Genomic DNA, 121,896 nt, shown 5'->3' with positions numbered 1-121,896 from the left:
TTTTTTTTTTTTTTTTTTTTTTTTTTTTTAAATTTGCTGTCGGTGGACAGCTGCACTACACCGCCCCTATCAAAATGCTTTGTGTTGGTTGTGGGAGCTGGGGAGACCTGTGCCAATTCGCACTAATAGGATCTTATAAGGCTGATGTAATTGCTGTTATGTGCGCAATCTACGAGCCCATCATATCTTGAAGCTCAGTCACACGAAATATTCCAGCGATTAAATGGCATGTTGATGCCGGATTAGGCCACTGAGGATTCAGCCGTATAGTTTCCCCGGCAAAGAGATGGGAGCCCATATGTGTGGCTGGGTAAATGTGGTTGTAATTTGCCTCACTTTAATGCGTCGTTTTGGCACAGTGTGACTCGAGGTTTAGATGGCCGTGTAGTGCTGCTGCTCCTGTTGAAAGTCAGCTCCAAATTTCCCAGACTGTTAAAAAAAGAGAAAAGAACCCACCATGAAACCATTTCCCCTTTCCTTTTAAAGCGACTACACCTTCTGAATATTCCGTTAGTCCGCCCCGTTCATCTTTATTTTTATGGTGCGATTTTATTATGCACAAACTAAAGCAATTTTCTTGCGTGACCCGCGTCCCCATCAGGCTTAAAGACACCGGCTGATAGTTTACATAAATCTGCCTTGTGGTTTCGCCTCGACCCGGGAGGCTTAAACGGTGTATTATTCCAAACATATGCATTTTAATCAGCTCGGTCACACTTACAAGAACTCCAGTTAATAAGGCCATCAATCAAACGCGTGAGGGAGCAGGGTGGGTTGGGGGGGGCGGGGTTGGACTCAATGGTGCCGTTTTTGTGGGTGCAGTAGAGTTTGATTAGAACGAGTCTAATAAAAACCAAAACAAAAAACACTGTACCTAAAATCATATTTGGTAACTAAATTGTTCTTCTTGGTGTCTGGCTTCACTGGCAGGAATCTTCATATTTCATATATTTCAAATTCCAAAATCTTCATATTTCGGAATAATCAGAATAAAGGTTCGAGGAATGTCACCTAAATTTGAAGCATTTTTTAAAAAATAAAATAAAGAAAATCTTCATGTTCGATTATGTAAGCACGCAATTGGCCAGTTTTTCGTTTGTTGTTGTTGTTGTTTGTTTTTTTTACTTCGAGGCCCAATTGAAATACCACACACTTTCTCGCCCATCACTGCAATGACTTCTAATCCACGACCTAAAACTCCCTTTAAAGGGTGATTTGTGTGTCTCTCCGCGGGCCGCAGCACTTAGCCAATCCTATTACGCTCCAAAAACTCTTTTAATTTGCTCGGGCCCGGTCAAATGCGGCCAATTAAGATCCCGCTGATTGTTGGCGCTCCTCTCCGAATGATCGATCTCTTTGCATTTCCAATATCTGCAGACACCTAATTCTGTCGCGTCTATTAAGTGGTCGCAGAAAAAAATATGAGTGGCGTTAACGGAGCCCGGGGACCACTTAACTGTCACGGTCAATCTAACGGTCCCATCAGGAAATAGGAGGGGGCGCACTCTGGTGTTTTGACAGCTACCACTTGAGAACAAAATTAGTGTTATTATTGAGGCGGTAGGACTGGCGGACCTGAACCAATTGTGAATGGAGAAGATCCTCAATACGCTTGAAGCTGAACGAAACCAAACCAAAGAAGATGACCGGGAGAAAAGCAAAAACAACAACAACAACAAAAATTTGCTTGAATCAGTTTTATTCTATTGCCGTGAGTTTAAAGTGACATATTGGTTATTGGCTATTTAAATGGATCCGAAATACGCGTATAGATCACTCCGCACGCCTTCGATGCTTTGACAGTATTTATTTGCAAATTAAACGATAAGGACAACCCAGTCATAACACAAAAAAACAAAAACAAACAAACAAAAAAAATAGCGAACCAAAAATAAAGTTTTATAATAAAATAATAATAATAGTAAAACAACGAAGAAAAAAAATCAGTCACACATTATTCCGTATTCCCACACAAATGCTAAACTGGTGTAACAGTGCAAAGCGAAAAACGGTTTTAAAGAAGGCCCGTGGGCATTATTTAATCACACTGTCTCTTTTACGGTCATGGGAGAAAACAGAGAAAGAAAGAGTGTTGGGTGGCCTTAAAAATGCTCTTTTCTTTTTTTTTCTTTTTTGATTGTCCTCTCTCCATCCTCTTTCTGATCTTTCTCTCCCCTCCCCTCTTCAGATCGTGCCGGCTGTGGTAATCCGTTCCCTCGGCGCCTTGTTACCTTTTGCCTGAAACCTTCCTGGCATTATCATTAATTCAACACTCAAAATTCACCCGGTCTTACATATACATCACTTAATAATTTTACTAGCATCTGCACATTTCGGCCCGGGCCGTCGAGAGGGCCCCGGTGTGGAGAGCTAGCTATAATGAGACGGCCGCAGTCTTTTAACAAATTCCCTTGTTAAAAAAGAGAGATGGAAAGCATCATTCTCGCGTAACTAACAATACGTGTAGGCTGATTTTTGGACGCATAAAATAATGATCAAGACCTTAACGTCATCAATCACGGAGATTTAAACGTTTCTCTGGACCACCCCGCTTATCTCTCCCCGTCTCTCTCTCTCATAGCAGTCACAATAATCTTGTAGAAATCAAATCTGAATTTCTGTCTACGCAGTCTTATTTCAGCCCAATGTCCCCGGATCTTCGATGGGATTATTATATTTCAATAACAGCAGGTCTTTTGCGCGTCTTATAGCTGGAGAGCTTTCTCTTCTCCCCAAGTATAAACTGGCTTTCACTGTTTATATACTGGCTACCCCACCCCTCATGCTGTTTCAGTCCTGATCATATAATACGTTAGGGTTAAAAAGCTTGTGGTTAAAGGCTTATGTGGAGCAAGAGTTATTTTTTATCTGGTCAGAGGCACTTCTTCCCTCTGGTCCAGTGTCACAGATGAGGATTTGCTGAGCACTGAAGGCGTGAAAGTGACAAACGCGTCAGTCCTGCTTGTTGGGGAGCAAGCGAAGTCCGAGCCGGAAGGCCTGGTTGAGATGGCGTTGGACTGACTGGAGTGACACGCCAAGCAGGAGCACGGAGTTCCTCCGGGACCTAGGCCGTGAGTGGGACCTGAGTACAAGGAAGGGTGTCTGAAGGCGCACAGGAGCTCGGGCCTCTGGTAGGGATGAGACAGCATCCGGAAACTATCGAGAGAGCGCAGGGGGGTTGAGAAAGGGGCGGCTGCAGGAGCTGAGCCAGCCCCGACGCCCAGGTGAGAGTAGTAGGGCAGCGGCAGGTGCGATGGAAAGGGGTAGGGCAGGTTCCCCGTGGCAGCCGCATGGCTCATCATGTAGGTGTAGAAGGCCGGATCGGCGGGGTGAGGCCAAGTCATGGCCAGACGCTGCCGTTTGTCTTTCATCCTGCGGTTCTGAAACCACACCTGTGAAGGAGACACAGCGGATCAAATATTAACCACAATCCCCCCCGTGACCTGAAACAACACAAGCACATGCGTAGATAATGTTTGGCTTTTTTACTCATGACAATATTTGGATTTGGGTTGGAGAAACTTGTTACTGTAATTTATTTATTTATTTATTGTGGACTGCGTGACATTTGACTAGCATCCAATCAAAAAATACCAACCCAAGTAAATAAATAAATATGACCTGTGGCTACATAACGCGGTGCCTGCTTCTTAATCTTTTTTTTTTTTTTTTTGCTTTGTTTCCTGTATGGACTAATTTGATTTTACTCTATGAGATTATTTTCCATGAGATTATTTCTATCCATACACAAATAAACCACTGGCAGTCATTTACGTAAGCCTGACCATTTTGCACTCGACGTGGATTTGATATACATCAACACAAGCTCACAGAGTACGTATTGATGGTCAAGAGGCCTAATTCAGTCCCACTTCCCTGAGATGAAATCTTACTTTGATGGTGGTTTCGGGTAGATTTAAAGCGGCCGCAAGTTCGCATCTCCGCGGCCTGGACACATAGTTTTCCCGGTAAAACTCCTTCTCCAGGCGTGCTATCTGCTCTCGCGTGAATGCTGTTCGGTACCGGCGAATCTGATCTGCTGCGTAAGACAGAGAGCCCTGACCCGGGACATTCTTACTCGGCTCAGTACCGCACTCGTTCGGGTGGCTTGGAGAATCCCCATTTCGACCTGAACCAAAAACAGAGAATAAGCATATTTTAATTACAATCAGGTGTAAAACGCACACATTTACAATTTAAACAGGACCCAAAACAAATCGAAACGCTTTATTTATTTCATTCGCTGCCATTTGAAGACTAGCAGGCTAACTCCATTATTTGTTTGACTTTTAGAAAAATAAGAGACATCCTGACTGCTCGCTTAGCTTCTCATTTGGTGTAGTTTTTAAATTAAGATGCAATTTCCACTACTATTATTTTTTTCTAAAGGTATTTTCCACGATATATTGATTTGATATGAACAATAATTTCCCTTGGTTGAAAATAATCAATACTTAAACTGTATTGTTTTCATTCGTTTGTTACTTTACCATTCGTTTAGTCTACTACTCCAAATGTTTCATGTATGAATGTTTATTCATAAAGATTTCACACAGAATGATATTCACAATAAACTGAGCAGTGGGTGCTTGCACCTTCACAGCTGCCAAAACCAATTGACATAATTTTTTCTTGAATCTCCAATTTTTTCCTGGTGAAGTAGCCCATAAGCACATTTGCAGTACGAGTAACTCGTTGTCAAAGTCAGTGAGGGAAATGTCAGGTTACACTGTGGGTGTCACCTCAGCGTTTGCAGCCACACCGATCAGCTGACAGAATAGCTGTATAGCACCGACTGCAGCTGCAGTGTTTGAACCTGAAGCAGACCCTGGATCTGTTTCATTGAGCATAAATATTCGATTTTCTGTTCCACCCTACAGTGCCAATATGTTTATTGCAATAGCATACAATCCAACATGCACCCACACAGCTTACCTTTAGCTGTTGGGTAGTCCATGCTTTCAGGCGTGCAGCTGACATCAATTTCCTCATAGAAGTCCGACTCTGTGTCTGAGCTGCTGCCGTCTTTGTGATGTTGGTCAGCCCGGTGCCTCTCTCCGGAGGTAGACGTGCCAACCAGCCTTGCGTCGGCGCTCATATTTCTCCGTGCGCTATCCTCCGCCGCTAGATCGCTCCTGTCGCGGGAATAGGGTGCAGCTCCTGGACTCAGACAACCTCTGTGGCCCGGCTTGCCTGGTGGTTCTCGCACGGGGCTCCCGATGGCTTCCGACAAATTAGAGCCGCTCTTGCCAAGCTGACCTCCCTCTGCCAGCATCACCATCTCCTCTCTGCTTTCCATCACAAGCACGACTTAAAAGAAAAAAACAAAACAAGCAAACCTCGTCTTCGAGGCGAACCGTCAAAACCAAGGAGATGAATCTCAGGTTGGAGGGGTGTGCGCGTGTGTGCGTGCAGCGGGGATGGCGGTGGGTGGGAGATTGCGTCCTAAAAGAGAAGGAGAGGCTTCTGGAAAAAAAAGAGGGGATGCAATCCGGTCTGAACCTGAGAGAAGACCGCTTCAGAGTGCCGAGTGGGAGCTCTGGGAGGGATCACCATTTACCCTCTCTCTCCCTCCCTCTCTCTCTTTCTTCAGAGCTGTCATTCTTAATGACCCAGTCTTCACGATGGTCCCCCCTGATGACGACACTCATTGACTGAATCTGTGGGTAAACAGAAGGAGCAACGGCAACGGCGAGATGGGGGTGGGGGATGTCAGAGGGCACAACAAGAGGCAGCAGAAACAAGAAACAGCATATTTAGGATTTACATGGTGATGTATCTGTGGTGTTGGAATATTGAAATATGCATTAAGTCATTATTATTATTATTATTATTATTATTATTATTATTATTATTATTATTATTATTATTATTATTATTATTATTATTATTAGTAGTAGTAGTAGTAGTAGTAGTAGTAGTAGTAGTAGTAGTAAAATAATGTTTGCTTAAGACTTAGCTTTTTATTGTATTTTATTGTATTACAGTATATTTAAATTACTAATGAGCCATTTTAACGCCAGTTAATATGCTCAAATATTTTGGGTTTTTTTTCTACTTATTAAATAAAGTTCAGCTTTGCTTTTGCTCAAATATAACTAATTAACACAGAGTCATTTCGTAAAACTCATATCAGTCATTTAAGTTACATTATGTATTTACATTTTATTCACCCCTCCCTCCCCCGTCACTTTCCCCTCTCTCTTGTGATTGTTATCATCATCTTAAGTGGAGTCAAGTAAAGTCTCCAAAGGTCAGGTCTTGCGGTCAGGGTTTAGATAAAGGCCGATTAGAGATGAAAAAAGGAAACGTTGAACCGAAACCATTCTCTTTATTCTTTATGCCCAAACAAGTTATGAAATGTGGTACCGTGATTTGCATTGCTAATTTGTATGATCATGTGTGCAAAGCATTTGCTGTTCCAAATGAAAGAAATCCAAACAAAAGCATGACACTGTCATGGGGTTCTTTGGATTCTTATATCGGCAGTGGCCGTTTTTCCAGTTCTCCAGACGTGCAGTGTTTCAGCAAAAAGTCAATGAATGGTGATAATGGGAGCGCAAACCTACTGCACACAGGGCTTGTAGCTGCTGTTTAGAAGTGGTCACATTTGAACTCTGCCTCTGAGGCGTAAAGACATCTTCACTGCACCAACGTGGCCAAAACATTTATTTAACACAGTTGCAGCAAATAAAGTTTTATTAAAAGCTGGTGTGACTGTTTCTAAACTCCCAGCTATCAAAAATATCAGGCATTCGTGCTATAACTTAAAAACAATTACAGCTTGGGGACAACATTCAAACATCAACGTACCTTCAAGTGTAACATTTTAAAGAGCTGAGGTTGATGACTTCCTTAATCACATTGCTCTTTGAGCACACTGAGCTACTTTATCCAGGTGGTTATAACAGAGGTGCCTCCACACGTGCGATTTTCGAACTGCGAGGCTGAGTGTGGCTGCATGTATGTGGATGCATATCGTGTGTCACAGATAGGCGGTGTCATGTGGTCTCACAGAGAGGAGAGGGACATACTGTGGGTTTCCAGCACCCTCCGCTGTCCTTGTGCGCCCTCGCCTGTCCGAAAGTGAGAAAAGGCCCCGAGCAGCAGCCACCCCTCCCCCCGCGACGGATGAGAAGTGAGGGAAATTCCTTTGGCTTTCGCGTCCGACTCTTTCATCTCTTTGGAAAAAACCCCCTCACCTCTCTTCTTTCTTTTTGTTGCTCTATCTATCTATCTATCTATCTATCTATCTATCTATCTATCTATCTATCTATCTATCTATCTATCTATCTATCTATCTATCTATCTATCTATCTATCTATCTATCTAAGATAAGATAAGATAAGATAAGATAACCTTTATTAGTCCCACACGTGGGAAATTTGTTTTGTCACAGCAGGAAGTGGACAGTGCAAAAGTTATGACGCAAAAATTAGAATACAATAAGAATAAATACAGTACACAGCTGTACAGAATAGAATAAAATAATATACTATATACAGTAGAATAAAATAGAATAAAAATATACAATAAGATAAAAATAGAATACGAATGCTATATACAACTGAGTAAAAATACAACGATGCCAGAAAAGATTATTGCACTTAGTGTTATTGCACATGTGTGGATGTGTGTGTTTGTTCAGTTAAAGTCTTTGTTGTGGAGTCTGACAGCAGTGGGGAGGAAAGACCTGCGAAATCTCTCCGTCCCACACCGTGGGTGCCGCAGTCTCCCACTGAAGGAGCTGCTCAGTGCTGTCACAGTCTGCTGCATGGGGTGGGAGATGTTGTCCAACAGGGATGACAGCTTAGCCGCCATTCTCCTGTCACTCACCACCTCCACTGGGTCCAGAGGGCATCCTAGAACAGAGCTGGAGGGCATCCTAGAACAGAGCTATCTATCTATCTATCTATCTATCTATCTATCTATCTATCTATCTATCTATCTATCTATCTATCTATCTATCTATCTATCTATCTATCTATCTATCTATCTATCTATCTATCTATCAAAATGACATAATTACGTCCAAGAAATGAAAGAACTTGTTACTTTTGTTTTGAAAAATCATAAACACTGGTCATCGCGCAGTGTTTGTTGGTCAAGCGCCAAGATCCTCGCTCGTTACGTAATGGGTCGCAGATAAAATCTTGTGATCACCCTGAGATAACGCTTCGAAAATGCTTTTGCGCAATGGGTGACCTTGTGCATTTACAGTACATATTGTGTGTGGCTTAGATAGTAAAGGAGAGCGGATTGGTTTGGAGAGCTTGCTGGGTGTGGAACGCGGTTTACTTATTTACATAAAGCAATTTCCATAGCATGGAACGCAGTTATTATTATTTTTTATTCAATGCACATTTGATCCACATTCTTGTGGCACAAGTGCAGAAAACTGGACTGCAGTGTAGGCGCATCTCCAGTGTCTACTTCTTCAGGGGAAGATCAAAGAGTGGGGAGCGCCCCCCATGGCAGACACTGCAGAATGCGCCCCTTAGTTTTACTAGCCAGCCCAACTTGAACTTGACCATGGAGCCTGCGCAGTCTGCGTGTAATCCAATCCTTGGCCCCGGCGGTGCAGATCTGTCACAATGTTTGCTTTTAGCACAAAATGTGCTTCAGTGCGCGATGAAATTGCGCACGAATTAGTTTGGTGGTTGTTGAGCCAGCCGCTGGCTGAGGCGCACTGCGTTTCACACACAAGGAACCTGGAAGAAAATAACAATTTAGACTCTCCTCACTAAGGTGGCCCCTCCCGTCTCCGTTGCTTCAACTTGGCCTTGAAACGGGATGACGCAGCTACCAGAGAGTTAACTCGTTGACCTTGGAGCGAAACGAGTCCTGATGACTATACAGCTGGAAATCTCTGCTGTAAGAACTTCTTTTATCGCACTTCCCTGCTCCATCCCGCACACCCTACGCTATTACACGAAGGGCTTAGCAAGCCACTGAGATCAGACCTGTATTACCCATTTAAAAGGGGAAACATCACGGGGTATGGCTTACCATTAGTTCTGCAGCAGCAGGGCAACCCACCAGGTGCAAAGCCCCGATATTTCACAAGAGTGCATGCAATTCTTTAGTCTGGTATGTGGGTCCCTGGCATCTTTGAGAAAGGTGATATTTACAAGTCTGCCTGGTTGCAAATGTTTTTTCTTTTTTTTTTTTTCTTTTTTTTTTTGCCAGAGTGCCGCTGTCATCAGTCCCCACTGCATGCTCATGTGCCTCTGTTTTCTCGCTGCTCTCCACTAATTTTAGCCTCTAATAATGAGCTATTGAGTTATACTGCCGGCAAGATCATCCTATTCACATTTCTGCCCTCAGTTTTCAGGGTTTTTTTTAAATTTTTTTTTAAATTTTTCCCACAACCGCCGTTCAAATAATGATGTGTGGATACAAACGGGCATCCCGTTGATTTGCATGTAATTGAAGGCGTGAGACACATAGGTCCCGCAGTGAATAAGCCCAATGTTTTAGGAGTTTTGTAGTTTTACAAATCTCAGTATAAGTTAAGTTGCTGCCTTTACCACACCTGGTTGACTAGAAAAATACCTGCACGGAGACAGCGGGCCTTACGTCAACTCAACTACGTCTGCAATGTTTTTTTGAGTTGTTTGTCTTTAAATTGTTCATCCCGTGGAGTTTTGTTTTGTTTTGTTTTTTAATTAAACTATCCAAGTCTTCATTTTTTCATTAAATTCCAGGTCGTGAACGCCAAACTGTGCAGGCCTTTCCCCTGCAAATGCCTTAAAACCAATGCTACTTTGATAATAATGGTTTTTAAACTATTTTGCAAGTTTCAAAACTCAATAGAAAATTATTAGGAAGATAGGAAAACAGTCCATGCAGAGGTATTTGATTTCTGAAGTAACTAAATGCAACCATTCTATTTCAATCTCCACATTCCGACAACATTTTAAAACGGGCGAGCCATTTCAGTCTCTATCTTTATAACCAGACAAACAAACAAGGAAAAATCACCTTGAGGTTAAGAAAAAGAAAACCCAATCAGTCGTTTTGTCGCGTTTTATTGACAGAGCTGCAGTTTTAATGACATTTACAATTTCGTCTTTGCTTTAGGAGTGCAGAAAGAGCAAAACCTCTGTAACGCAGCTTAACAGGTGCACATATTTAACCTCACTCCATTGCTCAAAATGTATATTTACAGTTAAAAAAATGGTTACGCTACAATTTAGAATGCAGTGTTGCATATTTGGGAGGAATTTTAGCGCTCACAATGCTATTATTGAAAAAGAAAACAAATGCACTGAAAAACCTACTTCGCTAAAAAATATTTTATTTAAATTTTGCAAAAATAATAATAAAAAAATCCCCAAAACACAACAACAATAATAATAATGTGTGGATCAAATTAAAAATGTAACGATGATGCTAGATAAGGAGAAAATGACTTATTGTCGGCCTGATGGCATTTAAAAGCAAATAATACTCGCTGCAATCGGACGGTGGCTTCGGATCAGAAATACAACAGATGTGGAACCGACTGAACATGCAGTGAGAGGCAGCGCAGATCTGTATATTTACGGAGGTTCTCGCATGCCAATAAAGTGATTTCACATGCAGCTTACAGGCTATAGTTTAGCAGGCTGTTAACGCAACGTTTGAGCCCACGGCGAGAGAAACTGAAGCACAGCGAAAAGTTGCAGCAAATGTGTCAGTCAAGAGGGAACATTATTGGGAACACCGTGGGAGTAAGGATTTCCTAGAGAACTGTAGACCTTTAGTTTAGACTGCATGTGTGTCGTCCCCCCCCCCCCCCCCCCCCCCAAAAAAGAAAAAAGAATGAAGTGGGCCAGCTTTCCTTGTTACTTTTATGCAGTCCGTCATAATCACAGTGCAGGCAGTCGTCCAGAAAATATGGAAAAGACAAGTGTGTGACCGCCTTGTGGTTCCCTGCTTTAACCACAAAAACATACTGGCTCTTATGTTTTGACAGCTTTTTTTGACAAAAGCACGTGCGATCAACACCGACATTTGACTACACGTTCTTAGCACCCTGTTTTATGTCCCAATTTATGTTATTAAGGATATAAATTTATAGCTGGGCATAACTTTATATAGACTGCTTTACCAAGGCTTCATGGGCTCAGGCCGCGGATCAAATGCGCTCTTTCTTTCTCTGACTGCATAACTTCAGTGCCAGTATCAGAGCCTTGATAATGACCTCAGAGAAAAGCCTCCAGGCTCTGCTGCCAAATCCCAAAGCGCAGTCTTAGAAACTTTGCAGGATGCTTGAAATAGATCAAGGGGTGCACGTCAAATTTATGCCATTTAAATTCACTTTGATTTAGTGGAACTTACAGATATAAGATTAATCACCGTTTAGTCTTTCATTTTTTATCCCGCTTACGTTTGTGTGTAAATCAGAGAATACAATGCAAATCCGACAAGAATTCAATAGTGAATTGTCTAAGCGTTTAAAAGGTGTTTCTAACGAAGGTTCCTGCCACACGATTTAAGCACAAGCCAGTGGTGAATTGTGCGTCTCCTCGGCGGGCACTGGCCCCCTCCTGTTGTGTGTTCATTGTACTTTGGGATGTCTCGTGTCTGGACTGACCACATGGACGCGCAGACAGCCCCCATGGCTGGTCTTCTTACCAGAGGAGAGTAACATGAACAAGTAAAGGACAGAACGGAGATTAAAAACACGATTCCAGATTTTTTTTCAAGAGTCTCTCTGAGACAAGAAACTTAAAAAAAATGGATAGAATACTTTTATTAAATGCAGCTTGATTTAACATGAACAAAGTCCATATGCCACAGTGTGGTTTAACGCAACCGTGTTTTTTGTTGTTGTTTTGATTTTGTTTGTTTTTTGTTTTTAAAAAAAAAAAGCTTTTCCCGTATCGACGAGAACGCCACGAGGCAGTGTAATCAACAGGCCGGGCCTTGTAGCGAGACTCATAAATATTGTTGCATATTGCTGATGAATGATTTCATTACTTGAGCTTTCTTGTACGATGACTTCAGAACCAACCCCGACCAGCTCGTGTTGAATCCTCTTTACTTCAGCCTTACAATTATTCAAATCCACCGAATGCAATAACTTTTCCATTTGACTACTAAATAAATGTTGCATGTGACGCGGTTTATGGGTCTAAACGGAGATGTATTTGAAAAGGTAGAGCCTTTGCAATCCAAATCCATGGAAGGAACAGATTTCCCTTTGATCTAAAAAAAAATAGACAGCAGCCTAGTTCTGAATGTCATAATCTTTCACTTTAATAATAAGCGTTACAAACCCACGTTTAATGGCTCATTTGAAAAAACAAAACAAAGAAAAAACTTGGTAACGATAATCTGCTATTTATTTTACATTTTTAGTTACACTCAAAACATTAAGATTAAATCTCTTTGGGTGTTCTCTCTTTTGGATAAATGTGGAACTCATTAAAAAGAAGAGAAAAAAATATCCATCCCAAATACTCTCTCTCCATCTGCATCATATGCCTCTTAAATCAAGCACCTCCCCCCAAAAAGATAAAACATCAAGCACACTTTTTATTTATTTCTATTTTTTTTTTAACACAAACTGCTGTCTTAAGCTTCCTTTTGTTTAACAACCTCAGTCCATCCCTTTTTTGTCGCCCGGTGCCAGCAAGTCTACGGTTCACAATATAAAACCAAACTGCCTAAATCCGTGTTTACTGTTTATTAATATCTAGTTTCACTTGATATATTATCGAAGTTAACGATGTGTTGGAATTTACTGTACAGTTGTTCATATTTTAGATAACAAATGTGACGGAACAATTTTTAAAAATTACTGTTCTCATATAAAGTATTTGGCTTGAAGCTAAACAGCTCCATCCATGAGTAGCAGCTTCTCTTTGGGTGTTTAGTTCCCCAGTCTCATAGCACAAACAGTACACACGGGGACATGTAGGTGACAATTTATGGTGGATTTGGAAAATCTGGTAACAACCACGAGGGAAAATCCACCAGGTCCTACTGCAGTGAATAGACGGAGAGCCACTGGTCATAAACACTAACCAGCAGACCAGACACACACACACACACACACACACACACACACACACACACACACACACACACACACACACACACACACGTTTTCTTTTTCACACATGTCTACCAAAAGAAGAAGAAAAAAAGAGAGAAAGAAACACCCCGAAAAGAATAATAAAACAAATCCCCAGCCCTATCCTTTTTACATTTCCAACGCTGGGATTCAAAGGTATAGGCCTACGTGCCACCCAGAAGAAGAAGTAGAAGAAGGAGCGGGTTCGAACTAGTTCGCAAGAGTAAACAGGGGAGATAACAAAATGACAGTAAAAGTTAATGTCCTCCAATAGCGTTCATTGGGACAGGAATTCTCACCCCCCTTCCGCTCTTTTCAAGAGCTCAGACGGTCTCTTCAAAGCCTGAATAGGCCGAGGGACTGGATGGCTAGACAGCAACATTCAACTTGACCTTGGCCTCCAACCGCGTTTACGTCCTATGCAAAAACACGCACGCACACCATGTCGAGAGCTTTTCTGATTTCTGATTTTGCATACTGTAAACATGTCTGAAGTCAAGTGTATAAAATAATCCCCCACAACACGAGATTATCTCTCATGTCCTCTTTTCTCTTTTTTAAAACTGCTATCGAAATACACAAGTGAACCCTGTCTCCTTTTCAGAACTACACGCATGCGCCTCATTATACGTGTTTATATATATTATATATGTGTTATTTCAATACCTCCAAGTTACTAGGATCAAACTTTTTTTTTCATCTTACACGTCCTATCGGATAAAGCGCAAACAGAGGCGTATCAGCGGGAGACAGAAGTACCCTGTTTAATTCCGTGTATAGCGGTGCAATGCACAGATATATCAGACTTTATTTTTACACTAAGAAGGTTCTGTTGTAAAGAGTGTTATAATATTAGAATTTGTACAGCGAGGCAAACAAAGGCAGGTCAGTATGCATGCGTAAAGGCTAAAAGCGTTGCATATGAGTCATATGTAACTGCCTGGGTCACAACGGTTTTCTTTCTTTTTTTAAAAAAAATTGTTGCATACCTTTAAATAATCGACTCTTGTTTGCATATTATATGTGAAAATAAGCATTTCTCCTCTCAAAATGACGAAATTCTATCATTTGGATGCATGAAACCTAAATGAGCGTAAGCACAGATTCATGTAAATTGTACCTTACGTTCTGTTTTGAAATTAATGCACATCATCCATGCTGGTTAAATCAAATATGACAAAAGTCAAACCCCTCGATAGGTGCAGTCACCTTCCCTTCGCCGCATTTTTCTCCATTTAATTATCTGCTGATGTTTACCGTCCTCTTTGCATAGCCCGGTCACGTGACCACATCTGGACCAATAACAGCGCCACATCTGCGCTCTTGTGCGCGTCAGAGTGGCTTTACTCTCCGGGAAGCAGTATCTCCCTTTTTTCAGTCTGAGGGCTTTTTAAAAAAGAGCCATAAGCTTCAATGTTGGATGCCGTGCTATGACAACGTCACTGCTCCTCCGTCCTCGCTGGGTCGACCCGTCGGTGATGTTCCTCTACGACAACGGCGGCGGTTCCGATGAAGTGAGCAAGAACATGGAGGGTTTTGCTGGTGGCAACTTTGCTGCGAACCAGTGCAGGAATCTGATGGCGCACCCCGCATCCCTGGCACCAAGCACGGCGTACTCGTCCAGCGACGTGCATACCTCCGGGATGGGCGAGCCTGTGAAACAGTGCAGCCCCTGCTCTGCAGCTCAGAATTCGTCCAGCGCGTCCCTGCCGTACGGGTACTTCGGTTACCCGTGCAGAATGTCGCATCACAGCAGCATAAAGTCGTGTGGAGCGCAGCCCCCCTCCGCGTATGGGGAGAAATACATGGACACGTCCGCCTCAGGCGACGATTTCGCCTCCCGGGCAAAGGAATTTGCTTTTTATCCAACGTATCCCTCTGGCCCGTACCAACCTGTCCCCAGTTACCTGGACGTCCCAGTAGTGCCAACTATCAGCGCGTCTTCAGAGGCCAGACACGAGTCTCTTCTGCCTATGGAGAGCTACCAACCGTGGACTCTCGCTTCCAACGGCTGGAACAGCCAGGTCTACTGCGCCAAGGAGCAGCCTCAGCCCGGACACATGTGGAAATCCTCCATACCAGGTAGGCATGTGCCTTACACAGAATCCATCCTTTACAGGAAGCAGCTTTTTGACAATTTAAGTCCGATAGTACACACAGCAAATCCAGTATGTATGGTGCAGTAGTACATGGCGTGTTGATAAAATCTCCCTCACTGTGGGAAGAACATCTCAAATGTATGACAAAACAAATGTAAGCGACAATACAGCAAAGGGCGTTAAAACGACTAGATTAATATGAGGACGCTTTAAAATGCGCTAAGTTGCGTTTTCCTTTGAGAAAATTACACAAATACATTTTTCTATTGTTTTATCAATCACTTATCATTAAAGAGTCAAGCCTGTCCAGTTGGTTTGAGGATTTCTCATTTTCATCAATAACCTCAAACATCATGAAATATTTTATTTTATTTAAAAAAAAGGTTGAAAGTGTGTCACTCAACTATTTACATTTTCTTTTTTTCTTTTTTTTTCGTGGGAGGGAAATTTTATTCTGAGAGTAAGTTTAGAGGCAGATTATCACATGTTCTTTTGTCTCTCTCTCTCTGTATTTTTTTTCCTTCTCAGACGCAGTGTCTCACGCCGGGGGAGACTCCGGGTCTTATCGACGTGGAAGAAAGAAGCGCGTGCCATACACCAAGGTGCAACTGAAGGAACTCGAGCGCGAGTACGCCGCCAATAAATTTATCACAAAGGACAAAAGGAGGAGGATATCCGCTCAGACCAACCTGTCCGAGCGACAGGTCACGATATGGTTTCAAAACAGACGCGTAAAGGAGAAGAAAATCGTCAACAAGCTGAAAACTATCAGCTAGTTTCTTTTTCTTTTTTCTCTTTTTCTCTTTTTTCTTTTTACACATTTTTTGATTTTTAGATGACGGACAAAATCTATGGGAAATTAAAACACACACACACACACACACACACACACACACACACACACACACACACACACACACACACACACACACACACACACACACACACACACACACGGATTAGGGCAAGCAGCTCCTTCATGACCGATTATGATTCATATGTATGTAGGCAAATGTTTTCCCGGAGCTCCCCAGACAAACTTTCCGGACCCACCTCTTCCTGCTACTTGTTGTTAAATATTGTTCAGAGACTCAAGTGGGAGAAAAGAGAAAATGTATAGCTGCAGTAGGCGTGACTTCTTCTTCTTCTTGTTAATATTATTATTATTTTCTTTTGGCATGCTCACTCTCAAAGTGACCTCAGGTGTGTGCGCCACCGAGCTACACCTTTATCTAGACTACAACTTTTTAACGAGAGTGATAAATGGAAGATTCACAGGAAGTGACGGTGTGACAAATTTGGACCTTGTGGGATGTTAAATATTAATCAATCCCGGCTTCTTCTTCTTCTTCTTTTTTTTTTTTAAAAACCTACCCACATGTTTAACTTGTATGAAGTATAGTTTTATCATATGAATCCGTGCTCTCATGCATATTCAGTCCATGGTGCAATTCTTATTATCATGCTTAGATAATCGTCATATGATATGACTGATGTGTGTTCATGTCAATCATAGCTTTTATAATGTGTGTGCGTATTCTTGTGTTTGTAAATAAGTGTAAAAGTAAATTCCGGCGTGATATCCAGGTTGTGTGTGAGTCCCAATATGTCCGCGTTAAAGTCCGTCCCAATAAAATATGGACTTGGTTGAATTTTATCTAAGTTTGTATCCTTTGAGTTTATTTGAGTGATTATAGCTCAATTTAATATAAACATTATTTTTCCTTTAAACGTATTTACCTTACGTAAGAACAAAAAAAGGCGAATTTTCCTTTTTTACGAAATAGGAATTTAAAATACGATGAAGGCCCGCAGATTTGCTGTAGAGACGCACAGCCAGCTTTTACAGTTATACTATCTCGTAGTGGCTTTGCTGGGTTTGAGGTGAACTTTATCCAGAAATGCTATATACAAATTATATTTAGAAAGTCAAATATTTGAACTGTGCTGTAGACTCCCGTTTGGCTGTGGGATTAGAGGAAATAAATCAGTTGAGGCTGGTCTGTGCTGAAATATAAGCTTACATCGCCATCTAGTGACGACTGTGGAAAATACTGTAGTGGTCAGGACATCCCATTCAAAGCTTAGAGGCCTGAATAATAATAATAATAATAATAATAATAATAATAATAATAATAATAATAATAATAATAATAATAATAATAATAATAATAATAATGAACTTAGTCAGTAGCCCTAGTGTTTTAGCCTTGACTTTGACCACGCGGGAGAATAAACATACGCAGGAGGAACAAGTGGAACCACAATTTACTTTTTATTGAAGACATATTAAACTTTGCGATATGTCCGAAGTGCTCACACGGACTCACTGCACACTGGAAGCTATTGATTTAATATTAAAGTTTTTTTCTGTGTGTTAAAGTCAAAGTTAAGCGTTTGTGAAAGAGCGCCGAGATTGTGTGTTTTTTTTTAACTAAAATCAAAGCAAACAAAAATGTATATTAATATTTATATAATTTGCAAAAAGCCCAAATATTTTCCGGATTGATGAATCAGAAAGTTTCTTTTGGCAAAGTATTCACCTTCGTTGGTCTTTGTTGAAAATGTGAGAGAACAAAAAAACAGTGAACACTTATGAGAATCCCCGTATCTGTTTGATTATGCTTTGTTGTTTTAAGTAGGCTTACATTGAAACTCCCTTTAAAAGGTCTAAGAGAATGCCTTAGAAATTTCGACCTATACCCAACGACTGGATTGCAGAGTTTATTCAGAGGGTTACGTGTTTGGTGTCTTCCCGACAGCACTGTTTCGCACGGAACTGTTTCATTTCAAAACAATGAAAAATAAAAACATGGAAATAAATAACATATTTAATGTGTGCTTAGATTTATTTTCCTAAATAAAATGTGAATTAAAAAGGTCAGAATTTCTAGGTAGAGTTGCGTACTAATCGCATTACCAGATTGTTGCCAGTCGTGAAATCGCAGACATCGCTATAGCCACTGGGTTAACCTTAAGGTTTAATAAAAAATAATAAATTAAATATTTAAATGTTGTTATATATATATATATATATATATATATATATATATATATATATATATATATATATATATATATATATATATATATATATATAGATATATAGATAGATAGATAGTTAGATAGATAATTATTATTAATTTAAACATCTTATTTCATCTTATCATGTTTTTATCACCTAATGACGAGGACAATGTTGTTAATTTATTATTATTATTATTATTATTATTATTATTACTTACTTACTTACTTACTTACTTATTTACTTACTATATAGTTTATTCATTAGCATAATCAATATCCTCTTTGTTGTTTGGTTATAGCCAAAACCCCAGTCGCTTAGTCTGACTAAAAATTTCAGCCTTATTTGTGTAGGTCTAATATCTACTTTATGTTCCTTTTTTGTTTGCTGTTCTTAGGCTTTGAACAGATTTTGATCAGCGAGTTTAATTTACCATTCATACGGTATTTACTTTCGTTTGCGCGTTAAAAACCCACCTTAGTAGGATGAAAACAAACATTTGCTATGGGTTGCATAAAGTAAGTCAACAGTGGGCCGGACTATGAACCGTTTTTAAATGCTCTGTAGTGCCATATCTTGTGCTCCTATCACGCACATGCCCAGCTGGCTGATCAGGACAAACACCAGAGCCATGTGAGACAGCAGTCAGAGAGCAGGAAATGTGATGTTACGTCTCTGCCACGTTTTCTGACGTCGGCGCGGCGGGGCGCGCACGTGTTAAACAAGCACATAGATGTGGAGAAAAGTTTGATGTCTGACTCCAGAACGCGCCTCTGCTCCCGAAAAACACGCACAGGAAAGCGTTGAAGAGGCGGAAGCTGCGGAGCGGAAGTTACTTGTGGCATTACCTAAGTGTAAGTTTATTGGCTACGAGGAAGTAGAGCGTGTTGCTATTGGCTTAGTGAAAACCAAAACAAACACGAAAGTCCCGCCTGCAGCCTGAGAAACAACGTGAGAGTCCAAAGCTCAAAGCACAATGCTCCGCCTACCCCTCTCTCCTCGCGAGAGCTATCTTTGATTGGACCGTGGCTAGAAAACTCTGGAGGCTGGACCGCACTGTGTTCAAAAATTGAATTCTGCTGCCACACTAAGGATAAAGAGTGTATTACAGCTTGTTTTAGAGAATAAAAAGGTTTCAATTAGCATGTTGTAGAATGTCAAATAAACTAGAGAATGAGTTTTGAAAGCGCAGAAATTTCAACGCGTTTCTATTTTACTATCAGCTTTTAATTTACACAGTGGAAGGTAATGATAAAACAAAAACAAAACAAGCAATGGACAAAAGTCACTGTTAGTGTTTTCTTTAAATAAAAAATGCGTCCTATGAAATAACACTGGACAATTTGACATGCTTAGATTGTAGAAACTGTGTTGTACACGATGCACAACATCACTCCACGCGCTGTCAGCCGTGAATGAGCTCTGCATTCAGGGCCGGCTCTTTGCGTTGCTCTTTACATTGACCTTCGCTGTCTCTGAGCATAATGGAGGACAGGCCTGCAACCTTCACTTAGCCTGCAGTGCAGCTTTCAAGCTTGATAGCGTGATTTTGGAAGATAATCTTGTAATACAGCACAAAGACCCCAAGCGGACATAAGCTTACCCAAGACCGTGACAGCGGGCCAATAGAAGCACTTGACCGAGATTATATGAAAGCCTCCTCCATGCCCCAGTCGGCGCCTCAGTCTTTATAGACAGAGCGGGTTTCCTGTCCGGATATCAGATCATCTCATGTATAAATGCCCCAAAATGTACTGTCTTCTCACGAAGGGTATACAGACTAGATTTAAGAAGGATGTACCGGCAAGGATGCGTCAGTCAAAGCTAGCCACTCGTTTGTAGGTTTGCGAACACCCCCAGCACAAAATTGTTCATTTTAAATGGTGGTCAACAATAACAAAGATCATTATACATAATATGTCGAATCAATTGTGTGATCAGTTGATCTGTGATAACTTGAATTCTTATTATGTGGGCAAGTCGAAAAGACTCCACGGAAACGAAAGAAATACATCTGTTGTTGTTTTTTAGAACCTGCTGTCCTTCTCTTATATAAATAGCAAATTCACTGAATCATCTTACCTGATTTAGAAGATTCAATTTTAATAAGTGAAGCAAATTGTGGGAGTTTCACATTTGTTTGTGAATCCACGTAAAGAAAAAAAAAAGAATTAAAATCCACTTGACAGTTTAAAGTATAATCCGTTATTTCACGATGATTTGGTAACCATGAGGGCCATTTATATTTGTGAACGAAAGTAGAATTTTTGAAGTCGCCCATTATTATTTGAGCTTAGATTCAGCAATTAAACAAAAGAAAAAAGAAAGAAAAGAAAAGAAAAAAAAAGAAAAAAGAAAAAAGAAAAAAGAAAAAAGAAAAAAGAAAAAAGAAAAAAAGCAAGAAACTCGGCGTTGCGTCCGCAAGATGTCAACATCTTGAGAAGATCATTTCAGCGCCGAGCAAGCTGAAAAAATATACAACAGAAAAGGAAAATACTGAAGGTTAATGTGGTGTAAAAATGTGACTTTTTAGTAAGAAAGAAAGAAAGAAACGCAGGTCGGGATTTGCGTTATTTGACGCACACTGCGCCTGTTTTAAGACCCCAAACAGATTTTCTCTCTCTCCTCGTTTAAGTAAAACTAAACGTCGCATGGTCGTGTAATTTTATCAAATGTCCTTTCAAAGCGATCGTTTTTTTCATGTTGTGGGAGATCGCAACTAAACACTGTTAACTCAACCAAAGATCTGGCGCATGTAGGCTTCTAGTTTTATTTATTAGAGGACTGAAATCCAACTGGTTACCTATAAGAAATAAAATAACTAAGATCTTCTAAGAATACTCACAATTTCTGGGTTTATTTGCCGAACGCTTTTTATGTAAAAAAAACGAATTTTCTATTTCATTATTCTATTTTGTACTTTGTGAGGAGTTTTATTTTTATTAATGAAGATGAAATCCTTTAATTTCGCTTTACTCGCGTCTTGGTTCTTTCTCGTATTCCTTGTTATTCTTTCAAATGACCTCTTTGTAAATATTCTTTTATTCCCCACACCACTTTATGTCCTTTTGTCCAGTCCCGCTCCTCCTGGCGCCTTGTTTCTCATGACACCCTCTGCAGGCTAATCCAGCCTTGTGATTCTCCCCTGACTAGCCGGAGGCGCTCCCGTTGACCGTGGAGTTGGTCAGTTTCGCCTTGGAGCCCTTGTGTGGTCCGCCAGGCCTCTCTGTCATCGCCCTCGTTTCTGTCACCTGTGGATAAATCAACAGATGTTCGCTTAATCGGGTTCACGTTTGCTGATATATTCCAGCTCGTTCGTTTGTACGCAACCAAGTACGAGCTCTGATTGTTTCATGTTTCAGTCTGATGGTTTTATAATCCCCCAGTAAGATGGTGGCGGCTGAGCAAGCCCATGTACAATTCAAGTTCAAAAACACTTTATATATTAATGTAGTGCGATTTTTTAGGACACACAAGCAGACGAATTTGCAGTTTGAAGAACTGCTTTGGCGAAACAGAAATAAAGGAAGCCATGATTAGTCTACTCTAGGCTAATCTGTTGGCTATTTTGGTAGTGCAGTTCCCGGCTGGTTTATGCGCAATAAAGCAAAGTGTTTAGTAAAATTGTGTTTTATTGAAAATATAGGAACACGCTCATTAAAAGGCACAATCAAACACCTGTGTTCTTTTTGTGTTGGTCGACTGTTTGTGTATTTGTTTAGACTAAGGAAGATTTTGAGATGAAGAATCTAGTCAATAGATCCTCTGAGGTGCAGGTGTGGTGGCCTATTTCTCAGCCACAGAATGAAAACAAAAAACAGCCTGTAGTAAAGCTCTGAGCTTTTTCTTTTCCTTGAAGACTGAAACTACAGGAGGTTTCACTGCAGGAGATTGAATACTCCTATTTAGCCCCCTTTACGGCCTATAGGGCCTACCTGACAGGGCGTTAAACTGTACTTTCAGATCCTCCCCACACTTGATTGTTTACTTGTTGTCTGACAAGGTTTTATGGCACAAGGATTGGGCAATCTACACGTCGCATTTTCGTCCTGACTACAAAAAAAGAAAAAAACGGAAAAACAATGCCAAACTATGCCACTATGCCAAACCAAGGACTCTTATTTTGAAGTGTTGCTATTTTATGCACAATTTTCTTTAATTGCGTGTTTGTTCTAAAAAAGCAAATCCAATGTGTGTTTATGCGTGCTGTGTGCGTTAAAGAAAACACAACAAGGAAACTTTAAGGTCATAAAAACGAGTGCCCTTGAGTAAAGTCACTTATTTGTCTGTCTTGGTGTCAAATCTATTGAATAGTCTCGCGTGGTTATGTCTTATACCCCAACCCCCTTTATTATTACTATTATTGTTATTATTATTATTATCATAAAACTTATCAGCTAGATGCTGACTGTGGATACTAGGCACAAGACAAAGCTGAACTCTAAGGGGTCGCTTTGAGCACGAAGTCACACAAGGAGTGTGTTGTTTTCTCTTCTATTAATAATTTGGATAAAAACCACAGCAGACGGTTAGGGCCCACAACTCTAATAACAGACATACTATTAGCTGCTTGCAATTATAAATTCACGTTATCAGGCAATCTTGCGACTCAAGGCATGAGTGGATGCAAAGGCAATTAAATGGAACTCCATCCGGGGCAAATGGAGCCCTTTGCTCTTTGTGAAGGACCCCCTCTCTCCCCGAACTTGAAGTCGACCGAAGAGACAAAGCTTTGGCTTTGAGAGCTTTTACGCAGCGCCAGACGGCAGTTTTTTTTCTGACCAAAAACAACACACGAAAGGCGGACTGAGGATCCACAGAACGACTTCCTTTAACGAAAGCACATTTGACATAAATCTGGCTCTCAGCTCACTTGTATCAACTGTTTTATGATCACTGTCTTTGTTAAAATTAACAAAAATTGTAATATTTCTAGACATTTCTTAGAGAAATACCGATTTATTCAAAGGAGAACTCTTACCTTAGCTGTGTACAGACACATGTTTCTATGTTGCTGAAATTCCCCAGCTGCTGACTTTGAGTCAGTGTAGGTGGTGACTTCCTATCACGCTTGACCGATTTTGTGGTGTCTGTCTGGCTTGAGGGGAAAGGCGCACAAGAATACTAGAGCAGCTATAAAAACCCAGGTCTGTGCAGTGCTGGCTTTGGTTTTCCTGGGCATCCTGTCCTCAATTACAGCTTAAAAGCTTCGGCACAACTCTTAGAATTTGTCTGGATTGACCGAGAGGCGGAGCGTGTGACCGCAAAGACACTCGAGTTGTTTGTGTCCCTGCAATTTATCCACATTACACTGCCTGTAAGGGTCTGGAACGATTCATATCAGGTTTTTTCCGTTTTTCTTTTTGACACAATCGCTGGGTTCTAGTATTAGTTGGTTCTCGCACAGTATTATTAGTATGTATGATATTTCAAGGTCATGTTTCACATGTGCCATCAAGAGCCCCTCGAATCCCTATATGCACATTGGGCAGTGGGGGCAGACCAGCCGCGGCGGTCTTAATCCGAGCTCAGGTCTCTCATTCACAGCACATTAGAGTCAAGTTGCAGCCTCTCCAAAACAAGCTCCACGGTGGCCTCAGAGCAGGGAGCCGGGGAATGTGCACTGTGGCGTGTTTCCCCAATTCAAATAGCAGAAATTTATTTCACAGGATTCAACACATTTCTTATCTTGTTTTACTTTAGTTTCTGTGAGGAATAGACTCCATATGACCATATGACAATCTTAACCATTTGGATTATCTACATCCAATACTTAAAAATATTCATAGAGTACATTAGTTGCTAACATGTTCCGAGCTATAATTGTAAAAATACTGACAGCGCTGTTATTTTAAAATAATCCATTAATATGTGTTTAGAAACGATTTTACACGGTGGTGAGATTTACGTAAATGTTTTTCGTTGTTCATCTGAGTAAAAATATCACGGAACTGGTGGAAGTTATTATTTGTCAGTACATAATGATATCTAAATGTCATGTAAATTTCTGGACGCCGTCTTCTTGCTTAACAGTGAACATTTGGATACATATTTGGACCAAAATGCTGCGAGATCGCCATGCGTAAAAGTGGAGCAAGCTTGACTGTTGCAACTTTAAAAGCTGCCAGCAGATGCATAAAATTGTTAACTTGAAGCAAAGCAGAAGAGCGAGGCGAAACCCGTTAAAAATGGAACAATGTTGTTATTCAGCAACAAGCTAATTAAATATGGACATTGAAGCATTCTATATTTAGGCAACAGACTGTACCTTTCAGCTGATGAGTATTTTTCTCAACAATTGATCGCTGTTGCTTGCGGAATATCTGTCAGTTTCTTCTAATGTTGAGGGTACGTATTAACTATCACAATAATTTCAAGTAAACGTCTTAATATTATTATTTGATAATCCATTAATGGCACAAGGTTTTGTACACACACTGTGTGTTTTATGTCTTGAAGTTAGAAACTGTTCCTCGAGCTACCTATTTTAAAGACGTTTTGAATTTATCCTGTCAAAATTCCAGTTTGGTCTTATAATGGTTCTAAGACAAGGCTGTGGCCAGCTGAAACATTAGCCGCTACTTTGAACATGACCCTGATAACCAAATGCCCACTCAGCCAAATGCTGTGCCGTAAAAGCCACCTAATGATGACCACTCAGACATTTCTAAAAGCGGACTTTACAAATAAGCTGTTTTCTTCCTCTGATAATGTGTTGTTCGAGTTATATAGTTCATATTAGATAGTTTGGACAATGTAGTGTTCATGATCCTTCTTTTTTTTTCATTTTGCTATTAAACAAGTCTTCATGCACATTTCCCCCCGAAAGACTGAAAAGTGATTTCAGCATCTGAGGTGTAAATAGACTGCATAAAACTTTGACTGCAACAGGCAGCATCCATTTATGGTTCATCATTCTCCTGACACGGTTGCATGTTAAGGAATTTATTTTTAAGCAAACATGGCGATAAAAGCACCAATGTCAAGCTTTAGGACACACGGCAGTCATGTCTCTTACACTCCTACACGCACACACTCTTTCCTGCAAGCGCACGCGCGACGTGGCGCGCGCTCACACACTATACGCGCGCACACACTGCACGCACACACAAGTGGGGCCTGAAAATCTGTCAATTTCTGCCGTGTGGTCGGTCACGTGACCTCCTCCTCCGTGGAGTGGATGGAGATGACTCTCACGTCAGCCTACGTCTCCCAATTTCTGCTTAGCGAACCTGCTTCAAAGAGGCAAGAGGCACGGCGCTTCAGAGCCATGTTCAGGGCGGTTATAGAGGAATCGTAGCCCAGCAGAGAGTTGTAGAAGTGGGTGAATACGATGATGGATTTTGACGAAAGGGTCCCCGTCGGATCGAACATGTATCTGCCCAGCTGCACGTATTATGTGTCGGCGGGCGCTGATTTCTCCGGTCTTCCATCGTTTTTGTCCCAGACCCCGTCCACCCGCCCCATGACATACTCCTACTCCTCTAACCTCCCGCAGGTTCAACCCGTCAGAGAAGTGACATTCAGGGACTATGCAGCCATTGATGCATCCGGTAAATGGCCGCACCGGGGGAACTTGCCTCAGTGCTACCCCAGCGCGGAGGACATGGTACACCGGGACTGCCTGTCAGCTCAATCCGCCGTCGTAGGGGACATGTTCGGTAAAAGCAGCCCAGCAGCCGCCGCTGCCGCATACCACCACCACCACCACCACCACGCGAGTGCTGGCTCCGCTGCTACCAATTTCTATGGGAATGTGGGCAGAAATGGAGTGCTGCCGCAAGCTTTCGACCAGTTTTACGAGACGGCGTACGGGAACGCGTCGGAGAGCTCCTCCGCGAATGGCTACTCAGGGGACAAAACGGCGACCAAGCCTCCCGGCTCCGTGCAGGAGGAAGCGCCATCGTGCCCGGACAGCGAGTCGAAGGAGCAGCGGGATGAAACGAGCAGCCCGGAGTTGTCTTCCGGCAACAATGAGGAGAAAACCGGCGGCAGCAGTACGTATTAAAGTCAGCGCCTCGGTTATGAGAGAAAGTTTGCAATCTTGCGCGCCGCTGTTAAAAATTTTATATGCTGTTTTATAAGCATATAAGGTTTATAGAGGGCCTGCAGACCCCCCACCCCCTTCCCACCCCCCAACAAAACTTTGTTATAAACTGCAGGATCACGTGTTTGGAGTTGAAATTGGCCGTGAAAGACACCAAGGCGGATATTTTTCTGTAAAACTCCCCGATGTTTACCAATATATATAATATATATATAATATATTACCAATATATATATATACCCAGTAATGCCCAGCAATGAGTTGCTATACAGATCCGCGTTGATTATATCCACTTATTATGACCGTGCTTGTTTCACGGGTTCTTAGCGTTAAAAAGACCCCTTGCATGTAATTGAGGGTGGTGCCTCTGGTTTAAGGTTTAGCACACACGAGGTCTTATGTTAAAGCTAGCATGGAGCTGCTGTTCCTACTTGTACATTTCCCCTTTATTTGCTCTGTAAAAAACAAAAAACAAACAAACCAAAAAAGCTTTCACGTAAAACTCAATGCAGCAGAGTCTCATTTACCTGCGTCTACCAGAGGCGTCTACTTTAAAGTGAACTTGTTGTTTTCACTTGCTAGTAAAGGTCAAAGCCCAAGTGTATTGTCTAGCGAGCCAGCAGCGAATGGCTTGGTAATCTTTCCAGTGTAATATAATATCAGTATATATGACACTTGAAAGGTTGAAATGGGAAATATGTTATTAATGCTTCATGTTCAGGAAATCCTCTCATGCGTAATCTGGGCGACATCCCACCCGTATAAATCTCTTTCTGTAAAATAGTCACGGCTAATTTGAAGTGTTTAGATTTTCTGTGACGCCTGTATTTCTTCTTCTCCCTCTTCTATTTTTGTGGCTTTCAGGTGGACAGAGGACCCGGAAGAAAAGATGCCCTTATTCCAAATATCAAATCAGAGAACTTGAAAGAGAATTCTTTTTCAGTGTGTACATAAACAAGGAGAAGCGGCTGCAACTGTCTCGGATGCTCAACCTGACCGACCGACAAGTAAAGATCTGGTTTCAGAACCGTCGCATGAAGGAGAAGAAACTAAACAGAGACAGATTACAATATTATACGTCCAATCCTCTGCTTTAGGGGGGTCGGGGAGAAGACGGCCACAGCTCCATTAGTCCTCTGCTTGTGGGACTGGTTACCTTTACAGACTGACTGACTCGCCTGGCTGTGTCTCTCCCCGTGTACATTGTGTACCACATTGGCCGCAGCAGCAGCAGCAGCAGCAGCAGCAGCAACACTGCTCGATGGTTAATTTCAAGTTCGAGGACAACAGTATCTTGTGATCTGCAATACTCAAACAAAGAGGGAGTACGAACAGAGGCGGTCCGCGGACTTTGATTTCGCTCCTCATTGTCTCACTTTTGAAAATGTTGATTTTTTGACATCGCCAAGACTGTGTTTGCGAAGGCCTTGTTCATAATGTGACCTAAGACGCTTCATTTTCCTTTCGCGCGAGAAAAAAAAAGAAAAGAAAAAAAGACGTAATGAATTGACTGATCTAGTGTATTTTGTATTCAAAAGATCTGATTTTTTTTCTCCTGTTTTTCAAATCAGAAAACTTGTGGATTTAGGCTGATGGTGAATATCTTGCCAACCGAATCTATATTGGTGTGACCAAATAATGAATCCGACGGATGACAATGATGTGGGTTTTTTCTTGTTTTGTGTGCTTATTTATTTTGTAGCCTCTCGTTTACCATCTTACTTTGATGCCACGGCTATCCAAGCTAAAATCGGTTAATACACGCTGACTACTGGGATCCCATGTTGTAGTCTGAGCTGACCTCAAAACGAGCTTTTGTCGTATTTTCTGTGCCCTGCAAACCAAGGATTAGCAGACTAATTTTGTATTTTGCGTATCTTTCAATTTCCAAATCAATTCTAAGATGTCTCTTTTGATTTTATCAATCCAGTATTAATAATCCAGGTCTATGGGTCCGTGTGGATTTGCACTGAGGTACACGCCCCGAGATGTTCACAACAGGTAACCTTACGCGGTGGGCCCCTTCGTTTTAAACAAGATTTTCAGTTCACGATTCTTGAATCTTGACAATTGTCGTTTAAATAAAACAGAAAAAAAGAAGAGAAAAAGAAAGATGAAGATTAAAAAGATTAATTTTTAATCTTAATTTTTACCGTCAGGGCGAGGCTGGCCAGGATGATCACACTGAATTTAACTGCTTGGTCTGCCCGAAATATTGTGTATCATCATTATATCATTATATTTCCAAATAATAAAAAGTGGAATATTACCGAAAATCAACTTGACTTGTATTTTGTCAGTGACTTTGCTTTTTCAATGTGTGTGTGTATGTATATATGTATATATATATATATATATATATGTATGTATATATGTATATATCTCACACTTACAGCGCAGCAATCACAGTGAGCTACCTACAGGTATGAAACAAAACAACGGAAACAATGACTTTCAGTGAATTTAAAGGCTGAAATACGAAATATTAACCAAACAGTCGCACTCTCTACCACACTACTGCAGATTAAACTCCTCCTGTGTGAATGAAGCAAAATCAATAAATCATTAAATAAATACCCAACAATTCAGAGTCTTTGCCAGCTGTGTGCTTAGATAGGTTATACAAATATAAAAACAATAATAAACCTGAATCGATACTTAAATTATGTTTGTGCTGCTGTGCTCTCCAAACATTTTTCAGTCTCCCTTGCTGTATTTTGAGTTATATAACATATTTTGCAATTCTTGCATTCCATCTAAAGGAAATCATTGTTACTGAATCTTTGCAGATAGCTTATAGGTCACCTTTTATCTGTCACAGTCATATTTATTGTTGCCAGCATATTGCACCATGTGTACTTTATTCTCGAATCTTTTCTCTCTGCTTGTGTCTGTCCGTGTGCGCAAACTGTCATTTTGCTGATTGGCTTTGGGAACCCTCTCCAACTGGAGTCTCCTTTGGCGAGGGTCGCCATATTTGCTGTTGTTATCGCTGTGTTTATGGGAGCTAGCCGCAGCGCATTGGCGTTCATATATGACAGTCAAAAGGGCCATAAACTCAGGGAGAGAGGCTGAAGTTTATGGTTGCCTCTCGCTGCCATAGTCCGGCCTTGCCTTGCGCATCCTTTACTGCGCTCTGGAATTCCGTCCCTAATTACGGGACATCCTCCCCGTTGCCGCAGCAACGCGGCCATAAAAGCTGTCTGAGAGTCTGGAGCATTTGTACAATTGGAGTGCAGTGCAATAAACCGTCTGAGACCCAAGGTTATTAACTGTGTTACCAAGGAGGCGACAGCAACGACAGGCAGAGGACGGATAGGAAAAGCTTCTGCTCGCTCGCTGCACCGGCTTCATTTGAGAGGCTTTTCCCTGTAGCGTGGTTTATCCACTTCAAATCATTCCTGAGGAAAAGGCTGCACTTGGGATTGGACTCTCCTACCACCGGGCGGCGCTATTGGGACCAATGTCACGGCCCTGGATCTTTTGATCTCCAAACTCACCTTAAAAGCAAACAGGTAAAAGTCTGGACCTTGAATAGTTTTGCTCTGCACTAAAAAAAAAAAACAATTGTTCATTGCTTGAATTCTTGCCTTGCATGCAAGCCCTGTTAGTCCGAGATAAGAGCCTCTTTTTTTTTTTAGTTTAGTTTCCACATTTTTCCTCTGGTGCCCAAAGGCTTACGCGCTAGAGAAAGTCTTCCTGGGGGCCCTAATAAGGCAGCACATCTGTGCCAAGGCTTCATGCTGCATGTGCTATTCATTTTGCTGGGCTAGAGCTTTTTAATGGTTGGAGTGTAGCATAGCCGCCTTGTACCTGGAGAGATCTGCAACCCCTCCCGAGTCTAACCACAAATGTTTTGTATTTCGGGAAACTCTGCCTTAATTATTAGACAAAGGTGGACACAGCTCGTACGTTAATGACACAAACTAGGCAGTGGGTCCTGGAAGGAAAACAAACGGTTTTATTTTTCACATACTAATGCAGCTCATCTTAAATCACAGTAGTCGCCTCTGTGATCATTCTTCTCCGTGCTCTTCCTCTTAAAGGAATCCATTAAAATCATTTGACGTCGTTCCAAAACACACAATTCCCTGTCTACGTGCCAAAGCTGTGATTAAAAAGGTCGATTTGATTGCGATAGGGCAGCAATCGCGTCTCCTTTTCCTTCCTGTAACAGACACTATAGGGCTGAGGTTTGAGGCTATTCTGTATCAGTCCAAGTGGCGAGTGGCTATTCTAAACCCTAATGCGTGTGGACCCAGTCTCTTTTCTCTTTCTCTCTCTCTCTCTCTCCTTTGTCTCTCGTGAAAAATAAATGCTTCCGCTTGGACGTAATAAAACGCCGCGTTATTGTTCATAACTGCACTCGGGACGAACATGATACGATTCAAACGGCCTCTTCGGCCACGATTATATGGGCCTGATCAAAGCCAGTGGTCAGACTAAACTGTGTTCAGGATATAATAGCCGGGCAGCTGTGAAAATGAAGATTTAATAGCTACAATTAATAACTGCAACACAACGGTATCGATAGGCCCCCATGCCACTACAACATCATGAAGTGTGCGGGCCAAAACACTTTAATACCAGGCACACATAATTAATTGAGGTATTTGGTTTCCCTGTTGGCTCATGTGTCCCACGTGCAACAGGCCACTGTGGGGACAAGCGCACATGATTTTAAACCTATTGTTGTTCGTTTATCTGTGTCACTGGGCTAACAGTGTTGTGGTTCATTTTATGTTTTGGGGGAAATTTTACAAACGGACACAAACGCTCCGGCCGCTCACGGCCTTTATTCTGAAATCTCAAAACGCCTTTTAAAAAAATACAATTCCATAATAGATCATTTTCTTCTCAAATTGGCCATTGCATTATATTCTCATGCGCATAAATAACCCGCATCCAGCCTCAGTCATTTAAGTGATTTGAAGTATGCTCGCACTGAGCAGCAGCGATTGACAAACGTCCGCCGTGACTCGGTAAAACTCCAAGTCAGTGTACATATAAATGACAGAAAACCTAAATGGGCTCAATTTATGAATAACTCCCGAATTTCCTCTTTTTTTTTTCTTTCTTTCTTTCTTTCTCTCTGTTTTTTTATTTTTTTGCAAAACAAACTGGGGGGGTGTAAGGGCCACCTGGGCCTGGTAATGGCAAAGCTGGCCAAGATTAACTTCAACCTGGAGACAGAGCAATGGAGTGCACATGGCCAAGGACACGACAAGATGGAAGGAGAGTTTTATTGTGGACCTTATTGCCCCAAATTGGACAAACTGGATGGCTTGTGAATGTGGAAGCTTTATGTCGGCTTTACTGTGACGCAAAGGGACTTTTCCCTCACAACAACGTGATCAATATTTTGGCAGATTAACGAATGTAAATTTGCGTATTGAAGTCCGCTTTGAGGTTTTTTTTTTTTTGAATGTTTGTAAGAAAGGAATCCAAACAGCGTAGTGCTGCATGGTGATATCATTTGTAGCGTTTGAGCAAAAGCACACGCAGGCTTGACCTTTTTACATGTTGCCCGTAATGATTGCTTGGATACAATTAAATACATTCTATATTTTGCGTTTTTGGAAAAAAAAACAGACAAAGAGCATAGTTATTGCGTTGTCTAATTTGAAAATGATAGATTGAAAAAACATGTGTTCATGTTCTTAGTGTAAAATTTAAAATTATATGGACACAGGATTTATATAAAATTAAGAAAGTGCCTTCAGAGGCTTTGTTGGATGGAAAGTAGAATGACAGGGAATTTTAGAAATTTGGTTTTTAAATGATTTAATTATTTTAATTATTTTTCTATGTATTTGTGCATTCTTCAGTTGCGTTCAGACCCATCGACAATGTGTTTTCTTTGTCACGCAGCACTGCTTTGTTAATCTTCGCGAATTTTCCAAGAATTTAATATTTGCCCAAACTCTCAAGTGAAAAGTGATCTTGCTACAAACATGTACAAAGTGACTTAGAACAGTACAACTAAACGATCCGGACTAAAATGAAAATATGAACTTTTCAGAGGCATTATCTTCCGCATGTTTGATAGCAATCACTATATCTGTAGGCAACAATATTCCAAACACTTCTGTTTTTATTGCAGAGGAGCTCAGACTTGCTTTGGGCTGCAGGATGGACAACATAAAACAAGACATTTTGCCAAAGGCGCATTCTCCCTACAGTCAAAAAGACTTTATTACCGTTAAGCTTTGTCTTGTGTCTTTGTTGATGGGTTTCAGAAGGCTCACACGTTTTAAATTGATCTGACACCTTAAAGCCACACCGGCTTAAAGCGAAATTGTATAATAAATTGTATTATTTGCTTATATTTTCCCACTTACATCACTTTTATCGTTCAGGGGCTTGGCAGGTTATACATATAGTACGTCCTACTGTCCTGTATAGCTAAGCGTTGTGCTAACATTTGATTTGCATTGCATTTGTTGGAAAGTGGAAGTCAGTGCTTCAGGCCTTTGTGTACTTGTGCAATGGAAATAATGCTTCCAAAGCTTTTCTAAAGAACACATGCACGAATTACACAATTCAAAGACAGATGTTTTAAAACTTCTGAATCGTGTTGCACCTCGTCACTTCAAGGTAGCGCATAAGGAGAGGTGAGGCACTGATTGCTGTGCTGTCTTCTTTCTCTGCCTCAGCTCCAAGATGGATATCGTTACGTAGCCCCAGAGTGGGAGGGACTGCCCATCTTCCAGCTTTTCCATTGGTTTCACAGTCTGCTCGGCGGAGAGGGGGTGCCTCTAATCATATCCAGCATGTTTTGCACAAGAAATGTCAGCCAGAAAGGGCTACCTTCTCTCTTCGCCAAAATACACCACAATAATGTCATGTTCGGACAGCCCGTCAGGAAATGCGTTTCTAGTGGATTCTCTGATCAGTGGCCGCAATGAGAGCGGCGGAGGTCACTACACCGGGAGCGCACTGTGCGTGCCTCACAGCACTGCCACAGAAGTGCCTTACGGACTACACAACTATGGATACTTCCCAGGTATGGGTAAGCGGAGCGAGGTGGGTCCACAAAACGTGGTTTCCGCCTCGGGCGCTTACATGTCCACCATGGAAATGTGGATGGACGCACAGAGGTCATGTCGGATGGACCAAGATCACCCGGTAGGTCCTCAGGTCGCGCCCTGCTCGTTCCCGCAAAATATAAAGGAAGAGAGCACCTACTGCCTGTACGAGCAGGCGAAGTGTCCTAAAGCCTCCACCGCAGAAGATCTCACATATTCAAGGTTAACTGGAGCCGGCCAAGGGTCGAGTTCTTGTACAGTTACCGATGGCGGCGGCGGGGGCTCAGTGCCTGTGCCGGGCTACTTCCGCTTGTCTCAGACGCACGCACATTCTCATAAACTTTACAACTCCAGCGGCCCCCAGTCGAACCCTTCCCATTCCCATTTTGGCCTACACCCCACTGCTCCAGCTCGCTTCCACACACCTCCAACCTCGACTTCTGCTCCAGCCACGGCACAGGAGGGGAGGAACACCGAGGGGCCCGTGTCCTCGGGAAACGCAGACCTGCAGCCTCACGCTGCGACTGGGACCGAGGAGGCACGCGACTCCTCGGATGGAGACGCCTCGTCAGCTGAAGAAACAGAGGAGAACGACAAAGAGAGAGCAGTACAGTCTAATAAAGGTAATGTCACGGTTCGTCTGCGCACTTTTGTTTTGTTAGCGTTCAGTTAGAGTGGGGCTTTTTAATGACACCTGTCAAGTTTTATTTTACTGGTCAGGGTGAGGTGACAGTGAAGACACAGGTCTGTAAACACTGCTTTTGCATATCTCGTTGTTTCTTATGCTATAAAGACAAGATTCTGCGGGAGGAACGCCCTTAAATAAGCGTGCATTTTTTCATGAATAGACAGAAATTGTACTGCGTAAAATTAAAAGAGAGAAGCAGTGATTATGAAGGCAAATTTAATTTTGCCTGATTATACAAACCTACAGAGTGACATGAAACTCTTTATTGTCGTTAAACAAGCACAACAAATTTAATAATACAAACCTACAGAGTAATATGAAATGAAGTACGTTAAATACCTGCAGCTTTATCCAGTGTTGTTTTTTTGTTGTTGGCTGCTGCATAAAAAAGGGCCTAAATTTATTATTTAGGCTTTTATGTTTTTCCAGTGCTATAACGTTTCTGTAATTTGCATCCATCTATGATAGCAGCATAATGTTTGTGTCCCTGTTTACGATTGGCGGAAAATTTTGCATATGTTGCTATAACGTCAACTGCAAGTCTGATGAATCTAACAAAGAAACTATACTTTCCGCATCAAACACACACACACACACACACACACACACACACACACACACACACACACACACACACACACACACACACACACACACAGAGTAATCCTTTCATTTCGTACTTATAATCAGAAACATTTATGACTTGGTTTATAACACTCTTATACTCTGTTAATATGCAGCTAATGTTAAGTCTGTTTTACTCTCCACGTGTTTTATTATAAGGTCACTCATTATCTATTTAGATAATGTCAAGTTTTCAAATGCAGTTCATCAGTAAACTCTTACATCCACATTTTAACACGTCATAAAACATTTATTAAATGCACTGCTTACCAAATATAGGGAATTTAAGGTAAAGTGTTGCCTGTTGTTTTAATATGAGCGCAATGCAAACATATAGATTAAAAAAAAACTATGCTCTTTGTCTGCCTTTCTCTCTTACACACAGTGGAGTTTCTCATGTTTACAGTGCGTAAACCCGTTTATTTACCATTTTCTTTAGGAGACACAAAAAGTGAAAGCACGGCCAACTGGCTGACAGCAAAAAGCGGCCGTAAGAAACGTTGTCCATACACCAAGCACCAGACACTAGAGCTGGAGAAGGAATTCCTCTTCAACATGTACCTGACCCGAGAGCGCCGCCTAGAGATCAGTAAAAGCGTCCACCTGACGGACAGACAGGTCAAAATCTGGTTCCAGAACCGCAGGATGAAGCTGAAGAAAATGACGAGGGAAAACAGGATCCGGGAACTCACCTCCAACTATGGATTTTCGTGATGAACGAGAGAATCACGATGACACAGGAGAAGTAAAATAAAATGTAAAAACAAGATATATAGGTGAAATAAATTACATTCGCCACCCCACACCTCCTTGTCCACACAAAGACTCGTTTTACCGTGGGGTGCAGCGTCCTTTAATTTCCAAACACGCTTAATGTCAATGAAACGTCCTCTGTGAGCTACTGAGAAAAAGGAAAAAAGGATCATCTGAATGTTTTTGACTCTGTTTTTACCCCTGATTGTGTTTTTCTTTTTATATTTTCTTTTTATATTGTTGATCCGACACCTCCGTCGTATGTTTGGGTAGTGTCCTCAGTGCAGTTAAATCAGTGCAGTGAACACCCCCCCCCCCCCCCCCCACACACACACACACACACGCACGCATACATGCACACACACATGGACCTGCGCCCTGGAAAGTGACGGGGCAAATCATCTTTTTCATCTAAATTTTTAGAAATAATTTTGAAAAAATATTTAATTTTCAAACTGCATGATAAGAAGTTTTTATTTTATATATTTTTATTTTTTCGAAGCAAATTTAAACCAATCTGGAATATAATGCCCTTATATAACCAGGGAGAAATGACAAAGAAAATCCTTCACCCTGTGACCATTAAATGTAGTACTATAAGTCTAAACTATGTATGAGCTGAATGTATAAATTGGAACTCCGTTCGCGTTGAGGGCGTTTACACGAAAACAGTTTGCAAAGTGAAGGAGGAATGTTCCTTTTTGTATATTTCTGTGTACATATGACAATGTGTTTTTTGTGTAATGCTTAATAAATTATCAGCTCGCACTGAACCGAAGCCGTTTGAATTTTTTCTGTGTTCGTGTATGTTTTTCTATAGAAGGAGACAGGGACAGAGAGAGGCTGGAGGGGGAAATAAGCCTTTAAAATGTAAAGTTCAAAAATAACAGAGGCTCCTACACTTGATATTCCTTCTTTATTAATTTTTTTTTGAGTGTGTGTGTGTGTTTGTAGCAGCTGAGCAACAAACTGTTTCTAAGCACTACTGCACTGGCCATCGGAAATAATTAAGATATTAGCCGTCTAGCTGCATACCCAGCCGGCTATTGTAGAGTTTTATGACTGGCTGGTATATGAGCTTTCTCCCTCTCCTCTAAGAGCTGCTTCAGTCGTGAGAGAGTCTTTCGGACGGAGAGGAGGCCCGGCTCACAGCTAGAAAACTGAACTATGCAAACACACTGTGGATAAAACACGATTTCTGCTCAAGTCTGGGAATAACTGGGATTAACGCGAGGATCGCGGTAAGTTCATTGCTGTAAATTTGTCCATTTTGCGCCTTGTTGCAGCGGGTTCACTGGAGTGCATACAGCCCATCAAACACTGTTGTGGCTTTCTCAGTACATTTTTTTGAACACATGATGACCGAAACGACGACCACGGTGCATTATGAACTGGCTGGCTGTGCTTTCTCTCGAGGCCCGGATCGACTGTCGAGTGGTTTAGGTAGTTTCATGTTGTTGGGGTCCATTTCTAACTCTGCAACATGAAACTGTCTTAATTGCCCCAGTTACATACATCGAAACCGAAAGTGAAGCAAATCTGGGTGATAAAGAGGGTGAGATTTTCATTTTTTAAAAGTGGGGAGCGGTGTGTTGGTGACACGTTACAAACCTTCCTATGTAGAAATCAGGGAGGGGTGGCTGACTGTTGTGTACAAGCTCAACCTGTCTTCCGTAGTGCTTTCTTTGGAGTCCTCCACTTGCTTTGCTTTCCTTCTTCTTTCTTTCTCTTGCTAGAATGCGTCTGAATGGGCACGTGTGCTGAATATCAACGTGATCAAAGCTGAGTTGCATTATACATTGTGGACTTGGGATTAAGGGTAAAGCCGTGAGTGTTTTTCGTGAGTAGTAGTGACGCAGACACGCCAGACAAGGCCTCGGTTACGACCACTGCAGTGGAGGGGAAGGGGAAGGTGAATGGGGCAACAGCGACCTCCGTGGGCAATGAGACCGGATGCTTCCACTGCGCAATAGTGGCTCAGACAAAAGGAGGGGAAGGGCTTTATGGTGATATTTAGATCCGCCAGACAGGCTGTTATCTGCAGAGGCAAAAGAAGTGAATAGCCCCTGCGGTAAACTGAGTGAAAAAACACCCTGATTTAGGTTTACAGCCTTAGAGCCATTGGCATAGTGCCGTCTTTTCCTGCTCTGAAGGTGTTTGTCTATTCGAACTTTTAGTGCACAAATAGGCGCACAGCCGCTCCTTTCCCCCTTCGGCTTGTTTGATGTCTAGCCAAATATTGTGCAAGTACCAGCGAAGTGATAGCCCGCATCTAGAAAGCAAATTATGGACACCTTGTGCATTCTTTTGTGTTCCTCTTTTAGATGCATCAGCAGAGAGCAGATAATTTCTACGTGTTGAATTGCCTGTGGCCTTGTGGGGGAGTTGGCCAAGCTCTCACTTTATTTGCGGGTAATAAAAAAAAAAACGGGCATGCAGTATGTGAAAACTCAAGGTTGCTACTTTGAAACCTGCAGTAGTTAAATTCGCAGATTTAGGATTTACTGGACACGACAAGCTTAGGCTTACAGCACCATGTTTTTAAAAACACAAATAAATTCTGTGTTAAGCTCTATATGGGAAAAAACCTGAAAATACAGCATATTAAATGTATCCTGGTGCAGGACATTCCCCGCGCCATTTCTTTTTAAAAGGGGGAAACCACAAACACCACATTGCATTTATTCTTAGCTGCATATAAGAGTAACGTTACACCGACGCCCTGGCACCTAGCTGGTATTACAGATAATTTGTTGATGGTAGTGATGATACAGGCGTATACTAAGTGATAACGGCGGTGTAAATAATAAACGGGTTAGAATGAGGCTCTGGTATTTTTTAAAATAATAATTACATATATTATTTATTAGTTAACCACTTCTATAATTTCTAAAGTTTTGGCCAGCGTGTTTGAATCCAGCGGATTATTTCAAATTAGCAAAAAAATATGCATTTAATTTATTTTTATTTTCGCTGTTCTTCTTAAAAACCAAAACACACACACACACACACACACACACACACACACACACACACACACACACACACACACACACACACACACACACACACACACACACACACACTGCTTCACGGCACGATATGTTTATATTTGTCAAGAAACAAATATATATATTATTTATATATTATTAAATTAATATATTATTAAATTCTATTACAGCGTAACTGATAAATCCACTAAAAATGCTCAAATAAGAAACCCTGTTATTATTCTTTTAAAAAAATGTAATTTACAAAAAAAAAATTGAAAAACAAAACATTCTTTCAATTCTTCAGAAATAACGACACGTTTATTGATGTAGTTTTACATAGTTAATTTAACACTATAGCTTTGTTGAGAAAAAATACTCAAACTCCTGCAGAAGCGTTCATTTCATGGAAACTTCGTGTATTGTAATGAGGTTAATTAGGCGCCAGAGACTTAGTTCCAGCGTGTACAGTGACCTGACGTAGGCAGGAAGCTTGATTGTGGTAGAAAAATAACCCTATACGAGAATTCTCCATGTAGCCTGCGCTTAAGGTTTAACTCACATAGGAATACAACGTTTAACTGAAAACTACTCAGCCTCATAATAGACTTAAGTATGTTTCATTATTGGCTAGCTTTTTGCGCCTATGATATGTATTTAATGCTTTAAGCTGTAGCAAAGAAAAACCTGCAGAGGAAAGCGTATGGCCTGTGAGGGGAGAAAAACTGTTATAAAGTGTTATAAAAAACGATTCATAATTCACTAGATAGTCTTATTCAGATCATTGAGCTGCAAAGTTTCTGTGATGTGGTGCTGTTTAAAATGCGTTTTGGTGAGCAGCGATCGTAGGGTGCTTACGTGTCCTATAAAATGTCTCGTAAAAGAAGGCTTCCAAATACATTTTGTATCGTTTTGGATAACCGAGAGGGGATTGGAACGGCAGCAAGTGCCAATAAGAAGGAGCCCGGTGTCATTTATTTTATTCATTCATATTTTTCATCTCGCATAGTGGTTCCTGCTCAAATCTTGATAATTCTTAAAAAGTCGAAGTTGTTATAGGAGAGAGGGTGAGTATTTAATGACCGTAGGGATTGATTTATCCTTTATTGTTCAGCCTTATGATCACGTGTGTCTGCTACCCAATGGCATGGCAGCTTGTCTCCCCATTACTTTCCCACTGTAGTTCTCCGTGGAGCGAAGTTGCTACTTGGTTTCTCCACATTGTTATTTTGTGAGGCTGGGTTTACTGCGTGTGTATGTGTGTGTGTGTGGTGTGTGTGCGCGTCTCGCTTTTGCATGCATCCGCTGTATGACTGTGTACATGTGAAAGTGTAATTTTTCTGCCATGTCGACATCTGGAACGCTCACTAGTTACTACGTCGATTCCCTCATTCTCCCCGAGAGCGAGGAGCTCTCTGTGCCGAGGTACACCTCCGGTCCTGGGCTCCAGCACGCCAGGCAGCATGCCTCCATCAGCGACCACAGCGAGGTCGGGACTTGCACCTTCCCATCCAAGCCCCAGGTATTCGGGCCGTCTTGGAGCCACGTCCCGGCTCAGTTTCCAGCCACCGTCTCCTCTGTGTATCATCCCCACTACGGGCATCCCCAAGGCCCAGTAGGTGGAGATACAGATGGCCGGTATCAATCCTGGCTTCTGGAGCCCATGTCCGGTTCCCTGCCGTTGACCGGATTACCGACGACCCATCACTACGGGATCAAACCGGAGGGACTGGGGGCGCGGGCTGAAGGAGGGCTGCCCGGATCCCACACGGCTCTGCTGCTCTCTGAATACGCCAATGGCACCGTGGCGTCAGCATCACCGGTGGAAAAGGACGAACTCTCCGTCCAGGCAGGGGATTTGAGCGGAGAGGGGGAAGAGAAACCGGGCCTGGATCCAAGTAAGTCAAAGCAGAGTCTTTTATGTCATTTGCACAACATGAAGCTGTGAGGATTGGGGTGCCTTATGGGGGTGCGCGTCCTAACAGATGCCATTCTGAACGTGCCATTTCCTTATGGGGGGCTGTTAATAGCCCAGCTCACATTGCTGTATTAGATAACCTCTTGCAGCCTTTAAAGTGAGCGTGAGCAGCGAGGGAGGCAGAAGGGACAAAACATGGACGGGGAGCTGTAGAGCTGTGGATATAGCAGAATTTAGAGGCGCACATCCGCTTTTACGCTTTTACTTTATTTGTATTATATATATATATATATATATATATATATATATATATATATATATATATATATATATATATATATATATATATATATATATATATATATATATATATATTGGTTAGTCAGAAGTTCAGGACCTCACACCAGTGTCGCACCCCACTCTTTTCAGATAACCCAGTGTCCAACTGGCTCCACGCGAGTGCCACAAGAAAAAAGCGCTGTCCGTACACCAAGCACCAGATCCTGGAGCTGGAGAAAGAGTTCCTCTTTAACACCTACCTGACCAGAGACCGTAGGTACGAGGTGGCGAGGCTGCTAAACCTCACCGAAAGACAGGTTAAAATTTGGTTTCAGAACCGCAGGATGAAGATGAAGAAGTTCAATAAAGACGGCGCACCGAAAGACGAGTGACTGAACCTTAGACAAAAGCAGCATTAGACTGATAGCGAGCTTGATGTGTAAGAGCTCTTAACTCTGCTGGACCCTGTTTTTAAACAACATTGTCATATTGTTCTTAATAACAGCTATAGGGTTATTTGTCTTGTAAAAAACAAACAAACAAACAAACAAACAAACAAAAAAACAGCATGTTGGGCTTTAGTTTTTTGCAACTACCATTATATTGCACAGTTTTAACAGTGCACCCTCGTTTTTTTTTTAACTTGTTCTTTTCTCGTGCTGCTTTGAATTAATACCTCGTTAAAGTGTATTAGTTGGCCTTGCCCCTGTGCTTGTTTGTGTACGACTGTTTCTAGCTCTCTGTGTTCCGGATTGTAGCTATATTTGTTGTCTGTCTCAGAGCCAACTGAGCGTATAGTTTGTAAAAAAAAAAGTATTTTATTGTTGTTTCTCTCTTACTATTAGGATAAGCCTTTGACTGAATTTGAATCTAACGTTAGAAACTGTAGGGAAAAACAGAGTAAAATAGGCGCATAAATACAAGGAACCTCCTGAGAACTCTTACGAAATTTCAGTATATATATGATAGGCTAGAAGTTGTATTACATAACATGATTGACTACCTATGTCTTTCAACTACCTACATACCTACATTGACCTTTGTTTTGCAGTGGTGGATTGTAATAGATTTGTTTGCATTACTGGATTCGTGTGACTGAATTTCAGGGAGTCATTTTCAAAGAGCGTAATATTTGTTAGTGAGTGCAAATGGAAGAAAACACTGTAGGCTAGCTACTCATTTTTAATACCTCGCGGTCGTGCTGACCGTCTGACTTTTGGTTCACAAATGTAATTTGTACTTTATTTATTGAATAAAACAAATTATATCTGCGACTACAAGTATCTTACATTCATATCTCACTGCACCCCCACGCCAGTCTGCATTTCATGCTTTCATAATATTTGAAATTCTGAATTCTTGGTACGCAAAAACAAACAAACAAAAAAGCCTGAGCTGGCGCTGGTTTGCGCTGCCAAAAGTTATGACACGTGAAAATACAGAAACAAAAAATAGAGTAATGATAATCAGTTATATTTGGATGATTGCATACTTAGTGAAAATGAGCTTTTTGTTTGATTAAATATTTTTAATTTGTAAAAAGCAAAAAAACAAAAAACAATCCCCCCCCACCCAAAAAAAAGAGTGTGTACCCACACACACACCAGTGAAACCTAACACACCTAGAACACTGTGTGTGTGTGTGTGTGTGTGTGTGTGTTGGGGACATAGCTGCATCTTGGCAGAGGATGTTGTTAGCTGTATACAGCCATAAAAGACAATTACCGCTATAACCTTTTATGGGGTGCAAAGCGCTGCGAGGCGAGAGGACACAAAACAAAAAAGACACCGTGGGCTTCGACTGCTGAAGCCCAAAATAATACAGCCGATGTGTTTCTCCTCAGCTCAGATTTGACAAGGGCGCTTAGGCTAATCTGTCATGAGCCATCACAGACGGCGCTAAACAATTTACAAGAAGAGGAAAAACCCCGCATCTTTTTAAATGTATTTTGGAAATTTAGGAATTTGTTTAAACACACACACACACACACACACACACACACACACACACACACACACACACACACACACACACACACACACATTTTGAGGTCAAACTGTCCAACTGGCTTTGGAGTAATGGTGTAGGTCTAGTTTAAAATATGGCCCCTTCATTTTAGTGTTAAGACTGGTTCAAGTCTCTGCATGCTGGAGAAAATATTTGACACAAAGAGACCAGCAAATCCGATCTGAGCCACAGTTGCATGGTGTCCTGATCGATCAAAGACAGGAGGAGCAGGTAATTCAGCTTTCATTAAGGGGCTGTACGGCTGTACAGAAACTATCGATTATGCTGCTTGGAGGCTAAGTCGTCCTTTAGTCCACAACTGGAGTGCTGTTGTGACGCGTTGGGGGGGAACGCAGATGGACCCAAACTTCAAAGACTCGGCCAGAGACAGTGCAATAAAACGCCTGGTCTGCTATACTGTCTGGCATTCCAGTTTTAATGGCTTTATGGCCGTCCAGACACAATTAGGCCGCTTCCAGAATGGCACCCATTTGTTTTTTTCTTCTCTTTCTGTGAGACTGCGGTCTGGACAAAAGGCCCGAGCGGAAATGATCAGTTTTATTGGATTCTCCTCGACGGGGACGCGCAGGACTCACGGTCATTTGGAGGGATCCTTTGTTTCTACCTGGGAACCTTCCGCCCCTTGCTCCTTTGCCGGGCCTTCCTAAAGGAAAAGGTAGCAATAAAGTGAACAGCTAGTTTCAGACACAGCAGTGAGACTTGTGTCTATAAACACGAGTATGTTGCAACACCGGAGCATTTCTCCAAATCATACCCAACATAAACGAAACGTCACCTCCGTGACATCCTCCTTTCCTTAATCTGCTGCATTCTATCGGATTCAGCATTAAAATAACAACGCCTGCGCAGTGCTGCCTCCCCAACGCTGCAATCCCCACGAATCACCAGAGGGTGGCGACACTGTTCTACATCACCCCTCTGCTTTTTGTAACACCCCCTCCCTAATGAGCCTGCACTGGGAACAAACTGTAGCAACATTTTAAGAGTCCAGAGGAATAATTTCACACCTTTTTACAGTCTCAGTGTAGAAGCTGCTTCATGAACCTGCAGCTCTGCGGGGAGGAATGAAAAAGCCTGTGGCTGCTGGATTACTGCTTGCACACCCAAGTAGTCGCTGTGTTCACTCTTGTCGTCCTGTTGTCGTATTTAAAGGTAAACGCCTTAAATTAAATAATTAGTTTAACAGCAAGACTTTGCTAAAATCTGCATCCTCCCGCTCAATTGTTCATTAATTATTTCAAAAATGCATATGTTTAAAATAAGATATAATATGTGATTTTTTCCACACGGAATAATTAAGTTTACAATCCGTATTATTATTATTATTATTATTATTATTACTTAAAATATTACTAAAAATAACAAAACTATTACCTTAAAACAATATTAGTTAATAATTACATTATGATATTAGTAAAGTTAAATAATTAAAAACGTAATATTACTAATACTACTACTGATCATTATTATAGACGGTAATCGTAATTATTTAAGGTAAAGTAGTGAAATCTAAATATTTTCAATTTAGTATTATTAATATTTTTTCAAGCATGATTTGTGGTAATTTATTGCCCATTTATGGTAACAATATAATCTAATTTTACCAACAATAACAAAACAACAGCAACAACAACGATAATAATAATAATAACCGGTTATATTGCACGGATAGACAAATATAATGAAAACTAACTTGTGAAAATATGTTTTAATGGCACGAGCCATTTTGTAAGATCAAAAGAAAATATACAGATGTTTTTATGTGGTAGATAATCAAAAACTATTTCTATAAGTATACTATACTTTTAGAAATATTTCTTTAAGTACTACTAGATAGATAGATAGATAGATAGATAGATAGATAGATAGATAGATAGATAGATAGATAGATAGATAGATAGATAGATAGATAGATAGATAGATAGATAGATAGATAGATTCACTGAGGTACTTGAAATAGGAAGCAGAAAGCTTATAAAATGATGATTAGTGATGATATGGCGAAACAAACCCATGAGAATTAAATTCAGCCAGTTACCCTCGGCTTATCGGGACCGTGTGAATTTCTTGCATGTGTGTTTATATCTGTGTGCGTGTTTATGTGTCTGAAGTGTTAATCCTACTCCGCAGTCTTGTGCCATAATAAAACCACGTCTCTGCTGATTGGACGAGAGCGACCAGGCCGGGGTCACATGGGTGAGTTCTTTGGTCCAGAGTAAAAATGGGGTTTGGTGTAAATCTAGGGTGTATTGCTGTCATCTATCACACTACCTCGTAAAAACGACACTGAGGATTCTGGGCCAACAAATCAGAGAGAAAAAAATATGAGTTCTTATTATGTGGATGGTCTTCTTAGCAAATCTACGACGGGCAGTTCCCTGTTCCCAAACGTGGAACGAGCTTCTTGCAGCATCGGACCCCGTGGGGACGACCATAGCTCTACTCGGACTGCTGCGGCCATTGCATTTGCGCCATCCCTCTCTGGAGTTTACAGCGTTAATAATACAGTGTACCAGAGCCATACTGTGTTTACCTGCGGCTATGGCCAGGGGCAGGACGCACACTCGTCAAACTGCAGCCCGTTTGACCAGAGCCGCCTGTTCAGCGACAGCTGCTGTCACCCTGGGACTGAACCCCTAACCTCGTCGCCGGACAAACAACACCGGATGTACCCCTGGATGCAAGTATCAGGTATGTGCTGTTTCAAAGCCCCCGGGTCAGTGCGCTTACAAAACATTGTGATACTTAGACTGGCCGTTAGTGGTTCAATTAATTTCGTGAAGCCATTGGTGTTGCATCGAAAGAATCGTAAAACTTTTATTGCGCAACTAATGAGTTCTGCAGCCATAAATTCATTTGGCCAGCGCTTGTGTGTGTTCAGTACGCAGAGACCTTGCCGCTGGGGGTTTTCTCTGCACTCCTATTACTCTTACAGCCTCTTCTCCCCTTTGTGGTTGTAAAAAAAGACCGGCCTGTTGTGTAAATCAGCTCTCCTGCACTCTGCAGCCCCTTTCTAATTGGTTCTGCATTGCAGAGGCTCTGGTATTTTCAGAAACCTGGATCAATATGCGCCACTACTGGCCGCTACACGGGGAAGTCAGATGAAAATGAAACATAGTAATATTTTTTGAAGTGGGAGCTGTAAGTAGTTTCTTCGGTGTGTAGAGCCTGGCTGGCTTTTAATTGGAAAGGCATGCAGAGTATCAAAGGAGGCATGAACCAAACACCCCAGCAGGGCCACTTTAAATTGTTGCAAAGATGCTTTAAAAAAAAAGTTGTGTTAGCGAATGCGTGTGTGCAGGTGGTAATTGAGTAATTACAGGCTGCAATTAAATATGCACTTACAAATGAATTATAGACATTTAAATCTGCTGGTTTTTATTGTAAGATCCAATTTTAAGTACACTTTAATTAAAAAAATACAAATACAGTCCCACATTACAATAACGTTATTTCTGTTCACGCATCTCATCTTCCACAGATCCAAATCGAAAGCGAGGACGGCAGACCTACTCCCGACACCAGACGCTGGAGCTGGAGAAGGAGTTCCACTTTAACCGCTACCTGACCCGCAGACGCAGGATCGAGATAGCCCATGCCCTCTGCCTCTCAGAGAGACAGATCAAAATCTGGTTTCAGAACCGCAGGATGAAGTGGAAGAAGGACCACAAGGACGAGCCGAGCAACGAGGAACAGCACCGTGATAGTCAGGCACCGTCGGAAGGCAGGGAACCCAAAAGTGAAGAGACCCAAAGCGGCCATGTTGACTCAGGAACAACTGAAAAGTAACAGAAGAGACGGACAGAAAATCAAAATAAAGAAATATAATGTGTTAAATATTGTGTTGGTATGCATCGAATATAACTTCTGACATAACATTTAGGCACTAAGTCTTATTAATCTTTTGACAGTAATCCACATTAAAACACTACACTGCTCTTCTGGATTTCATATTTAAACCAGCACTAAAAATGCTTCACGTGACAAATACTAACTACCTACCCTAACTAGCCTGTATTTTTATATCCTCCGCATATATCCCATAGGAGTACTACAAATATGGCACATTTTGGACTACAGAAAACTACTACTGAGTTAACATTCCTTCAGCAAAAAACGACCTAGTATTTACCTTATAATTTTCAAAAACTGACACGGAAATGTAAACACGAACTGAGCTGGTGATTTAATTGATGGTTTCCTGTTTTCTACCATACAATTGATGTGCCTTATTTTGAACCGGTAAAGGCAAATGTTTTATTTGACTGATTTTGATAAAAGAATTCCTGAGTTTCTTCTTCTCCCTCCCCCCTTTTAATTAACATGGATTTTAATCCGCCTGCTAGGGGTGAGGATTTAACTATCGACGCAAATATTTGTTTAGTTTTGCATGTAACCTACCTCAGATTCCTCACCCGCTCACTATACCGTCAGCGATTGTGCCGTAGGCTACTGTGGATATCTAGCTTTACAGATTAGTCTTTTAAATACATGTACCGTTATCCAGCTGGCAATATCCATCATTTTATAATCAGAGAAATATTCCAGTACAGTGAGCAAATGCTGCTGGCTTTCAATCAAAGTCTGCTAGGCTTGTAGTCTGTCCTGTAAATGAAGTGAACGCGCAATCATTTAATAAAAATGATTTTACCCTCTCTATTTGGTTTCATTCCATATTTACCGTGTTATTAAAAATATCCATCCAAGAAAAGGATTGTAATCGCGCCCTGGGTCGAGTAATATTGTGTTCACAGTTACCATTATGTGACCTTCAGTGTGACCAGTATTGGGTTGCATGTAATGAGACATGTTACAGTCCATAATGGGGGTTAGGTAAACAGTGAAGTTGGGGAATGTGAGCTATGAGGATGCGAGATGGGACAGGCTGCAGATGAAGGGAAATTACTGTTGAACTCTGCTTTCCCTCCTCGCTGGGTAAGATGGCGCCTGACGCTGACCTGCCCTCCTCCCTCCCTCCTTTTTCTGTCTCTTTCTCTCCCCTCGTCCCTCTCCCTCCAGCTCTGGGCCATAAATCCGTTGTTGTTTATGAAAATTTACAACATAGCCATACAAGTTTACGACGCGGCCCGGGTTCCTATTGGCCGCAGCTTGTCACGTGGCGGGGAGCCATGAACATGAACTTTTTTTTTCGCCCCGTTCTTTTTATATTTAATTTTCAATTGCGGGATAGAGGAGCCTTTCATTTAACGGTCTCGGACTTCCACGGGAACCTTTTCACAGTCGACCTTCGACATTTTACCATCTCTCACATCTGCTTTTGGGGATTTTTTTAAGGGGTCGGGGGTGAGATGTTAGGCAGAACCTCGACGAGCAAGGAGCTTATAGTAAGACATGCCTGGATCATTTGGGTGCCTAGGTAACGGAAAAATGAGACGAAGGAACCGACCCCCATGGAGAAACAAGTAAGGGGTCTCAGCCGGGAGACTTTTCTCTGTCACTGCACCTGCCCACTCCCTCCAGTCACCCCCCCTGTGTTTACATGCAGAGACCTTCTCAAGGTAAGGCAGCTTACGCTCGTCAGCCAGTGCATGTGGTTGACAATGTACTTATTTGCATCTTCTTAAAGCAAGCAACTTACTTTATGGTTTCGCCTGCTTTGATTTTGGTTAGAGACTGAAATCTTGGAAAGAAATGGTTTCGTGTTACACTTGATCTTCATCAGGATTCCCATCACTGATGCTTCGTGTTAAATCTGATTTATCAGATTTACAAGCTCTTATTTGATGATGATAATTATTATCGTTACTAATATTTTAACATGGTTATTCATTTTTGCAGTGATCTTAGTGTTGTTGTAGGCTGTCTGGATTGTATTTGTTGTTGGATTTAAATGGGGATGTGCTTTCGGGTGGGTGGATGATGGGCAAAGTAAGCGCTCTTTGACGCCCTCCTGTGGAGGCAGTGGGGCTATCGCGCTTGCAGCTCGTCGTGGTTTGTTTTGTTTTTTTTGCTGCAAATGAGAAAGGTCGACATCTGTGCATCCACGTGTTTTATTCTATTGCCTTGTATGTGTGCATGTAGGCCTCAGCGTGATGTGCATGGAATTAATGAACAGGATGACAACCACTAAACGTTATTAAACTTAAAAATGCTTTTTTAAATGATCAGATATTTTAATTGCAAAATGTTTCTTTGCATAGATGCTCTTGTTAGCGGTATTGCCGAAAGTAAAATCAGAGAGTCATGTATGTTGCTAGACTGCAATTAATATTTAATAAAATGCATCGATGCAAAAAAAGCATGCAATGTATCCCCCAATCAGTCCTAACAGGGTGATTTAAATGCATCAAATGCAGTGATAAATCTCCCTGTTGTAAGTCATTTCTGCATAAAGAGTATGATTTTACTTTCCTTTCGATTTTTTTTTTTTTGCTTGAACTACCGTAATTTCTTGGGGTAACACGTGGATTATAGGCCACGAAAAAGAAAGTGATTTTAAATGTTTTCTCAAAAGCTACTACGAGTGCGTGTGTGTGTCTGCAAAGTCGGATAGCACCGCCCCCTCCCTTCACCAGTGACCATCGTACCCCCTTCACCCCTCTCTCAACCCGACAAGTCAGACACCAGCGCGCACTCACTCCGTTGCTCTCCTTTCTTTTCGATGCCTGTGTTTTAGTTCCTGGGTGTGTCCCTGGCTCAACTCAGAGAAGTAATTTTCGTGGGAACTTTGTTGCCATTGGCCAACCATAAATCAGCTGTTGTTGCTCGACTGTTTAACCAACACAAACTCCGCGCATAGCGCTCCTCTCCTTGTGGGCCCACACTGGGTGTGTAGGAGCCCGGTATTCACCCTTCCTAAAGTCGTGCCTTCTGGGAGTGTGTTAACGCACTCTCTCTCCCACACACATACCTGGGACTGAATAAATCCATCTCACTGTTCCTGTCAATCCTAACACAGGAATGGGCTTGTGCTGGTCAAACGCTCTGCTCCGGGGAAACGGCATGTGGAGGAAACCTTAGGACAAGTCACTGCCTTTGAGAGGCGAAGGTGCCATAAAAATTCCACAGGGAGTAAAACAAACGGGAAGCGCCTGACTGCGCCATGCCTGCTACGCTTCTTTTAAAAATTGTGATTTCCTTCGTGAATTAATTTGAAAGAAAGTCCAAAGCTGACGAACCGTTTTCAAATGGTGAATCGGCTGGGGTTTATTAAGCAATGATACATAACTGCTGCAGGGAATAGCTTCTAACATATCTAAAAATAACATTATTGTTTATTATCAATAATATTTTTGACGGTTTAACTGATCGATTGCAGAGTTGTGTTGAGAAATTGTTTTGGGAATTTTTTTAATGATCACAGTGGCACAAATGACGAGAAAATCTCAAGATCGCCTTTTCTCTGTCATCGTAAATACGTATGTGCTTTTTGTATTAACCCCTAAAAATATAAATATGCAGTTCAGCTTTCACCACACTCGCAAAATAATGTTAAAGTTTGATTGAGTATTCTACATTTCGAGGACTTAAAAAGCATCAAATTCACTCCTAAGCAGCAAATCCTTTCACCGTGTCATTTTTGCAATAAAGTCTATTTTTTCCACCCCTCCACTAATTTCATTAAATTCAAAAGTCATACTTAGCAAAGCCCCGGGCTTTGTAGTTTCTCATGTTATAAAAAAGAAGAAATAATCAATCTTTAGCTTATATGTAAACAAATAAAAACACGAGAAACTGCAGCTTGGCATGATTGACTGTTTAAAGGTCAATATAGCAGAGGAGTCGCCGTTAAATAAGAGCAAAATAACATCGGGTTTGGCGCAAAAGGATTGTAATAGCTATCATCTGAGCATCTGTTCCATGGAGGCCCATAGTTATATATTTTAACCTGCTTATAAACGACATTCGTGTGTTCATATAAAGCCCATATTTATAGTTATTAATTTTTCAAAGTGGCGTAAAAATCAGGCCTCGGATAGCACATTCTGTGGCTTTATTCGATAAAGTGATGTTTAGCTTTTATTCTTCCCCCAAACATTTATTCATTAGTCTTTTTTTTTTGCTCTTGAAGTCGTTCAAATATTTCACGATAGGGCTATATCATATGAGAGAAAACGCAGCTCTGTTGCGAATGGGCTTTTATTCTATTAAGTGCGCAGACTGTTTACACTCATAGCCCATCATAACATGCATAACGGATTCTGATCGAATTATTTCTGTACACTATCACCGCCGAGATTGCACTCTCAGCATGTCACTTGTTGTATTGTTCAGGAGCTTTTTTTTTTTTTTTTTTTTTTTTTGCCGCAATGGTCGTTAACCTCCGAATGACCCCGTGTGCAGCCCACGCCTCGGAAAGCGCCGCAGACACGCAGTGCAACTGTTGAACCAGAGGATGGCGCACCACGACAATCCAAAACACCCAAAGCCCCGGCTCAGAGTTTGCCCTAGCCACGAGCGCAGGGAAAGCGCGCACCCTTTATATCCCACCCAGTATTTCCTGCGTGCACGAGTTTACCTCTGGAGGTCACCGAGCAGGATTTACGACTGGTCAACAAAAGCACGTGATTCTTCGCCATACCCCATATTTGGGTGCCTACGTAAGAGAGAATCAAGTCCATGTCCCACTCATTTCCATAATTCATCATAAATTGTGCAAGGGTGCTATAGGACGCGCTAAAGCATAAGAGCCACAAATCAAGAACACAGGTTATGCTATTTTACCTCTAAAAATAACCATAAAAAACAAGAGCAATACCTACAACAAGCAAACGGTGGAACTGTCAACAAATGAGCTCCTATTTTGTGAACTCATTCTGCGGTCGCTATCCCAATGGCGCGGACTTCCAGTTACATAATTATGGAGACCACAGTACGGCAAACGAGCAATATAGAGACTCAACAGCCATGCATTCCAGCAGGTATGGCTACGGCTACAACGGGATGGACCTAACAGTCGGCCGGACCAGTACCGGACACTTTGTGGGAAGCGAGCGGACACCGGGCTACTCCCCGAGTCACTCAGCGGCGACAACACCCGCGGTGGAGCCTGTCAGGTACAACCAGTCCGCAAACAGCACCGGGAACTCGTCTCTATCGCCTCCACCTGACTCTCTACCGTGCTCCTCGGTCGCCAGCTCGTCCCCAGTGACCGAGACACAGTCTCAGCACAGAGCTGTGAAAAACTCCATAACGACCCCGTGCTCAACCCCGTGCTCAAACTCGAATGGAGCCACGCTGCTGCTCAGCCGGGACTGTGTGTCCAAAGCTTCCCCTCTGGAGGAAGAGAAGCCCGCGGGAAGTGCACCGACAACTCCTCAAAATGTAACCGACTCAACACAGCCTCAGATATACCCGTGGATGAGAAAACTACACATAAGTCACGGTAAACTGCTTTGTTTAATGACTTCGTACTGATTTTGATCTTTTGCAAAAAACAAAAAGCTGTTGTCTGACTGTTTGTTTAAAAGAAAGACAGAAAGAAAGAAAGAAAAGGGACGTGGTATCATCTTATTTAGGACATTTTATGAGCACAAGCCAAATTTTGGCCATTCTGGCGTTAAAGTGATAGAAAGAGCACAAATAAACGTAGTTTTGGAAAAGGGGCATGTGGCGCTATGTGCACCTCTCACCTGTTTGGTTTATATTTGGTTAGCTAGACTATCAGGTACGGGATAGTGTAGCAACAGATGCGAGGTTAGACTAGTTAAATGTATCTGACCCTTTTCTACACTTGATATTTACTAAATGTGCGTTTTAAAATGGCTTTAAATAAAAAGAGGATACTTCAAATATTTTTTGCTATTAACCCTCTTTCTATGGACTCAGTAGTAAAAGTGTGTGGTACCTTGTTACTTGTAAGTTTTAACCATTCAAGCTCTACAAGGTGCCAGTCGTGTGGCAGCGATTAAGACATTCATACCTATAATATTACCAAACACAGTATTGTAAAATTGAAAGAAACGTGTTCAGGAAAGTTGGCGCAAAAGTAAAATTATTATTTAATTCTTCTGCGTCTGATCTGTTTTCTCTTTTTGTGTGTGTGTACAAGATTTGTCTGGGCCAGAGGGGAAGCGGGCCAGAACTGCATACACTCGGTACCAGACCCTCGAGCTGGAGAAGGAGTTCCACTTCAACCGGTACCTGACCCGCAGGCGGAGGATCGAGATAGCCCATGCCCTCTGCCTCTCAGAGAGACAGATCAAAATCTGGTTTCAGAACCGAAGGATGAAGTGGAAGAAGGACAACAAACTGAAAAGCATGAGCATGGCGGCTGCAGGCGGAGGAGCCTATAGGCCCTGATTTTTACACCTTTTAATCCTGAAAAAAAGAGCACTTCAAAAAACAAACAAAAAAAACAAAACAAAGATTGTCATATCAACTTCTCCTCCTATTCCAAAAAAGCGCAGAGACTTAGCGGGCTGTGTGAGAGAAGGGACAGAGGAGTGGGTCACCCTATCTATAAACCTTCTTTATGTCCAACAATATAATTTCATTTTTATCCCTACCGTGGTTATGCTTATGTGAGTAAAATGCATTATGTACAGTTCTGTCTAGATTTAGAAAATGAAAAAAAGAGACATGAAAATAAATGTTTGCTTAAATTATTTCTTGTTCAGACGGAAAAAAAAGTTAAATAAATAAAAGCTTGAAATGCTACCCGCCTAGCGCAAATAAATCCATATTTTCTGTGTGATGCACTCAACAATAACAGCTTAATAAGTAGAAGGTTCAGGTTGAGCTACATTTGTGTTTGACCTTTCTTTTCTCTGTATGTACTGTATATGTATGTATTTATTTGTTTGGTGTATTGTACCGAGTTGTCAGATAACTTGCTTCCAAAAGTAGAACCAGCAGTAAAAGCCTTGTGTGGTTATTGTATGTGTTGTGAACACACGTGGACAAAGGTGCCGACTCACCCTTGTATGTACATTAGCTGTGCCTTGTATCTTTCTTTTCTTTTCTTTTCTTTTCTTTTCTTTTCTTTTCTTTTCTTTTCTTTTCTTTTCTTTTCTTTTCTTTTTTTTTCTTTTTTTTTTTTTGCAGGAGCTGCTTTTATTCTCCTTCTTTCCTTATTATTTTATTATTATATTTTTTTCTTTTTGCGTTCTTCATCTGGGCGCAATATCCGAGTAAAAGCGTGTTTTAGCTGTTTTTAGGGTCCCACCGTAAATCTTATCGCAATGTGTATTATCTCCATCGTGATAAGCTTTTTTTTTTTTGTAAATGTTTTTCAAAAGACTGGAAGTCAAACTATAGTATGATAATAATAATGATGTTCATGATGACGACGATGATGGCCAGAATAATAAACTTTGTACTGGAATGGCAACACCTCACTGAGTGTACGTTTTTGTCAAATCTTTCAGATTCAGGGCTGCTGTTTTATGGCGGAGAAGATTTGGGGAGTTTTGCTGGTTGATCTAAAAATCTTAAAGCCACTTGTATGAGCTCTCTGGAAAAAAACAAGCTGGCAAAGTTTCCTCAAATCTCTTTGAATTCAACAGGTCCTCTCGTATTAAAGCATCCAGTTTTACTCACCTTGCTCAGGCGCTGGGGTCCTTAACTGACTTCAGGGGCCGTGGGTCCCCTCTTTGCGCACAGACTCCCGAGCTATTCCCAGAGAATTAGCTCGACTTTTCTTGCTGTAAACTTTATTAGGGCCGTTTCTGGTTCTCTGACATTTGGGTGCTAAATGAATGGGGGGTTTGTCTATGAATTCGATCGTAAAAATCATCCGGAGAGCGGCCAGATAGGCTCACTGGCCATAAACGGTCACGTGGTAGCCATTAAAGTAAGTTTTATGGTTTTGGGGAGTTGACAGTATATTGCACATAACATATAATCGCACTGACGGCGAGGCTTCGTCTGACTCTCTCTTTGCAGGCTGTAAGTGTTACTTGACCGGTACAGACCAGCTCTATTGCTCAGTCTTGCCTCAGTATGGACCGGACGTTCTCCAGGATGGGGACCGCGTCTGTGGGTAAGTTTCACCAGACTAGACGGTAGCTTGAGAACAGCCAGTCTGTGTTAAACAGCCTTATTATTGTATTCGCTCCCTCTATTCGTCCCTATTAGTCCATTACACTAATTTGTCAGTTGTGGAGTGCTGAATACTGGTCTCGGCAGATGTTGCGCAGGGTTGGGTCCAGCTCATGGCTATTTAATTGCTTCCTTCCCTGTGTAACTTGTTTCCCTCCATCTGTGGTGTAACTCATAATCCATTTTTACATCTTGGATAATTATCTGTGTCCATTTCCACCCCCACAAACTTCAACTTGTTGTCGTTTTATTACATTGGAGAAGTCACAGAGCGTGCGCCAGAAAGTTTCTAGGGGGCTCGTGGAGCGTGTAGATTTCCTTGATAAAGTTAAGGGTTAATGCAGGCCTACAGATTTACAGCTCGCTTGATTGGATTCTGTATGTGCTGATGACTTCTGAAACTTGTGGGTCCATCGCTAAAACAAAAGTTGCAGTTGTTATGCTGAGCGCTGCATGCGCGCCACATGTTGGCACGGTATTTGGCTTTAGGGCAGGCTGTAAACTGTCAAGTAAACACAACAAGGGAAGAAACAACAGCAGGGACACGTTTAAAAGGAATTCCGTTTTGTGTCAACCAAGTTGGTTGAAAAGTTCAGATGACCTCTTAAAAGTCACTCTCGCTTTGTGGTGATCTTTTGTCCGAGCAGAGTCGGGGCCAAACGGGTCACTAGTGGACACAGATTCACAGAAACATGATCTGAAAATGAAAGTGTAAACTGTATATTGTTTTTTTTTCATTTAATTCATTTTTTTTTCTATCCCGCACTACAGGATGTGTTACTGCGCCTTCTCTTCGTTGAAACTTCCGGTGCAAATACGCACGAAATCGAATAAAACTGAAAATATTTTGATTTTATAAGTCTTATCATGTTTTGCCAGCCAAAAAACTTGCTGAATGTCTGAATGAACTTTGGTGAATTTGTTGATTCAGCGGGTTTTCAAAGGTCATGCTGTCCGCCAGGCTGAATAATTTAAATATCAAAGTTTCTCTGTTTTTGTGCAGAGGCCTTCATCATGTTTTTTATTCATCGGTGAGTTCTGAACCTTATGACACGAAAACAAATATTTATATCGTCAAATGACTTCAAATCGTTTATACTTTAGTATATGTTCACCAATGCTGGTAGGTATTTAAAATCTTGGCACCTTTAAAAAGTGTCTTGAATTGCTTAAATCGTTTTGATTTCTTCATTATCATCAAGAAATCCAAAAATTCGGCATTTGCATTTTGTTCTCCCAATCCTTGAAGCAGTGCTTTGCGAGTTTTTTGCACGCGTGTGTAAAGTAAACGCCAGCCTAACAGAAACACAAATTTATACTTTTTCCAGTTTGATTTGAGACATATTGAAAATAAAGCAGGACGGGGTGGAGGAAGGCTGTTTGGAAATTAAAATCCTTGCCAATATTTCAAAAGGAGATACTTCGACAGGGCCCCATGTGCGGCATACTGCCAGGCAGAGAAAGAGAGAGAGAGAGAGAAAGAGGGGAGCGCAGCAGGTTCATCTGGAGGTCAGCCACAGCACCAAGATAAATCTGCATCCTCTCTGAGCCACCAGCAGAGCTCGCTTTAGGCCAAGTTCACTGTCACCCTGCTGCATAGAGAGAGGAAAAACCCACAGTGGCACATCCGCGGTAGCGCGCACATGCACACACTCACGTTAATGACACGTTTGCTTGGCGTTGCCTATAAGCATAATGCGTAAAAATGAAATTACCAAAGGATGGAGAGCCTGTGGTAATATCCTGCACGAGAGGAAAAGACTGCGCAAGAATAGTGGGAGGAAAACTTGCAGTGTTGCCTTCAACAAAGACTTTTGGCTGCTGTGGTTGCTCTAACACTAATGAGTGATTTGCATATTTTACGGCCCTATTAGTCTTGAGTGGGAGCCCGCCGGATTTATCTTACGTCTTTGGGAACATCACAAAGCTACAATTGCATTTTAGATCTTGTGATGGCATCTTTGCTGCTTATAAATTTTTTTGACAATGATCATTGTGATGGCATGAAATGTAGACATTGTTAAAATCAGCTTTTTCGTTTCAAACGGTATGGAGTGATGCGCGGGGGCGGGGGGGTATCTCACTGGGCTGGGGCTGATGAGAGCGAGATAGCTGCAGAAGAGGAGGAAAAATTGGGGTCAAAAGTTTACGCGCTGAACAACTCTCCGTCATCTGTTCACTCGGAGCCTGATGCCAGCCTTATAATAGCGATCTTGACTCTCCACACAAAAGACAGAATAGCTTTGCATTACATATGTTGCATGGTGCACTCCAGGTGAACCCTGGATGCGCAGTGACCTCGCGTTTGAAACCGGGGGAGGAGACCCCCCCCCGTCCCCAGCAACAAGATTGAGTGGTTGGCGTTTTATTAGGGCGGCTGATTGGTGAATTTCCTTTGAATAAATTGCATTTGATATGTTTGGGGACGAGGGCAAAATTAGCATTTTGAGGATTGATACTCTCGACCCGGTCACAGGGTAATGCGAAGGCCCTCGGCCCCCAACATGAGCCCCCGGATCCCTTAAAAAACATTTAGCTCCACTCTTCCTGATCAACTGAATAGAAGCCTTTAAAAAAACTGAAATGGCACAGATGTTGCGCCTCATAAATAGACCGGCTTAATATATATATAGATATATAGTATCAATATATTGTAGTTTTGAGTGGTTTTTTTCATAAGGTCTACTTAGTGGCATTCAATGAAATAACGCTATTTTAAGCAAGTTCAAATAGTGAACGGTTTGTGAAAGTTGTAAGGGCACAATGGGAACGCGACAATTGACAAGAATAATAACATATAACAATAAATGTCGATTTTTTAATTTAAAAAATACATTAAGGTCTTGCTTCTTCCTTTAATCTTAATACTGATTATACACAGTCAGCAATAATTGCAGAGAAAAAGGTTAAATAAATAAATAAATCAATTACATGAGCATAAAATCAGTGTAAAAAACAATTCTTCTTAAAAGAACTAACAAAATCTGAATGTATCACCATTTTCGTTTTCTCTGGAACCTCTTTTTAACACGTTAAAAAGAGGGGGAAAAGAAGATAAACATTTGAAGGCACAAATATTTAAAAATGAATTAAAATTCATCAGTGGAAAATCTACACAATTGCAGGCCTGCGTATTCTGACTAGTAGAAAATCAACACATTACGCTTATGTGTCGCTTATCTACTTAAAAAAAAAATCTGCGCCTTGCAAAGGATAGGAGCGTTTAAATGTCCAAAAACAATTGGATGAGCTCCGTTCCACATTTCTTTGATTCAAAGTCTTTTTTTAATAATTTCATTGAAAACTAAAAAGTCATTAATGACGGACAGTTCGCATTAAAAACACAAACAACATATGCTGATTGTACACACGTTTTATTCTCATAAATGACAACATGCACTGAACTTTTTTAAAAAAATGTCTTCAGTTTGTTTTATGCAAATATCTACACTCAGTGTTAGACATTGGTTATCTGTATATTCCTTGCTGCTGTGGCTCTCCTTGAAATGCATGTCTAATAAATTAACCTTTAAAAATGTAATTGCTTGAACATTTTTTGCTGCAGTGAGTCCGTGGATTATATTTCTTGGCTTTCAGGTTCTGAAATTCTACTCCCAACTGCAAACCCCCCTTCACGCAGAGGAATAAGGAATATGTAGTTGCTCGTTTAGCCATTAATCCTCCAATAGTTTAAGCTCTGATTAAGTCTAATCAAAATTAGCAACGGTAGACAGAGGTTAGTGACTGTTCCTTGCATTTTGGAAAACCAATTCTTTCTTTTTTTCTGTGCTATGGCTTTGGACGCTATGCACACGGCACACTGTGCTTAAGGATATATTTTATTATGAGCGTTTACCCATATCCAAATGTTTCCATAAAGGCAAAAATGTGTTTTTTTGCCCGAATCTGTATCCCATCGTGCACGTAGAAATGATTTTTTTACTCCATCGTCATTTAGAGCTCCATATAGACAAGAAACCTTGTGAGAGCCATCTGCAATCTGTCACCATTGTCACGGCACTTCTCTGATAATCTAAATTTACAGTAAACTGTCAGCAAAGATGTCTATTGGTCAAATAGGCCTTCAGTTCCGTGAATATGCTCTGAAAGCATCCTGCCCTTGTACAAAGCTTATTTTGTCCGAGAATAAAATTAAGGAAAGATTTCTGAAACAGAATGGAGTTTAAATGCAAAATTATGTGTACAATGTAAGTCAGTATCACGTAATCCAAATACTGTCCATTAGTCTACTGTCCACTGAATACTTTGACACTATACAGTAGCAGGACCTTACAATATATGTATGTATGTATGTATGTATGTATGCATGCATGAATGTATGTATGCATGCATGCATGTATGTATGTATGTATGTATGTATGTATGTATGTATGTATATATATATATATATATATATATATATATATATATATATATATATATATATATATATATATCACTCACACACACACACCAATTACGCCTAACATTATGACCACTGGTGAATGAATGAAGAGTTAGCTCTCAAAACTTTGATTCACTTTAATATGCAAAAAGGCTTTCATAGAGTAATATAAAAATACATATAGCAACAAGTAGAATGAACTGTCCATCAGAAGTCGTTTTTCACACAAGAATAACTTACAGTAAGTGGATAATAGCCGATCTGACCTGGCCCATATTTATACAAGGTATATATATATATATATATATATATATATATGTATATAATAGAATGGTAGTGGACTGTAAATTTAGATATCATGTGAAGTCGTCTTACCCGTTGACATTATGTTGACATATTGCCTCTCAGGTGGTCTCTTGGCCATAAGGATACAGTGGATCTTTGGCGTAAAGTACAGCAGCTGCCATTTACAATGAGTTAGGTGCAGGAGAGCCTGTGAGATTCATAAAGTAGCAGCTTTGCCTTGCAGCAACAGTGTGCTAACAAGAAAAGAATGGCAATTTGTTTCGAGAGAGAAAAAAGGCCTTCGAGTTTTCAGTCCTCGGCAAGAGCATATCCAAAATCTAGAAGTTTAGTTATTGAGAAAAGCTGAGAAAAAAGTCCTAAAAGAAAGTAAAACATATACTACTTCAGTCGATCTGCAGTTGATCTCTTTAGTTTTGAGGTCCCTCTTTTAAATGCAAACTTCTATCTTCTGATCTATGTCATGCAATGCAGTAGTAGTTGGACGTGTGAGCTTCTTAAATAGCTCTAGGTAATTTTACACATTTAAAACTCTTTTGGGGGACCATCCTGGGCGCTGACCCGCGCTAAGTGCTCCCCCCACCCCAACTACCCAAAGCTGAACAGAGCCCGCAAAACTGAAGTCCAAGTCCGGGGTGAACCCCGGGTCACTGCGTCTAACAGATATGAAAATGTCGCCTCTTTGGAAAAAGGGCACGCCTTGTTGTTTAACAAAGACTGTCAATGGGCAAGATTAATCAGAAACAAAATGGAAACGGTGTCACTATGGGGTCAGGCAGAAGTTATCTCTGTTTAGGGGAGCGAATAGAATAGAGGGGGGACGAGAGAGAGAGAGAGAGAGAAAGAAGAACATAAAGAAAATGGGGGAGAAAAGAAAGCTTAAAATATTTCCGAAAATTTGGCCTCTGGTTTCTCCATGCAGAGGCCTTGTTGATGTGGACAGCGTGGATCAGCTTTATGAAGAGCTGCTGCATCTTCAAGAAACACAGATAAAGTGTGGAAGTCACCTCGGACGTGGAGAGGAAACTGGGCCTGGACGTGATGGCTGCCGGCGAGATGAACGGTCAGAGACTTTTATATCATCTAACATGCAGTCAGGAAAAAAACAAGAAATTATACTTTACGTTTTATGATTCCAGATCGTGTGGTTGTTATTATTATTATTATTATTATTATTATTATTATTATTATTATTATTATTATTATTATTATTATTATTATTATAGCTTTCTTAGTAATACTGGGCACACTGGACTTTTCTTTACCTGTTACTGTTACAACGCGGGACTGCACTGAAATCTGTGCAAACTGCTCCTTATAACGGTTTTAAATACTTCCAAATTTATTCAGAATTAGAGAAAAATGCTCAGATATAAGTCATTTTTGTTGTGCAGACTAGTTGGAGCTGGCAGGTCTTACTGTACGTGGAGGTTTAAAATCACAATGTTTTGTTTTGGCATCTGGCTGTAATGCAAGACAGGTGCCTTCACGTGTTTGTCCGCTGTTTGGACGAGCTTTTCCCTGACATGTAACGCGCAGAGGCTGTTAAGCCACAGAATGCGTGCAATTAACACTTACCAAGTTTGCAACGTGATATTATCAAACAAACAGACCAGGAATAGCTTCAGATCATTGCCATGTGCTGGCAAATAAGGGGAAAGGTGCAATTTCGAGTTTTTAATGCAACAGCACTTGCCAAAGGAGGTGTCGTGCATTTATACACATTTGTGCAACTTGAGCAGCCCGTGCTTTTTTTTTTTTTTTTTTTTTTTAATTTGCAGCTTATGTGTGATCTTCTAGGTTTTTATAGACAAGCAAGCTTTATGCGCAGGCTTTGATGCTCGCATAGAAGCGGCTCGTCAGTGCTGGGTGTAAAGCTTCTGCATTCACCGTGCCTTTGTCAGTAATTTGAAGGCTGTTATATTACACAGCACTACAGTTTGCATTGCTGTGCTGGCCTTCTTTTCTTTTTTTAACCCCCACTGCAGTTTCTCTTTATTAGGATGCAACAGATTAAAACTCCAACAACCTCTTTCCCTGTTTGTTGGAAATGGCGTTTTGTTTACGAAAAAAACCTTAAGGGTTTGAATTTCATATCCACTTTCTGTTTCAGGGGAGGCGGATTGTTTTAAACGCAGGAAGCCTCGCCCGCATAAGTTTGGTCCCGTGCAGTAAACAAGTTAGTTGATTGGTTTTGCTTTATATACCGTGATTTAATAAGGAAAACACTAACGTAAGCCAGTCCAAGCAGTGTTGGTGGTACCAGTGCCATGCTTTCCATTGGTTCCTGTTTACATGATGCCCACAGGACACGCCGTGATTGGTGGCTCTTCACACGTGACCAGGCAACTTTGTACATTTGACAGGGAGTAGGAGGGTTTTGTGGAGATCAGAAAAACGACAGCGCGATAAAAATTAGTATTGTTGCACTTCACAAATTAATGACCATGAGTTCCTACTTGATAAACTCCAACTATATCGAGCCTTCCTTTCCTCCATGCGACGAATATCAGCAGAGCGGATACATCCCTAACCCCGGTGATTATTATGAGCGGCCAAAAGATACGGGTTTCCCCCATCACGAAGAGCCATCCTATCCGAGGTCAAACTACACAGAATCGGGATACGATTACGGTAACGTCCCCGCCACCGGACTCGACGATTTCAACGATGGGCATCACGCGCAACCGCAACCGGTTCCACAGAGCCACGGTCCTCGCCTCACGGCGGCCCCAGACGGTGGCGCAAACGCCAGCAAAGACTGCAGCCTCGCCACTGAAGTCTATCCCGGCGTAGCGAAGGGCAAGGAGCCGGTGGTCTATCCTTGGATGAAAAAGGTCCACGTTAGCAGCGGTGAGTTATCATCACGGTTAAATAACTGAACCACTGAGAAACAACCACTGGAACACACGCAAGCCTATTGAGGCAACACTAGTAGCAGCCCTTACAACAGCAATTTACGACTATCGAGCAGCAGGGTCGGTAATTAAGGACCCTCGTAAATTTTATTGCCTGTGTTCGTCTGTCGGGGCCATGTGCCTTTGTTGCTTTTTAACCCAAACTACCTCCACCACTGGAGCCGAGCCAAAGTAATATTCAGCCCCGCTGTTTTTGTTAATCATTTCCTAAGCTTGATCTGTCCCTGGATGCGAGTACTTGTGCACTCGGCATCTCCACATTAAGGTCATGTCCGTAAACTGAAACAAGACAGAGTGTAGAACAAGCGACTGCAAATTTCCACCAAACCCACAAATTCTTGCACGATTTTCGAAGCTAGAATGTGTCCAGTGGCGGATTTAAGGGTTTTGGAGTAAACGCAATCAACCTGCATGTAACACCTGCTTGCCTCCCTGTCTATGGCTTTCCCCCCCCTCCCAGTCAATGCCAGTTACAATGGAGGAGTGCCCAAGAGGTCCCGCACTGCCTACACCCGCCAGCAGGCTTTGGAGCTGGAGAAGGAGTTCCACTTCAACCGGTACCTGACCCGGCGCAGGCGGGTGGAGATTGCTCACACCATGTGCCTGTCCGAGCGCCAGGTCAAGATCTGGTTCCAGAACCGGAGGATGAAATGGAAAAAGGAGCACAAGCTTCCCAACACTAAGATTCGATCCTCAAGCTCGGCCTCAGCTTCAGCCTCGGGGGCCCAGCAGCAGCAGCAGCAGCAGATCAAAACAGGCCAGCAGCTTGTCCCCACGCCGTGCACCGCAGGTCTATAGTGCATGAACGAACCCCCCATCCCTGAAAACCCCAATCCAGACTGAGATGGCAAATAACACAAGTGGAATTTGATGGACCGATTCTCAGTATTTTACACACACACATGGTGTTATCTCTTTCACCTTGCCTCTGCTATTGGGCCCCTGTCACGTCCTTTGTGCCCTTACCCCTCTCTCCGGTCGTCCTCGCCCTCATCATATAAGCTTGAAATTCACCTTTAATTGCCAGGGTGGCAACTGAAGTGTTTATATATTTGTTTATTATTATGAAAGAAGGATAATGCACATCAAACTTGGATGAAATGTATAATTGCAGTTAAAAGTGAGTGAGGTAAAAAAGTAAGTTTGACCTCATTTTTTCTTTTCAATGTTCTCTTTGATATTTCCTTTTCTTTTCTTTATTGTTGCTCATGGAAAAGTTTGAATATACTTGAAAGATATTTAGCGAGACTCTATAGATGCCAGTTAGAAAACCACACGGCATTTTATTTCTCAATTTTTTAATTTTTAATTTTTTTAGAGGCATGGCATCAATCAGAGTATAGCAGTGTAGTATGTGTGTGTTCGAGTGGGTTGGTTTACTGTTGAATGTAGTCCAGGTGACTTTCACATCTAATGTACATAGACAAATCACAATGATGGCACAATAAGAAAAGCGTTTCGTCAAAGTAAGTTTATGTTTGTTGGTGTCATATGGTCTAGTTTTATTTGTGCTATAGTGCGTCCATGTTGTGCTGTGTTCTAAACTGTGAATATTTGTATATGTTGTCTCAGTAATGGCCGTTGTGATGTAGGCTAGTTTAGAATAAATCTGTCCTTGTGAAATAAATGTGTGCTTCACTTATAAGGCTGACATGGCTTCGGATGTTTTGTCACCGCAAATACGGATTTCACTTTCACGACATTCAAGGTGCCATTTTTTTAAAAACTGATTCTCATTTGTTCATTTATATTTTTGTTTATATTTTTTTTGCAGAAATTAAAACTTTGAACTCACATTGTTTATTTTGGTTTACATTGAATTTCTATTCGGTGTGTGGACTATTGCGCTCTGAAGCTTTTGGTAAGAAATCCAGCCATTTGAGATGCGTACTTAAAGTGGTCACATTGTGTTGCAGTCCCGAACAATTTGCCTTGCAACATGTTGGCAACATTGTGGCTGCGTTTTCTTGCACTTTTTAACACTTTGCCAGAGTAGAAAGAAAATATTTGCGATAAATGTTTTTTACAGAAATGTTTCATTTGATAGTATTGCGCACCTCCGTTTTAATACATTCACGGTTGATCCGAAAAGATATTTTCACATTACCAATGCGCAAAATCGCTTTAGAGTGAAACCTAAGAAATGCAATGCCATGCACAAACTTTGACAAAGTGAAGGCATGTCTTATGTCTTTTTGTTACTCCTGAGTGTTCTGAACGCCGTGCGCGTTTTCGTGGATTAGGCTGAGCTGTGACAGAGTATATCAGGCAGGTATCAGCTGATAGCTCCAAAGCTTTATAGGCTGTACTGACACGGGAATCAAACCAAACCCAAACTGTTAAATGTATCCGGCAACACATATTGTTCTTACTTGCCATTACGCGCTGTGCACCAGAGTGTGAGTGTTGGTCACTACCTGCTACATCCAAACAATAGAGAGTTCAGCTGGGGGACACGGCCGGCACTGGCCAATCACCGGCTTAGAGCACTTCTTCTGACCCTTGACCTTTCGACACACACAATGTTAAGACCATATATCAGCACCGAGAACTCCAAGAGCTTTTTCTTCTCATTTACGGGATACCCAAAGAGGGCGCGGAAACAAAAACTGTGATTGTAAGTGTGAATCGGAGGCATGAGACAGCTCTCCTGCAAATAATAACTGAAACGTGGACGAAGAAAGGGAGCAGATATGAGCAGAAACGGATAGATGTTATTTAGTATGCTGGCACTGATGGTTTTAGCCCACTGATTATGCCACTAACTGCACACAGGATGGGTCTGCAATGAAATAAATGCAAAATTGATTGGAGTGTTTTTCTTTTTTAATCCTCAGAGTGAGAAATAGATAGTTGTACATTTTCGTGTATGCATTGCTTATTGAATGTTACCACAATTAAAAAAAAATGTGTTGTATGTTGCCGCAGACATCCTGAAGCTCCCCATTACTGTGCAGCAGTTGCTTCAGATATGGAAACTGTGCAGGAGATGACGCTGAGGCTGATTGGCACCAATTTTGCGCAGACTCCAAGAAGTCCAATTCTGCATAAATTACAGATTTCAAGTCATTTGAGTCGCGAATAGAGGTCACTTCCAATGTACTGAAATTTTAATTCGCCCGTTCACGTGACTCGCTGAATAATGAATGCCCCGGGGTCAGAAATAGATGTGAAATTCTGACTTATTTTCATTTGAAGTGATCCGCAGGGTGCGAGTCAGATCTCTTCTCCTCTGACAAAACTCTGTCCGCTGGACACAGACCGGCATGACTTGTGAGTAGACATGGTTGCTTCTTATTTTATTTTATTTATTTATTTTTTAGCTTTGCAGTGATATCACAATTTTGCATACAATATCCCGGAAGTGCAGTTTGCGCCATGATCTTTTTGTGCATGTCACTGCATATTCCAATGCAAACAAACCTTTCCTGTTAATATCGCGTTTTGCTCTCTATGGTCCTCAAATCAATTCTAAAATCGGATCCATATAAATTTGTATTGTTTGGAAAATATACATATATACGCCTTTGGCATACAGGGTTGCCGTAGCTCAGGTATTCGAGCAGACGGGCTACTAATCGTAGTGTTAGAAGTTCGATCTCCCGACCCCTCCACACGTGCCGAGGTGTCCTTAGGCAAGACACCTAATCCCAAACTGCTTCCAGTTGAAGGCTAGCACCGTGCATTGGAGCTTAGGTGCCAAATTGCAAAGACAATGCAAAGCGCTTAGTTTACCAAGTGCTACGTAAGTGTAGACTATTTAGCCTGCTTACTGGACCTCCTATGGACAACAAGAACAAGAGCATTACGATGGTCACATTCAGTCTAAACTTTGCTTTTAAATACTGAACACAAATCTGTTTTAAAATAAGTAATACACATATAAGTGCAGAGGTAAAATCTACTGCGTGTGTTTCTGTGTCTCTCTGTGTGTGTGGCAACTGAGACGCTTCTATGCAATACGATTTTAATGAACCAAAATAAACAGTCAGTATTTATGTTGGCAACGTTCAGCTCCAAATAACTGCATGCACTAAACCACGCATCCCAATAAAAATAAATAAAAGTAAAATAATATTAATAGCAATCTGGAATGATGATAGCAATTATTAAACAGCGTTATGATTATATTGCTTTAAACCCTTAAGTGTAAGAAATAAATGGACAGTTCAGTGAGAGTGAACACAATATTATTATTATTATTATTATTATTATTATTATTATTATTATTATTATTATTATTGTTGTTGTTGTTATTATTATTGTTGTTGTGGACATAAGGCTATTTCCAAAATTTACTTGCAACTAAAGCTTGCTGGGTCATTTCCAATAAAAAAAAAAAGCCAGGAGTCTGTTCAACATGTAAATTAAAATATCTTTATTACAACAATCTCATGCAAAAACATGTCAGTCGTCCTAATCCGCCACAGTGTTGGTGTGGGCTCATCAGAGGTGGCTCCCCTCAGCTTCAGGCGTTGAATTTTGCTTTAGCCTTGATGTTGGGCTGTGTAAACCTCGCAGAAAGAGTTATCTTGGTCTGAGAGTGTCGGTAACCCAAGCCTGGCTGTTAAGAGCTCCCAGTGTCAACATTGTGGGAAGATATGGACCGCCGTCTGGCTAATATCCAGAGGTCTCTGCCTCTAACTCCTCTTCGCTGACAGTGATAAGGAGCCTTGATTTGTGTAAATACCTCTGATACAGTTGTTTAATGCGAAAACAGCCCGAGATTTAAAACATAATCAATCAGCTACTTTTGGCTCAAGGAGAAAGTTTTAACTGCTTTATTATGCTTTGTTTTCTTCTGCTGCTTCTTCTTCTCCGGAACTAAATGCAAATCTGGAAAGTAGTAGGTTAGGGGAAAAAAAGTGAAATCAGTAGGCTACCAGCTGAGGACTTTTGATTTCCAACTTCTCCTTGTTTTTGAACTCCAAATAACTTTCCACTCAAGACTCCATGCCTCTGTCCTGGGTCAGGGAAAAGTTCAGGTGCGATGGCAAAAGCTGGCGTAGGGGTTGTCTTCCAGAGCAGGGCCGTGTCAAGCCATAAATCCGCTGACAGCTTCAAATCTACAGAAGACATTAAACAAAATTAGCATTTGCTTTAACAAAGGAAAGAGAGCCCATCTCTTCACATTCATGCTTCCAAAGCCTAAAGTGCAAATTTAGCCTTCTTTCTCTTAACTCTTATCCTTATTTTTCTTTTAAAAAATAAATGTTAAATGTGAGGAAGGTGAGCTAATAAGAGGGGCTCTTCCTCTGCTCCTGCCTTTTAAAAGTTTACCGCTCAAGTTGTAGTTTGAGAGGACAAAAGCTGATGTGGGAGTGGGGATGCTTTCTATGTCCGCCCCAAATGATTAATAGTTGTAGTGGAATTTTTTTCCACGCCCGCTGCTGCTTCAGTGTTGACGGAAAACAAGCGCCAAACGGTGCCGTGAAGTACAAAAGCTCTTCCAGGCTGGGATTTTTGGCAGTACCTGGAATGTTTGAAGGCGGATGTATTTCACGGTGGTACACTATTTATATAGAAACTGCTTCATATCAAGGCAGACATGGTGGAATGATAATTTTAAAAAATCCCCCCACAACCCTTAACCTTTGCGCCAGCTTGTAATTTCAACCATCACTCAGCTGTTCATAGGAAACGCGTAAGTGCATGTAGGTCTAATGGGGGTCCATGTACTGATCAGCGGGGTCGAGCAGCCGCGCTTTGGTCACCTCAGCTCCGCTTTCCGCTCTCTGCTGACTGACAGGCAGCCCTCACATCCACCAAGACGCTCAGCCTCCTTCATGTAGGACAGGTAAACGTGTAACGTGTTTGTATTTGTGCAGACTTTGCTGATGGAGGACCAGAGGCTGACTAAGTGGTGCCAAAGCACGAGTCTGACAATTAGGACTTGGGGGGCGATATTGAGTTGAGTTTTCTGCAAGGCTCCTCTCAAACCTGACTGTGTTGTTACAGAGAAGGAAAAAAAGCACATTCACTGCCAGCGAGGAGTAATTATTATTCCACTCTTAAATTATTTTTAGTAAGGTGTGTGTGTGTGTGTGTTAGAAGTGGGGGTGCCATCCCCATACATAACGCGAATTATTACTCCGCAAAACACTCTCGTTACAGTGTGGCTCGGGGCTGCTGTGCACTCGAAGCTCAGCATAATACGGCAGGATTAGCTCTTTCAGCTGCTAACAGGCACCAAATATATGGCACTTTAAAACTGACAGAACAGTCTTTACCCCTGAATGGGCGACACGTGGAAAAAAAAAAGAAGCTGCTTGCCCTGCGAGAGGCTTGCTCCTCTGCCAGATACATTGCAGTGTCACATACCCCTCTTTTTTCTCCCTCCAAACTGATCCGTTTCTCCTCGGGGGCAATGACTGCCTCCATTAATGATTCACGGGCTCAAATAAAAGGGATTTAAGTTGACGTTGCGTCACGTGAGCGCGGCGCATAATACTGCGCGGTGTTATGGCACTGGGAAGAAAACCGGAGCCCCGGTCTGGCCATATGATGCAGATTATATGCGGGTTACCCCCACTTTCCGCGAGGGGAGTCCTGGCTTTGTAGTTTGTTTATCCAGGGGAGGAAAAAAGAAAGTAGAGGCAGTCTGAGAGAAAGAGGATTCCGGGTTTGTGGATGTATTCTGCTGTCACGGACGGATATGTTTTTCCACGCGGACGGAGTCAGAGCTCGAGCTTTGGGAGGATGGATTTTATTTTGAGGTATTTCCGCTGATTGTTCATTACTGTCGTGAGTTATTGCTGCGCGAGGCAGAGGTCAGTAACAAAGGGTCCAGGGCTTCTTCTTTTTTTTTATTTGCAGGGAGATCAAATTGACACATATCAAGAAGCTTCATTTATGTATTAATATCTCAGTTATCACAGCTAACAGAGCGAAGCAAATACCTTAGACCAGAGCGATTTATACAGATTGTATGCATAACCATTTAAGGATTTGTCTGGGTCATTAAGGTTGAGACATTGTTCCAGTTTATGCTTGTTTGCCCAACGCTGTGATAAATGCAGCTTAAATTTCAGTCCAAAACTTTAAACAGAAGCGCGAAAAAAAAAAGGGGGGGGGGGGGGGGAGATTTCAGTATTAATTGCTGCTTTAACAGCGTGAGCTATACCATTTGGATTAAGAGGCCTGTGTTAATAAAGCAGCCATTTAAATATCGGCTTCCAAGCAAAAGCTAAATAAATAAATAATAATAGTCAAAGCGCTCGGCACCTCTGTAAAACAAAACATCTCGTTGCTTTACGTTTTTGTGCGTAAATCATACATCAAAATGAGATCCGTGAAAGAAAGAAAAAAGTATAGGAAAGCGGTGGGGTTGTGTCGCTCCGCCAGGGAAACGAGGATATAATGGAAGACGGAGTGCCATCCAGGACCGGGCGGCCGCTCTGAGGTCACGGCGCTCCTGCTTGATTTATGGGCGCGGGGACTTGGGGAAGATGGTGCGCCAGAGCTAATGACTATTCGATCCATTTGTGGAGAAATTGCTTGCCGGCCAGCAGGGAAACAACAAATGCGTTATTTGCATATAGGCCAATTTTTATGTTATTATGATTTTGTGCTGATAACCAGCCGTTTGTGGCTGTAACGCTGTTTGTCCACGAAGAATATCAGAATTTGGCCTTTTACTTTCTGTTTTCTATTTTGTGTATTTGTTTTTCATAGACTGACGTTGTCTGTGTGTAAGTCTGTGTTTTTATGTTAAAATGAATTAAAATTGACTGCTTCCTTTAAACTGTAAAGATATCTTTACTTGACTAAAAATAGTTTGTTTAAAAAAAACAAAAAAAAACCCCGTCTCATTGGATCTTGCAGTTTAATCAAATAATCCCAAATAAAAGATGACTTAATTTCATTTGTTCTTTTTTATTTATTTATTTTTAAAGATTTATGTTTGACTTTAATTTTTTAAGTCATGACGCGCGGGCCTAAACAACGCACGCATAACAACAATTGCCTTATTATTTATAATTACATTCGATCTTAACAGTATATTGGAGCCCTGGATTTAAAATAAAACCCACACTAATTTAATTTACAAAATCGTTGAAATGTTGGATCATTCTCCGAGAAAATGTTAATATTTGTTCTACTCCTCGTTGCAGAATTCCAGCTTAGTAAATTCTGGCCAACGCACGGTCTCCCAGACACCTTGAACTGCCTTCGGTAAGTCCATATATCTTTATTGATTTGTGTTATGAATGCTTGATGGTGATATCCTTATTCAATTTCTAATAAGCACCACACACGCCCACCGAAGCACTCGCAGGGATAGAGAAGCAGCCTATGGCTTGTACATTTCCTTGTAGCAGCAATATGACCAGCCCGAGAGCAATAATTCCTTCTCTTCCACTTGTCTTTGTGGTGCAATTTGTCACTATAAAAGTGACGAGAGGAATCGCAGCTCTTGGAGCGGTGCCTTACTCATTTCAAAAACCACTTTCTGTGAAAGCCATCTGCTTCTAGCTGCCACAGTTTACAGAACTGAAGTTTTTGAAAATATTTTTTTCTTTTATCAAAATTCCTTTCTTTCTTTTTCCTCTTTTCTTTTTCCTTCCCACATTTTGCGCCTTATTATGTCCGGCAGTATACGAGCCCCGCTGACTTTTAACCCTCTCCTCAGGGCCACATTAAAGAGAAAGTCGAATCAGCATTTTAGCACAACACAAAGAAGTAAATAATTATACAGACTGGCTACTTTTGGTTGGGGGGGCAAAAAAAGCGCAGTTAGCTTAAAAAACCCTCACATGTGAATTTTTGGGTCCCACTCAACCTCCCACGCCGTCCGTGTGTTCTACAGTTTCTAATTGTGTCACTGAATTTTGTCCCAGAGCCTGAAACCAGCAGAGAAGCTGCAGCTCTGGACGTGTTTACAGCCCGGGGAAGCTGAGAGGACATAAATCTACTTTTCTCAGGCTTTCTTTTTGGCTGCAAAAGACAGCATTAATATGCTGAGGGATTCCCCCTGCTGCCGCTCTCTTCTCCCCTGGTCCTCGCTGCATGTCCTCCACTTTGCCTTTTGGTGATGAAACTTGTGCCCATTTTTCACACCATGCTACTGGAGGGGGTTGATATAAATCGAATACAGCTTTGATCAGCCATGCTTTCATAAATCTCAGCTATTTGAAAGCACAACTATATGTACAGATATTTGTGTGTGCGTGTGTGAGAGCGTCTCGGCGTGTGCGCAGTATTTCGGTGTATTTCGGTATTTATTTTATTCTCGTGTTAAAAAGCCATAAAGGGCGTACCTGGCGCAGAAAATGAAAACGCACCGTTGTCTCCTTTTTTTTTGCCAAAATGTGCAGAAATGCGGGTTAATGATTAAGCCGTGGATAGAAGCCCTTTATGTCCCATGGAAATGGAAATGCAGCATGGTCGGGGCCTGATTATTCCTTTGTATTCCAGCTCTCTCTCTCTCTCTCTCTCCCCCCATCTCATTCACTGGGTTCATAATTCCACTGCAGGCCACGGAGTACATAATAACAGAAAAGATTTAAAACACTTTAGGGAAGGACTGTGCTATTTTTGTAGAGATATAAATATATATATATGTATATATTTTTTCTTCTAGACGCACTACCTCATTTGGTTGGGGGAGGAGGAGAGGCAACCACTTGATTTGAACAGGCTTTCCAAGGCGCTACTTCATTTGCATAATTTTTCTTGTCTATGGTGACGCTCTGGTTCGGGGCAGTTCACTGGTGACTGCATGGTACTAGTGAAGGATCACATACACCAGCATAGCCTTGGCCGACTTTAATATTGCTATGAAGCCCTGGTCATAGCTCTATAGCAGGACGATACATTCAATCTTGGGGCCAGATAAGTCTTATCTCGTTGACCCGACAGCTCACGCCTGCTTTCGTAATCTCGGTTTACCCGTCCACGTCGAGTAGGAAAAAAGGAAAAGAGGAAAAAAAGGGGGCTTCTCTTGGCTCTTCCTTTTTTTTTTTTTTTTTTTTTTTGTTGTTGTGGCTGCTAATGCTCGGTGTATGGCAGGGCGCAGTCTGCTACCGCTGCTTCACCCAGTCAGCCCTGTCTTTAAACTTTTCTCTGGATTACTGCTTTGATCGATTTCGTCGCTGAATGAGAAAATATTGCTTGGTGCTCTGCATTCGTCGTAAGAGGATAAGGTAAGCAGGCCAGGAATAGGCTCCCTCGGTTGTAAATGGCTGAGTTTGTATGTCGCGCGGTGATTTATCACCGTATGACTTAGATCTCGGTTCAGGAAGAGTTCACACACACACAGTCAGGCGGCCGGATTTCTCCAGCGTGGAGCGGAGGGGCTGCGCAGAGAGCTCAAGTCTGTCTTTTGTCTCTCTTTTCTCTGCCGTTTATGACTATCGCAATGGTTCGCCTGGAGATACACACCACAGAGCTTCGTGATATCTTTTCCCGGTCATCACGAGTGCAGACACGGTGAAGACACGTCCTTTCAGTCTGCGGTTTAACAGCGCTGAGGGCATTTTGAAACTGATTTGCTTTTTGTTATTGTATGCAGAACGGCACAGGCCAGAATTGCTCGACATTTACATTTTCCGTGTGCTCATTTTATGATGATGCATCGCATAGTTATGTGTCTGCTTCGGGGCTATGGATTATGAAACATGCAAGAGGGCTTCCTTTTTGTTTTAAACCCTGTTTTTAAATCATTTTTATTGCCCGGGTAACTTTTGCTATCAGACATAAAACAACCCTACTCATCAGTTAAAATCTCAACTGTGTTAAATGCAATATATATATATATATATATATATATATATATATATATATATATATATATATATATATATATATATATATATATATATATATATATATATATATATAATTTAATGTATTTATTTGCTTTATTCAAATGATGTATAATGGCTAAATCTATAGAATCTACAGAGTAGACAGCAAATGCGAAAATGAATGGGAATATTTTATTTCTACTGAAAATCATTAGCTTTATAATAATAATAATAATAATAATAATAATAATAATAATAATAATAATAATAATAATAATAATAGCTGTTCAATCCACTGTCTCATTGTTAATGTCCCATTAATGTCCCATTATAAAAAGATTTCCCCCAAAAGAGCAGTGATGTTTGTCTATCATAGTTTATAGTCTCTCCCCGAGGTTACCTACATGAATTATGGTGCTCCAGCAGCAGCCTCTAGCTGTACCATCCCCGGGTTTCTGTCTGCTTAATACTTGCTTTGTTAGGGCTTGGCTGCTCACCGGGCCGCTCATTCCGAGCGGGCAGTCCCGGCTCACTGACCCCCCCGCCCTCATATATCACCGCGACCGGCCGCCGCTCAGACAGCGACAGCAGCCATTATTATGGGCCTACTATGGAACAAAGTTCAAACCATGGGCATGGAGATGCACGGACGCCGGCCGGTTTTTCAGGTTTCCTCTGGGCCTTTACAGTTTTTCTACTATTATGAGGAAACGTAGAAAAAAAAAAAAGGGGGGGGGGGGGATAAAAAAAAGAGACAGACTATGTGGCAAGCTCAGGGATATTTTATTCTCTTAAAAATTATGAATTTTTTCTAAAAGTAAAAAATAAAAGGTTGAAGGTTTGTGGATCCGACGGTATGTTTTTCACTCGCTATACAGGAAATTAGATACACCGTTGACAGCCCTGTTGGTAGAATAACAGTGTAAAAGAAATATTATTTTCCTGTGTGGTAACCCTCTAACAAGCTATTTCCACAGCGCATTTCTCCATAAGGCCTACTCTAACTATATTCTGCTTCACTGTTAGTTAGAATCAAATATTTTAAAACGCCACCCGTCGTCTTTTCGCGTTTCTAAATGATTTGACAGTCTGAAATGCTTTTAAAATGGTTTTATGTTCGCCACAGATGGTAATACAAGGTTAGTGCGTGCCTCTGTGCCCCGTGTAAGCCATAAGGTAAACGGTAATAGTCCACAGAATTGTTGGCCCTATCTTGCCTCCATAGTCTCCTGTGTCAGGGCTGCATTGAAAAGTAAGATGGATCGCCACCATTTCTTCTCCTCACAGTGCTTCTTGTAACCCTAGGTTCACCCAAGGAGGCCATTGGCGGAGAGGCGTCACGTGACCACGGGGTGCCAATGTTATTCTACAAGGGTGTCAAGACCCTGTCAGTTTCTGAAATAAATATTGGGAAACGGCGAGATGCAAAAGGCAACCTACTACGACAGCTCCGCAATTTACAGTGGCTACCCATATCAAAGCGCAAATGGCTTCAGTTATGATGCCAATCAGGTCCAATATCCCCGGGCCTCTCATGTGGAAAGTGAGTACCATCGACCTGCCTGCTCCCTGCAGTCTCCTGACGGCTCCGTGGCTTTGCAAAAGCCCGGGGAGATGGCGGAGAGCTGCGACAGGACCACAGCCATTCAGGCGGCGCAGTCTAAGGTTCATCCCGAAAGCAATCAACCGCAGGTGCCGGTATCAGGCCCACCCCCTCCCTCACAGTCCCCCGGTGCTATCAGCCAAAACACAAGCAACGGATCCAACCAACCAGTCAGTGCCAAGAACGACTCCCCGACCTCTACCGCTCGCAGCAAGCAGATCTTCCCCTGGATGAAGGAATCCCGTCAGAACACCAAGCAGAAACCCACCAGTAGCTCCAGTTCAGGTACTCACTGCATTAACATGACTGCTCCTCTAATATCCACACTCTTTGTTGGTCTGCAACCAGAAAGTTGCTCAAGTTTGGTTTAGAGAGGATGCATTGCACAAGGGGGTGAGCAGGTAAGGGCTTACGAGGAAAGGGGGGTGGGCCCACAACAGAACAATACTTCCCCTGGGAAGGTCACAATGGTGTGTTTTCTGCATCGGGGACAGGAAGTTGTTAAATGTTTTAAATCATTAATAATCAGTGTGTCATTGAATTACATTGCTATTGCTGTAATGTATAATTACCATAATCCCACACATACCCTTTACTATTACATTTATTTATTCTACACTGCAGTTGTAGTGAAGTGCAGTGTAAACTGACAGACTGGCTACACTGCATCCTGGTCAAAATCTGTAAGGATTGTTACAAATTATTTGCGCAATATGACGTTTTAGACTGCGGAAAAACTGTATGCCACATTAACAGTAGATATCACCATTTGTTGTCTCTTTTGCCCTGCAGCTGACCTGTCCCTACTGTAAACACACCTCTCCTCTGATCTCATAATGGTCCTGGACAGACAACAAATACACACAACAGTTGTTTCAGTTTGTCCTGCTGTTTTGATTAGCGAAAAACTCTGTGGGTCAGTGTGCATGTGTGGGAGATGGTCCGTATTTACTTAGAGGAAAGCTAAACATTTCGAAATGCACATCTTCCCACGAACTTCTTATTTTGTAAATTCAGTGGCTATATGCTTTAATTTCGGTGTGCAGGTTATAGTGCACTAATAGAAGCAAAGGCGCGTGGCTCATGAGTATCAGGAGAGGTGTTTTTTTGTGTGTTTTTTAACAAGTCCCAACCCTTTACGCACGTTCATGCACGCAAGGTAGAACCTGCTGTTTTGGCGCCAGGGAAATTCGGGGTCAGGGGTTCTGAGTTTAGCTCTGGGTAGTCAACTCTTCTTCCTTTCTGTAAAAATAAATGGGTAATAATCTAATGACATTCCAGGATCTTACCAAGTGCAATCGCTGAACTGCAAGGCAGTGTGGCGCTTTTCATTAAGTTTAGTTATTTCAAGTGCACCAAAGGTTTTTTTTAATTTGTTTTCAGCATCACATAGCCGATTTATGGAAACCCTTGATGCACGTTCAAGGTTTATAAGAACGGCAAATCTTATTATTGAGATCTCATTGTCAAGATGAAGACACTGTAGTGGTTTGAAGAGTCTTATTTTTACTTCCATAACGAAGAGTTAATTTCAGAATTGCTTTCAAAGACCTTTTGCGAGCTGGAGGATTTTCTTAATAAATTAAGCAGCAGTCTTCAGTTAATGCGTAATGTTCATAACTTTGTTACGCTGTTAAGAAGTCTTCATGACGTATACAACATATAAAAGCCCAGGCTTTATGAACAACTTTGGAAAGTCCTTTACATTTTACGCATATACTAATTCCAGAAACTTCTTTGTTCACTGGACAACTCAGGCCGGATCGGGTGGATCAGGGCTCTGTTTTTTTTTTTTTTTTTTAGTTAAAATGCAAAGCAGACTGGTTTCAGCCTGAATTGTGCTTGGTAGGGTGCGTTAATGAGTTCGAAGAACGCCCAGTATTTATCATGAAAATTATTTATACGCACCTGTTACTCACGTAGGAAAGATGCATAGTGCTTGACACATACGTTACAGTTAGGATCTTGCATGACCTAAACTAAGTGGCCTTTTGACAATCAAGTCGTCAAAAAAGTAAAACTAAACCGATCCGGTAATAATCGTGTGATTCTAAGGCATTACGTCAAATCCACGTGATCACTTATTTTTCATCCATAACATAACACAATGGACCAGATTATGTCATCCTGCATTGCTATTACTTTAGATTTGGGCGAAAGGCAGTGATAGTTATTAAATGTTGGCCGCCTGCCATAACAGTAAGTAGACTAGCACCTTGCAATTCTGCAGCCAAGATCCAGCCTCTTAAGCTTATCAGTGAGGGCAAGGCGAACTGTTTTATATACACCCTGAGGAATACATAATGCTTGTGTTTGCATTATGTGTGAGCTACCCTGCAACTGTGGGGGGAAATTAGGGTCAAGATGTTTTAGTAGTAAACCTGAGGTTACCTGATTCCATATCAGATACTGAGCCATTATTGTCCAGTTGCACTTTTATTTTTGGAAGTCTGTGAAGCTGTGCATGTAACTAGCTAGCTCATGGAGCCTTGATGATAACTCCTGTGATTTGCCATAGGGGAATGGGTTTATTAGAAATATTGAGATGTTTGGAACATACGCACATACGCACGTTATTAGTGTTAGCGATCATTATGATACATATTTAAGTGGGCAAACTTATTTAGTAAACTCCCCAGTCAACACCACCGCCCCCTCCTGATCGCAGAGTTTGCTAACAGCTATGTGTTGTCACATGATGTCGCCTTCACTCTCCTGTCTTTGCCTCTGTACCTCTCTCTGTATAACGAATTACTGACTGACATCCTCTCCTTCATCCTGACAGTGGAGAGTTGCCCCGGAGACAAAAGCCCCCCGGGGTCAGCAGCATCAAAGAGGGCCCGGACAGCTTACACTAGCGCTCAGCTTGTGGAATTGGAGAAGGAGTTCCACTTTAACCGGTACCTCTGCAGACCCCGGAGGGTAGAGATGGCGAACCTGCTCAACCTCACAGAGAGACAGATCAAAATCTGGTTCCAGAACCGCAGGATGAAATACAAGAAGGATCAGAAAGGCGTCGGAATGATGCCTTCTCCCGGTGGACAGTCCCCGCGCAGTCCCGTGGGCCCAGCTTCTGGTGCTGGCGGTGTGGGAGGCGGATACCTCAACTCTATGCATTCTCTCGTAAACAGTGTTCCATATGAATCCCAGTCGCCGAATTCTTACAGTAAACCTCATCAAAACGCATATGGTATGCCTACGTCATACCCCCCTCCTTTAAACAACTCCCTCAACAACTGCCCGCCCTCCCAGAAGAGGTATCCCGGGAACGACTCTGCCACGCCCGAGTATGACGCGCATCCCCTCCAAGGCAATGGCAGTTACGGGACTCACATGCAAGGCAGCCCTGTTTATGTCGGCGGAGGTTACATCGACTCAATGCCCAGTTCTGGGGCCTCTGTTTTCGGTCTGGCCCACCTTACGCACCCACCGTCCGCAAACATGGAGTATAATGGAGCAATCACAATGGGTCACAGTCAGCATCACGGAGTGTGTGATCCAACACCGACGTACACAGACCTAACGCCGCACTACTCTCAGGGAAGAATCCAGGAAGCGCCCAAACTGACGCATCTGTAGCAGTGGCGCTGCCTGGATCACTCCGCCCATTGTCTTATCCACCTCCAGACATATTACTGCTTTGTTTATGCGCCTCCTCACGGCTCCCACAATCTCTCTACTTTTGTTTATGTTCCCTATAGTTTTTTCCCCTTTTTAATTTTTTTGGTGTGTGAAGTAGCGTAGGAAAAATAATCACGACTTGCTTGAATTTGCTCGTGTCATTGTCTCACAGAGACCTTTATCTGGGCTGTACGCGGGAGGGGAGGGAGGGGGGCGCAGTATATGCATAGACTTATTTAATCTTTTTTAAATGTTTTCTAATCAAAAACTCAAACAGGGTATTATGAACACATGTTATCAATTTTCAATGTGAATTTGTCCGTCCTCTTATTTATCCGCAATTGAAGAATTATGTTTCTCTCTCTCTCTCTCTTTTTTTTTTTGTTGCATTTTGCATTTTGTTGCACTTATGTGTAAGCGTCCTTCAAGAGCCACGAGTTGGAATTAAGAGGGAAAATACGTTTTCAAAAGCAAGGGTCATAAGCTTACAGGCAACCCCTCCCCCTTGCTTGTGTTTTGTTCCATTTTTTGGACTTTCTAATGTTATTTATTTTGTTTGGTGTGAAAGATGAAAGAGTCCTTTAGTATTATTTGACACCCCCTCCATCTTTGTGTGGGTAGAAGGTTGGTGGAAAATTTGCGTCTCGGCCCTTTTTCAGCCCATACATGTTAGTCTGTATTAGCTCCTCAGCAGCAGAAAACCCATGTTCCTGTTAGAGGCTATGTTTCCATTTTTTTCTTCTTCGAAGGAGGTGTTTTATTTTTCTCAGCGAATGTAAAAGTCAATCAGTCATGCAATAAGGGTGGAAAAGAAGGACATATTACGTTAGCTGTTTCTTTATTGAAGTAATAAGAAACAAACTTTTTTTTCGATGTCATACATTCCATGCTGCTCCAGTTAGAACAAATAAATAAAAGAATTGAAATATACCGAAAGCATAGCCTTCGATTTTAATTTAGACTTGGCAGAAGCATTGCACACGATCACAAATCACGAAGTGGACTAAAAAGTATAAATACACATCTTTAGGTTTCTCTGCAATAAAATGGAGGTGAAAAAAAAATCGAATCAGTTTCCAAATATATAGTCAGGCAAATAGACGTAAAAGAAAAGAAACAAAAATGTTTTAACAATAATAAATCATAGAGTAGCCTATCACACATATAAAGTGGCAATATATTTCTATTTTTTCATACAACATAACGTGGAATATTGGCCATAAATATTATCCAATAACATGCAGGCAAATATTGGCAGATATAGTAAAAATGCGTAATAAACGATGCATTCTTTTTTGTTTTATTTTATTTTATTTTATTTTATTTTCCTCCCCTTCACTTGATTCGAGGTGAAGAAAACTCCAGGGTGGCCCTCTCCCCTCCTCTCATCTGCGTGGGCACATCCATAATAATAAAAATGTCACCGGGGCCCTTCTGGAGAATCTGCAAGAAGACAACAAGCTAAATGAGAAATCGTTTAAAAAATAATCCGCTGATATTTTCAGTCAGTCAAATGCGGTCAGAGAGGATATAGTCTGAACTAGAATCATAACGCGGCTTATTGGTCTCATTATTCTACAGATTTGCAGATGCCAGAGTGGTAAAGCCAGCTCGGTACGAAGCAGCTCCGTTGTGAAGATGGCTACAACAAAAGGAATTATCAATTTAAAAGGTTTTTTTTTTTCAAAGACAGGACATTATATTCTTTTTTTTACTTTTATAAAATTAAAAAGGTGCTACAAGAATTATTGTTAGTATTATCATTTTAATATCTGTCCTAGAATTTTTGCAGGCATTTTCAGTATTTATAAATTTCCAGTATACAACAGAGACACAGCTGGAACTAAAAGACTACACTTTGGGTGTGCAATTAACTAAATGTGGACAGTGTATACATCATTATGTTTAACATGCTCCTTTTATTTCGAAACCAATGTTTACAAGCCTACTTTTTTCTACACTTGCTACATTATTTGCTCTCTTTAATTTTGCACTAAATAATAATAATAATAATAATTATTATTATTATAATTTCAGGCCAAACTGATTGATTTAAGTGGGCATGAACATTACTGGCCCTGACATATGGCTAGCAGGCAAAACTAGAACAATTGAACCATGGTGTGTCACTGCAAAAAAAAAAAAAGCTGATGGATTGAGTATTTCTGCATCCAACACAGCCACACACACAGAGACATCCACGCACACGCGTGCACGCGCTTTAACAACAAGGCAAAGATTTAACCCATAGGTAGCACGCTGATATAGTTTTAAGTGAAAGAGAAGACTTGGGCATCTTACATCCGTGGGAAAGTGGTTCTAAATCAGTCCTGCTATAAAGATAAGTGTGTAGGACAGGCTGGGGTCCACTAAAATGCAGCCACCCACTCCTTTTCTTTCACACAAAGCCTGTGCGTAATTCCCCCGAAAAAAGTCATCCGTCTTTGCTCCTAGCAACTCCGTCCGTCACCCCGCTTTCTCAGATGCTACTTAAACGAAAAGTGAATGTAGTTTAAAACGCATTGAGAATTCAAAGATAAAAGCCAGGTGAACACGCTGCTTCGCCCTACTCACCGCTGGCGCGTTACCGCCTCCTCATAAAAAAGGAAATGGTGGCATCTCGTGTAGCTGGATTCGTATTTATCTTTAAAAATATCCCTCCAGCGACAGCTAGACTATGTCTGTGAACAGAAACTGGTTCTAATCTGAGGGGCCAGTGTTTCTCACCGGCTTCCTGCCTGCATTTGATCCGGCAGAGAGTTAGAAGCCTTAAATGTGTTGTGAGGGCACCGAGCTGTCAGACCTTTTGGCGAGTAAGATTGATCGCGCGCAGGCTTCCAGGACTCTTTGTTTGGTATATAAGCAACAAACTGAGAGAAGCCTACCACTTCTCTTCTTCCATCTCCTACTCACCGAGCCACTTTTTAAAAAATGAAAATACGGTATGTGCTGCCTAACGAAAAAAATATCTCAAACATGGTTTTCACAGATTATTCTGGAAGAGGCATGAAACCAAACACGGCGGGGAAGGGCAATTCAATAACATTTCCATCCGCATAATAACGCTGCAAATGGATTCGTTGTAAGTGGTCGATTGTAACTGTGTTTGCTTCATTGCAATTTCAGGTAGAAATGATAATGGGAATACAATGAGAGGCTTTCTCAGCACTGTAACCAGTGCCCTTCCAGTAAATCCAGGCTTAGCCTGTGGAGTGGCTTCCTGCTTAATATGAAAAAGGAACCGTTTCAAAGATGTGCAAAGGCAGTAATTATGGTAGATTTTAGTTATCGAAAATTGTGACCAACACCAACAATGATAATAAAAGAAAAAGCTCCTGTGGGTTTACTATAATATTTGTTAGTAGCTGCACGTACACGGGCGTGCATGACCTCATTATAATACCTTTTTGTGGAATAAACGAAACTGCCATGTGCCTTAATATCATATCTGTCAAGTCAGCATAAAAAGCCTATAATAGTAATAATAATAATCATAATAATAACAAAAATAACACTGTTTGCGAGCGCATATGCATAACACATGCCTGTGTGTCCCTGCGCAAATTTCTGCACAATAGCTGTAAATGTTCAACCACTGTTATGGGTTGGTGAAATGGTCTGAACGTGCCATCTGTCAGTATTAACTTTATGGATGGGCCTTTTTATTGCAGCACATGCCAGCGGATGCACTGCATATGTCATTATTATGAAACCTTTAAAGAATCACATTCATCCTGGTGTCCAAACTCACCTCACAGTGAACAGACTTCATTGTTGTGGTTTGTTTCTGTCGAGAAATCTCAAAATCAGTTTTGAGCGTTTCATTTTTTTTTCCACCTCTGAAGGCTGACTCTTGATTGTATGAATAGCTGGGCTACTGGCGTGAAGTGTGTGTGTGTGTGTGTGTGTGTGTGTGTGTGTGTGTGTGTGTGTGTGTGTGTGTGTGTGTGTGTGCGGTGTGTGGTGGGGGCGTTCTCCACTGACATCCTCAAACAATACGAGAAAGACGAGAAAGAGGAGTGCACGAATCCGCGCACCCAGGCTGTGCTCTTTCCCTGTAATAGTGAGCGCGTCAGCCATTCTTAAAAAACACATTTTGTAGCTTAGTGGAGTGGACTGCAGGGCGAGAGGAGGATAAACTCAGCAGACAAAGATGTAAATATAAACAGTCGTCCCCCCCAGCTGAGCGAGGCGTTCTTCACCAGAGTTTTGGATCAATCAGGCAGACAGTGGCTTCTTTTGATTAAACCCCAAATTGTCATTGGGCAGAGGTAATCATGTGACAGGCAATTCGGTCCAATTTCAACCTTGTCTCCATGAATTCAATAGTTTAATAGCAGCTCGGTCCCCATACGGCCGTAATCAGTGAAATAGAAAAAAAAACACCACAAGGAGATTTTTTTTGATGATTTTTTTAATTTTTCGTCATCACTGAGCTGCAATATTTTTTAAGAAATACGCGTGCAAACTTTCCTCGGCTCTCAGGGAGAGGAGATGAATTACGAATTCGAGCGAGAGAGCGGTTTTATCAATAGTCAGCCGTCGCTTGCTGAGTGCCTGACATCTTTCCCCCCTGTCGCTGATTCATTTCAAAGTTCATCAATCAAGAGCTCGACGCTTTCACGCCCGACACTGATTCCTCCTCCCTTTGAGCAGACCATTCCCAGCCTCAACCCGGGCAGCCATCCGCGGCATGGCCGGCCTAGACACAGCCCCGACGGATGTAGCCCGCTGCCTACCGCCTCCTTACCCCCGGAGTACCCATGGATGCGGGAGAAGAAAGCCTCCAAGAGGAACCACCTGCCGACTTCCACTGCTACTACCATCTCCAACGGACCCGTGTGCTTCTCTCCGAAAGGTGGGTTATTTCAAAGCAGAAAGAGCTGCTGTGATCTATCTTCACTCTCTGGTGCTAAATTGAAGACCTGCAAAGGCCCTTCCTCAAAACAACAAATAGGCTTTAAGTCGGTTCATTGTGGCAGATTTATGGTTGTTGCTTTGCAGTTATTGTGTGTGAAGCAATAAAAGGAAGCGAAAAAAAGTTTGGGTAAAGTTTGGTGATGTAAGATGATTTATTCCCCTAGCCGAGGCAGAGTTTTGATGTGTGACAGTAATGAAGAGTGATGGAGTGCCTTTGCCGAGGAGGGCAGCTGGAGCATTCATTAGTATCCCACACCAGCCTGGACCTCACTGCTTCTAAAGTGCACTGAGTTTAGTTCACGCTCACGCTGAGCCTTATTTTATCTATAAAACAATCTGATGAAGATCTTTACAGAGCGACGATTTTTTTTTAGGGGGGTGGTGAACGCTGTATAAGTTTGGTTCAGTATAGCTCCAGCGGCCATTTTGCTGCAGCGTGCTGTGAGCCACTCTCTGGTGGACTGTGATAGCCATAACGTTAGATTTATGAGCAGCAGGGTTATGTAACTGCTGGGTCCTGCGTTTTTAATCCCATGCTACTGTGCCGCTTATTTTCTAGGCTCGCCTGAGATCGTGGAGAGCGGTGGGGGAGGAGGGGGCTCCCGTCGGCTGAGAACAGCGTACACTAACACACAGCTTCTGGAGCTGGAGAAGGAGTTCCACTTCAACAAGTATCTGTGCCGGCCCAGGAGGGTGGAAATAGCGGCCCTGCTGGACCTGACCGAGAGGCAGGTTAAAGTCTGGTTCCAAAACCGACGCATGAAGCACAAGCGGCAGACCCAGAGCAAGGAGAACCACAACGGGGACGGCAAGGGGCTGAGCGCCGAGGACGGCATTCACAGCGAGGAAGAGGACGAGGCCCCCCAGTACGAGCAGAGCGGGGCCCTACTGGAAAGAGATACCTGCTCCTTTCAAAACAACACACAGCAGCTCCACAATGGAGAGTCGATGAGCTTTGCTGCTGCGCCGCTGAACAGCAATGACAAAAATCTGAAACATTTTCCCAACCCGTCACCCACTGTTCCGGGCTGCATGTCAACAATGGGCCCCGGCTCGGCATCTGGCCCGGACAATGGCGACAGTCCCCCGGCCCTGGATGTTTCTTTACACGATTTTCAACCTTTCTCCTCGGATTCCTGCCTGCAGCTCTCCGATGCAGCCTCGCCGAGCTTGTCAGAGTCTCTGGACAGCCCCGTGGACATTTCTACGGACAGTTTCTATTTTTTCTCGGAGTCTCTAACTACAATCGACTTGCAGCATCTGAACTATTAACTAGAATCAATCAAATAACCCTTTTCCCTTCTTTCTTTCGGGACAATAAATATCAGGCTACAACAACATTAACCCCGATGTTATTTGTATATTCGGCACATTTATTCTGTTGATATTTGACTTGACGATTAATACAAGGTAAGGATGAGATTAAATCACTGAAGCAGCTTAAACGTGGCTTGTAATTACCATAACAACTTGTTCTCTTGGAATGGAAATTATGAGTGTTTGTGAATAATTATACAATATTAGGCCTATGGAACCTGGTCCTTTTTATTTTTGTATAGCTTCCAATGTCTTGGATATTTTTGTTAGAATACAATTAACTTGCTACAATCTTCTTTTTTCTGGTGTTTGAGTGATTTATTATCCATTTTCCAGACTTTCCTTTTTTTTCTTTTTCTTTTTGCTTGAATTATTCATGTAGAAAAATATACAAAATAAAAATAATTTTTAAGAAGTAGGACATGGAGAGATAGAGACGTTATGCAAATTTAACAACAGGTTGGCAATGAATATAAATAGGCTAGACTTCGAAGTGTCGTTGAAGGCACACACGGTGTAATTTTTTTTCCCTAGGACTAAAATTTCTTTGAAAAGTTTGCCGAACCATAAAAAAATTAAATCAGTTTCCTGAAATCTTAAAACTTTGGAGGTTACACTTTTTATTAAATCAAATGACGTATAATTGTACACAAACTGAAAAGAAAAACACTGAAAAATTGCAGCATTTCTTTAAATCTTTTGGATAATTCGCATTTACACTTAAACATAAAAAGATGGTTTTACACTGTTTGATTAAGCACCAACACGGATTTTTTTTATTTTCTCCTTCAAACTATTTTGCAGAGAGAGAGAGTGGGAGAGGGGGGAAAAGCAGCAAATATGGCAACACGAATCTAGGCATGACAGAGCTCTTAACATTGTATGCATGTTGCAGGCAAATACGCGAGCCATGTTTGCCTTCAGGAGCTCATAAATCACTCCGTGGCATGAATGAGACGGACATTAAGGAGACCAATTGTGGCGTAATGTGCACAAATAAAACCCCACTTACATTTTCATATGGGACTCCCCAATTCCTGGGCTAAAAGGGGCTGATTCTCTGCATGCGTTTGGTAATAATTCATTTTTATAGCTTGTTTAAACACGGCTCTGGCTCGGCGACAGCAGCAGCGGTAGCAGCCTGCTCAGGTTATGAGTCGCACACTTTCCCTCGTGTGTTAAAAGTAGACTAAACTCAAAACAGACTACTCGTGGACTAAATGCGATTCATCAGATAAATAATTACCAGTAAGAGCCTGCTTGCTGCATTGAACAGAGTCGGCCATCACGGCGTACTTTATTAAGAAAGTATCTGTACTTTGGGGGGGATTTTACAATCACTTTTGCACTTGTTTTAAAGGGCTTATAAAGTGTCTTGTTGTGCTGTATTGCACCTGATTTCACTTTGGGAAACACTTATGAGCTCAACTAAAAAAAGTTATAGTCCACTTAAACAGGTTTATCTGCAACATGCTTAAAAAGAAAGAAGGAAAGAAGGGAAAGCCGCATAGGCAGCCTGCCTGCACGGATCGATCCAGAAACTCATCTACACGCGCGACATTCAGAGGCTCCAACGTTTATCGAATAATCTGGAAGCCATAAGCAGCTCATTGACTGGCTGGACATTAGTCTTACTGAGCAAGTGGTCTGTGTTTGAGTTTAAGGAGGAGGAGAGGAGGGGATGTATGGGTAAAAGCGGGAGCAGATCTTGCACTCCTGCACTCTGACTAACCACAGGGCCAGTTTAACCAAATCATTCCAAGAGAGCGCGCCTTGTCTGCGCACATGCGTGCACACACAAAGAGCCAAGAAAGCTCCGAGGCCTGGCGAAGTTTCCATAATCAGGCAAGGCAAGATCCACTGCGCCCACTCACTACTTTTTCACAGGCAGCTGGGAAGACGGAGGAAAGGGAGGGGAGTGATGGGTGGAGGGTATTGACCCTACTCCCCCCTCCCTCCAACTGGTGGGAAGTTTGCACCTCTTATCTTTTAAACACTTTGAAGTATCATCGTTATGCGATTACCGGTATGCATTTCTATTTCATTTGCCATACTAGTGGTAGAAGCATCCGCATCATTTACTTGTGTTAAAATTCACAATATCAGACTACAGTCAAATTTTTTAACTAGAACAACTTCAGTGAATGAACACCTCCAAAAAAGTAATTATGTGGTATTGCTGCATAACATCTCACATTATTGCACGATCCTTATTATTAACAACGAGTAAGCATCATCTGAATGATGTGCTTGTCCACGTGGGGCGCCTTTACACACTGTTGTATTATTTAATTAAAAGTGAGGCGTAAACAGTGGGCTCTAGTAGTCCCCTCTGACATGTAGTGGAGTCAAAGCAGCGCAAAGAATTGTAAATAATTGATACAGTGACAAAAACACCAGCTGTCTTTGATCCATAACCACCGCTGCGTAAAGTGTTCCCTGGAATGTATAGCGATGAAATATCTCCAAGAATACGATCATATATTTTCTCCAGAGGTTAAAAACATTTGGAGATTTCGAGTGCATGACCACATGCGACCTTTGGGGGCGCTCATCCCTCCTTGTGAGCCTCTCTCACTCGCTCCCTCCCTCCCTTCTTCCCGCTTCATTCCTTTTGCTTCCTCAGTGAGAGGTTGGGCATCTGCTGCCGCTGCCGCCAGTCTCCCACGCACAAGCTCTACCCCTTCTCAACGCCGCTTGTCGTGGGCATTAATTTCGCCAACAGCTTTATTTGATGAACTTAACAGGATAATCAGCCCACACTTGCACCTCGGGCTATGTGGATGCATTAGCTCCACGACTGGCCTGGCGTTATGAGATCATTTGATCACTATACATGCATAATGAATACATGTGGGAGTGAAATCAGGGTGGATAGCAGACCCTATGACCGGAGCAGAGGGTGGAAAGAAATTAATACCACATCATCTTAATGTTCTATGTGTTGTCTTGTCGCTTCATCACCTGTGACCTCCCGGCAAAGCGAGCAGTCATATACGTCTAATGCGACCTTGATGGGGAAACAAAGTTGTGCAAAATAAAAAGGCGGTCTGTGACGGGAGATACGTTTTCTGTCTTTTGCTTCCCTTCACCGTCACTCTGTAACAATATTTTTCTCAATGTTCACGCATGAAGTGAAACATTTCGCAAGGGAATGTGACATTAATAGCCCACAGATAGCCCGTGGCAGTGACACGCACCCATCCATCCACCCATCCATCCAACTAGAAGATAATGACACCGTTATACACATGAAATCGTAACTGTTATGCGCACGTGTCACCACACACACACACACACACACACACACACACACACACACACACACACACACACACACACACACACACACACACACACACACACACACCTATTCTCGTCTCTGTTCCAAAAATACCTACCTGAGGTCAGAGTGCTAGGTCGTCCTCATGGCGAGGGTGCAGAGGGACAAACGTTAATCTCCCTCTGTGGTCGTGGAAGAGCGCACAGTGGAGCTTAGAAGAAACAGTTTTAACAGTGGCCCCGCTCTTCATGCGACCCCGAAGCTGTCCACCGCTGTCTGCCTCGCAGCTCATTGTTTGCTCGGCCAATACATTAGTGGCGACGCGCGTCACCTTGATCGACGAGTGCTTGGAATTTAAATAGCCCCTCAAACACCAATCTGTCACCAGCTAAAGGGATAAGGACAAGTACCTCACTGGCTGACCCGGGCCCACGTGACAGAACCCGTTCATTGATATCGGCCCGTGCGACCCCCTCCCTTCTCTGATAAGACCTAGTATAGGTAAAGATTGGCACGGTCACTCGGGGTAAGAGGGGAGAAAGGAAGACATCAGGGGGTTGTCTGTGCAGAGGACGGTCCCTCGTTCCGGTTAGAAAAAATGCTACAATGAGCAGTTTCTTAGACTACACGGTGATGAGCGGGGAAGGTGGCTCATGCACTGTTAGGGCTTTTCACTCGGACCACGGGATTACAACTTTCCAGTCGTGCGGGGCCACTGTTAACAACTGCGGGGTGGATGACCATTTCATGGTGAGCAGAGCTTCTCCTGACTGCGTCTCTCACCAGACGGGGTCGTACCAATCTAATGCCAGCTCTCTAAGTCTCCCCTATGGGGCCCACCCGGCCTGCAGCTCTAACTATGGACCCCAAAGTTTCTGCACTACATATAACCACCATGCCCTCGCCCAGGAAGTAGACACCGCAGCTGCGTTCCCTCAGTGCGGCCCACTGATGTACTCTGGTAACATTTCCTCCTCCATGGTTTCTCAGCATCGCCATGGTTACAGTGCCGCCCCCCTGGGTCAACTGCAGTATAGCCACACTGCCTACAGCGGCGGGCACGAGCAAGCGCCCCCTTATCCAGGGTGTTCAAATCCGCTGTCACCTCTGCATGCAGCTCATCTGGAGGCTTGCTGTTCACCTCTGTCTGAGGGCGCATCGTCTGCACAGACTTTTGACTGGATGAAAGTTAAGAGGAATCCACCAAAAACAGGTTGGTGCCAAGTAGCCTATAGTGGGTGAAAGTGCGGATGCACAAAAATGCTGTCTTATAAATGATCCAAAATCTTTAAACTGGGAAGTTTTTCAAAAAATAAAATAAGCACACGAAACACTAATATATGAACTTAACTTTTAATGTAGTACTTTAGATCCTTTCACTTTAACGTAATCCACCTGTGTGATAACACATGTGTTGTATAATATTTGAATCTCTTCTAAGGCCCTTGTTGGATGTTTTTTCGAGTAGCTAATGCTATTTGGCTCGTACCTAAAAGTTGAGCCTTGTTGCACAGACACAGTATAGTCTCAAGGCATATGTGTACTCTGATCAGAGAAGAAAAAAACCCTCTTCTTCAGAGTTACAGTGATTTGTTTTCCTCTTTGCAGGGAGGTCTGGTGAGTATGGCTATGCTGGTCAGCCGAATACGGTCCGGACCAACTTCACAACCAAACAGCTGACGGAACTAGAGAAGGAATTCCACTTCAACAAGTACCTGACCCGGGCGCGCCGTGTAGAAATTGCAGCCGCGCTGCAACTCAATGAGACTCAGGTGAAAATTTGGTTCCAGAACCGGAGGATGAAGCAAAAAAAGCGAGAGAAAGAAGGGCTGTTGCCAGCCAAACTTACATCCTCGGACAGCAGTCAGGAGAAAATGGACGATGCAGCATCCGAGAAATCTATCTCAGCTCCATCTACTCCTTCTCCCACATCCTCCACTGTGTCTTCCACGGGGCCTGATCCTTTCGCCTCCAACTGAGGGTCAAGTGACCCCTTTACTTCTATGGGTCAAGGCGGCCTGTGTATACCAAATTCCATACAAGTGTATCAAAGGCAAAAATTTGTTAATGGATGACAGTTGTGCCCATACATGATGTGAACAATGCACTATTGGGGAACTCACGGACCACTTCTGGACCATATTCGTTTTATATTGTGTGTTGTGTTTGCAAGATCTATAGCCTTGCCGCCCTGTGCATTGGTTAAATTCTGTCCATTCGCTTTTGAAATTGCAATTCGCCAAAATTATGCTGTGCAAGGGACACTCAGCGCCATCTTTAAGTCTGCCTCTGAAGAGGCAAGTGTCACAAATCTGCACTCACAAATACCTCAGATTTGCCAAACTTGTGCACCTCAGCCAGTCTGATTGCACCGGATGCCATCAATTAGGCATCACACAATCAACGAGATAACCTCGGTTATCAAATCGTTAATGAGTACACTGTTCCAGTAGCCACTTAAACACTGTCTCTTCTGTGTTTCAGGTCTGTGTGTGTCAACTGTTTGTCTGTTGCGTGAGGTTTGCATGATGCGTAATGCTTTCATGTATTATTGAGGAGCTGAGTTTTATCAGTTGCAGAATCAGTCATTTTATGGCTTTGTACGTTTGAAGCTTTAACCTGCTAGCTGTTAAATCGAGTGAAGCACACAACTGTTTGGTCCAAAGAGACGTTTACGGGTCAATCATGTGTATTAAAGTGCGTTTACCTCTAAAGTTTTTTTTTCCTATGTGTCATTTCTAAGGGGGAGAGTGTGCTGCAGACTTTCGATTCGTTGTCATATCAAATGCTAGGGTTAAAATTTTCCTAAACCCAGCAGACAGAAAAGCAAACCTATGTTCATTTCCAACCCCTGAGAAGCTGCACGCGTCTGCTTGACTCAACCCCAAAGTCTCTAAATGTATGCAGCCATGCGCGCCACTGTCCCCGGGGTAAAGATTTACTGGCATAAGAAAGGCATGTTTATCCAGGGCAAAGATGAGAGCGAGGACGTCAGCGTCATCTGTGATGACAACCTTATCGAGCACTTGGCTTATTGAAGGGACAAAAAGAAACTATTGATTAAAACATCGAGGTTACGGTATTGACAAGCATGGTGCCCCCGCTGGTCCTGTCACCCCCCCACCACCACCACAAGTTACACGGCGGTGTCATCATCCCCACCTGATGACAAGCCGAACTGTGACAACTTGCAGCATCGCATGTCATAATTGTGTGTGCACAACACTGCTTTGACCAGAGTATTTATATTTCAAGCTTATGTCAGCTGTCAGAGGAAGAGAGAGACAGGCTCATCTTATTTAAAAATATGCTATTTGGTCATTTGAGTTTTAATCTGATATCGATTATGTTGCTTTGGAAAATAAACTCACGCTATGAGTGCAATAAACGACCCGTGCAATGATGCATTTTAAGTGGGAGCAAAACTGGATGCATTTTTTTTAAACTGCTCTATTCAAGCTAACCTATATCCCCATTTTCAAACTAAAAGAGGGTTCTTTTGGTTCTTTTGTTGTTTTAATTCCTGGTGTGCACGATGCGAGGCCATCGTACCATAAAAGGGCAAAGAAGCGCCAAAAGAGCCATGATTAATGAGCAACATTCTCCTTTACCTTCGGATCCACCTGCGGGAGCTGCTATATTTGAGCTGCGGGGACCTGCTGAGGCAGCAGCGCAGACTACTCTGTCCAATTCAGCCCTAACAAACACGGAGAAGGAGCGTAAGTTATGTGGACAATCTGTCTTTTATTCGTCTATTTATTGTCGGCAGGCGGTGCGTCGCGTTTTCCTACAGAGGACAAAGGATGTTTTGTGTAAAACCTAACAAGGTTATTTTGGTAACTACAGGTACCCTCATTTTGCTTTTCGAGAAGTTGTTTCGGTATAAATAATCCGTACACAGACTTGTTGCTCGGGGCCTGCTTTGGAGACCAGTGTAAGGAGGGGCTGGAGGGAAAATGTCGAACCTCTGGAAATATTCATTTTATTTTTATTATCAAAAAAAAAAAATAGATTTACCAAAACCGCATACAAGCGTTCAGTATTCATTTAAATGAACGCTAATGACAGCCCCCCCCCCCCCCCCCTTTCCAGGATTTTAACTGGAGATCGCAAAGAAACATATAACACTAAATTAAAAAGTAGTTAGTTACAGTGCCTTATTATGCGCGCAATTCTGCTTTTTTGTTAAATGGCTTAAGCGAACACATTTTTAAAAATAAATATTTTATTATTGATACTGAGAAGGTTTAGAGGAAAAGGTCGAATCACTAAACAAATAATATTTCTGATCTACTATTTATAAGATAGAAATACACATTTCAATTGCAATTTATGAAACACCAAAACTTGTAACGGACTTTAGATTAATGTATTATTTACCTTAAATTAATTTTCTTTCTTTATTCACTATGTGTTCCAAAATATTACGAATGTACGGAGGGTTTTAATAAGTATGTCTAATGTCGTTTAGTTGCCGTTTTTAAAAGCTATCTTACTCAGATTTTCCACGGTGATTCTTTACGTTTGACCTCCATTTATTTTACCTAAAAATATTTTTGTTTTGGGTGAAAAGTGTGACTTTAGTGCTAAAATTAGTTTATGTTGTAAGTTAATGGTGAAGAAACTTTACTTTTTATATACTTTTTGTCTTACGCAATTTACCTCCATGTCGTCACTGAAAGAAAAGTATCTATGTTAAAGCAGACCTTTAAATCCCTTCAAGGACCCTTGGGTGTCCCTGGACCCCAGTTTTTAGGTTCTCTGAAGCTCCCTATACGACCCCGTGCGCTCTAGAAGCCATGCAGAGTGGGGGGAAACACTGGAAAAAAAGGGTCAATCCTCGGTCACGGTTTGACTTTTGTTGTCACAGCACCACCCAAAGCTAAACAACAGTTTACTGGGTAAACAAGCACCTTAACAATGCATTCACAGTTCAACTACGACGGCCTGTTTGACCAAAACACTTTCAGACTCCGTGTTAAACTGTTAAAAAAATGACCTCAGCGCAGTGAGATAGAGCGATTTCACTGGTCCGACCGTCAGAATCCAGCACTGCGCGGCTGATGTTTCCCATTAAGGACCTGAGATAAACACGTGGACGATGACAGATGTTTAACTCAAACCATTAGGGCTTTGGTGCGGATGACTAAAGGTTTAAAGCTTATGACTTAACAAACTGATGCAGGAATTGGATTCCTATTCCTATTAAGTGACTGAAACAGACGTCTTGTATGCGACCAAGCATATTTGTGCCAGTATACTGAGTTAATTACAGCATTTTTTTTTTTTAGCTTTTCAAATAACAGTAGAAACAAAAATAAGTTTGAATTTCAACTGAAATATCTGGCGTGTCTTCCTAACTACATAAACGCAAATTTTAAATTTATTTTTGTGAAAACTGCGAAGCAAACAAAAAATAAATAAGTAAATAAATAAAAATAAATGTAAACGAATACGAAGAGGCACTTGGGAAATACTATCATTGCAAAACATAATCCACCAATTGTGAAAAAGATTAACTTATTTTATAATTAAATTAAAACATAACATTTAAAAAAGAGATAGAATAATAGAATAATAAAATGTTATTAATATCAGCTCAAACATTCACCAATATTTAAATTTAAAGTGAATTTGGAAAACAATGAAGAAGCCCTCCAAAGTCTACATAAGCAAGAAATGATAAACTTCTAAAGCAAACTGCATGACAACAATAATAATAAAGTGTCTACGTTTTTATTCAGTTTCAAATCAAAGTTAAATTAATTATTTTACTATATTTTAACCGAATTAAAATATTTGAAAGATATTTTTCTATTTTATTTTGAAATATGCATTTTTTCTGTTTTGTTTACGTTTTCTTCTCTCACTAACAATAACTGTATTAATGGCCTTCTACTGCAGCATATTGAGAGCGATTCTTAATTAGTGATTAGTGTGTATTTTAGACTGTTTCGGCAACCAATTAAACACTTCGGATTTTTAAAAAATGTTTTACATTTTTACACTGTAAATAAATTATGAAACAGACCATTTCTAAAAGGTGATTTAGTTTAAAGGCTCAAGTACACTGCCTGGTGGTGACTGACAAATACTTTTGAAATACTTGTTGAAGCTTTCACTTTACATTATATTGTTGCATAAAAAATAATTTGTGGCGGTGTCTTTCCTCCTGCATGATTTATGAGAGCCAAAAGAGAAGCAGTTGATGAAAAAAGACCCACAGGCTACAAACCTGAGAACAAACAAATCTGTACGTCTATACACACATCCGCCTGGAAACACAGTACCGCATATAAGAAATCTAAATGTGACAGTTTGAAAGCATTAAGGAATGATTTTGCACGTGCAAGCACACACACACACACACACACACACACACACACACACACACACACACACACACACACACACACACATATGCAAACACAAACGAAAGATGGAAATATAACTCCAAAGATTGCATCTCTACTTAGTCTTAGTCTTAAAAGACTATTAATTTATGATAAACCTGATAAAATCGGGAAAATAGAGGGATGGGGTTTCAAAATAAGCACACTATAGAAAGTTCAAAATCTGGGTCATTACACCATCCATTGCAAATTTTAATTGGACACTGATATAAAAATTTGTTGCTCAAAACCTTTGTAATTAAGTTCCATTCCTCCAGTGTGTCAGAGAAACTGCTGAGTAGCCTATGCAAATACAAGGTGAAGGCAGATAACTGCAGAAATAATTGTCATGTCCTCACACTCTGCAAAGTTCATTTCATCTTCACATTTTTACAATGTGTGTGTGTGTGTGTATGTGTGTGTGTGTGTGTGTGTGTGTGTGTGTGTGTGTGTGTGTGTGTTCGTGTGCGTGTGCGTATATGTGTGTGAGTGAGAGTGGGTGCATGTGGTTGTGCACCTGCATGCACACATCAAATACATTATAGAATCAGGAAATTAAAAAGAGTAAACATCAGCTAGGCATTGCAAACAATGATGCGGGGATATGACCACAAACAGTAATATTCTTTTCAAGGTCAGTGAAGATGATTGCAGAGCTTTACATATGAATGAAATAAGCAGACTGTGCTATTACATATTCAAGCAAGTTTGTCGAGTTTGTTTATGGTCAGCTGTGGATAAACACACAAACACACACACAGGGCACAACAGAGTAAAAAACAAATGAAGCAGAGAGCCTCTCTCAGACATAAAGTGTTGGAAACCCAGAGAGACTGAGAGACAGAGAGACAGAAGTCACTCATCAGGGTAGTCGAGGTATTGGCACGTCTGCGCTCATTGACCACTCCCCTGGTGTGATTGGCAGCCAAAATGAATTCCTCCATCGACAGATGTGCATTACCATGTGCCGATAAAGGGACGGAGCCGATGGAGGGATTGACAGAATGATGGTGGAAGAGAAGGAGGGGAACAAGAAGAGAGGTGACATCATGTGGTTAGTAACAGTCTGTCATGCCAGGCATGTTAGACCATGGTCGCTAGGGTAGTTTAGGGAAGGCAGAATGTGTATTGTAATGATTAGAGGTAGGAAAAGTAGAGGTTACATGAGTAACAAAGGCTGGGTAAAGTGGTGCACAGCCACATCTTGACAACAGAACTCACCTCAAAGAGATGTCTGCAGTTTTCGCTGAGCCCCTTTTGTTTGATGAAGCACTCCTACTTCGAGTGCCAAATGGAGTTATACAAAGAGATGTGAAAATAGAAGAGCACAGCTAGGATACTTCAGCAGGTCTGAGGCCCACAGGAGGAGTGAGGACTAGCTAGTAGTCTAGAGACAGTGGTCCATCCATCACACAAGTCCTGACCCCAGGTTGACCTCAGCATGGCAGCCAATGAGGCACCCCCAAACCCCCTAAAGAAAGCCCCCCACCACACATACGCACACACTTATCTAGACACACACACACACATTCAGACACACACACAAAAATAGGAGATCGGGTGTCACTGAGGAGCCTTGATGCTCTTTGTGTTGGCCATCATCTCTTCCCAGAATCCTTTGTTTTAAACATGACTAATGTGAGTACCAACACCTGACAGACAGGCTGTTCATCCTGTCTGTCTCTCCCTCTTTCTCTCTCGCACTCCCCTTTGAAAGGGAGTGTGAAAACACACACACACACACACACACACACACACACACACACACACACACACACACACACACACACACACACACACACACACACACACACACACACACACTTCAGATCAAACAGGAATAACCACAGAGAAACATTCTGGCTGAAAACTGTCAGTTACAGTAGCTGTGTGTCTTACAAATAAGAGACTTGGCTCAAGGACAGTCATGCCGAATGTACAAAATATTAGGTCCTTTAAAAATTAAGTACAGAGGTTTATTTAGTCTACAGAATAGTTGAAAATCAGTCATGCACATCAGTCATGCACACTTGATGTCAAAGGTCAGATAAACTGTGCTGCTGCCACCATCTGATCACACCGTGTGCTGTCACACATGGGTTTATTTTTGTCACAAAATTTGGGGTATTGATGTCTGAAATGGCTAGATGAAACCTGCAAAAAGTGAAAATCTTTCTGTTTGCTAATAACAGGATCATGCACTGCTTCAACCCAGTGATTCTGACCAGTAATTCGTCATTGCTTTGTGAGTCAGTCAGGTAAAAATGGGGAGCAGATATGAAAATGATGTGGACTGTTGGGTTTTTTGCAGTCCTGTTGTTGCAAGAATTTGTGGTTGAAAGCAGATGGATTGGCTGGTAAGTCATGGTCTGTGTGTTTGCCATGCCAGAACTGGAAACTCCAGCCTTACAATTTCTCAGGCTTCAGCCTGAAACCAGTGAGCAATCACTGTGTTGCCTGTAGTCATGTTCAAATTAAAAGAGAGGACATTCCTGTGGTCTTCATATTATGGCTGTAAAAGCATACTTGGAATTCTTCAGGAATACTTTGAATGAACACAAGCGTTGTAATCTTGTGGGCATCTGGTGAGTCTTGAATGGGAAAAGCATAGGCTGCATATCAAAGATGAACGTAGCTTTCGGGTCTGAAAAATCAAGCCGATGGAGATGTCTTAAACTTGGATTTTATTTAATGTCCATTAGGAGGCGATTCTTCTGGTTTCAGAAAGAAGTATTATTCTGTAAAAGACTATATGACCCTCAGCTCTCCTGAGCCATGCACTGGAAAGTTCAACATACCCACAGGATTCAAGGTTCAAGGTTCCTACGACAACTGAGGAAGTTCAGGGTCTCTCCAAAGATCCTCAGGATTTTCTATACAGGCGCTGTGGAGAGCATCCTCACACAGAACATGATATCGTGGTTTGGGAACAGCTGTGTGAAGGACCAAAAAGCTCTCCAGAGAGTGATCCGTACAGCAGAACACTGCTGCAGGATTGCTCTCCCCCCGCTTCAGGACACCTACACCAGGAGATGCCGGACTAGAGCAGCGCAGATACTGAAGGACCCGTCCCATCCTGGCAACAAACTGTTCCAACTTCTGCAATCTGGTAGAAGGTTCCGCATCATCCGGGCAAGGACAGAGAGACTCAAGAGGAGATTCTATCCCCAAGCCATCCGGGCCCTAAACAAACACACACACCCGCCCTCTCACATCATCTATAATTGACTGAGACAGGACTCTTACAGACACTCTAAACCAAGGCACAATGTACATTCCAAATTCCTTTAATTTTAAATATGTTTATATTGTCTATCCTGTAAAATAGTCAGATGTCTATTCATATTAATGTACAGAATTCACCTGCTTGCTGCTACTACTGCACATTCACCATTCACCCAATATATATATATATATATATATATATATATATATATATATATATATATATATATATATATATATATATATGTATATATATATATATATATATATATGTATATGTTCTTTCCCCCCCCCCCCCCCCCCCCCCCCCCATTTTTGCACATGTCGAGGAGCGTGTCAGGCTACATTTCACTGTGTGTTATACTTGTATAACTATGCATGTGACAAATAAAGAACCTTGAACCTTGAACCTTGAAAATGTACATATATATAGAGAGCCATAGACCACGAGTTCTCACACTAGTCATCTTCAAAATCTTTTGATGTCATACAATTAAAGGATGATTGTGACACTACTCTGCTGACAAAATCTGTCCACAGATAGAGAGACATGTTAACACCTGCCAAATAGTCAAAGCTGCCTTTGTGGTGGATCCCACTACAGTTGGTCTGACTGCATTTTGCCATAAGGGCAGGGATAGCTCAGTAGGTAAAGTGGTCGCCCCATGATCGGAAGGTCGGCGGTTCGAATCCACTTAACGGCTACCCTGAGGTACCCCTGAGCAAGGTACCGTCCCTACACACTGCTCCCCGGGCGCCTGCTTAGTGGGCTGCCCACTGCTTCACTGAGTGAATGGGTCAAATGCAGAGAAAAACAAGTAATTTCCCCATGGGAATCAATAAAGTATCCATTATTATTATTATTATAATGCCAAAGCATTTCAGTAAGGTTGAGGTCTGGACTTTGACTGTACCTTTGAAACACCTTAACTTTTGTTTTCTTCAGTAATTCTGTTGATTTGCTGCTGTGCTCAGGATCATAGTCCTTTTGCACAACCCAATTTGGACCCAAGTTTAGCTCTCAGATAGATAGCCTCACATTTGACTCTAGAATATCACAAATGCTACTCTAGCATAAAGATGGATTCATGCTCGACATGATAACGACAAGGTACCCTGCAAAACAAGCCCAGATCATCACCCCTCAACCACAGGTCTAGACAGTTTGTATGAGATGTTTGTGCAAATATGCTAAGTTTGGTTTTCTACAATTGTGGCACTGTGTGTTATGGTCAAACATCCCTACTTTGATCTTGTGTTCAAAGGACATTCTTCGTCTTGAGGTTTCTTTAGATGCAGTTTTGCAAACCTAAGCCATGCTGCCATGTTTTTTTGAGTGAGAAGGTTTTTTTTACAATTTCTCTGAGAACTGCAGTCTTACATTGGCGTGAAGTTTTTGGGACATCCACTCCTGAGAGGACTGATGACAATCTTGAAACATTTTCCACTCTTTCTCACTGCAGAATGACCAATCATTTTGGAATTGATTGAAAATGATCCTATAACTGTTAGGATCTAAAGTCATTGCTGATGCCTTTTCTTTTTGGTATTGTACAAACATACATCTAAATACTCCAGACCAGCAAACTGCCAAAACCTCTGCTTTCATGGAGGCGGTCATACTTGTTGATCAGTTATCAAGTGCATTTGATTAGCAGCACCTGGCTGCTAATTACACTCTCAATTTCTAAAAATAAAAATAAGTGAGGGTGCACTTAGTTTTTTTACAAGACTGCGCAGAGACCTTTTTCCCATGACAGAACCTGCCAAACTAGACTGTAAAACTGATTGCTTGGAAGTTGTTTTTTTGTTTGCTATTTTTTTCATTATGGCAGACTCCAAAAACTGAAATGATATGTGAGTTTTACTATAACTACTTTAGAACCTGCTCTTCATTTTGGTGTCAACTATATGCATGAAGGTATACATTTAAAGTTCAGTCACTGCATTGTGTCCACTGTATGGTGACAAAATCTGCCCACACAGAAAAAGATAAACATCTGCCGAAGACACATTTTGCAATAATGATATTCTGAAATAAGATGAAAACAAGAAAATAATTCAGCCAAAATTTCATGTCTGGCAAAACGTTTTCTATACTTATTGTGATCAGGCGACACCACATTCTTTTAGAATTTCTAAACCTAGAAAAATGGAATTACTTTTACTACTTATTATTCTCATACTTTTAATATTATGTAAAGTCCAATCAAGTGTAAGACCACAAGGTAGGCTATGTGAAATTATTAGGCCTATTTGCTCAGCTCAATCACCCAAACATGTATTTTAAATGCATTTTCTTTGTACATGTTGTGCGTACCCATGCCTTTTGTTATGCATCTTATAGTTTTCCTACTGAGCCAAAGAGTTACTGTAAGGTTAACAGAGCCAAAATATAATCCCATAATCTAAACTGCATGGCCAGCAGCACTTGTCAATAAGCAAGTAGAGCCTGAGCCAGGCCTTTGATATTAAGGTCTTTGAGCCTTTGGTTTCATGAATAAGTAGACAGATGAAGTAGCAAATGCTGAAACGGCCTCAAGCAGGTAATTGCTAACATATCAAAGCAAAAAAACACAGAGCTATAGTCATAGTTTTCACAAACAGATATGAACACACACAGCTTCAAGGCACAAGACAAGTTTCAACACCGCTGTGTCAGCAACTGTCGGGATGTTTGAGCTCACCTGACACCATTCTACCTGAAAACCACCTGTCAGTCTTGCCCACAGGAAGCCCAATCGCAGTCATGTACACTGTGATAGAAGACCATTGGTAACACAATATGAGGAAGATTAGGGAACCATTTGTGCGTTAACTGACACAAATTAGAGTATTCAGCTTCTTTGACAGTTACTGATATAAGTTACTAGATCAGGTCACACCAAAGACATTTTTCAGCATGCTTTGACCCAGCTGTTGGAGTTTTTTAGATTTCTCCTCTTACATTTTTTAAGGGGAAATCACCATATTTTGATATTTTTGAGCCAGACAATACCCTCAAAGATGAGTTGATCCCAACTACACGACAGTGTTAGTGTGCTGTTTTGAAGCCAGAAAGAGACACAGCAGTAAAGCAAGCATTGGTGTTAAAATAGGCAGCAGCAATACAGAAGATTGTTATTGTGAAGATGTTTAAGTGACAGATGTGAGGCATAGGGTAACTCTGAGCCTCTAGTATGTACACACCCTGAAGCGCATAACACTGTGGGAGTTGAAGAGCAGGATTGAAACTGAGCACTGATAGACTTGTCCCCTTCAGGCAAAGAGCAATTTACATTTCAGACTTCCAACTGTAAGCTTAGTGAGACAAATTAATGTTCAGTTAAATCTCTAACACACTGTGTGTAAGCACAGAGTACTTGCTTTGCTTTTTCTTTACAACACTTTTGGTGTTGAGATGTTGACAGCAGAAGTGGGCAGCCTCCCTTTTTCGTATTCCAGGTTCAAGACCTTCCTGGCTTATCTGATGTAACTGCTTACTGTATATAGTTTGTCATGAGTAACCCATTTTCAAGCATACCCAGTGTTTTTGGCAATGGAACCACTTTGAGCATTTCCATATCCAGTTGTGGTATAATGTGGACTGTACATTGCACAGACTGGTAAAAGTGCTTTTCAGTTTTCTATGTCATTTACAGTAAATTGGGCGCAAACAAGTGGCTATATACAAATGAATCATTGCATTGATTCACTTGTAATTTTGTCTATTTTTGCTATTAGGTTTTATTTTAAAAGAAACAGCGACTCACTGCTCTGCAATAAACCAAACATAAATCTAAAATATTAAAAGATAATTGAATTAAAAAACTCCTTACAGTGCCAATAACACAAATACAGATGAGAGGTAGAGTTCAGGGGTTTGATTCAGCTGAAGTAAAGCCTAGCAAACCTGGGCATTTTTACATAGAATCTATAGAGATTTGCTCACTTTTGGGACCAGCCACAAGTGGCCATTAGAGGAACTGCGGTTTCTAGCATTTCCTCTTTGGCATTTTTTTCTTTTTTTAGAGAATGCCTTGGGGTTAGCAACAAGTTATTCTGATGACATTTGTTGTCAATGTCATCTCATACAATTAAGTTATCAGGTAATCCATTTATTGGCGATTTGCCCTTTGATGCACAAAAATTGTCTTTACTACCCTTGCTTTCTGTGGTGTCATGTGGCCCACACAACATACTTGATGTGAATTCTTCAGTCCTGACAATTAGTTTAATAGATACATAGGAGTGCTTTGATGACCCAGACATACCTGTTGGCCATGAACTCCCTTTGGAAGCTCCTACAAACTGTCATCACTTGATCCGATCTTAATTTATGCTTAAGCGTAAAGTCTGTCAATAGGATATACCTGATCAAAGCACACCAGATTTGCTTTCCTGCTTTCACTCTGTTTGTTAAAGAAAATGATGCAGAAAATCATTTGCCCTTAGTTTCAGTGTTTATAATTCCTTGGTGCATGTGTTGTAAGTGCCAAGTACTGTAGTTCCTACTTCAAAAATCCCCTGAATCTGTAGTATTTGTTTATTTTAACAGAAGCCCAGAAACTTAGCTATACAATTTCACATTGTTAATATTAAAACTGGAAAAATAAACGTTACAGTTGAAGATTTGTATATATAATTCAACAAGTCATTAGTCTTTTGAGAGTTGTCGAGTTTAAGCTACTGTACACTCTTAGGTGAATAACTGAAGCAGGAACAGAGTAAGCTGAACAGACATTAGCTGATTAAGAATTAAAAAGTGAAAACTCATCAGACACCCAAATGCTTTGTGTATATTGAGCTAATAAGACTGCAACATCCAACACCCCAAGCTTACCTGCAGACAGCTGGACAGTCATCCTCGTCAACCCCCCGCTCTTCTTCCCCCGTGCTCGTTATCATTTGAGCTCCGCAGAGACTCTTCTAATGACAGCACTTGTCTATAATGTCGTTGTCACAGCTCGTGTACGTGTGTGTGTTACCCTGTGTGTGTGTTTGTTTACATTTGTGCACTCAAACTAGTGCATGTTTGCCCTGTAATGACAGCGGCTGTCTATAATGCCTGGTCCTGGCAGGGATCATTTGGTCCTCCGTCTCTCCCACGTCCGCTGTCCGGTGTCACCGATGTCCGGGTGGACGATGATGTGATCTTTAGTCCCCTCTGCGATCTATAGACTGGCATTTGGCTCAGAGAGCGTCCCCCGGCCCTGACATGCATGCTAAAGCTTGCAGCCGTTTTGCCGATATCCCCAGCCCCCAACCCTGCCCGCCTAACCTTCCACAGACAGGAAGTTAACACCAGCCAGGGCAATATTAGATACTGGAGTGGCAGTTTGTTACTAAAGTTTGAGCATTTAAGTATAAAATGTAAGTGATTTCAGTTGCATGTCATGGAAATGCCTTTTCATCTTTAAGTTTTAATGAAGCTGATAGCATTAAAGTGATTTGCTTAATTATTGAGATTTTCTGCTTACAGTCAATAAACTGTTTCCCACAACAATGCAGGTTTGCTGCACCTGATGAGGCTGTGACCTTAAAGACTGCTTGTGTAAAGGAATCAAAGTCTGTGATGGTAGCATATCTGTAAATGTTAGCTGGATATGCTAACATGTAGATGCTTGTTCTTGGCCTGATAAGTCAATCTGAGGTTGGGGAATAGTGTTACCACAGTAGACAGCCCATCAAAATACTGTCAGTTTGTTCTGAAATTAAAATTATGGTGTTCATTTGTTGATAGAACCACCCCCAACACTAGACGGTACAGCCTACATGGCAGAGTACTATCGCACGCTAAATTAGCATTATCATGCAGTATTTGTGTGGTATTTTTTCATTTACTTTGAGACAGGAGCAACAACAGGAAGCTCCTTCTTATACTTTTATTACTGCAAATAAAACTATAAAACCATTTCTTGTTAGTTTTGAAAGAAAAAAATTATGATGAATAATAATACAGGGAGTGCAGAATTATTAGGCAAGTTGTATTTTTGAGGAATAATTTTATTATTGAACAACAACCATGTTCTCAACGAAACCAAAATACTCATTAATATCAAAGCTGAATGTTTTTGGAATTAGTTTTTAGTTTGTTTTTAGTTTTAGCTATTTTAGGGGGATATCTGTGTGTGCAGGTGACTATTACTGTGCATAATTATTAGGCAACTTAACAAAAAACAAATATATACCCATTTCAATTATTTATTTTTACCAGTGACACCAATATAACATCTCCACATTCACAAATATACATTTCTGACATTCAAAAACAAAACAAAAACAAATCAGCGACCAATATAGCCACCTTTCTTTGCAAGGACACTCAAAAGCCTGCCATCCATGGATTCTGTCAGTGTTTTGATCTGTTCACCATCAACATTGCGTGCAGCAGCAACCACAGCCTCCCAGACACTGTTCAGAGAGGTGTACTGTTTTCCCTCCTTGTAAATCTCACATTTGATGATGGACCACAGGTTCTCGATGGGGTTCAGATCAGGTGAACAAGGTGGCCATGTCATTAGTATTTCTTCTTTTATACCCTTTCTTGCCAGCCACGCTGTGGAGTACTTGGACGCGTGTGATGGAGCATTGTCCTGCATAAAAATCATGTTTTTCTTGAAGGATGCAGACTTCTTCCTGTACCACTGCTTGAAGAAGGAGTCTTCCAGAAACTGGCAGTAGGACTGGGAGTTGAGCTTGACTCCATCCTCAACCCGAAAAGGCCCCATAAGCTCATCTTTGATGATACCAGCCCAAACCAGTACTCCACCTCCACCTTGCTGGCGTCTGAGTCGGACTGGAGCTCTCTGCCCTTTACCAATCCAGCCACGGGCCCATCCATCTGGCCCATCAAGACTCACTCTCATTTCATCAGTCCATAAAACCTTAGAAAAACCAGTCTTGAGATATTTCTTGGCCCAGTCTTGACGTTTCAGCTTGTGTGTCTTGTTCAGTGGTGGTCATCTTTCAGCCTTTCTTACCTTGGCCATGTCTCTGAGTATTGCACACCTTGTGCTTTTGGGCACTCCAGTGATGTTGCAGCTCTGAAATATGGCCAAACTGGTGGCAAGTGGCATCTTGGCAGCTGCACGCTTGACTTTTCTCAGTTCATGGGCAGTTATTTTGCGCCTTGGTTTTTCCACACGCTTCTTGCGACCCTGTTGACTATTTTGAATGAAACGCTTGATTGTTCGATGATCACGCTTCAGAAGCTTTGCAATTTTGAGACTGCTGCATCCCTCTGCAAGATATCTCACTGTTTTTGACTTTTCTGAGCCTGTCAAGTCCTTCTTTTGACCCGTTTTGCCAAAGGAAAGGAAGTTGCCTAATAATTCTGCACACCTGATATAGGGTGTTGATGTCATTAGACCACACCCCTTCTCATCACAGAGATGCACATCACCTAATATGCTTAATTGGTAGTAGGCTTTCGAGCCTATACAGCTTGGAGTAAGACAACATGCATGAAGAGGATGATGTGGACAAAATACTCATTTGCCTAATAATTCTGCACTCCCTGTAGAAGGTACAGTGGCTTTCTTTGACAAAATGACGCCAGGCATAGTACAAATTGCACAAAGTAGGGGTGCAAATGTCCAAACTTATCAGTAAGATTATCCCAGTGTTTCACTTTCTGCCAGTGCAAGAGGCTGCTAGGGTCTGAGAGGTAGTCTGTTCTTACCAATCAATTTTCTTCAGTCCCCGCTTGGTTTTGTTGTAGCAGCTTTAACCTAGAAGTGTAATTACATTAGTTACAAACATCTCATGTCATCCCATCTCACTGAGATCAGCTCTACCACAATACCTCTGCCAGATTGTACATTGTGTCTCAATTCAAATACTTGTACTGTTAGTAGATGTAATTGGTGACCCCTCCCCGTTACATTGCATAGCTAAGATGGTGACCATTAAGAGTTAGTTGTATTCCACAATTTTGACCATTATGGGTACCTCATCCAAATAATTAGAGCAAAAGTATAACATTTCAGACAAAATAGTTGATTGTCACTAACCATAACCTTTGATAATTGCCTGCTTCTCTTGACTCAACTAGTTCTCTTTCTTTTACAGCTCAGCCTGCTCCCACTCGAGTCGTACGCCAAGCAGACAAGAGGCAAAGGAGTCACATCGAAGCCAAGTCAGGCACAGGATAGCCAGCTCCCACTAATCTGATGTGGTTACAGATCTTTCTGAAGTTTGCAAATTTCTAATGGCAACTACAGCCACCTTACTGCCTCCCTTTTAAGAACTCTATCAGTTGTAGTCCCCGCAACAAGACAGTATGACTATGTCCTAGCCTCTTATTGTTTGCTATTTGGCACGCTGATTAATTCACAATCAGCCTTTCCTTTATCTTTTGTCATCTTCTCCAAATTTACATCAAATTGCACCCAGGTTTACTTAAAGTCTCCCATAAAAGATTTGTGAAGCGTAACAGAACATCTCTGTAGAATTTCATGAGATATCATCCATATCCAGGTTAAATCTGCCATAAAAATACATACTTGATATGTAAAAAGCGAGTAAAATAGGATTAAATGGACAAAGTTTGCAGTCATTTAACATTTCATTGATTATGTTGTATACTGTGTGTTTAACCATAAAAATGATCCCAATTAACTTATTGTATAGGCACGTTTGTTCTGTTTATGTGTCTGCACATTCACCTAAAATAAAGGTTTTTTGTTCCTCTGTGTGTGTTTGTTCTGGCTGGAGTGCAGTCCTGAGGGATTGGTTGTGTCCACCTCTGTATCGATGCCATCACACTCTCATCTGCATACCTGACAGCACAGACCTTTCTTTCATCTGCCTCTTTGCTTACTCCAGTGCAACCTTTTAAAGCCATTTTCCATTTCCTCATGACTTGCATGTTTTCTTTATTCAGATTTTTTGTTGTCCTGTTGAACTTTTTTTTTTTTTTTTTTTACTGTGCCTTCTCACCCTCTTGTTGTCTTTTTTGTTTCGGGTCAATACTGTGCGTGCTGGGGATTCAGCAGTTGCAGTTTCTAGATAAACACCCTGTTAGCAGGATTATCCCTGTTGTCCTAACAATGTAAACCCAGGATTAGACCTATCTCCAGGGATACATGCACGCATGCTTGTGTGTTTGATTCAGCTTGCCAGCTACAAAAGGCCTCCTGTCAGAATGCATAAGGTATTAGTAGTTGTTGCACTGAAGAATTTTATCATTTTGAAAAGGTCGCAGTGGCTCTGATATTGTTATGAACTGGAGTGCTTTGAGGTGGTTGCTTTGTGACAAGGCAAATAAAAGATAAATAAAATCAGACTACTGATTTATGAAAGAAACCACCAAGTGACTAAAAATAATAAAAAAATCAACACGACCACTTGAGCTCAATGATAAATGTATGTTTTTAGCATTTTTTTTTTTAAATTATTACGATAAACATGAATGTATTTTGGCTGAAACTGCGCATTCACATAGTCCCACATGCCACTATTCTGTTTATTTTTGTATTTGTCAACACTGAGCACCCAATACATGGTTTAAGACTTGAGGCTGAGCACACTGCTTTGTTGTATCATATCTTGATAACCAAAACCACACATAGTGGTTTAATGGATTGTTAAATACCAGATTTTGTTTTGGCCAGGTGCAGAAACTTCCTCCTTTTGTGGTTCGTGTGAAATTTCCAGGCAACAGACATCCAAGGAAGTCACTGCTCCTTACCAAAACCTCGATTAGACGCACCCAGAGAGTAGAAACACATTTCATATTTAGAGGCAACCCGCTACCAGTGAAACCCCAGTTCAATAAACAGCTGTACTTTGTTTGCAGGTTAATCCTGTGTTTCTTCCTGTGTAATTCCCATAACGTATTTTATAACTGCCTGTCTTTACTTGTTTATGCTGTATTTTATCCCTATGTCCACTAATGGTGAATGGGTAAATGATAACCAAACTGTTAGTGAAAGACTGGAGGAAGCGCTGAAAACAAATGAAGGCAAGGAAGCAAGTAAAGGGATTGTTAAGAAAGCAGGGTGAGTGCTGTGGTGGAGATGAGGAGGTGCAAGGTCAAAGGTCAGCTCCCCTAGTGATATCTCCTGTGCCAGAGAGGCAGTCACGACCCGGTCAGCAGAGGTTCAGGTGTCAGGGAGACGACTGACTGACAAGGCCAAGCGGGACCTCTCTACAGTCCATCCTGATTGGGCCTTTTATCCTTCCTTCCCTCCCTCTCCCCGTCGCTCCGCACCATGACCCATCTTTCCCTTCGTTCAGACGCTACCCTCTTCACTCTCTCTACTCACTCTCTACCCACAGAACCCTAGCCTGTCATTCTCTCATCTTTCCCCCTTCCTTCTCCCCCACTCACCTTCTTTTTCACCCCTTTAGCTAAACATTACCGCAGATTTTCACTCAGCAGGCCAGGCTGACTGGGGCAGCTCTCTGTGGGACTGCATTTGTCTTCAGTTCACCGACATGCATTCACATTCAGACACACATGCAGTCACTGCATATACAATGTTTGCACAGAGGTTTGCACAGGCAGACGTACACGTAGGAAATGATACACAGTTTTAAAGAAGTAAAACAAATGAGCTCCCACAAATACGGCTCTTGCACACGTGGAATGCCCAAGAAGTTAAAATTGTATAATTAAAGTTAAGATAATCAGGAAATGTAATTGCACTATTCACTATGTCACTATTGCTTGTATTTACATTCACATATTTTTTTACAGTAATTTTGTGCTGTTGGACAGTAAAACCTTTGTTTTGTGAAGTTTAAATATAGAGCGCTCATTTCCTTCTTCTGATGCACCCATCAAATTTTATATACAGGCCTCAGTGAGCTGGGATTTGAGCTACCATTTCAACTGTTCACAACTACTTCCTAATTACAGCAAACGACCAAGATTAAACACTACATATCAAAAAAAAAAACTAAAAACAGGTGATAAATTAAAGGAAAAGCCAATATGAAACACCTCACCAAGATCTGTAACGACTGATTCTCTAAAATCTGGATCTTTACCAGAAGGAAGGAACGTCAGTCTTCTTGAAATATCCCCCCATTGGATGTTTTGATGATGTTAGTAGACGACTCTGCCTACCTCAGACCAAAGTCTCCTGTTAACACTCAGTTTGGCTTGTGGTAAGCTATATAGTACGATTCACATCATTTTCATACTTTTTAAATTATTCAGTGATCCCTCACACTTTAAGGACGGGGAACACTTCCATCAAGATAAAAATGCTTCATGATCAGATAAAAGTGATCACTCAGAACAACTTTGTATTGATTGGAGTGACCCTTTCCGCTAAAGGGATAAGTGGATCCAGTCCATGTCAGCAAAATGCGCCCCATAGCATTAAAAAACTGCTGGATACCCTCACTGTAGAGGTCAAGAGTTCAGGTTTTTCCTTTATATGATATAGCGTGTCATAACTGTGGATACTTAAAAGTTATTGACTCCTTCTGACCTGTATTCCAGCCAGAGATGATAGATTATCTGCAACTGACCGCAGGTCTCTGTAATGGTTTCATGTCATCGGCTTCTGGTGATGGACGAACAAACTGCAGCTATTACTTACTGACAAAGAAACTATGATGCCTATTGTTGTCGCACACTGGGAAAGATCATTTATTCAGAGATTGCTTGTGGCAAAATTCTACTCAATAGAACCATCACTATTTAAAGGACAATTTTAGTCTTTGCTAATGGGCCAGCATAAAGTAGATATCACTGTTCTTTCAGTTGTATGATTAGTCCCAGTGTCATGATAGGGAAGTCTGTTTTAATCAAGGACATTTTCATTTATTAAATTATTTAGTTACTTATTTGAGTCAATGAACACCATTACTTTTCCTGTGCCCATTTCAGGGCATAATACAAAGTACAACACTGCAGATCCTAAAACCCAGACACCAGACACGAGCATCAGTGCTGATCAATACGGGTAGTATAGTTTGTTTTTTTTTTAAATAAGATCAAGGAAACTATGGTGTATGTAAGGGAAAACTTATTGTAAGTTAAGTTAAATTTGGCAACTATTTTGTATATTTTTAGTTTATTTTTTAGGAAAATATCTTCAATACAGTTTTATTTACCTGCATGAAAATGTTCCTTTTTGATAAAGTATATAGTTAGAGCTGGATCAGGTGACTTTGAACCTTCCCTTAGTTACACTGCAATGCTCCTGGGGGCTTCCCAGGATGTACTGAGTGTTTCTTCTTTCTTCTTTCATTCACTGTGTGTTTATACACCACTTTGCATTTAATCTTCTATTATTAATCTCTGGCTCTCTTCCACAGCATGGTTTTGTCCTGTCTTCCTCCCCTCACCCCCAACTAATCACGACAGATAGCTGCCCATTCCTGAGCCTGGTTCTGCCAGAGTTCTGGTTCTGGTTCTTCCTGCCAAAAGGGAGTTTTTCCTTTCCGCTTGCTCATAGGGCATCATTTTAAATTATTCAGTGATCCCTGAAAGAACAAGGTTAATTTTAGGCAGTCATTTCTGATTGTTGGAGTTTTCTCTGTGTTATTGTAGGGCCTTTACCTTCAGGTGCAGCATCATCTAATATCTAATTCAAAGTGCCATTGGAAATGATTCTTGGTATTAAGTAAGTTCCTAAAGGATTGAATTCGCATATTGAAATTACAATATTGTGGCTGCGTGTTACTTAGAGCCTTTTGAGTTGACTGCAGAATCTATTTGCTGTTAATGGCTGTTAATGACATTAATATGCCAGCAGCTCTATTAAGAGATCATCTTGTTGCAACAATTTTTAACGAAAGGTATGCAATGTTAATCAAGTGATTCAGCAAGCCTCATTAAAGCAAATAATGTATCTCATCTTTTAACTAAAGCCTGTGATGATGGGTTCTGAAACATAGCTGAGTTTTTAACGCTTCAGAAAGATTTCTCTCCAACTTTCTCATGACTTCTGGTGTGGGAACAGGAGTTTATATTGATAACCATTTCACGTCTGCAGAGCTTCACCCTGAGGGTATGAACAAGGTTCTCATCACTCTCTTACCATCTCATCATCGTGGTGACTGGCACGCCGGAGGCCAAGAGACAACTTGACATAAGCACTGGCAGGTATGCGCACACAGACGTACACTCTGGCAGGTGCGGGCTGCAGGAAGGGCTGCCAGTCGTTTCTTCATTGTTGCTTTTCATTAACTTGTCTAATGCAATCAAAGACTGTCAGCAAGAGTGAAAGAAGGAAAGAGAAAGAGAAGACGAGAAGAGAGAAAGAGAGATCGCTTACTTCTTTCCACAGATATGACTGCCTAAAATTAAACTCGTTCTTTCTTTCTGATAACACTGCATCCTGCCTTTGGTTGCTCTTCAACGTCCTCAGGCGTTTTTGCTCAGACAGATGCATCACATACACACAAATATAGAGATGAGAAATGCTCACGGCAGCATACATGCTATAGTGTCAGCTCATCATAGCATAAGCACACACCTGTAAAGAAAAAGAAGTGTTTTTGAAAAGCAACATTTTTAGCAATGCATTCAGGACTTTTAGTGAAATGCCACAGCTTAATGAAATTAGGACACAAAACATTTACCTCCCTGCATAAACCCGTGGCATATTCCTTTGCTTTTGGGCGGTGCGTCACTCTGTTAAAGGTTAAAGAGAAGATATTTTAATCAGGGACTCTTTACACAACAGCAGCTCAATAAGGTCAACTAGTGTCACAACATTCAGCTTGGTGTGAGGAATGTGTGTAAATACAAGTGTGTGTGTGTGTGGTTGCTTTTCTTTTCTTTCTTTTGCTTGTGGAGTCTTTCCAAATAAGGTCTTTTCAGCCCTTTGGTGCAATCTTTCTTGTTCTATGCATTTTCCCATAAAAATACCATCACTAAATAACTCTAACAAACACACACACACACACATATGCACTCTGAGTCACATGTAAAGCGCTGGTGTCTGATGGGGTGATCCGCCGGCCAATCGGCCGTATTGATTATTGGGCCAGGGAGGCTGGTGGAGCGGCAGCAGTAATTAGGGCTTTTTGGTGTGGATTAGCTGAAAGAAAAGGTCACCCACTCAACATCAGTGGCAGGACCACAACCAGAGAGAGAGGGAGGGGTGGACAGACGAAGGGGACTGTCCCCAAATGTGATGACCATGATTGACAGGGCCATGTACCTACAGATGCAGAGATAGGCTGACAGGCTCATCTAAATTTGGTCATTTTTTCTCTGTCCTTTTGATTTGTGGTGAAAACACTGTTAAAACTGAAGTAATACAAGAGATATGGGGATACAGTACTATTGAGAGTTATACAAAATATCTATAAATAGTATTAATTATAATAATCTCTCTTACAAATTTAATCAGGTTGTTTTCTACAGCAAATAAAGTTCAACCAGTCGGTGTGTATGGACTTTGGGTTTTAAAGAGTTTGGGTTATATTTGCATTGCAAAAAAGCATAGTTCATGTATAAATGGGTGTGGATGGTTGAATGTGGTATGTTGTATCAAGCGCTTTGCTTACTTAAGTAGAGTAGAAAAACCAGTCCATTCACCATTTACCAATTACCACTCTTTGGAAGAGCAGCACTTTACAACAGGCCACAATGTTTGCAAGATAATTTAGCTAAAAAGCACCAAACACCAAAAATACGAGTTAGAACTCCAGTTCAGTGACTCAAATTAGCTATGAAGGCCAGCAGATAGCTTCCTGCCAGAGTGACCCAAGTTGGCACACCTGGGTCAATGCAAACCTGCAGTACAAGTGTGTGATAGAAGACGTTATTTGGAAAAGTAATGCGTGCAGATGAACTGAATGAACTTTCCAACAAGTCACTTTTTATCTATAGCTCAAAATCACAAAAAAACAAATTCACCTTCAAGGGTTTTGCAATTTGTACATTTAAATCTTAAGAGAAGAAATTTCACATAGAAAGCCTGACAACGCTAATGAATTGTGTTACATAGTTAATCCCTGAATAGAGTAATTCTTTACATTACTTCTGTGTTACTCACTGCATGAACTGTCACATAATTACCAGTTAACAATATAAACTTTAGGCTGCAGTCCCACACACTGACACTAATCCCTATTGTAATGAGGACACACACATAATCTTTGCCTTGTTGTTTAAGCCTTAATACGAAGTTGCCAGCAAAATTAGTAAAAAATAAATAAAAAGCCTAAAAGGCACTTTACATGAAGATTTTGTGGCCACATGTATGGGTGGAAATGGAATCTACAGTGGTAAAGGCCTGACTCTGTGTTGTGTTTTGCAGTTGGGAATTCTGCTGTGGGCACTTTACTGTAAGACTCTTGTCCGGAGAGCATGACAACTCTTTAGAAGTTGTAGACTGCACTACCATTTCCCCCTCCTTGCCTTCTCTACTCACTATGCAGCAAATTAAAGAACAATATAATGAAATTAATGACATAATTGTTTGCTTAGTAAATGCAATGTGATGACTGAATTGCGTCCGGTAATACGTTGCATTACCAACTTACAATGTAGCATTACTTTGGAACACATTACATCCCCCACTGGTGCAGAATCCATAACTTTCAAATCCAGTTTAAATTATGGAAGAGAACTGATCGTATAAGAGACATAAACTATGCACTGATATGGAAAAAAATATTAATCAGGTGCATGAACGCAGCTTTAAATGTTGCTCAAATTGAACCATATAGGTGCAGCTTTACGTGTTTTACAAGTAGCAAAGCTTCTTTCTGTTATCTGTGTCTTTAAGACATGCAAGTTGACTTCTCAGTGGTATGGCAGGTCTAAGTGCATCTAAGGAGGTCACGAACCTCTGAGGGTGTGACCTGGACAAACAGAGCTGAGGAGCTGTAACAGCACATGGAATGTCTCTTTTGTTTTTGCTTAGTTTCAGTTTTTGGTAAAAAGGAGGTAAATTTCTCCTGCTGCAGTTGCAGGTAGGAGCGCAGAAAATGAAACAACACAACCCCCCCCCCCCCCCCCCCCCCCCCCCCCCAAACTTCTTGGCAAAGAATGAAGAAGGGTTTATATAAGAAACATTACACGATAACAGTAAAACCTGTAAAAGCTCAAGAACAGCTCTGTGTTGCTATTTTCATATGCACTGTCTCTTTTCTCTTTGTGATTATCAGCTTTCTGACTGGGTGTAATTTATTATAAAGAACACATTAAACAAAATGTTTTCAGTGTTTTTATCCACATCTACTGGTCTGCTTTTTTAACGTGCTTGCCCCATTATATATGTTCACTGGTACAATGAAGAATCAATTGTTCCTTAAAGGAAAAAAAAAGCTGCTCTGCTCGATGGCATTTTCTGGGTGTCAGCTCCCCTTCTTCTGCTCCACAGCAGCTCAGTGTGAAGCAGCAGCAGCAGCTGTGGTAGATTTAGGAGCTCTGGTTTTGTGCAAAGCTGCAGCACCCCTAGTGGTGGAAACACAGAACAGGTGCTACATTTCTGCAAAACCAACCAGACAGAAGGAGACAACTGCTGACTGAGGGAATTTGTGTTGATAAGTACTGCATTGCATTGCAAGCCTACGTGACTTTTCTGTCTGTCTCATCACACAAAAATATGTGTGTCTTCCTGAGTGTGTGTGCAATGCTGGAGAAAACTCTGTGACACTTTGATATCTGTGCACAGGCTGTTTGTGTTTGACCTTTTTTTCATATATATGAAACAGCGTGCTTGATCTGTAAATGTCAGCGGAGAGCCAGCGGCAGATCTGAAGATGTGTTTTGTTGTGTGACAATAAAGGACACACATAACTGACAGGCAGGAAGCAAACACATGAGGGGCAACAAACCTTGAATTCTATCAGGGTCTAACACAGGCTGCCTTTGTCTTTGAAGTGGATTTGAAGACAGTGAATGTAGCAGATATCTGCCTGTATCTGATGTCGAAATCTGCAAAATCTTTCTGCTAGTGCGGTGTTTTGCTGCAAAATATTATATCTGTGAGCTCACACAACACTGACTATTAAAAATATAATCTCGGATCACAGATGATGATTAAGACTTCATAGAAATGTTGTTTCCACGACAAAGGTATGCAGCCCTGACCTTGTCTGACTGGGTTTAAAAATGTGTTTGGTGGTGGATGTTGACCAGGGCATTAACTGAACCTATATGGTACACATAGAGGCAGGACAGTCAAGGCCGGCCTATCCGGACATTCTACGGCTCATAGAGTTCACCACAGGGTCAAAAGTGTCACCACATACATCACAGCTGTAGCAGAACGGCACACACAGTTGCCATGGTGATCAGCCATTTTTTTTTCTCCCCCTTGCTGTGCTAAGCCAAACAGTGGTGGGTGGCTGCCAAGATACGGAAAAAGGACAAAAAGGATTGTGTGCTCGGCCTTATGTATTTTTCAAAGTGTGTATGCAAAGTAAGTGTGTTTATTTGGCCAGGCGTATTTTCGGTTGCTGTTTGCGTCGCATGTGTGCCTTCCTTGTTTGATCTGACTATCTGTGGTCTCAGCTGTACTCGTCAAGAACGCTGTGCAACAATGGCTAAGGTACCCGTGGTGGGAGCTGCACAGCATGATAAAGCTGGCAAAATGGTGGTGTCAGAAGCTCCATTGAACATAATCAGGCGGTAGTGGATGGGCTCGGCTGTTGGGTTTGGGACCATAAGTCTGGCGATTAAACATGCATGGGGAGAATCCTTCATCACAGGGGCGAAACAAAGCCGCCCTGCCCTTCCCACGTGTTCCAGCATCGCCATTGAAAAAGCCTGTTTCCTTGGCAACCGAACTGGCTCTCTTTGTCACAGGAATGGAGAAGGAGGCAGAGAAGGGAAGGGAGGGGCGTGTGTGTGTGTGTGTGTGTGGGGGGGGGGGGGGGGGGGGGGGGTGTAGAGCAGGGGCATGACACTCAATGCTGACCTCCACCTGACCTCTAGGTGAAAATGCCATATCGGTTTCCTGGTTTCCTCAAGAGAACATTATGATAGGCTGTTTTTCTTTTTCTTTCTTTTTTTGATTACTTCCATCACCTGAGTCCAGCAAAATTTATGATTTGTTGACCACGAAGACTACTCAGTGTCACGAAAGTCAAAATCTTTCTATTTGAAGTATCATGCAGGGATACAATGGAAAGGGAGCAACAAAACATTCCATGCCAGCAAAAGGAAGGTCATTTACACAGGCTGTCATTACTCCACACTGACAAAGAGTACGGTCTAAATGCTGTTCAAACAAAACCAACATCTTTTCTTCTACTGCCCCCAGTGGCAAAATGTATAACCAGTGAAGGTTGAAGGCAGAAAAAAAAGAGCTGAGTGAAAGAGAAATGACTCATAGTGAGGAAATGGAGGATGCATTTCAGAAAGCATAGTGGTGAGGGTGAAAAACAAGACAATGGCTAGTTAATACAGGCAGCCAGACAAAGAGAGGAAGCGAGAGGAAGCGAGACCAAGTGAGACGCCGCTTTTATGTCGACCCACGACTGTTCCCATAGCAAAGGCTGGTACTCTGGCTCTAATGTTAACCAAGTGTTTCCCTAATGGGCTTAATGACATATGGAGCACAGATTGCAGCAGGAGCCGTTTCACTTTGAAACCGCTGTCGCCTCCCTCAGGGCTTCGCGGGCAGAACATTATGAAGACGTGGAGACTGAGGACACAGGTCACGTCTGGTGAACTTTAATGGTTTTCAAATTATAACTGAAAAGGAGCTTTTCATGAGCTGAAAGATCTTTAAATGTCACTGTAAATGACTCTCAACAGGTGTATTGCTGTTCTTTTCCCGTTGCCGAAACAGCAGAAGTAAAATGTCAAGGATTGCTTCTCAAAAGCGATCATTATCTAAGACGACCCATGATGATGCGTCTCATGCCGTAAATTCTCACCACTGGCCCACATGACATCTCCCCAAGCATCTCCTTGCACCGTATCGCCCGCCATTTTGTTTCAATTTGTTCCCATCACCGATATCTCTTCGTTCTCTCAGCTCCTTTAGTCTGTCCACATCTCACTTGTCGTCTGGCTGTCATCTTCTCGTGGACTGTTACTGATGATATCAGGTTGCTGTTGGCTTTACGATGCTGGAAAGTGGAGCTAATGGGCTTTCAAATGCTTCATTGTGAATGCAACCTGTCAAGAGGGGAGAGATAGGATCAGATTTGATTAGGGGGCGACGGCAACAGAATAAAATGTATTTTAAAAAGCGAGGGAAGTTTGTTTTTCCGCACGGCTGCACGTGAGAGACAAAAGAAAAGAGAAAGTGCATTACGTATATGTACTAATTCCCTGCTGTGAAAAAACCTTATTAGATTTCATGTGTATTTTTAGAAGCCTTTACATCCCTGCTCCCACTCTCCTTTTCAGTTTCTATTTTCTGCATGCGTCTCTCCCCAGCGAAGTAGAGAGTAACACTGCCTCTTTTGGCCGGATGTGGTAAATGTGTTTGTCTCTGGCAGATGAATGATGTCAAACAGACATATTTATATTCATTTAGGACTGAGGAGGAGGAGAACCCATCTGTAACGGATGTGATAGGAACCTCTACGCATGAGCGTGCACATTTAGGGGTGTGTCTATGTGCAAGTGTACGCATGTGCATGTTTGAGCATGGCTTCCAAGGTATCCATCGTTTGTGAAAAATGAATCATGCTTTTGTGTGTGAGCTGAATCTGTGTTTGCGGACTTGTGTGTCTAACAGCTTGTGTGTGTGTGTGTGTGTGTGTGTGTGTGTGTGTGTGTGTGTGTGTGTGTGTACAACATGTGCGTCTGCGCACTTGCGAGGTCATTCCCCGGTCACTTGTTCAGGCTGTGTGATGAATGAAGAGGAGAGGTGCCTGCAAAGCCAGAGAGATTTGGGAGAAACATTGTTCCACGGGGTTAAAAATGGTCTTGTGTTATGCCAGAGGCTGGGGAAACATTACTAAAAAAAATGTAAGACTGCAATTAAAGTGGATGTTCATCATATCCAGCATTTAATATCAATCTTGGCAAAGTAATAAACTAATAAAATATTCATATTAGCCATTTGATTATGCAGATTTGCTCAACGAGAGGTTTTGCAAGTAAACAAAGTATCCAAAATTTGCTCCCACTATATGTCATATGTCCATTGATTCTTTCCTGCAGGAAAATTCAAGTGGAAATGGCTGTGTTTGGTTTGGACAGGAGGCCAGCAGGGTCAAAGACATCTCATTCAACAAGGAAGACTCAGGTTGCAGTAGACAGGAAGTTAGTGAACCAAACAGGAAGGACTTTACACAGAGGAGGCTACTGAAAGCCATCATTGTCTGTTAGCACAGGCCAGCAAGTAGGCCCAAGTATTATTTGTCTGTGTTCGAGATTAAATATCACTATAACTTTTTTTTGTTTGTTTTTGACAATTTTTTTTAATCAAAGTAAAAAAAAAATCACAGTAAAGATATAACAATATTAACACAACGATACTGTAACTAACGCAGTGTGTGTGAGTAGTGGTCATTTGTTTGGAGGCGGTCAGCTGGAATCTGAGGAACTACTGAGGTTAATTTATGCGTGTGTGTGAGGGAGAAAGAGAGAGAGAGACAGAGAGAAAGATAGGCAGCTATTGAGAATGTATGCCTTGGACAGTGTGGTCAGGCAGAAGTGCATTGTGGGATCGATGTCCACACCTTGTCCTAAATTATTCATTCTGTCAGCTGGCCTGTCCACCATCTCTGTGGAAACCGCTGACCAAGAGCTTTACCTCCATCCCTGCGGATTCACCTCTTCATCCCCTCCTCAGCCCTCACTTCCTTTTCTTGCTCTCGCTCGCTCATTAGCTCTTCCCTGACTCGTTCTTCTACAGCATCTTTCACCCTCACTCCTACTTTCAGTCCTTCTTACCCCTCCGCTCTTTTCATCTGTCTCTCTTCTACTCCCATTATTCAGTATATCTGTCTTACTCATTAGTCCTGAACTCCCACTGACTCGGTTTCTATTTTTTTTTTCTTTTCCTCTTTCTCACTGCGTGCTGACATTCTCCCCTCTGCTACCCCTGTGTTGCTGACTAAGATTATAATGTGTTGGCTTTGTTAGGATGTTTATGTTTGTGTCTTTGAAGACTGCCCCAGTGGCCTTTTGGAAGACAGCCATAATCCTAGTGCGCGGCCGGTGGTTGTTCTGCGCGCCGTTTGTGTGTGCGTACGTGTGCATGTCCGTACGTCCTCATACATGTGTGCACATGATCAACTCTGAGTGTTCTGTGTGTGCGTGCAAGCATGAGAATGTGAGTCAGTAATTGTGACATGGCTCATACATCATGGCCAGAGCCCGTTTGATTACAAGCGGAGGGGCCCGGTGATTAATCGTTGGATTCAGCTTCCTGGCCCGAATTGTGACACCCGGTCACAGAGCATCTGTACTGACACACCCCCCTACCCTTACTGCCCTGAGCAACTGTATGCCTATACCGCCTACACCTCTCTACAGACAACCACACATACACACAGATAGCCACTGCCTTCATCTCACTTTCTCCCCTGCACTCCATTGCCTTACAGTTTCAATTTTGCCTCTATCAGTTTTGCCTCTTTGCTACTTTAGTTATCATATGTATATCCAGTATATCTCTGTTTTTACCTGAGTTCGTAACATAATTATTAGGCCACAAAGAGGTGTGAAACAACCACAGATGATGTCATAGTACCAAATGATGTTGCTTAGCAACAAGGAGAAGCCCCTCCCCACAAAAATTTGACTAGTGCTCATCCGAAAGACCGCAAACTCAACATTACATTTGCTTAGGTACCTGATACTACACCTGGAAAGTGCCGAAGGGCCAATTATACTACAAGTCAATTTTCTTCTAATGGGACAAAATAATGAAAATCTCTACGAAGGATACGATGACCTTAGTTTCATTTTTAAAAATCTTAATAAACGTGGTAATGTAGCTATCCGAATTAGCACAGAATTAACTACAGAGTACAATTTCTTTATGGCAATGTTTTTTTGTTTGTTTGTTTTTACATTTGGGTGACCCTCTATGGCCTAATCAGACATTAGGTTCATGCAGAGTATACAGTTCATTGTTAATGAAAAAAAGGAGAAAATGAAAATATAACATACAAAAGAAATCAAATTACAACCACTAATGAGCAAAGGATTTCTACACACACAGATGTGAGAAATGTGATAAAGGTGAGAAAACAGAATATGTGTGAATGTAAGACATGCAGGATTAAAGTCAGGAGGAAACAAAGGAAGAGAAACTGTGTGTGTGATCAAGCAAGCTAGTAGGAAACAGAGACAGTGTGTGTGTGTGTGTGTGTGTGTGTGTGTGTGTGTGTGTGTGTGTGTGTGTGTGTGTGTGTGTGTGTGTTTGTCTGTTCCCCTGGCTCTCACCTCCATGCGGTATCAGGATGAGGAATGGTCCTGCCAGCGATCAGCCCAGGCCTGGACTAAAGCTCTGCACAAGGATTCCCTGCTGAAACCATTAGTCTGGGCATTAAACACCATTAGAGCACACAAGCGTGCACGTGCACACACATTCATGTATGCCTGACTTCAAAGGACATTACACTGACTTACGTTAATTTTCTCGAGACTTACTCAAACGCTAACCACAATATTGCTTACCTCTACCATACCATAACCATTGCCAGTTGCCTAAATTTAACCTTAAAAAAATGTTGTCTACTTAAAACTGATTTATGGGGACACCACAAGGACACAAGTCCGCGTAATATCACTATGTAAACACATTTAGGTCCCCACAATATAAGTTATACCTGGCGACTCACTACACCTTGACACAAACACAGGCAGACACACTCTAGAAAAGACGAAGAATCAGTGCTAGAGGACTGCTTCAACCTGGGTGTACAAGAAAGCAGGAAGGAAAGAATAACAAAGAAAGGATGGAAGATGTGGGAGAGCATTGAAAATTCACTTTTACTTTAATGTCTCATTTTTCATTCTATCATCTTCTCTATTTGCCTTTTCTAATGCATAATTAATTAACAACAAGTGGAGAAATTAATTTCCTGGAGGGCTTTTTTATTTTATTTTGGATAGGCTTACCTCATCGCTCCCTCACACCGCTCCCATCTGCATGTATTACGGGTCTTGTGTGTGTTTCTGCACTGTCTTGTTGCATACTGGAGCGTGCGTGCGTGTCCTCAGTGATCCAGGTGTAATTGGGTTAGTGACAACCAGGACAATGTGACACCTGCAGGTCTCAGCTGTGCCTCTCCCTGCTGAACTGGCCTGGAGTCAGCTGGAGCTTTGTCATCTGGACTGGACTCCGCTAAAAATGGCCATTCTGGGACTGATCCCAGGTTAGAGGCTCGGCTGAGCACAACACACATATCAGTCTAAATCCCTAAGCTTTTGTCTTTTTAGCCTGACATGAAGCCCCAGTGAAGGACAGCAAAAGAGATTATGTGACGTCCATCCTAGGGTATTCAGAAATGGTGGCAAACAAATCTCTTAAGAAAAAAAACCCATTGTGGCAGTTTCGGTTATTTTCCTTTTCAGAGTAACTCCTAAAATAATAAAGTGGAGCAGCTAGAAAAATAGGCTGCATAAATATAGTTTGGGATTCAGCACTTAGTTTGGTAAGTCTGACAAACTGAGCAGGGGCAGCACAATTGTCACTTTTAAAATAAATATTTGGTTTTACATAATTTCCTTAGAGATTAACCAAGTATTCTGATTCTGATTATTTGGTTTTAAATAATATAAATATATATCTGATTTAATCAAATGTAAACCAAATGTATATGAATAATATACTGTAACAAAAAAAGAAAAGGTTGAGAAATGCAACATTTCAAGGCAAAATTCAAAGCTTTTTGAGACATTTTGACTTTTGACAGTTTTTGTCAACTTTACAATAGTTCTGGCAACTTTAATTTTCTTTTTCAACAAAATACAATATCTCAGTGAGGAATTTTAAACCATAAAAGTTTTAGTTTGGCACTGATTTTTATGCCCTTTCTGACCCAACCTTCCCATTTATCTTGGCTTGGGAATGGCAGTGGGAGTACGCCTGTGATCCCCTTTGTGCACAATGCAGGGTTTTTTATTTCCTTCTAGTTGTGAACTTGGGCCTTTTAATGTGTAGAGCAAACATGCTACTCCTGACATTACTGAAACGCTTTAAATGTTCAAGGATATTTATGTTGCTATAATTGTGCCTATATGGAATACTGAATAAATAAACTAAGAGGACACAGCTGAAACTTAACCAAAATATTATGTGTTTCCATAGTGTAGGGGTTAGCACAATCACCTCAAAAGTGAAAGGTCCCTGTTTGCAGCTGGGAGGCTTCTAAGGGGTGGGGGAGATAAATGGGAGGGCAGATTGATCTGCTGCAGGAAATACGGGAGGAGCCAAAAGTTGCAACTGTAAAGTTTTGTGTTACTGATGCTAGAAGTTCTTTTGTTCACTTAACAGGAATTTCAGTGTCTTTTGAAAGTAGAAATACATTATGAGCTTAGCCCAGTGCAATTTATCTAGCAGCATTTGTAAGAGAAAGAAATCAACTTATGTCAACTGATCTTTCTCATACTTCATGTTTGCGAAAAGAACTATCACTTCTTTATTGTTCACTAAGATAATTTATGAGCCCCAAAGGTAAGTTTAAAAAAAGAAAAAAGATGTTGAATCTTGTTGCCATGATTTCTTTTTATGTTATTTGTTTTGTTTTGCTTTCTTTCCAGAGTGGAAAAAGGATTTACTAAGAAAA

At 41.6% G+C, this 121,896-nt stretch overlaps 11 protein-coding genes across 14 annotated transcripts; 10 read left to right on the top strand and 1 right to left on the bottom strand.

Annotated features, from left to right (window-relative positions):
• Positions 1-1,562: 1,562 nt before the first annotated feature.
• Positions 1,563-6,944, bottom strand: evx1 (even-skipped homeobox 1). The gene is made up of 4 exons (XM_086280086.1): positions 6,814-6,944; positions 4,936-5,660; positions 3,894-4,129; positions 1,563-3,392 (listed from the first exon to the last, which is right to left on the bottom strand). Exons 2-4 carry the CDS (start codon positions 5,297-5,299, stop codon positions 2,865-2,867), a joined length of 1,128 nt encoding a protein of 375 aa, XP_086136212.1. The 5' UTR covers positions 5,300-5,660; positions 6,814-6,944; the 3' UTR covers positions 1,563-2,864.
• A 7,452-nt stretch (positions 6,945-14,396) lies between these two features.
• Positions 14,397-17,991, top strand: hoxa13a (homeobox A13a). The gene is made up of 2 exons (XM_086280454.1): positions 14,397-15,148; positions 15,694-17,991. The coding sequence occupies exons 1-2, from the start codon at positions 14,497-14,499 to the stop codon at positions 15,939-15,941; spliced, it is 900 nt and encodes a 299-aa protein (XP_086136580.1). The 5' UTR covers positions 14,397-14,496; the 3' UTR covers positions 15,942-17,991.
• Positions 17,992-25,402: 7,411 nt separating this feature from the next.
• On the top strand, positions 25,403-28,503 carry hoxa11a (homeobox A11a). Its single transcript, XM_086280831.1, has 2 exons — positions 25,403-26,187; positions 27,102-28,503. The coding sequence occupies exons 1-2, from the start codon at positions 25,524-25,526 to the stop codon at positions 27,332-27,334; spliced, it is 897 nt and encodes a 298-aa protein (XP_086136957.1). The 5' UTR covers positions 25,403-25,523; the 3' UTR covers positions 27,335-28,503.
• Positions 28,504-29,612: 1,109 nt separating this feature from the next.
• On the top strand, positions 29,613-36,103 carry LOC147304233 (homeobox protein Hox-A10-like). Its single transcript, XM_086280949.1, has 3 exons — positions 29,613-29,752; positions 32,894-33,888; positions 35,017-36,103. The coding sequence occupies exons 2-3, from the start codon at positions 33,027-33,029 to the stop codon at positions 35,289-35,291; spliced, it is 1,137 nt and encodes a 378-aa protein (XP_086137075.1). The 5' UTR covers positions 29,613-29,752; positions 32,894-33,026; the 3' UTR covers positions 35,292-36,103.
• A 360-nt stretch (positions 36,104-36,463) lies between these two features.
• hoxa3a (homeobox A3a) lies at positions 36,464-82,084 on the top strand. 4 transcript variants are annotated; one of them, XM_086280480.1, is made up of 6 exons: positions 36,464-36,571; positions 54,394-54,490; positions 60,180-60,320; positions 70,290-70,350; positions 74,229-74,811; positions 77,312-82,084. In XM_086280480.1, the coding sequence occupies exons 5-6, from the start codon at positions 74,346-74,348 to the stop codon at positions 78,103-78,105; spliced, it is 1,260 nt and encodes a 419-aa protein (XP_086136606.1). In that variant the 5' UTR covers positions 36,464-36,571; positions 54,394-54,490; positions 60,180-60,320; positions 70,290-70,350; positions 74,229-74,345; the 3' UTR covers positions 78,106-82,084. The 4 variants fall into 4 exon arrangements, with proteins under 4 accessions (XP_086136606.1, XP_086136607.1, XP_086136608.1 ...); XM_086280481.1 differs by lacking the exon at positions 36,464-36,571 and adding an exon at positions 47,728-48,065; XM_086280482.1 differs by lacking the exons at positions 36,464-36,571; positions 54,394-54,490; positions 60,180-60,320 and adding an exon at positions 66,505-68,891.
• On the top strand, positions 36,847-41,807 carry hoxa9a (homeobox A9a). The gene is made up of 2 exons (XM_086280488.1): positions 36,847-40,218; positions 40,668-41,807. Exons 1-2 carry the CDS (start codon positions 39,666-39,668, stop codon positions 40,907-40,909), a joined length of 795 nt encoding a protein of 264 aa, XP_086136614.1. The 5' UTR covers positions 36,847-39,665; the 3' UTR covers positions 40,910-41,807.
• On the top strand, positions 44,572-47,195 carry LOC147304231 (homeobox protein Hox-A7-like). Its single transcript, XM_086279778.1, has 2 exons — positions 44,572-45,237; positions 46,028-47,195. Exons 1-2 carry the CDS (start codon positions 44,871-44,873, stop codon positions 46,333-46,335), a joined length of 675 nt encoding a protein of 224 aa, XP_086135904.1. The 5' UTR covers positions 44,572-44,870; the 3' UTR covers positions 46,336-47,195.
• On the top strand, positions 51,152-53,450 carry hoxa5a (homeobox A5a). The gene is made up of 2 exons (XM_086280487.1): positions 51,152-51,892; positions 52,559-53,450. Exons 1-2 carry the CDS (start codon positions 51,298-51,300, stop codon positions 52,807-52,809), a joined length of 846 nt encoding a protein of 281 aa, XP_086136613.1. The 5' UTR covers positions 51,152-51,297; the 3' UTR covers positions 52,810-53,450.
• Positions 61,603-63,802, top strand: hoxa4a (homeobox A4a). The gene is made up of 2 exons (XM_086280489.1): positions 61,603-62,110; positions 62,636-63,802. The coding sequence occupies exons 1-2, from the start codon at positions 61,699-61,701 to the stop codon at positions 62,971-62,973; spliced, it is 750 nt and encodes a 249-aa protein (XP_086136615.1). The 5' UTR covers positions 61,603-61,698; the 3' UTR covers positions 62,974-63,802.
• Positions 82,085-82,096: 12 nt separating the features above from the next.
• LOC147304227 (homeobox protein Hox-A2a) lies at positions 82,097-84,843 on the top strand. Its single transcript, XM_086280484.1, has 2 exons — positions 82,097-83,005; positions 83,627-84,843. Exons 1-2 carry the CDS (start codon positions 82,642-82,644, stop codon positions 84,337-84,339), a joined length of 1,077 nt encoding a protein of 358 aa, XP_086136610.1. The 5' UTR covers positions 82,097-82,641; the 3' UTR covers positions 84,340-84,843.
• Positions 84,844-88,273: 3,430 nt separating this feature from the next.
• On the top strand, positions 88,274-89,646 carry hoxa1a (homeobox A1a). The gene is made up of 2 exons (XM_086280485.1): positions 88,274-88,880; positions 89,276-89,646. The coding sequence occupies exons 1-2, from the start codon at positions 88,274-88,276 to the stop codon at positions 89,644-89,646; spliced, it is 978 nt and encodes a 325-aa protein (XP_086136611.1).
• Positions 89,647-121,896: the final 32,250 nt, after the last annotated feature.

Source organism: Aulonocara sp. 'chitande type north' Nkhata Bay, linkage group LG22 (assembly GCF_057382095.1).
Source record: "Aulonocara sp. 'chitande type north' Nkhata Bay isolate Kocher_YH1m ecotype deep benthic linkage group LG22, A_spYH_male_GT1.1, whole genome shotgun sequence".
NCBI lineage: Eukaryota > Metazoa > Chordata > Actinopteri > Cichliformes > Cichlidae > Aulonocara > Aulonocara sp. 'chitande type north' Nkhata Bay.
Note: the sequence above shows the minus strand (reverse complement) of the source record. Positions and strands in the feature narration are given on the sequence as shown.

Bases quoted from the DNA above. Each gene is read 5' to 3' on its own strand.
- hoxa9a (XM_086280488.1), top strand. From the start codon at position 39,666: ATGTCGACATCTGGAACGCTCACTAGTTACTACGTCGATTCCCTCATT. The intron at 40,219-40,667 runs GTAAGTCAAAGC...CACTCTTTTCAG, and splicing joins GAAACCGGGCCTGGATCCAA to ATAACCCAGTGTCCAACTGG.
- hoxa1a (XM_086280485.1), top strand. From the start codon at position 88,274: ATGAGCAGTTTCTTAGACTACACGGTGATGAGCGGGGAAGGTGGCTCA. The intron at 88,881-89,275 runs GTTGGTGCCAAG...TCCTCTTTGCAG, and splicing joins GAGGAATCCACCAAAAACAG to GGAGGTCTGGTGAGTATGGC.
- hoxa4a (XM_086280489.1), top strand. From the start codon at position 61,699: ATGACCATGAGTTCCTACTTGATAAACTCCAACTATATCGAGCCTTCC. The intron at 62,111-62,635 runs GTGAGTTATCAT...CCCCCCTCCCAG, and splicing joins AAAGGTCCACGTTAGCAGCG to TCAATGCCAGTTACAATGGA.
- hoxa11a (XM_086280831.1), top strand. From the start codon at position 25,524: ATGATGGATTTTGACGAAAGGGTCCCCGTCGGATCGAACATGTATCTG. The intron at 26,188-27,101 runs GTACGTATTAAA...TGTGGCTTTCAG, and splicing joins GGAGAAAACCGGCGGCAGCA to GTGGACAGAGGACCCGGAAG.
- LOC147304231 (XM_086279778.1), top strand. From the start codon at position 44,871: ATGAGTTCTTATTATGTGGATGGTCTTCTTAGCAAATCTACGACGGGC. The intron at 45,238-46,027 runs GTATGTGCTGTT...CATCTTCCACAG, and splicing joins CCCCTGGATGCAAGTATCAG to ATCCAAATCGAAAGCGAGGA.
- hoxa13a (XM_086280454.1), top strand. From the start codon at position 14,497: ATGACAACGTCACTGCTCCTCCGTCCTCGCTGGGTCGACCCGTCGGTG. The intron at 15,149-15,693 runs GTAGGCATGTGC...TTTCCTTCTCAG, and splicing joins GTGGAAATCCTCCATACCAG to ACGCAGTGTCTCACGCCGGG.
- evx1 (XM_086280086.1), bottom strand. From the start codon at position 5,299: ATGGAAAGCAGAGAGGAGATGGTGATGCTGGCAGAGGGAGGTCAGCTT. The intron at 4,130-4,935 runs GTAAGCTGTGTG...TTTTTGGTTCAG, and splicing joins GGACTACCCAACAGCTAAAG to GTCGAAATGGGGATTCTCCA. The intron at 3,393-3,893 runs GTAAGATTTCAT...TCTCCTTCACAG, and splicing joins TACCCGAAACCACCATCAAA to GTGTGGTTTCAGAACCGCAG.
- LOC147304233 (XM_086280949.1), top strand. From the start codon at position 33,027: ATGTCAGCCAGAAAGGGCTACCTTCTCTCTTCGCCAAAATACACCACA. The intron at 33,889-35,016 runs GTAATGTCACGG...CATTTTCTTTAG, and splicing joins AGCAGTACAGTCTAATAAAG to GAGACACAAAAAGTGAAAGC.
- hoxa5a (XM_086280487.1), top strand. From the start codon at position 51,298: ATGAGCTCCTATTTTGTGAACTCATTCTGCGGTCGCTATCCCAATGGC. The intron at 51,893-52,558 runs GTAAACTGCTTT...TGTGTGTACAAG, and splicing joins AAAACTACACATAAGTCACG to ATTTGTCTGGGCCAGAGGGG.
- hoxa3a (XM_086280480.1), top strand. From the start codon at position 74,346: ATGCAAAAGGCAACCTACTACGACAGCTCCGCAATTTACAGTGGCTAC. The intron at 74,812-77,311 runs GTACTCACTGCA...TCATCCTGACAG, and splicing joins CACCAGTAGCTCCAGTTCAG to TGGAGAGTTGCCCCGGAGAC.
- LOC147304227 (XM_086280484.1), top strand. From the start codon at position 82,642: ATGAATTACGAATTCGAGCGAGAGAGCGGTTTTATCAATAGTCAGCCG. The intron at 83,006-83,626 runs GTGGGTTATTTC...CTTATTTTCTAG, and splicing joins CGTGTGCTTCTCTCCGAAAG to GCTCGCCTGAGATCGTGGAG.